The following is a 117,145-nucleotide window of genomic DNA, read 5'->3' on the forward strand; positions in this document are numbered from 1 at the left end:
TCAGGTGAATTCACCAATTTTCAGTTGTGCTCCTTCCCCCAGGTCTTGCCTCTCCCATATGTAAGGCTATGCAACATCTGAAATACATCTACATCTAGAAGGACTTCAAGTATGTCAAAAAACACCAAGTCTCCCATCTTCCTCTCACATTCCTCCGTGGGAAGTGCAGTGAAGATGCTGTGAGAGAAACTCAATATATTTTTCTTTACATCTCACACTCCATTTCCCCCACACTCAGGGTTCTCTGCTCCCTCTTGCTCATCTTCTACTGTTTCCCACTTAACAGCATCTGGAACCTCCCAGTGTCTGCCTCTTTCTTCAGGTGGATTTAAGGATTTACCTTTAACACTGCCAGAAGAGCTCCAATTTGGTCAGTTTGCATCAGTTTCATCTTCCCACCGTTGAGAAGCGACTGGACACCTTTCAGTGCACTTTGCAGTAACTGAAAACAAAGAATTACTTACTTTTCCTTCCCAAAACGCTGCAGGTTCACATCTTCCAAGCAACTTTCTAGGCAATTACAGTTTTGCTCAACTGGGACAGTAATATGATAAATTAGAGTGTTAAAGCAAAATCTCAGTTGACAACATTCCAAATTCCACATATTCCAGCAGCTCAATCTCCTAATTAGAGTATTTTAGACAATTAGACTGACACTTACCATGCAAAACGTGATGTCATCCACATCAGAGGTTTTTGAAGACTGCAGAACACTTAGGAAAGTTTGAAAACAGACACTTCTGTAGGACTCATCCAGGTATGGCTGTCCAGGGACACTAAAATTAGACCAGGAGGAGACACAAGGTTGGTTTACAGGTTCATAAAGTTACACAAAGTCCCACCCAAGCCCTCTGTCAGCCTGAAGAGCCCCAGATAGATGGATGGCTGATTGAAAGGGGCCAGCTCTACGATACAGAGAACAAAAGGAAATCTTCTGCACGAAAAATTAGACAGCACAACAGCTTTTCATTTCTTCCCTCCACTAACCCCCGTAACATTATTTCTGGAAGACTGAGAGTTTATGGTTTTATGCACAGATATCTTGGAACACTAAAGCTCTGCATTTCAAATTCATGGACCTACACCTTGCTGGCCCCGTGCTGGCAGACACACATTCTCTAAAGCACCTGCAAAGGCTGGTACACACCTGAGACACAGGTTTGCCATGCTGCGCACAGCCGCCCTCCTGAGCTCCACGTCTGGCTGGGCAGGGTCACTGAACTGCAGCAGGAGCCCAGCCTTGCCCAGCAGGTCCGGGAGATACTGAAACAAACCACTAAAAGTCATTAGGGGTCAGTGCTCCTCCCTCAGCCTCCTGGTTCTTGTGTTTGGGAAGTGGCTGGAGCCTGGCTGGACACCAGGCGCCCACCAAAACCGCTCCTCAGATGGGCAGGGCAGAGAAAATATAAGGAAAGGCTCATGAGCTGAGGTAAGGACAAGGAGAGGTCACTCACTGATAACCATCACGGGCACAGCTGACTTGAATTAGTGAAATTAGTTGAATTTATTACCAGTCAAAAATCAAAGCAGGATAATGAGAAATAAAACAAACCCTAAAAATTGTCAACTGCAATTTCAGATCCCAGAGACAGATTATGTTTATAAAAAACAACATAAAAAATCTTAATTCCTTAAGTCCTCTTATTTTGTATTAGGAAAGGACAGGGTTGAGCTCAGCTGAGTCCCAGTTTATGGTCTCTTCCCAGACATGAAGCTAAGCTGGGAACAACTGCTGCACCAAACTGCTGCCACTACATGGGCTACAAGCCCACACAAGCTGGCAGCTCCCAAACTGTGAGCATCACCACCCCATGCTCAGCCCAACAGCAGAGACTGCTTTGCAAGCTGCCACGAGCTGGTGACAGCAGGAGGATTCAGCATTTCAAACACTGTCAGCTGCAGCAACAAGGAGCTGCACACAGGATCGATACCCGAGAGCCTCTGCTTTGAAACAGCACCGAGCTAAAGCCCTGATCTGGTTACAGGATGGATTTCAGGATCCTCAATGGAGCCTGTGGAGTTATGTGCAATTTGAAGCTCCCCGTGTTCTTCCTGCCTGAGGCACAGGGTGGTTGGTCTGCAGGCTAAGCCTGTGCCCTTCTTTAATGGTGATCACTACAGCTGCAGCCTGCAGGTACAGAGTATTCCACATGGGAATAATAATTATTAATACACACAACTGAAATTCAACTTTCCCATAAATATCAGCCACTATTTAAATGGGATCTAATCTTAGCACTAAAGGTAAAACAACTTGAGAACTTTTTATTCTTTCTTTCAGGAAAAAAAATGAAGTAGAAACAGCAGCGGTACAAATATTTTTGTTGTTACTTTCCCTTAGTTTGTAAGCTCACCTTCTGACACTTAGGCCCATTACTATAAACAAGAGCTGCTAAGGCTTGCAGAATTTCAACATGTGTCCAGGAGCTGCACTGCCTCAGAGCAGAGATGCAGTAGGAGAGAAGGAAATTCAAGTTCTGCTCATCAACCATCACCTGTCATAACAGAAAAGGCCAAGGTAAACATCATCACGTACTGCTGCAGTCAATAAACCCAGAGATATTGGTAAGATTCGGGTGACCTGGCTGTTAAAATCACACACCAGCAGAGAATCAGCTGACAAAAAATGGATACATCTGCACAAGTGTCCTAAAATCAAGAGTACTTCCCATGGTGAATCACTTCTGACTGAGAGCTGGTTTTATGAGGAACCATGCTAGAACCAGATCATAGCCTCAGCTACCCAAAAATAACTAATACCGTGAAAATCCAAGAAACTTTGCCTGAAGGTCAGCTCCACAGCCCTGGAAACGACAGAGCTCCCCTGGCTTAGTGAGGAACAGGAGGGACATGGCCAAACTCTTCCTACCTGATATCTGTTGAGTAAGTGATGGATAAGCTGACAGACTTTGCTGATAAGATGTTCCTGATCAAGGGGAACCAAGTGACAGGCTTCAACAAGCACAGCACAAACATCCTGGAAGAGAAAGCCTCGGTTTATTATTTAGGGACTACAAAGACAATAATAATGGCTTAAGGAAAATATTAAGTTAGATCAAGGAACAGAAGAAGATTGCCCAGAAATCAGTTAATTCCAAAGTGCAAAGTAAGCCTGCTTTGGAAATAAAATGAAAACAAGCCAGTGTAACAATGAAGTACTGTGTGTTGCCAATGGAGCAGCATCTATACTGCACATCTAGAGTGCTCAGCTTTGAATGGCTTGCTTTAAAGTTTAAAAAATTACTATTTTTTCAACATCAGACTATGAAAACTGCCACAGTCCCACCTATTGGTGTCACCCACCACCTCCACCCGGCAGCGCTTTGGCACAGGGCAGCAGAGCTCAGTCACCAAGGAGCCGGAGAAGGGACCCGGGCGTGGGCGGAAGAGCGTGGAAGGTGTGCGGGAACATGCTGCCCGGGGGTGGGCACAGCGGGAAAAACACCGACCCCGCGTGTCCCCCACACCGGCACCCGCTCACACCCGCCACACGCGCGCTGCGAGACGGGCACGGGCACGGCCGAGGCCGCCTCCTCCTCCTCCCACGCGGGCACAGCCCCGCGCCGTGCGGGCGGCGGCAGCCCCGGAGCCGCCGGAGTCCCCATCCCCGCGGTACCTGCGGGCCCGGCGCGGCCGCGGGCTCGGGCCCGCAGCTCTCCGAGATGAGCTGGTCGAAGAGCAGGTGCAGCTCCGTGCGGCGACCGCCGTCGGGCCGGGCCCGCAGCGCGCCGAGCCGCGCCAGGCAGCGCCGCAGCGACCCGGCCGGGCCCGGCTCCGCCGGCTGCCCCAGACCCGGCCCCGGCCCCGCCGCCGCCGCCGCCATGTCCCGCCGCCCCGCCCGCGCCGCTATGGCAACCGGAGCCCTTCCGGGGCGGCCGCGGCTACGGCGGCCGGGCGGGCCCGGCAGCGCTGAGGGCCGGGGCGGGCAGGGCAGGGCCCGCGGCAGGTGGCGGTGCCCGCCCGCCTGTGGCACACGGCCCCGGGAGCGGGCCCGGGCTGTTGGAAACAACAGCAAGTGTTCAGCAGCAGAGTCACCCAGGGTGAAAACGCCCCCCGAGAGCGACCCGGCGCTGCCAAGGCCGCCACTGAGCCGTGTCCCCAAGTGCCACATCCACGTGGCTTTTAAATTCCCCCAGGGATGGGGACTCCACCACTGCCCTGGGCGGCTGTGCCAGGGCTGGACAACCTGTTCCGTGAATAAGTTTTCCCGGTATCCCGTCTGAACCTCCCCTGGCTGTAACCCGAAATCAGGGCTGCTGTGCTGCTCCTGTCCCGCAGCCCCGTCCCAGCTCTGAGCGAACCCAGCTCAGGCCAGACACAGGACTGCCATCGTGCAGCACTGGGGACACTGGGAGCACTGGGGACACTGGGGACACTGGACCAGTGGTTGTGAACAGGAACCCACTCCCCTTAAGGTCATTAATCAGATGGGATCTGCAGCTCACCGGCATGAACATCTCGCTGACAGGTAACATCAAATGAAGCTGGGCTCCTGCCTTTCCCTGTGAGCAGCATCTGGGAAGAGCAGCCAAGGACTGGAAAGGCCTGGTTGATGGGGACATTCACTCGAACGGGGCTGAGCCAAGTGTTCCTGCCTCGCTGTATGTACACGGACTGCTGCCAACACTGCATCCACATCACCTGGGAAGGAACAGGAGGGCTCCAGGGCCAGGACATGGTGCCTTTTCCTTCCATGTCACATCCAGGCAAAGCCTTACCTCTGGTTTACCTTCCTTCCATTTCCTTATCACACTGACCACCTTGAGTAAGAAAAGTACGTTCTGTGTCACCAGTGCCATGGCCTTGGCATCCTTCTGTGCCCTGGGCTGGCTGGTTATGGGTAATTGCTCTGCTCCTTCCCTTTATCGTTCCATTTATCCTGTGCTGTTTGTTCCTCAAAAGTCCCTGAAGGCCTCTGAGGCAGGCACATGGAAACACAGTGCAGAGACAGCCCCAGGCACGTTATTATTGTGCAGGGATGATTATCATAGAATGACAGAATATCCTGAGTTGGAAGGGACCCACAAGGATCATCAGAGTCCTGAGAGATTTTAGAGAGCTCCGTGCCAGCCCAGCCCGGACATTGCTCCAGGGAGAGCAGCTGCTTGAGATCCTGTGAGTGCTCTGAGAGGCAGCATAAGAAAGTGATGTGGCCACCTTCACTATTGATTTGAGATTTGAAGCCCAGGAACGTCAGTGTTGCCTCCCCAACTTCTCTACTCTGCATAAATTCATACCAAACTCACACTCAGGGACCTTTTTCAGTTTTGTTTCTTTTGTTACCGTTTTATTTTGTGATTTATTATTTTAAAAACTTCTTAATACATATTTAAAGCTCGCTCTTTCTTCTTTTCCTTTTTAAAATGGTGCTGAAATGTGCATTCTGACAGCAGTCCCCGCTTTGTGAGGCCCCAATAAATCCATGGCTGACAGTGTCCCATGGGTTGTAAAGCAACAAAACCAGCTGAGAGCAGGGTAAGGACACTGTGGGTTTGGGGAATAACTCCACTGAAGCCAGTTATGTTACACGAAGACATTTTTTGCCAGTACCTGGCAATGTTCCGGGTTTACTCACCCCTCCAAATCCCCCAACTGCAGCATTCAGCAGTGGCCAGGAGGGAAAATAGCACAAGTCCTCCACTGTTAAACGTGCAGTGCTACTATCATGCAAATCCATCTGGTTCAGCAGCTCTAAGCAGACTTCAAAGGACAGAGAAGTCATTAGAATCACAGTTCAAAGAAAAAAGTGAGCAGCTGGTCTAGGCCATCTGGTAGGGGACATAAAATGGTCTCTTTCTTCTCCAGTCAGTCTATGAAATTTTCATTAATTGTAGGAACATCTTCCAACATTAACCAACATCATATTGTTAAAAATGTAAGTCTTAATAAATCATCAAAACTGATGTCTTAGGGTAGCAAGGAAGCTGCAGTCTGCTGGGGTCTTCCCTCCGCAGCAAGACACCAGGCCGTAATTACAATTTTAAGTTGGTGTTTTCAAAGCAAATTAGTGGGAATTAGATTCCTCAGCGCCTTTGAAGGCCTCAGGGAAGAATGTGGACAGGGTGGTTCCCTAGGCTGCAGAGGAATCTCCTCTATTGATTTCAGGAGCCACTTCTGGCGTAAAAACACAGAGAAAATGTCCTCCCTGGGCTGCATCGCTTGGGCTGGATCCCAGTAGCTGGGATGGGGGCCCACCCCAGGACACCTGAGCCCCTGAGGAAGACCAGGAGAAGTTTAAACAACCCCCAGCTCCCTGCACCCCCAGCAGACACCCTGTCCAAGAGGAATTCCAGCTCTGGTGGGGTGAGCACAGCTCAGCACAATCCTTGTAGTAGCTGCTCTGATCTCAGGGTCCCCCAGAGCTCCTGGAAATTGATATTCCTGTTGAATATATGGATGACTTCCCTGAAATTCAGGCAGGTGGTTTGAAAATGCAGGGATGGTGACAGCTGCCACAGGGAAGCCAAACTGAACAGGAACCACAGGACAGCTCCAGGAAGTGGCAGGGCCCTGCTGAGCCTGAAAACATGGTGACCTGGAGCTGCTGCAGCTCTCCTGGCCTCCTCCTTACCTCTCTCACTCACCAGCTGTGTCCTTTCTCCAAAAGGCAAACTGGAGAGTTCATCTTAACCTGACCACTCTGGGAGCACAACTGGCCCAAAACTCAGTGGGCAGTTCCAGGGGTTTCAAGCCCAGACTTTCCAAGATGCCTCTTTCCATTAATTCTGCCTTTACTCCTCTTTCCTGTGACTGCCTAAATTCACTGACTTTTTACTCCCTACCAGCTGCATTTCAAAGCAGATGGGAAACACCTGAATGTAGAAAAATCCCAATCCTCTGAGGTGTCCCAGGGAGGCCCTGGAGTACCCACAAAGGTGCACATGCAGGTACCCCATCCCTGGCAGGGGGGGTTCAGCTGGTGCCTCTGCCTGCACCATGCTCCACATTTCCCATTCTCCAAAAGTATGTGCAAATTCAGCCCCTGGTACTTAGCTGGGTGTCTCCCACTGCCTTCCTGGCTGTTTTCCCAAGCTTTGGGCCAGCTGACGGGACAAACAGCACTGGCTCCAGCCTTGTTTGCCACTGAACAACAGACACAAATACTTGAAATACTTTCCTAATCTCATTTTCTCATGCAAACAACTGCTGGGATGTCAGAGATGTTAATCCAAGGCAACAGCAGAGATGGTATGTGCAGTTTGGTGAGGGAAGAACCAGGGCCAGGGAGCATTCACAGCCCCTCAAGCCTCCCTACACACATGGCCCCATCACAGGAAGGTGCCCTGTGCTCACACCCACCCCAGCCTGGACCCCACACCTGGGTGCAGGTGCCCTGCTGACTTAGCCAGTGAGGATAATTCCCTCCTGCAATGAGGGCCATTGAAATTCCTTACACATGGAAACATCCATGGCCTGGGGTCACCAGCCCTCCTGGGAAGGGGGCTGAGGATTCCCAAGCAGTTTTTCCTGGAAGGATTGCTGGCTTTACTTGACTGTGAGCTAGGATTGCAGTCACATCTGGTGAGATTTTGGAAGCCCTGCTACTGCCTTCCCCTTGCACTTCTCTCCTGGGCTTATCTCCCCAGAGCTGGCAGAGGCTGAGATGTTTCCATGTGTGCCTTCCCCAGGAGATGGTGGGGACCTGGGGGACACTGTTGAAGCCTGGCTGGTGGCAGCACAGCCTGCAAACACCTCCCCCTCTGTACAAAATAGCGCAGACCTGCTTTTTTAGCGTACACCCAAATCTGTTTTTATCCATTGTGTTTACAGAACAGAGGCATTCAATTAACAAAGAAAAGCGACCCACCCAGCCCGAGAGGGGTGCAGGAGCAGGGGCTTCCATCGTTGCCGGGGGGCTGGATCCCCAGGACGCTCCGTGAGCCCTTGGGAAGCGGCTGCCAGTGGAGCAGGGACCACGGGACCCAGAGCTGCAGTGACCTGCTGGGAGCTGGAGCGCGCTCTGCTAGCACCCTGCCAGGGATGCACACCAAACATGAGCTAATCCGGACAAAAATAGGAGTGAAATCATAATTCAGATGCATAATTCATGTGCATAATTTTTCTTGCTGTATATTCTCCTGGGATGTATTCTAGAAACTGCTTTCTTTCCCCTCCCCTCCCCTGTCCTTCCAAAAAGTGCCGTAGATGCAAATCATTGGAGGCAGCAAGAGGTAGTAGCTTTCCTGGGTTACTAAATAAATGCTAAATTTGTCTGAGTTTCTAGCCTACATCTTGGCAAGTGATGCAGATTGAAGCTGGTGTAGAGACACGCAGCCTTGTGATAATCACAGGATTTTAATTGCTTTCATTGTGAGCCCTGGCTACTGATTGTATCTGCATGGAAAACTGTAACAGTTTGCACTTGCAAATGCTAAAAATGTTAAACAATAATGGCAATTAAGAGATAATTATAGTTATTTTGAAGCAAGGATTGTAGTTAAGACTCCAAGAAGACATCCCAAACGAGCAGGAAGCGTTGCCCTGTTTACTGCACAGGCTTCAAGCTGCTTTTTGTATGATGTGAGATCCACCAGATTTAATTGCTTAATGATTTTCTATAAAGTATTTAAGTACCACGGTATCTTTAGCCAGCCCAGGCTCTGTCTGAACTGCATGTGTCAGTCTTGCTGGAGGATGGAGGCAGTGTCCGAGCCCTGGTCTGGCACCCGCTTGCTGAGTCACCCAAAGCTTTTCTTCTGCTAATGACAGCACAGAAAAGTTCCAGGGGCTCCCCCCCAGCACCCCTGGGTGGGCAGCCTGTGGAAGGGGCCTCATGGGTGCCCACCCCTCAGTCCCCCATGGTTTCAGAGGGAGCCCTTGCAACATGGGTCAGGATTTCCTCCATGCAGGCTGACCCATGGAGCAGCAGATGCTTTTGGCCAGGTCACTTTGAACCCTCTGAGAAAGCAGGGCTTTGAAACCCAGCTTTAGGAAGAGGTTGTGTCCTTGTCGGAGCGTTCTGGGCTTTCCTCAACAACAACAAAGGCATTTATTTTTTTCCAGAGCCATGTTCTGGGCCGGGTGCCAGCCGGCTGTGTGCAGGCTGCAGCGAGGCCCGGCCTGGCTCCGTGTCAGCCCCCGGCCCTCCCCGCCGGAGCGGCCCCGGTAGCCGGGCAGGCAGCAGGCGAGCAGCGGCAATCTGCGCGGGATGGGCGCGAGATCACACCCCAAACCTGTAATCAAACCCTGCGGGGAGAGGGAGCCCTGCACGAAGCGATTTCCATCCCTCTGACTCAGCTTAGGCAGCACGGGGCTGAGGCTGGGGTCACACACGCCTGGCTCAACCAGTACAGCCAGGGGAAGCCTTTCTCCAGTGTCCTGCTCACCCTGGCCAGGGTAAAACGTGGGAAAACCTCTTCCCGAGGGCCTCAGTGCAGCGTGGCAGGCAGTGGGAGCACACGTCCAGCGCTGCAGATTCCAGCCCCGGTCGGAGGGTGTGTGGGACTCGGCTGCAGGAACAAAGGGCGTCTTTCACTGGCTCACCCCGCACAGGGCCGCCGAGGCGAATTCCTGGGATGCTTTTACGGGCTGCTACCAATGCACAGGCAGAGCTGGGCTCCCAACAGTCTCCTCCCCCTGAAAGCACTTCATTCACACCCGGGCTGGAAAGACGTGAAAGAAAAGGCCGTGCACATGGTTAAATGCAAGGGGGCCCGAATGCAGGGGGGTCAGAGCGCTCCCCAAGAGCCTCCGTGCCCCAGGCTGGGAGCGAGGGCACGGAGCCCAGGGGTCTGGACAAGCAGCCGGGCTGCAGCCAGGCTGCTCCGCAACGGCCATAAATCATGGGAGAGGCGTTAGCAAGGGAGGGAACAAAGGACATGGAGAGATGCCATGGCATCTGGCAGGGAAGGACCGCGGCGGCTGCACCAGAGGATGGCGTCTGAGGAAAGCCTCCGAGCCAGCCCAAGAGTGTCCCGGCCCCAGGAACGAGAGCCGGCCCTGCTCTGCCTCTCCCCAGCCCAGCCCTGTCAGCATGGGGCATGTGGGGACATGGGGGATCATAGTCTCCCACCTCACCCATGGCCCCACAGCGCTCCTGGGATGCCTGTCCAGCACTGCCCTGGCCCACTGCTGATTTTTCTGTCGGGCCACAAGGAGCTCTGGCACACTGGCTCCAAGTCCCCACCACCAGGATGGAACGACATGGCCTGCAAAGGCCACTACAGCAGCCTGATTCCATGGGCAGTAGGGAACATGCTGCACCAGGCCTGGATAAAGCTGTTCCTTGAGCTTAACCCAGGGCCAAAGCCTGCTGAGCAGCAGCTCAGCCTGCCACAGGGGAAGGGACAGGAACTGGAGTGGGGTCTTCTTACCCCCTATTCTGGGTGCTGAGCCCACCAGTGCTCAGAGCACCTGCCACCACAATCAGAAGGGCTGGCAAAGGCACTGACCTGATAATAAGCAGTTATTTGTCTCGTTGGTAATGAGTTATTACTCAGCCTCAGCTAGACACTGCCTTAAGGAAGGAAACATCTGATCATCTTTTAATAAACACAGTTGGCTCCTGCGAGGCTCCTGCAGCTCCTGTATCTATAAAGTGCTCCAAGACACATGGCTTCTGCACAGACAGAGCTGCTGTGAGTCACCGTCTGGGAAAGGGTGTCAGGATCCTTGCTCAATAAATAGAACAAAGGAGGGAAACCTCGGGTGGGCAGAGATGGCACTGCCCTGCTTTCCTTCACTGTGTGCCACCGTCCTCCTCAGGATTTACCCAGCAGAGGCTCAAAGTGAAATAAAAATGATTTCCATGTTCTCTCTCTTCATCACTAATCACCTGCAAAAGCACTGGGAGAAGGAACAGGTCCACTGGGTACTGGGTTTTCCAGCGACAGGCTCTGCTTCCACGTGCCCGGAGCGTAACACTGCAATGCAATGCTGCAGGCTACTTGGGAGGGAAGGACAGCACTGAGCTGCAGCCTGGGTGTTCCCACAGGAGCAACTCCCAGGCCTGTGCTGCCACTTGTCCCTTCCCAGAGTCCCAGGTGGTCACAGAGACGGGGAAGAACATTGTGCCGGGCAGGCAGGGAGCAAGGCTGACACCTTCTCCCATGGCTTTGCACCATGCTCACTCTGCAGAAGAGTGAAGCCCAGGCAGTGTCTAGTAGCGATGCCCACAGAGCACAGCTCCCCAACCCCAGCCTCTGCTCTCCAGTGCCACACAGCCCTGCTTTTGTAAGGCACTTCCACATCTGGAAGAAATACTCTGCATGAGAGATTGAATAACTTGGCTGGTAAGAGAGAAAACAATGTGACGCTCTCTCTCGCCAGCCACGAACCACACCGTTCCCTGCAGCAACTGCACATCTGCAGGCACATCTGCACCCAGAGCTCACCCACAGCAGCAGCCTCAGAGTCCTCTGCACCCAGGCGCTTTCTGAGCGCATGTGAGGCAGGACAACATAAACTGAGTTTACATTTCAATAGCATTTTTGCCCAAACACATCTGGAAGCAGTTTCTTCCTCCAGATGCTCCCCCTGCAGATACATACCTTCCACTCGGTGTCCCAGATCCAGATGTTTCCAAATAGCTTGAAACTGAGCAGCCATCCTGGGAATAGGCCCTTGGCCTCTCCAGCACAGAAACAGTTAATGCTCCGAGGCATCATCCAGGACACCTGTGCCTGGTGGAAACTGGAGACAAAGTGGAACCCAGCAATGGAAAAAGTCAAAGCCAAGAGCCTCGTCAGCTGCTGGGGAGCGGGAGGGGAGGGAAGCAGGACACAGCTCCATGTTCAAACCTCCCCCTGCTCTCAGCTGTGTAGAAGGAAGCACTGCTCAAATTTAGGCAGTTTGTGTCTTCCAGGACCCCAGTGCTATAAGGAAGATGGTTTAGGGGAAAGACTGCTCTGTGTCACTGCCTAGTTCCTGAAGATGTGAGCTACAGCTCCTTTTCCTCAGCCTGAAGGAGGATTCCTACTGCAGTGACACATCCAAGGAAGGACCAAGCCCACTTTGTACTTGTGTGTGTCAGCTCCAGGGCACACCATCCCTCCAGCCCTGGCAGGGCCTCCCCATCCCACCAAGGACAGATTTTCAGCAGTACCACAGCCCCTGGATACATGGCTGGAATGGAGATTTCCCAGCTGAAACTCAGGCTGGAGAAATGTTTCACAGGAGGTTTGGATCAGCAGCCTCCTGTGCTGCAGCTGGGGTTCAGGAGCCAGTTTCTCTACCTCTTGCTTTGTCAAAGGCCCCTGTGTACCAAGGGAGCTCGACTAGCCCAGCCCCACATGGCTGCACATTTCCTTGGAGCCACAGTACTGACCCAGCCCGAACCAGGCCTGGAATGCAGAGCCCCAGCACAGCCCAGCTGGCACTCAAGCCCAGCAATTCCACTTCCAGCTAAAAGGCTGGGGCTGCTGAGAAAAGAGCATCACTGCCAGCTCCCCTAAAGTAGAAACCACCCCTGCTCTGGGGCAGTGGCAGGTGCAGGCTGGAGCAGATGGCCCGTGTGTAACAGCCGTGCTGCTGCCTGCGTGGAGCGGCTCGGCGTGAGTCACACTGCTCACGCTGCTGTTACTGTGCCACAGCAGAGCTGTTACACTGCTGTGCTTGGGAAGAGCCCACAGCTTTTCCAGAATATCACGGAGGCCACAACCCCAAATTTAGGTTGCATCAGGAGCAAGATAACAAGCTGAGGGGGTTGTTTAAGGGTAAGCCTGCAGCCCCCACACTGTGAGAGGCATTAAACACATCAGATGCAGCTCTCAGCTTTCTCTCCAGCACAGGGAGGAGGCCTGAAGGGAAAACCTACTTTCGTGGGAAGCAGGGAGACACCTTCCTGTGCAGGAGCCAGGACACCAGCTGCTGTACCAGCCCCTGGCTGCCTGAATCCATTAAGAGGTCAGCTCCAACCCATTCAGATCCAGGTTACTCAGCACAGAGCATCCCCTCAGGGTGCAGCAAGACACAATTCCCTCAATCCCTCCCTCTGGCTCAGCCTTTGAGTAGAGCTGGAGGTCAGCACCAGCACAGAGGGGCCACCTAAGCTCCTCCGGTCATTTTTCCCTCCCTGACCTGCCTTCTTTGGGTCATCAGCATCTTCCAAGGCAGAGAAATTGCTGCTCACCCTCTCTGGACAAGGACAGGCTTCGCTCAGGACAGCTGGTAAGGAAGAAGAAACCAGAGGCTGTTTAAATGTGTCAATTCACCTTTAATGTTTGAAAAAAAAAAATGGTATTTGAGCAATTGCAGTTATGAAGGGAACAGATCTTGCTCCACGAGAGACTGTGAACAGACTCACATTAGACTCATGCTTGGAAAAAAACAAACCCAAAACGTTCTCCTTTCAGACCCAGAGTGGAGTTCTGAAAAGACAAGACCACACGAGTGCCCCAGACAGTCCAAGGCACATTACCCCAGTGCAGACATTTCCATCAACATGAACTTATGACAGCTACATTCTTTCTAGTTACAACTTTGTTCTATCCATAATACAAAATTAGGCATACTTTGGATTTTGCACAGAGACAAGAAGGACTTTTACTTCAGGAAGTCATCAACCTGGGTCACCAAATCATTTCACAAAGAGCTCCCTTCACTCTGCCCTTTGCCCCCAGCAATGATTTATTCCCAACAGCAAATTAATCTCAGAGACACAAGCTGGGCTCATCAGCCCAGTGGTATTGCCAATGCATTAGTCAGCAAACCAATAATCAGAGCTTATAACAAGCACCAGGGATTTACTTGCCATCACACAGCATTTCTCCACACCCAGATCAGAACTTCCTGCAGCGTAATCCCGAGTCAGTATGTACTAAGACAACATCACTGCTGAACCTATTGGAGACCAAGACATTTGTCTGCCTTTGAAGCAGATGTCACATGAGTTTCCTTCACACAAACATCACATGTAAATTTAACTTCTTGGTACTGTGCTTTAAGAACAAAAGCAGATATCAGAACATGGAGGACAATCCTCCGGAAATAGCTTATTAGCTACAGAAAATAAAATAAAAAGAAAAAAAAAAAAGGAAAAAAAGAGACAGTGGCCACTTACAAGTCTTCCACACGACTAGCTTGCTTTAAGGAGAGCATCAAGTTAAGGCAGTGTTGAGACAACTGGCTACAAACATGCCGAATAGAGCTGTTGTCAGTAGTCACCAATTTGATATCCCACTCCATTGCGGGGCCAGGCCACGTGGCTTTAGAGCTCAGTATCAAGGTCTAAAGACTTCAGCCACAGGATGCTGCTTTCTGCAACAAGCAGGAACTCAGAGGCTGTTTTTGAAGCCTTCCAGACCAGGCTGAGTTGCTTACTCAAGTCTAGGTCAGTGTTTCAGCAGAGCCAAAAATACAGCGAAGGGCACTGAGCAAGAACACCGAGGGGTGCCAGCTGCAAGCCTGTATCACAGTCAAAGGTGGAGTTCACCTTGGGTGTGGAAGCCACGTCACCCAGAGCCACCCCACCAGCTTTCAGGAAAGGTCTAAGACCTGCCCCGAGGGTACTGGGAGAGCCAGCTCTCTACAGTCTGCAGGGTGGGACAGAGGCTCACACTGGCTTTGCTCCTCTTTGCAAGATTAACAGTCTAACAGGACTCAGTAAGGAAGTCAGGGGCTTTTGGCCTGCCCAAAGAAGTTTTCCCAGCCTCAAAGAAGGAGTTACCAGTGAGGGAGCTGTTGTGGAATAGTTTTATTTCTTCCCACGTAAAGGCCATTGTTTAAGCATTTACAGGTTTCCTAGTGCAATACAACCAAAAAAAGCAGTAACAAAAAAATGCCGCCTTCTTCCCAGGCAACTAAACAGAAGTAGATTTTTACTGCAACATATACACATTAAATATAGTATACAGTCCATGCAGCGGCATAGCCATGTTAGAGGGAGTCGTGGCTTCAGCCATCAGTGCATTACAGTCCAAATTTCAATCGCTCCTACTTCCTATCCAGACTTGAAGAGAAGAATTGCAACCTGACCCAAGTAAAAATAGATGAAGTGCTTTGTCTCGTGTGTTACATAGCTGCCAAAGTTTCTGCCAACAATGCAGTGCCAAGTTGGGTTGTATTTCTTGTCAAATTCCTGAAGAAAGAGAAGAGAGGCATTAAGGCCAAGAAAGCCCACATGAAAATAGTTAGTTCTAAGCACAAATTCTGAGCTGGTTCTGTTCACACACTATCACCTCTCCTCCCACCTGCAGCATCTTGAGATTCCCCACTGCAAGACACTATTAAATTAAGCAACCAAACCTCTGCACTGGACTGTTTGAAGGATTCAACACAAGCAAAACATCTTCTGAGCCTTGGAGCACCATCAGCCCTGGGCAAGAAGAGCAGATGCAAGAGCTCTCCTTGGTACAGCCCTGTGTGTAGGCTAATCAGGGGAATAATTCTCCTCTCCCATTCCAAACCCACTCACAAAAAATGAAAAAAGGTTTTGGCATGTCTGCTCTAGCAAGGCATCTGAGCTTAAAGGTCACCAAAAAAAAAAAGGAAGGAGGAAAAGCCTGGCTTCTGCTGTTTGGGACTTTTGTACACAAAGGGGAGAAAATCCACATTGAAAATAAGCAGGCAGATTCACAGGCCAGAGAGCACAGAAACCCAAGAGGTCAGAAGTGAGCAAGCTGACTGCTGGCTCAAGAGTCTTCTCCTACTTAGCAGGCAGGATAAAGACCATTTTCCTCCCTCTGATTAACACACCCAAGAACACCCTCCCATCCCCTGAGATGGAGCCAGAACAGACTCAACATCCAAGATTAAAGCCAGTTCTAGTTCTCAGACAGCAGAAGAGTTTGAGCTCTTTGCAGGTAACCTTTGAAGTAAGGAAAAGGCTTTCTTGCCAGGTCATGAAGGTGCATCAAATTGCTTCCCTCCTCCCAACACACTCTCATGAAATAAAGGCCAACTTCTTTTTGGATGCCTTCTGTTGCACTCCCTCCCTTTACAGGCTGCATTGCCCCAAGCACTTAGAGCTAAATCATGCCTCAAAGTGATCTGAGAAGTCAGAAGACACCTTTTAATCCTTTGCCTTCAAGCTTAGATTACAAGTAAGGCCCAAACACCAGCCGAGGTGCCAGGACTCCACTGCCTGTGAAGTCACATTTCCCTCCTCTAGAAGCACTTTGCCTGACTATTCTGAGAAGCTGCTACAAGGGGAACCAACAGCTCTCCAGGTACCATCAAGCATGAGACTTAATTAACAGGCTCCTGCAAATAGGGAGACAACCTCTTCACCAGCCAGGGCAGCTGCTTGCACTGTTTCTATCACAGCAGCTGCCACAGCCCCAGCACAAGGCCCATCCTCCTGCACAGCACCCATCCCAGAACCTGCACTGCTGCCCACCAAGTGAAACATCGGGATGATCCCACCTGCACTGGTGCTGCAGCTCTGTGGAGCAAGTCCTAAGCAGAGGCAGCAGCCAGCCGTTTCCAGGCTGGCAAATCCTGAGGGACAGCACTTGCAGTTTGCTCAGAGCCTGCCAGAGCTCTGCCATATCCCTCCCCTGACCTTGGAGAAGTCACTCCATCCTCTTGAAAACAGCAGTAAAGCAGCCAAGAAGCCAAGTATCTTCTCCCTCCCAGCACGCAAGCATGAAGCCTCAGCCACTCAGCTCCTGAGACTCGGGAGCTTTGGGAAGTCGCAGCCAGCACAGCACCCTCATCCCGGAGTTACCTTCTTGATATATGCTGCAATGTCCTTTTCTATGTTGTACTTCTCCATGGCCTGTGTAGCACAGTCTACAGCATCCTGCTGCATGTCCTCGGACATGTCCGCATTCTTGATCACGGCCTTTCTGTCAGACATCGTGAACCTAAGGCAGAACATAGATTCCTTTAATCCCTTCCCAAACAGGAGATGCTTCCTGTGCATTAGAGGTTGTCCTTTCCGTGCAGGCTGCGTCACAAGCCGATACTACAAACCCCTGTTATGGCCAGAGTGAGTTTATCGGGGTTGCCTACAGCACCCCCAGGCCAAGGTGCCCCTTACAGCCAGAGCACCAGCACTGGCTGGAGGTTAGATCAGAGACAGTCCAGCACCACCACCTGCATTAACCACACGCAGGAAAAGCTTATGTGTGGGAGGAGACGGGATCTGCAGAGAGCCACAGCCCTCCTGTACATTAACAGGCTACAGCCAAGTTTGCCTTCCAGGTGTACCAGTGTTTTGGAACATCCTCTGCTCAGAGCCTTGCAAGCAACAGATCCCAGACTGTCTGTCACTGGCACAGAGACTCAGGAAGCACATTCAGAGCAGCAGTGCTTTTATTCTACCCCATCCCAGGTGTCACAGTTCCTGCTGCTAGGTTAGCCTGGAAGAAGCATTATTCCACATTCAGCCATCATCATCCCCTCACCTCCCTGCTGCTCTGCCATGAAACCCAGCCTTCAGCTGCTCCCACAGGACAGAGCCAGTCTGACAAGCCAGAAGCAGGTTAACACCACACCGCAGCCTGGAAACAGGGCAAGTCCCACCAGAGAGCCAGAGCTTGGCAAAGCCCTCCTTTTCCTGCCCCCTCCTCACCCAGGAACCACAGATGCCAAAACCAGCATGCTACTGCAGCCCAGGACTTGTAGGAAACTGGGAAGTGCTGTTCTGGAGTGAGGTGTGCAGCCCACTTCGCTCTCCAAGTGCTTTGTACCAGCTACTGCAGCCGTTAGATCTGACATGGCCTTTCCAGTGAGGTGTTCAGCACTGGGAAGTTTCCAGCACAGTTCATATTATCCTAAAAAACTGGGATTTGACGATTCCAGCACCGCAGTTTTCCTTCAAGCCCTGGAGAAGGAGCACCATGAAGTCCTGCTCTGGTCACCACAGCCCTCATTCCCATTCCCCACTCAAGGGCTGGGGAAGCACATGTTACCTGGGGATCCAGGTGATTGCACCAAGAAGGACACAGCTGCTCACCTTGCAGCAGCTCTTACCCCAGCACATTAAAACTTTGCGGAAATAAGCTTCTTAATGGCAAGGAGTGCCTCCAATCAAGCCTTCTGAGCACCATTAAGTTTCCTAAATCCTTTTACAGCACTATAAGTCTTGAGTGATACTACCAAGCATGTTTTGAAACAGTGAAACTACACATTTTTAGCTCTGCTGTGGAGTGAAAAAAATCTGCTGCAATGATCACTTCCTGGAAGAGTCCCAGAAAACTGAAGGAGTAGCTTTGTTACAGCAATTAAAGGAGCTTGCTACCCAGAGAGAAAGAGAATCCAGTTACATAATTGCAGCCCTCTATTACAATACTTCAATTCTTCCCTCTGCCTTCGCTTGAAGACTTCTATTGCCACCTTAATTTATACAATTTAGATATAGTGTTTAATAGAGCACTGCTATTAACACACACTAACAGCATCGGGAGGAATGACAGGAACTGAGCTCCAATGCCAACAGAGAGCACATGCCCCTATCACAGCGCTGGAAAAGCCACTTCCTGGCAGTTTGTTCCTTCCCATGCTGTGGCTACAGCCAGTGGGGGTTTGCCTGCAGCCCAGAAGCCGAGGGAAGACACAGCTCAGAACAGTCCAAACTGCCTGTAGATTTGGATTCACCACCCAGGAATCTGACAATCCCTTGGAAAAGTCTTCTGGGTGTCCAGTCCACAGGAAGAGGGAAGCAGCAGAAATCCACTTGTGGGTCATTCTTCCAGAAAAGCTTCTTTAGGGAAAGAGAGCAAGCAAGCCCTCACACACACCAGGCTTTCACACACCTGCACTGCTCAGAGAGTTCAGAGGGCACCTGCAATTGTATAACCATGCACAGAGTGACCTGCAAAAGGCACCTTTCCTCCTCATTGTTTAGGCAAGGACCATCCCAGTGCAGGCCTGTGCTGCCACAGGCGACAGCGCCAGAGGAAAACATGATTATCCTTCAGAAGGGCTGCACGCGCTGGCCAGGAGGCCTTCCCCAGCACAGCACCCTCCCCTGCACTGCTCCAGGGCACAGCATCCCCCGTGGCCAACCACAACAGGGGCTGGCAGTAGCTGTGCTGCTGGAGAGAGGGTCTCCTGCACCTGCCACAGGAGTGTCACACCCTGCACCCAGCTGAACACCAGAGAGCAGGGCCCCAGCCTCTGCTCATTCCCTGGGGGGTTACAGGGCCCACCCTCCCAGGCAGCCCAGCAGCACCACATACACATCATAACTCTAAACCACAAGATCACAGGTGGCCCTCGGGGTCTTACCACCCAATCTGGCCCTCTCCGAGGAAAACCACAAAGCCCCAGCACCCATCTCAGGGCAAGGTGGGCCTAGGAAGGGGTAACAGTACAGCTTCAGCAGCCACTCCTTCCCCCCAAGGGCAGGATGTGGTCTGTGAGGACGAAGACCACAGCCCCAGCTACCACTCCAGGGCAGTATGAGGCCTCGGGAGGGAAATCAGGGCCAAGCCAGCACCCAATCCTTTTCTTATCAGGATAGGATGAGATCTTAAAACGAGCATGAGTCCCAAGCCCAGTACTCCAGCAGGACAAGCTGGGGCTTTGGGAAGAGCATGAGACACAAGCCCCCGGTAACCACTCCTTTCCTCTCCGGACAGGACAGAGCCCTAGAAATGAGATGGGGCTGAAGCCCAGCATCCACCACCTCCCCCATGAGGACAGCATGGATCGCGAGGACGGGAGCAGCCACCACTCCCCCACCAGGGCAGCACAGATCCCACGGCTCGGAACGGGGCCCAAGCCCAGCACCCACCGCTCCCCCACCAGGACAGCATAGATTTCGCGACTGGGGACGGGGCCCAACCCCTGCACAAACCGCATCCGCCACTCTGGCCGAAAAGGGCCCTGGCGGGGGGTGCGGCACAGCCCCTTCCCCCACAGGACTCCCGGGAGCCGGAGCCCTGCGTGACCTTCACGGGGGGAGCTCCAGGGCCGCCCGAGGCCGCGGTGACCTTGCCTGGAGCGGGGCCGGCTCCGCAGCGGCGAGGACCCCTAGGGAGGGGCGGGCTCCGATCGCTCCCCAGGGACCGGTCGCGCCCGGCCCCGGCAGCGACCTCCGCCCTCGGGGCGGTCCCGCCGCCACCCCGCACAAGGAGCGACCGGTGCCGGGCGAGGCTTGGAGACCCCCGGTCCAGCGGAGGCATCGCTCACCTTCACAGTGACAGGGCCACCCCGGGAGGGCGAGGCACGGCACCGAGGAGGAGGTGTGAGGAGGCCCGGCCGTGCTGCCTCAGCCCGCTCCGCTCGGCTCGGCGCCCCGCGCGCTCTGCGCCCCGGCGCCGCGCCGCGCTCAAATACCGCCCCGCCCGCTGCGGCGCGCGGGCCGCCGCCACCCCATTGGCTGCGCCGCCCCGCGCGCCGCGCACCCATTGGCTGCGGCGCTGCGCGGCCCGCCGCGCCCGGCCCGTCCGCCCGCGCTGTTCTGCCTACATCCTGTTTCATCCCACAATGCCGCGGGGCGGCGCGCGGCGGGAGGGGCGGGGCCGGGGGGGCGGGGACGCCGTGAGGGGCCGGGGCCGGTGTGAGGGGCCGCGGCCGGTGTGAGGGGCCGCGGCCGGTGTGAGGGGCCGCGGCCGGTGTGAGGGGCCGCGGCCGGTGTGAGGGGCCGCGGCCGGTGTGAGGGGCCGCGGCCGGTGTGAGGGGCCGGCGGTGCCCCGGTGGCTCCGCTCTTCGGGCCCTGATCAGCGAGGGGGGAGAGCTTGATCCCCTGGAGCGGCTGATCCCTAAAGGAACCTTTGTTGCCATAGAGGGTCATGATTCTGCTGCGGGGGTCTCCTCTGCTTTGGGGACCCCGATCCCCGGCGGGAGCCTGAACCCTCCTGAGGGGAACTCACTGGGTTGAGTCACACACCAGAGTGTTCTCGGTCAGAGGGCTCAACCTCAGTCAAACCCAGTCCTGTCTTGGTGATGAGTTGCAGCTTTGCACCTCAATGGCACCTTTCACCTGAGATTTCCAACCTGTGATGGTCGTGGATCTCCTGAGCCTTGACACGTCCTCCCACAGCAGCACATATTTCCAGCTGAAGGGCACTAGCGGGAGAGAGGGACTTGTGAAAGGTCCCTGAGGTTGTTAGCACCCCATTTGGGACAGATCCATGTTCCCTGGAGCTGGGTGACATACCCCAAATGTCCAGGTTTTCAGGTCACAGCAGGCAGGTGCTCAGTGTCCCCCACGGGACTCAGCATCTCCCCAGACACATTTCCCACTCCTGAGAACATCAAAAGTGTTCCAGTGTTTCTTGGGGTTTTCTTACAGTGAGCAAAGCCTCGGGAATGACCAGCTTTCACTAAACTGCCAGCCCCACATCCTGTGGGAGTCACCGCTTTTCCCCTGGGATGTCTCAGGGCATCCTGCCAGGTCCTTTTCCTGCCAGCCTTGTTTTGTGTGGGAAAGCTGATAAAATCCCAAACCCTGGTACTGTGCTGCCGAGAATTGTGCCTGCACACCCAGAGGCTGGGGTGACGTGTGGCTCTTTGAGCTGCTTCACCGTATGTTCACCCTGAGAACCTGTGATATTCCACAGACACGTGAAAACCAAGAGGGGAGAACAAAACCTCTCTGTTCACACACCTGCCCATGAGCTCTCGGGATCCTGTGCTGGGCTCGGCACTGAGGGATCACCAGCCCGGCAGGACCCTGGCACACAGGTGTGACCCCGATGTTTTGCACACTTGGCTTTCCTGCCCAGGGGTCCCGGCACACAGGTGTGACCCTGGCATTTCAGACACTTGGCTGTCCCACGCGGGGCTCCTGCCCTCGGTAGCCGTGCTCCAGGCACACACCTGGACCCCGCTGCCCCCGTGCGCCCATCTGCCGGGCTGGCCGCCAGCCAGCTCCCGTTTTGGTTGCTCCATTTCACTCGAGCAGCAGTGCCAAGAAGCCCTTTGTAGAAGCTACCTGAAGAAAAACCCAGCAAATCAAAAAATCCCGTGCTGCCCCTGTTCTCATTATGCAGTGAGAGGGAGACAGCGCTGCCCGGGCTCAGCTGCTTCTTAACAAGACCAGTTTTAATTGCCCGCATGGCCTTGAGAACCAAGAAAACTATTCCAGGTCCTGAAACCTCCCTGATTTGATTGCTGAATGAAGACAAGCTTACAGCTGGTAACAGCACCCAGGGGACAGGCTGGATTCCTTCCACGAGCCAGCAGCCCCAGAATGGGCCGATCCCTTTTGCTAATGAAATGGGTATTTCCTGGTGTGACCTTTGCAGCCTCTGAGATACTGGTCAAAACTCCCAACAGCAAATAAAATATTTACTGTTCCTTAATGGGTCCAGACTTGAGTTCCTGCTTTAACAGAGAAGTCAGCAGCACAAAAGCAAGCGAGGATGAATGAACACTGCAGCGCCCAGCACTGAGGCTGTACAAGCACGGGGGGGACAAGGCCATGCCCGGGCAGGTGACACAGTCTTGGCCTGCCCGGCCAGAGCGGGCCAGCTCCCCAGACCATGCTGCTGGCCGTCGCCACACGGCTCCCGGAGCGCCTGCCCACGAGGGCAGCCGGCTCTGCTCAGGTTCGCTGCACCACGCTTGCCTGGGCTATTTATAGCTCTGCCGAGTCTCTGTTGAGGCAGCAGATCTGAGCCTTGTGGATCTGTTTTATGAGCATCCCAGACCGGGCGGCGCAGAGCCTTGGAACGGAGCCGCCGTTCGCATCGGGGAGGTTTGTGCTCTACTCTCAGTGCTGAGCCAAGGCCCGGCAGCTGATGGGACTCGGCAGGTTTTAAGGCCAGAGGCAGCTGCTGGGTGATGCTTATCCTGTCTGTCCCACCCAGTGGGAGCCCCGGGCTTTCCCATGAGGACTCTCACTACAGAATACCCTAAGTTGGAAGGGATCCACAAGGATCATTGGGTCCAACTTTTAACCCTGCACAGGACATCCCCAAGAGTCACACCATGTGGACCTCCTGGTATTTTCCTGGTGCAGAACCAGCACTTCTCTTCATCCTGTCCTGGAGAAGCCCATGGGCACCTTCAACCCAGGACAGGAGGCAGCTGCCCTGAGGAGCAAAGGGACAAGGTATCAAAGGGTGGCCCTGAACCCAAATGGTGACAGTCTATAGTCCCCAGAGCTGGCTCCAGAGCTGGTGGCTGCTTCTGTAATCCTAGTGTAACCCTATCCCAGTTACATCCTGCCTCCTCCCAAAGCATCTGCAGCAAGAGGAGGTGGAGGAGCCCTGCTCCTGCCTGGCTCAGTCCTGCTCCTTGCACTGGAAGGAGTGTGGCCTTGATAAAGAAAGTGCTTGGAGGATAGATGGAGGGAGATGCGTTCCTGAAGAGTGACAAAAGGCATTTGTTTATAAATTCCTCTGAGTGGACTATATAAAACACTTCACAGAGATTCACAGGAAAAGGGCCTGGCATGACAAGCAGTTTGCCATCTAAGGCTGTGCTCCTCCTGCCCCGTGGCCACATGCTTCCCCCGGGATGTGTTTCCAATCCCAGGCAATTACAAGTAAAAAACCACAGACTTTGTGCCCATCTGCCACAAGAAATGCAGAGGTCTGACATCCGAATGCAGGGCTGACAGTGTGAGTGTGGCTGCAGCATTCCTTCCACCAGCTCCATGTCCATGCTGTACCTCTGCAGAAACATCCCCCACAGGAAATTTTTCTTATTTAACCTGAACTCACTTTGATATGACTCAGCCCGTTACTTCTGTTCTGCCCCGCTATGGATGTGGCACACCGACTTATTTTATAGCACAGATCCACAGCAGACAACAGCTGAAATGTCACCTTCATCTCCTGTCCCTGCAGGAATTCCTTCCCTCTCTCCTCCTCCCACGTGTCTCCTGCACCTCTGCTCCCCTCCTTTCTCTAGACTCCACCATCAGTCACTCTCTTTGCCAACAATCAATAAAAACAACAGCAGCAGTAAAGCACCTTCTATTAATTCCCCTCTGGGTGGAATCGAGGGTGTGGGCACCCTGGAGCAGGACTGCTGCTCCATCCCAAGGGGGATTTGGCCATTTCATCATATCCACAAAAGCCCTTGCTCATGACTGCAGCCCCCCACCAGCATTGTGACTGCTGGAGCCGGGTCCCTCCACGGCACAGCCCCCCAGGGCTGCCCCATGTGTTATTTTTTACCAGGAGTCAATTGTTTTGGCAAGTGTTTTGCAAAGCGCATTCCGGAGGGTTTGCTCTCCATCCTGGGCTGCTTTGATCAATCTTGTTTGCGAAGCAGTTTCCAGGGCCCTGGTTAATGTACGTTATTATCTCCCTGAATCCCTGCTATTGAACCTGATAAATCCCGTGGAAAAAGAAATAGCCCTATAAAAGGAAAGGCTCTAAAACCTCCCGCGGGAGCTGCCACCGCTGACGCGGAGGGTTTGGACACTATGCGTGGTCCTTTAACAGCAAGAGCAGCCCCAAGTCCCCTGATTTATTGCCTGATCTGCAAAGGCTTTCATCCCAACGTGAGACCAGAGTGCAGGAATGCCAGACCTGGGACTGTCCCCCTGGTTTCCCAGCTGGGAAGAGGCTGCATCCCTGTAACTGCTGTGGGAGCAGCTGGGTAGTGGGTGCAGAGGTTGAGGTGTCCCTGCCCAAGGAGAAATGCTTCTCTGTAGGGCTGGATCACACACTCCCCAGCAGCATCACACACCGGGGCTCTGAAACCCCAACGCTGTCCCCAAAGCCAGCATGGCCTTTCCCTGGCTCCAGCATGCAGGGAGCCATCGCTCCTTGTCTTCCCAGGTCTGTCCCAGAGCAGAGGCAGCTCTAGTGTGGCACCACGGCAGGGCAGCCTGGGCTTATCTCCAAGGCAAACGGGCTTAAAAATGCGACAGGCTATAGACGGCTTTTTGTCTAAACCCTGCGTGCCACAAGGCAGCACGTTCCTGCCATCCCACAGGCATGAGAGAAAACACTCCACGACTTGTGAGCCTTATTAATATGGATTCAGGTCAGCTGCTCTCTGCAAGTTTTTGCGAGTGACTCGCGGTGTGCAGTTCATGCAGGATCCATAAATAAGGACGTCTCTCTGGAATCTCGGCAGGGTCACATGAGCACAGGGATGTAAGAACTGCCTCAGTGTATGCAGGGGGACAAGCGGTGAGAAGCCACCCAGTCCTCTGTTCCCAGCTCTCACCACCCTAGCCCAGGCTCCTGGACCGGCTGGATGCACTGAGGGCTGGAAACTTCCTTTAATCTGATCTCTTCTGAACAGAAAAACAGGTTTGGAGACAACATAAACACCGAAGGAAAGGTCACATCAAAGCCACATGCTCTGTTACCATGCCTTGTGGCTTCACTCCCACAGTGGGCTGTGCAGGGCCCCGAGTCAACCATGGGGCAGGGGTTGGGGACACAGACTCGGTGCTTGCAGGGCCAGGGCCAGGCTGATGGGTAACTTTACTTTGAGTTTCTCCATTTTTCTTTTTCTGTGCTCCCTCTCCTTGGGCTGGTGCTCTGGCACAAGCCCTACACCCAGCGTGGTTTATCTGCAAGGCGTCCTGCCTGCACATCAAAGGCTTCCTACATTTTTAAGGCTGGAAGGGCTGTTGTGATCATTTACTCCACCCTCCTGTGAGCCACAGCACTTGCCAAAGCTGGGTTCCTGTGGTCACACAGAGCACGGTGCTGCCGTCAGAGGAGCTGGGAGGTGCCAAGACATGCCGGTGGCTTTGGGCTGGCTGCAGGGTGGGGGTTCCTGCTGCCCCACCTCAGCACATCCACGTCAGCCACGTCTCCGTGCCGCACTCCCTCCACTCTGCCATACTCCTTGCTCCTTCTTCCAGCCACGGGCTGCAGTCCCTAGGGGAGTCCCTGCTCCGGGAACACACTGGGTGCTCACCAGTGAACCTACTGGGAAACCATGTGCAAACCACTTAGTGCTCATGCATGCAATGATTGAGCAGTCATGCACAGGCTGATTGGGCATTTGTATGCCAAATAACAGGCGGGAACTGCCCGGGTGCTCATGCATGCCCTGATCGGGGCTCATGGGCACGGGAATGAGCCATCCATGGATGCGCTGACCCAGCTTCTCTGCAGGACTGACCCTGCACTTGTGCGAGCTCTAAGTGTGAACCTGTGCGTGCTCATTCAGGGTCAGTCTGGATGCTGATGCATGGCCTCCTTGGGTGCCCAAATGCAAATTATCTGGGCACTTGTGCATTCTCTGATTAGGCACACATGCATGAATTAATTAGGCACTGCACTGCGTGTTCACTGGGAACAAGTGGAGCCCAGCACAGCGACAGCCCCACACAGGGCAGGGAAACCTGCCAGCACCGAGCACGGGATGGTGTGGCACCAAAAATCTCTGCTGGCTCCCCCAGCGTGTGAGCCGGTGGCTTTGCCTCCCCAGAAGCCTTGCTGGCATACGCCAGCCGATCTCACACCTTCCCCCGAGCTCCCCAGAGCGTAGGAAGGAGCTACTGCTGTACAGACAACTTAAACCCTGTTCTGGCACAGCTTAAATACAAGAATCTCCAAAAGCAGGAGACAAGGTCTCCACTGTGTAGAATAATTTAGGTCAGTCTCACTTCTGCAATGATTTATTTAAGCTTTAGCAGTTCCTGGCCCAAGTGAGGGAAAAAATGAAGGAAAAAAAAATAGAATCCCCCGTATTTACACTATTTTTCTGTAATGTTTATCTTGTGGAAGCTACAGCCTCATCTGCCAGCGCTGCTTTAATCCAGGCCTGCAGACATTTCCACCACACACTCACATTTCTTAGGATTGTGCTTCAAATTGGAGCAACTTGCTGAGCACAAATTCTCAGCTGTAAAAGCTTTCGAGTGGTTGCTTCTCCCTGGAAAGTACGTCCCGTCCTTCGATCACTCTGAGGCTTTACCAGGAATGCTCTTGCCTTCCTGCAATCGAAAAAACAGCCATTTGAGTGGGCTCAGAAGCAAAGCAGCCAGAAACAGCCCCACTGTGGTACAACTCCACAAACCACAGCCAGGGAGTGGCCTGGGAAAGCAAGGCCTGCATGGGTGTTGGGGGCAATGTGTATTTCAATGCATACTAATGTGTTTATGACTGTATATTAGCAGGCGGGTGCTCACGGGCTCGCCCTGGGCTGGCATCACTGAAAGCTCCAGCCAAACCCTCTCCCATCCTCCTCACCAGCCTGGTCGTGTCGATGCTCTCACTGAACTCTACAGAAGGTGCTGCAACAGTTGATCTGATCAATAAATACACATTTTATACAATCCTTAAGTCTGTAATATCTCTCTGTATATAAGAGGCCATGAGGGATTTTGTTTTAATTAGAGGAATACTTAAGGCTACTCTGCCTGCTGCTTAATTGGCCTTGGAAATGCAGCAGGAAGGGCTGTCCTTGTGCAGAGCACTTCTCCGAGCCAGCACAACCCAAAGGCTCAGGAGGGCACGAGGGCAGGAGCAGTGAGAGAGGGGAGTATAGCTCATATCCACCTCCATCCGGCATCTCCAGAATGAGCCAGGAAAACTTCTGTCTGGAGCTGCAAGTGCACCCCATCCCCTGCTTGACACCCCCAGGGTGGAATTACTGGGCAGGGTGCAGTCCCATCCCTGGTCTAAGGAGATGGTTATCGTGGATACACGGGGAGAGGTGTCAGGAATGCACTTCATGGCCAGAAAAGAGCAGAGGCTTCCAGCCAAACATTGCCAAAGTTTGCAAAGGTGGTGGTTTTCTTACGGGAATGTCACAACTGCTTAGGTCCCACGGCCCGGAAATATCCGTGGGAGGAGAGCACAGCTCTGCACAGACACGAGGCCTTGGGAACAGCCCTCAGTGCCCTGGGACAGCTCTGCCTCCGTGCTGGGATCCAGGCCAGCCTGTGGTCAGCCACCAGCAGACACACCTGGCTTTGCCATGAAGCACCCAGAAGCCAGTGGATGGCAGAGACATCCAACGCCATGCCCTCAACGTAAACCACCAATGTAAGGGTCTGGAAGGCATATTTCCAGCTCATTCCAGTCCCACCAGTGTCCAGGGGCACTTCAGCTCCAGTCCATCACAGTGCTCAGCTCGCATTTAACTCCAAGCAGACATGCAATCAGTTTGGGAGCAAAGCTGTCCTCTGCCTGGGAGGATAGGGAGGAATAAAAAGGGGAATAATAAACAAAAATGAGCCCTAGAGGGAAAAAACTGCTCACTGACAGCATTGATGCTCTCGGAGCAAACAGAACGGGAGGCGCTGCTTTGTGCTCACCCTCGGCCCGGCAGCACAGGTATTGTTTGCTGCTAACAGCAAAAAAGCCTCGCAGGGATGCCACACGTGTGTGTGTGTGTGGTGAAACCCTCTGGAATGGGAAGACAAATGACAAAGCAGTGAAGTCCTTGGTACGCCAGGACATTATCCAAAGCCTTGGATTTATGGTTAACTGGTTCCCATGGAGGAACTGCAGCTTTTACTGGTGCTGCAGCTCCCTGCCCTCGCCAGCCCAGCTGTCCCAGGCTCCTCCTCCCAGGCAGCTCCTGCTCTTTCTCACGTGTGATGTTTCAGAGGATAAAAATGTTAATATGCTTCTTGGGAAATGATCAAATTAGTATCCATCGTTCATGCTCTAAATGACAAAGACCTGATATTCCTATTTACTGCCCTCAAGAAACTGCACCTAAAAGGCCTATTAGGAAAAGGAAAAAATAGGTTGTATTTCTTGTTTAGTTGGGCTACTGTGGTACCAGCAAGTCCAATATCACACATAAATCAAATTGTCTTGTTCTTTCTTTGCCCTGCAGAGCAGAGCGCAGGACAGCTGCTGCTGGGCCTCCACTCCTAATTTCTGACAGATCTTTTAACCTGCTCATTCAAAAGCACTTACTTTGCATCCTTCTCCTTAAGAATTAATGGGATATGAACCATGAGGTTTCCTAGATTAGGAATGTCTGGATAATAAAATGCTGTGGAACAGGATTTCCAGTGGGAGCAGAATTCTTTCAGCAGCACCTGAGCACTGGGATCAGCAAACTGCTCCAGACCTTGGTGGCTGCTCCCACCCTGGGCCTTTTGTAAACATTGAGTTTATTTTTCATCGTTTATTTGCCTTCCATTGAGCTTTGACAGGAAAAATATATGGCTCAATGTCCCTCCCACCCTGGTCTCTGTGAGTTTTTGTTTCACATGGTTATCACAGTCCCTTGCCTCTTCCAGTGTTTACATAAAAGTTACAGCGCCCATGAAACAGCTCCAAAATCTTTTATTTGTATTTAAAAATATTCTGCTTGAAACCAATTTTAATGCATTTCTCTCTCGTTGTAGTTCCTTGTGTTAAATAAAACCAGCAAGCCCACACTGATACCACAGGGGCTGCATGGTGCTGAAAGCCCCAAGCCGGGGAGGGAGCGGGGACGTCGGCACCGCTGCCAGCGGCTCTCCACGGAAAGCTAATGGAAAACCTCCTTTTAAAAACCACTCAGGCCTGGCAAATTTGGGTTATTTTTGGAGAACAAAGAGATCCAGCTCTATCCACGCTCCCGAGGCTTGGCTCAGTGGCACGGCCCCCACAGAGACATCCCTGGGATGTGTAAGTGCAGAGCTCCCACTGCCTGTGGCTGAGCCATGGCCCTGCGGTGTCCTGGTGGGGACGGTGACAGATGCCACATACCAGATAAGAAGCTATCAATACCTCTAATGGACAAACCCTGTTTCAGTTCCCTGTGTCAGGATGGCACCGTTCACTCCAAGTTGGAACACGGGGTGGGAAGGGAAGTGCCAGGAGGAGCTGGTGAGCTCCCGTTGCCGGTGCACTATGGCAGCGGCTCCTCGCTGGATCCCGGTGTGGATGGCTCAGCCGGCTGTGTGCCACATGCCTGGAGTGTGGAATGCATTGAGGGGAAAGGAGGCAGCTCCAGGAAATGCACAGGGAAATAAAAACAGCAAAAGGAAAAGGAGCAGCTGCGGGGAAACACTCACTGCCCAGACCCTGCCAAACCGCGAGGTTCCCTCTGGAACGAGCAACCCAAATGGATCTGCTCCTTTCCACTTATTTATTCCTTAGCAGGAATAAACGTTAGCAGGTTTATTTACACTGACAGTTTGCATTCATTTTCCTCCCTCTCCACGTCAGGCCTTGGAGCATCCCACCAGGCAGGGAGAGGGAAGAGCAATGCAAGCAGCTGCTGCGATATTCGGTGACAGCAGGAGGCAGGGAGCAATGGCAGAGCTCTGGATGAACAGAAATATCTTCCCAGGGAAATAAATCCATGTAAATGGATTGAGGGGGCTCATTGAAACTTTCTGGTCTGTGCTAACTGCTGCCCCTCTCCCTCCCAGCCCCAGCCATGGTATGCTGGCATGTGGGAATCGCTGCAAATCCAAGTAACATGAAAACAAGAGAGCAGAAATCACAGCAAACCCATGATTTTTATTATTTTTAATTTTTTAAAATGAACCTTTTATTGCTGCCAACTGGACAAATAACCACACGCAATTTAAATGATTCTGCTTCCCTGTGCCCTGTGACTCTGCTCCAGGGACCCTGGATCTGAGCACATCGTGGGGCCAGCTGTATGGCGTGGCTGTTCTCATGAAGGAAAACAGCAGGGTTTTGGAAATTAAAAAAATGAGCATTCCCAATCCACCTGGGACGATCTGAACTCCGGTGGTGTTACCGCTGCTTGTCTGGCTTTTCTCCTTTAAGTCTCCACCCGTGTGTGTCCTTTTGGGCTGGCTTCCAGGAAAAATTCCCACTGGCAGTGTGCTGTGTTTTCCGTTTGCATCCAGACATGCCCCAGCATGTGCAGAGGAAATCTCTTTGCTTACAGATAAATCTGCATAAACAGAAAGACCTCTGTCACCATCCACTGCTATGGGAATTATTTTCAAGCTTACACACACTTTCCTTGTCTTATTTTAAACTCAGAGTTTCTCTGAAAAAATCAGACTGGTATTTCTGCATCTTTTTCCTACATGCAAAACAGTAAGTTTGATAACTTTGAGGCACTATTTAAAATGGAACACACACACACACACAAAATATCAGCTTTGTATTTCACCTCCAAAGACACAACCTGTGTGGTTTCAAGTTACTGGTGAAATGCCAAGGAAACCCCTCCAGCAGCAGATTCCAAACGACTGTTACAGGAGGGAAATGGCAAGTTTGGACAATTCATTGCTCAGTTCTCAAAAAAAAAAAAAAAACAAGTACAGCTTCAGATGCCTCTTTAAAAAATGACCATTTTCTCCCAAACAATCTGAGCTTTGATGAACTGTTATTTTGCAACACAGTAAGATTAGTCAGGACTAATCCCAGCTGGATAGCTCTGTAGTAAGGATTAGGAAAAACAGGTTCTCTGTGACAGAGCTGGGCGATGACAGGCCGTGGGCCACAGCCCCAGCCCTGCAGCTCTGCTTGGGAAACCTCCTGCTTCCCAAGTTTCATCAGGAAGAACAATAAGCCATGATGTTACATGGGTAATATTTGCATTATTCACCAATATTCTCCCTTGGACAGCCCTGGTTTCTGCTGCTCCCATTTTGAGAACAAAACCTTGCCATTTTACAGTAGTTGGCTTCTTTTTTTTTTAGCAAGATTATTTGCCTTTGCCTTACCAGTAATTTATTTTCTACATAACTTATTAATTCCCCACATATGTTTTGCTAGAAAGCCAAAAATGACTCGGAGAAATAAGTATTCTGCAGCATATCCAACTAAACACTCCACTGATAACACAGAGCTGAGGAAGGTAATGAGGAAGAAAACATCCAATACTTCTATAAAGAGACACTTCATTAAGGTAATTAAGAGACTCATTTAAAGCAGTTATGAGGATTATTAAGACACAAAAGAAATTATGCAACAGGGTTTCCACCAACCAAGCAGACTTACCATTGGTTTATGATGCCTTTAAGAATAACTTTCAGTGGTTTTAATAAGTTTTTGAAAATAGACATTCATTTCTTGGCAAAGGATGGAGTTTCCCTGCACCTGGGAAAAGCACAATCAGGATCTTTGTGTGGTTTTTTTGTGGGGAGGGGACTTGTTGGGTTTTTTATCACAGAAAGGTTTGCATTGGGAGGGGCCTTACAGCTCACCCGGTCCCACACCTGCCATGGGCAGGGACACCTTCCACTATCCCAGGTTGTTCCAAGCCTTGGCCAACCTGGCCTTGGACACTTCCAGGGGTCACAGAATCCCTGAATTGTAGGTTGGAGAAGACCTCCCAGATCACTGAGTCCGGTCCTTGGCCCCTCACCACCACCCTGTCACCCAGACCACGTAACTGAGTGCCGTGTCCTGTCACTCCTTGGACACTTCCAGGGTTGGGAACTCCAAAAAGTGTTTCTGCTGAGCTGGCAAATAACTGAACAGCTTGTTAAATTGTGAATAGCTTGTTAAATAGTCCAAAAACTCCATTATTTCCCCCAAATCACCCAGTGAAGTCACGTAGAGCCGTGCTGGAACTGCAGGGGCCGCAGTCCCTGCTCACTCACCTCGTTGTGTTCCACTACAAAGAGAACTGTGAAGCCCTAAAGCTCTGTCACAGATGCAGAACATCTGCAGGCAGTTGGGAATTTACCCTTTGCCATCCACCTCTGGTGAAGATGGGCTCTCTCACCCCACCTCTCTGCTGTTATTTAATCCCTTGGCGGCTCAACAGGGATGTTCCTTGTTCAAAACCCTGGAGCGGAGGCATCGCTGCCCTTCCACCTCGAGAAAAACGAGCAGCATTTGTAACAGTCACACCTGTCATGATGTTACACTGAAAACATTTCCCTGTCAGCCAGCGATTGCTGTTTTTCCAGAGGAATATGCATTTTTCATTAACATGTGAAAAATGAGGGCAGCGTGATGGGCTCCAAGGAAGAGGCAGAAGGCATTTTTCACAATCCCTTAATTAACTCATGAGCCTAAAAGGGTTTCCTCCACACTCCAACACTGGTTTTAACCCCTCATGGTGGTTTCAGTGACTGAACCTCTCCAGCACCACGGGAGTCTCCTGTGCCGATACAAACAACATTCAGGGATCAATGAGAGACACCTAGATTGCACAAGATCATTTATTTCAATAGTTTTTAGCACAATCTCACCCACCTTTTTGTATTATCTTGATGACTGGGACACACTGAAGTGATTTCTCACTCTAAAGCTGCTTTAACACATCTGTGAGGGCTTTGTGGCAATGCAGTGTACTCCGCTGGTTTTTAAAGTGGCTTTATTTAAATTATAATTTTATAAACATGACATAGTTGGATATTATTGCCCTGCTTCTTTTGAGTCTGTTTTTGATGTGACCCTACATTAAACCTTCACGAATGCACTACATAGAACACCCTTCTGCAGCAGCACGAGGCCCTCAGCAGTGTCCTCAAATGTATCCACTTGGGATGCGACTTCGCCTCAATTTCTAACGCTGTTTGTTCCTCCGCTTTTATTAACTTACACACCAAGTCAAGGCCATCCTTAGAGTTTGTTTCGCCCAAGCTCATCGTGCTCAGCTGCGTCGGACGCGAGAGCCCCCAAGATCCGTCATACGGGTTCAGCAATGGGCAAGCACACCGTGAGCGGGGGGCAAACCCCAAACCCAACTGAGTTAAACCCAAACTCCAGTAGCTGAGGGAGATGTGCGAGCTCGGTGCCCACCTCGCTGAGCGGCTGCTGCCGCTCCCTGTGCCCCCGGGGCGGCCATTTTGGGTCAGCCGCCGTCCTGCCCCCGGGGAGAGGGCAGAGCCCTTTTCCGCACCGTCTGCGAGGCACGGCACAGCGGGACGGAGCCGTGAGCGCGTCCCTGCGGCCCCTGAGCCGCGGCGGGGACACTGGGGGGACAGCGGGGGGACACCGGGGGGACACCGGGGGGACACCGAGGGCACAGAGCGCGCTCCCGCCGCCGCCCCGCGCGCTCCCGCCCCTGCCGCGGTGCATTGTGGGACGCGCCCCGCGCTTGGCGCCAAGCGCCCCCGCCGTCCCGCGCAGGGCATTGTGGGGCGCGCCCTCCCCGGCCGGGCCTAGAGGCGCGGGACGCCGCACCGGACGTGACGTCACGCAACCGCCGCCGGTTAAGCCGCCGCCGGGAGACGCGTCTTTCACCTGCCGCGGGCACGGGAGGTTTCCCACGGCATAACTGAGCTCGTCGCGCCCCCGCGCCCAACGGCTGCGCCACCCGCACGGACTCGGCCTCTCCGAAGCGGCAAGAACCGAGGGACTATTTTGCGGTGAAACCGCGCATGCGCGGGGCGGAGGAGTGAGGGCGCGGCGGAAGACGCGTGCGCTGCTGATCCGCCGTGAGCGCGGGTGGTGCTGCGGCTGGTGCTGCGTCCCGGGGTGAGATCGGTGCGCGCAGAGGCAGCGCGAGCGGAGCCGCGGGCGCCATTTTGAAGCGGCGGTCGGGGGAGGTAACGAGCGCTCCGAGAGCCCGGCCCGGCCCCGCCACCGCCGCCCCGCGCCGCCCGCACCGCCCCGCGCCGCCGCAAACATTGCCGACCTCGCCATGTCCGGCGGCGGCGTCATCCGCGGCCCGGCCGGCAACAACGACTGCCGCATCTACGTGGGGAACCTGCCCCCCGACATCCGCACCAAGGACATCGAGGACGTGTTCTACAAGTACGGCGCCATCCGCGACATCGACTTGAAGAACCGCCGCGGGGGCCCGCCCTTCGCCTTCGTCGAGTTTGAGGACCCCAGGTGAGACCCCTGTGGCGCTTCGCTGGGCCCCCCAGCCCCGAGGGAGCCTCCGCTGCCCGCCCGGGAGCAGCGCCCCGCGCCCTGGGCCGCGCTAACGGCGCCGCTGAGGCGGCGGGCGGGGAGAGGCGGGCGGGAAGCGGGAACAAAGGCGGGGGGTGCGGCGGCCGCGCTCACCGCCCGCCCCGTGCCGCTCGTAGGGACGCGGAGGACGCCGTCTACGGGCGGGACGGCTACGACTACGATGGGTATCGCCTCCGCGTGGAGTTCCCTCGGAGCGGCCGCGGCACCGGCAGAGGCGGCGGCGGCGGCGGAGGGGGAGGAGCCCCCCGGGGCAGGTACGGCCCCCCGTCCCGGCGCTCGGAGTACAGAGTGATAGTCTCGGGTGAGTCATTGCTCTCTCTCTCAGCCTAAGTACTCCCCCAGGGTCCTCCAGGCGCGGTGCTGCTGCGAGCTTCCCCTTAAAAAGCATCGGCCCATGTGCTTCGGGAGGGGAGGAGTGGTGTCTCCCGGATGCTGAGCGCTCCTCTCCTTCACTGTGCCGCTGCTGCTGTAACTACAGGAGGTGAAGCTCTAATCCGGTTTTAAAGTCACGTTTTGGTTTTTCTGTAGGGCTGCCTCCAAGTGGAAGTTGGCAGGATTTAAAGGATCACATGCGTGAAGCAGGTGATGTATGTTATGCTGATGTTTTCCGAGATGGCACTGGTGTCGTGGAGTTTGTGCGGAAGGAAGACATGACCTACGCTGTGCGAAAGCTGGATAACACTAAATTTAGATCTCACGAGGTAGGTATCACACTTACTTTCTTTGGCCAGAATTGGATACAAGGGGCTTAACAGTAGGATTTGAAGGTAAGGAACGTGTGGTGCTCACTGTTTGGTTACAAAGCAGCTAAATAAGTGTGTGGTCAGGCTGGAGATAAGACGTGTAAGCTCTGCTGTCTGTCCCGGCCGTAATAACGCTGTCTGCAGTCTGTCAGCATGCCTGAAACATGGCCCTGAAGCCTCGACGTTTCAATCGAAAGTTCTGTCTATTCAATAGGGAGAAACTGCCTACATCCGTGTTAAAGTTGATGGCCCAAGAAGCCCAAGCTATGGAAGATCTCGGTCCCGCAGCCGTAGTCGTAGCAGGAGCCGTAGTCGAAGCAACAGCAGAAGCCGCAGTTATTCCCCAAGAAGAAGCAGAGGATCTCCACGCTACTCTCCCCGCCACAGCAGATCCCGATCTCGTACATAAACATCACTAGCTCTGATCTTTTTGTAGAACCCCATGTTGTACACAGTTTTCCTTTACTTAGTACAGTCTTTCATTATTTTTTTTAAAATTCCAACTGTTTTACTCGAATTGGCTGAAGTGTTGAATTGCATTCTTGTGTAAAATCCCTAGTGAGTATTTGCTCCTCGACACCGACATTCCCCTCCTGTCTTTGGTAAATTGTATTTTAATTGCTGTCAGTCAGGATTGTTCCGGTTTAGTTCTAGTTCAATACCAACATTCTTGGAGCTGTGGTATTGCTGTGTAAATGTCTCAGTGTTCCGCTGTGGTCGAGACGAGCTGGGGATGTTGGGATGTTTGTGGCTAACTTGTCTCTTCTGGGGGATCTTACATTTTATCTTGCCTTTTCGTGTGTCTTTCTGTAGACATATCTGAAGAGATGGATTAAGAATGCTTTGGATTAAAGGATTGTGGAGCACATGTCAATCATTTTAGGATTGTCAAAAGGAGGATTGAGGAGGATCAGATCAATAATGGAGGCAATGGTATGACTCCAAGTGCTATTGTCACAGATGAACTTGGCAGTATTGACCTTATACTGAGAGACAGGGGAATTGAGGCCGAGCACATACGTGTCCCCACGTGTCGCTTCAGGCATGTTCTCGTGACCGCAGGCTGCGATTGCTCTTCTCTTTTAAAACTTCCTTTTCTGGGGGGGCAATTGTGGCCAGATCCCTGCTTTTGTAATTCTCTATTCCATTCTAGTTTTTTAAAGGAATAACCGGGGCCGGGGGGGGAGTATTGGTTTATTTCGTCCCACAGCGTTTGGTTACAAGTGTCCATGTCCGTAGTATCCGTACACTTGTAGTAGAACTTGCAATCAGAGTATAATATCAATACTGCTAAAATCTGCATGTCCTCTGTGTGACTGATACAGCGTGGCTGTTGCATTTTTATAAGTACCAGAATGAAAGCAAAATAAAAATGGCAAACCTAGTGGGGAATAATTTAAGTCTCAGCCCTGCCCCCTCAGACTAATTCACGATTGACTCACGATCCGTGTGAAAACACCGATTGTTAACGTTCCCTCCAGCTGGGAGTGCAGCTGTAGTCCAGCCATTCCATAGTAGGTGGATAGACCGAGCAGTTAAAGCTTTTCCAGTTTAGTAAGACCATTTTTTACAACCACAAAACCTCGTACCCACCAATGCGCTGAGTATGTTGGCATTTCCAGTTGACATATTGTAAATATTTACAATGTTTCCTCCAAATAGTAATTAACATTTCTAAAGAAATTATCTGAGCATCACCATTGGAAAGTTTGTTTTGGGGAATTGATAGTTATTACTGTACATCTGAATTAATTGATGGCAAACATAACTGATCATTCCCCAGAATCCTATTTTTTCATTACAGTATCTAACTTTTTGCCTCCTCTTTTTTGGTTTTGCTGGTTATAAAGGTTTGGATTGGAGAGGGCTCACTGGATCCCAATCCTTGGAGCTGGATCATTGGATTCAAATCATAATGTGGATAGGATAGGGAGGCTGAATTACAAGGATTCATGGAGCGGGATCAAATTACCAGGAACATAGGAGTGGATTCCTGCCCCAACCAAACCGCATTCGTGTGGATTTTTTTATTCAACTCAATTGGCTATTCCAAAGATATTTTTTTTCCTATTTTTGACGATTGGAGCCCTTAAGATGCACGATGGAGTTTTGCATTTTTTTGGTAAAAGGAGCAAAGCGAGGACCTGGAGAGGTACGCTGGAGCAATCTCCTTGGAAGGATTCAGCACGAGTAGATGGTAAACCTTAAAGGGGAAAAAGGGGGGTTTGTTTAAAAAAAAAAAAAAAAAGTAAATAAGTCATTTCTCTAAATTTAAAGACCAAAATTGGAGTTAAAGATGGCGTAGGTTTCAATTGGCAATTGCTTTTTTTTCTTTGACAAATAAAATTTTTACAAAAACATGCCCTGTGTCATCGTTGGTCGCGGAGTCTCGTCCTCGCCCACTGCCCTCGCGTTGGGGATCCGGACAAAAGCCTTTTGTGTGGAACAGAGCCGGAGTGTTCCACAGGAAGCGTCCATGTTTGAGCTGCTCCTCAATAAAGGATCAGTTCCCTGGGCAATGGGTGGAATTTAGTAGATGGGGAGGGGAAAAGAATGAATTCTCCGTGCTTAGAGGGAGTGTTAATATGAGGGTTGGTGGGAGATCACATGGGGAAAATGGGAGATTTATGGGCTTGTCCTGAGGCTGAATGGGGGCAGAACTGCTCTCTCTGACCACTACTGCTGTGGGTGGAGGAAACTGAGCAGGAGCTGGGATCTTGGTGTCATCCCTGAGCTGTGGGCACTGGGAATTGCACCCCTGTGGCAGCCGTGGCCCGGCTGCACACAGTGCCTTCCCAGGTGGAAGGGGATGGATGCCCAGAGGAGGCTGTGGCCCTGGGGACCGTGGGGTGACTGCTGCCAGAGAAGTTTGTTGGGATGTGGGAAACGAGGGCAGTGGAGGCTCCAGGGCACACGGGTGTGAGCTGGGAAAGCAAAGGTGAAGTTTGACTCAAAAACCCCAAACTTCTGGGAACTGATCTGTTCCACCACCCGTGGTGAAGGAAGGTGAAAGCGATTTGAAAGGGTCCAGGCGTGCTCAGGGTGTTTCATGAAGGGAAACCTGCAGAGTTAGGTGTGCCAGGACTGAGGTGGAGTTTGGAGAGGATCACTCTCCAAAGGACCCACGGGGAGAAGGAGTGAAGGACCCCAGGAATCACCATCCTCACTTTGAAATACAAGCGTTAGTTCTGACCCAGGGAGTCCAGGCAGAGCTGGTGGCTCTAAGCAGGTTCACCAGGAGCTCAGCAACATGTGGAGCACCAGTTTCAGGGGTAGTTCAGCCAACTATGATGTGGAATTCCCTGTACAAGGCGTGTGCTGGAGGTGCAGGAAGGCTGTAACTCGGATTTCCCTGTACAAGGTGTGTGCTGGAGGTGCAGGAAGGCTGTAGTTTGTCAAGCCTGGTTCTGGCACCAGGGAGCCAGTGGGTGCAGGGTGTGCTCCAAGTCTCACCTGTGTGTGGATCAGCTACTGGAGCAGGAAATACCTGAGGATTGTTTGCGCCTGAGATTACCTCAGTGGTTTGGATCACTCTGTGGATGCCCCTGAGATTATCTCAGTGGTTTGGATCACTCTGTGGATGCCCTGGGAGGACACTGACTCCCAGGAAGAGGACCTGGGAACACAGCGTTCTCTGTGCTGGGGTTTGTGGAGTGTCACCTTCCTGGAAAGCTTCTGACATGGAGTGTCACAGAGCCAGTGGGGACCACACCTGTGCCAGAAGGCTGCCATCCTTCCCGCAGAGTGGCAAGGTTGCCTTTCCATTTCACCTGGAAAATGGAAGGGAATGGAGCACTCCTGGGTTCTCTCTCTCATTTTGGCTTCCCCCCCCCCCAAGGGGAGAGCTCGGGTCACTCCAGCAGGAGCTGCTGGTCCTGTTCCTGCCCCAGCATCATCCACTCACTTTGTGTCCCAGCTGTGGTGTTTGTGAAGCACTTTGAGATCCTGTAATAAACCTGTTCCCAGTGTGGAGCCCTTGTGCATTCCACCTTTTTTCTCCTAAAATTGTCAGCCAGCAAACAGCCAGCCAGGCAGTGCTGGGGCAGGGAAGCCACAGGGTGAAGCAAGGCTTTCCCCAGGTGCCCTGTGTTTTAATTTCAGATTCTGATCCAGCATGTTCCGCCATCCTCGGGGGGAACATCATGTTCTCTGATTGACATAAAATAGAGGAATTAAATTAATATCTCAGAAATGTGCTGTGAACCAGGTTTGACAGCGTTAGGAGAAGTTAACTGGAGGAGGCTGTGCCTCCTGACACACTCTCAGTTTTTAATTATACCACGTTATGAGTTCATTAATGTTGTGACAGAGATGGTGAGGAGTCGCTGAGTTTTGGGAGCAACACTCCGGCCTGGCACAACCCGGGGAGCTCGGTGCCATCTCTTTTGCCCTTCAGCTTCTCCAAGGGTGAAAGTGAATCTGAGTAAGTGCCTGCTTGACTTCCCCCATGGGGAATCTGCTTCCAGGCAGGGCCCTGGGAGCCATCCGCTCACCCGGCTGGGGCTGGTGGGTAGAACTGGCATTGATTTCAATATCCTCGTGCATTAGTGGGAACGGGCTGGCTGCAGACAGGCAGCTCTCGGTGGCTGTTCCACCAGCACGTCTTCCGGGAAGGTATTTGCTAGGATTTCAACAGATGCCAACCAAGGCACCACGTGTCCTCTTTATGCATGTGTTCTTCCTGAAACTTTAAGAGTTTTGAGAGTCCATTCTCTCTAAAGAAGGTGGAAAGGGGTAGGGAAATGGAATTGCCTTTGTTAAAGCAGATGGGGACATCCAAATGTAACCCCCTCTCCTAAATAATTTTTCCATCCAGAAGCAGGCGGGTTTCTGCTGCACAGCGAGCAGGCAGCGTTCCCTCCCCGGTGCTTCTACTCGGCAGCACTGGATGAGCTCCGCCATTCCTGCAGGGAATCCGCCTGTTCCGACACTCCTGCGCTTCCGATAGTGCCGCTTTGTTGGTACAACTGAGGGCGATTGTGCGCCCCGGGGCTGGGTGGCCTCTCTGTGCCGCCCTCGGCCGCGCAGCTGCCCGGCAGCCCGGCCCGATACTGCCTTCTTTGTGCGAACACTTCGGGAAGCGCCGTGGAGAGGGAGGGAATCTCTCCTCCTTAACTGCACATCGTCCCGATAGCCCGTGCTTAATAAACCCATCACTAGCTCCGAAATAGAAACGGTTAGAAAACTTGTGGTTTCTCCCAGAAACCACAGTTTGGGGTTTTTTTTCTGTTGTTTGGTTGGTTTTTTTTTTTTTTTTTTCTAACAAGAGACTTCTGCTTTAGAACAGGGGATTCTTTCATTGATTTGTGTGCGTTGGTTGTGCCGTGAGGTTTCTTGTCCTGATACCAGCAGAGTTTTTAGCTGTGCAGCAAAATCAGAGTCATTTCTAGATTGGCTAAAAACAGCCCCAGCTTTGGTGAGAGTCCCCCATGCCGAGTGCAGAATGATCCTCACTGCACCTGCACGGGAAGAGCAGTTCATCTGAAATTGCAGTTGGAGTGGTTTCAAATAGAAAGCTGAATTATTAGGAAAAATGAAGATTCCAGGCAGCTCCCTGTGTAATAAACGTTCCCTAAAATCCCTCTCCCGCACACCTGAAGGTGAGTCAGTGCTGTACCCACCCGCACTGCGTGGTCCTTGCAGTGCTTTGTCCTAGCCCGGCGGAGCTGCGGGATGGGATGGGCACAGAGCCTGCCAGAGTCATGGGACAGAACGGGCACGGAGCCTGGCAGAGCTGCGGGATGGGCACGGAGCCCGGCAGAGCTGCAGGACAGGACGGGAATGGAGCAGGGCAGAGCTGCAGGACGGGATGGGCACAGAGCCTGGCAGAGCTGCGGGATAGTCCTGGAGCCCGGCAGAGCCGCAGGATGGGCACGGAGCCCAGCAGTGCCGTGGGACAGGCGTGGAGCCTGGCAGAGCCATGGGACGGGCATGGAGCCTGGCAGAACTGCGGGACAGGACGGGCACAGAGCCGGGCAGAGCCGCAGGATGGGCTGCAGCCTCTCCTGGCGTTCCCTCACCTTGCTCCTGAGTGCTGAGGGGGACCTGGCTCACCTCTGCGTCCCCTCCCGCCGGGCGGGCTGGGTGGATGTGCCGCTTGCAGAGCCATTAACATAATTTTATGCACTAATTTGTGTAATCATTAAAGAGTCGAGCAGGGCATTGTTCACATGAGTAATTACCTCTATATTCTAATAGCTCTAATTCATCCCTTTAGTGAGTTTCGTGTTTCGGTGACTCAGCCACGATTCACGCTCGGGGTCCTGTATTTTTTTAAGAAATGCCCGTTTCTCGCATGACTTGGTTGCCCTCTGCGCAGATGATGACGTGACAGATCCTGACGAGCTCAGACCACGCGGATGCCGACCTGGGAAGATTTGCCAGCGTGGATACGGGGCTCTGGGGCCGGCTGGATCCCACGGGGTGTTTGACTGGCTGGGAAGCTGCAGAGAGCAGCTGCCAGCGGAAATTTAAACATGAAAAACTTGGCAGTTTGCTGAACTCTTGGTATTTTCCTTCTGACAAAGGGCAGGGCTGTATTTTTGTAGTGATTTTTTGATACCAGATGAAACAAGGGGAAAAGAATTCCGCTGTGCAGACTCTGGATCCATTGATTCTCCATCCTCGCACGTGCGTGTCTTTACAGTACACAGGGTGCAGGCAGGAGGGAAGGCACGGCGAGCATCATTTTCTGCCTGATTTGCAGGATGATACAGGATATTTTCCCGAGGGCACCCAAATTAATTTGAGGCAGAGCTGCCCGCTACCACCGAAGGTTTTGTTTCCCCCTTGGAAACACAGAGCAAAGTTGGTTCCTTGGCCAGTGAGAGCAGGGATGCTCTGCCTGAGGCTCCTGCCAGCGCTACATGCTCATCCCTGTGGGATCAGCTGAGCGATGCAGATGAATGCACAAACATTGATTATTTTGGAGACAATCCATAACTGCCAAATGAGATTAAACACCACCCAGGTCCCAGAAAAAAATAAAAGTAAATAGCAAAGAATAAAGAAAATGGGGCATGGTGTTGGCAAAGGGTCCTGGGGGACCATCTAGCCGAATATTAATCCCTGCCATCCCCATCCCTGAAGGATTTCGGAGCTCTCTGCTGCTATTAATCGCAGCAGCCCTGCAGGGAAGGTAATGCAGCATTATCCGTGTTTTCCAGCTGTGGCTGGGGAGGAGGGAAGCAGCCGGCTCGGCTGAGCTTTGCCGTGTGTCAGTGAAAGATCAGGGATTAGCGTTAGGATTTCCTCGCTGGCTCGGCTGCTCTAATTCAGTGGTCATGTTTTTCCCTAAATGCACTGACCTTATGTGCCTGCTGCTGTACATCCCGTGCCCGGGAGAAGCCGGGGCAGATGGTGGAAGGGGAGCAAGGCAGGAGCGGATGTTTCCCTGCAGTCCTTGGCCCCGCAGGAATTATTACTAAAAATGGTCACTGGTGATTAACCGGAGCAGTGCGCTGCTAAGTAATTGGTACAGGCTCTGGCTCGGGAAGTTTTTAAATCAAACTGGGAATGTTTTCCTGGAGAGCAGCAGAGTTCAGCAGGTTCAAAGGCAGAGTGCTGAGGGCAGCGCGGGGCAGGGGGTGAGCAGGGGTCGGTGAGCACCTGCCAGGAGGGCTCTGAAATGTTCCATATGAGACAGAAAAAGCTGCGTGTCTCCTTGTCTCTGTGTACACCATGTAAATCATAAGGACACAGAGGAGCTGTGGCTGCCCCATCCATCCCTGGAAGTGTTCAAGGACGGAGCTTGGAGCAACCTGGTCTAGTGGAAAGTGTCCCTGAGCATGGCAGGGGGGAGGAACTGGATGATCTTCAGTATCCCTTCCAGCCCGAACCGTTCTACGATTCTCGGATTTGATATTAAACGCGGGCAATCCCCACCATGTGACATCAGTGCCCAGCCCTGCGCATCCCCGTGTGCGGCAGTCCCGAGGTGTCCCCCGCGTGTGTCCCCACAGTGGCAGCGGCAGAGACGATGAGCACGGGCAGTGACCCTGCGGGCCGCACCAGCAGCATCCCCGGGGCCGGCGGGGCCATCGAGGGGCGGCTCTTCCGTCGGGGCGCAGATGACAGCGGGCGTTCTATGGGAATAAAAGTTGCGGCGAAGATCACTAAAATAACAACAAAAAGCCGCTGGGTGCCGGCGGCGTGGGGCAGCTGCGGCGCTCAAGGTGCCAAGCAGAGATTAGCCCAGGCACGGCCGAGGACAAGGAGGTGGGAAGAGATAACGGCACTTCCCGGCGTGCGGCCGCAGGGCTAAACATAGCCCAGGGCTCGCTGTCCCTCCCCGCCGGAAGCTCCGAGCGTCTCCTGCCCGGCCACGGCGTGTGCTGGGCCCCGACGGGGCGTCCGAGGCGCAGGGGAAGGCGGCCAGCCCCGTGCCCAGCCGGGGAAGGCGAAGCTCAGGCTGCCGGGAAGCGGGAATCCTGCTGCGGCACCCCGGGGACAGGAGACACTGATGGATTCGCAGGGGTGGCAACGATTAGGGAGGATGAGGAAATCCCAGGAAGGCAGGAAGGGTTTCCCATGGCAGGTGCGGCAGCGTGGCCGAGGGGGGACAGGGGGTGCAGGAGGTGCAGCAGGGAAGAAAGAGTTCGGGAGCACTGCAGGGAAGGGAGTGACCATTGCCGGGCAGTTTGCCATGGGAGTGCTTTCACCAGGGAATGCTTAAAGCATGGAGTAACCGTGAGGCTTTTCCTGCCTGGAGGGAGCAGGGGCATGGCCCGGCCCTCGGGGAGCCCTGGGATGGTGAGTGTGTGGTGGGAGCTGACACCCAGCTCCGGACAGACCCAGAAGTGTCCCTGCTGTCACAGCCGTGTGTGGCCCTGGCACCACAACCCCACTGCCCTGGGCATCCCTCTGGCTTCTCCAGCTTCCCTCCCTCCCTCCTCCTGACACATCACTGCAGCAAAGCACCTCAGAGTTGGGGGCTAAAACCAGGAAACCAGAGCAGGGAGCAGCACTCAGCCATCCCTGCTCAGTCCCACTGACAACGCTCCTTCCCCTGCAGCAGCTCCTCGCTGCTTCCCCACTGATCGCAGTCCTGCCTCTCAGCGCTTCAGCCGAGCTGGCTGGTAATTTCCTGCATTCTATTTCCCTCCTTTGAAAAGTGGAGCGATCTTTCAGATGCACTAATTACGAGAAGGCTCCGGAGCTCTCGGCAGTGGCAGCGCTCCCGCCGAGCCCCGGGGCTGGCTGGCGTGGTGGCCCTGGCATGGCACGGGCAGGGCAGGGCAGGGCATCACTGCCATCCCCGAGGGTGGGATGGAGGCCGTGACTGTGGGCAGCCATCTGGCACGAACTTTCCCTTTCCCATTCCTTTTCCTTTTCCTTTTCTGTTCCCATTTCCATTTCCCTCTGCCTAGTAAATGGGTTGCCTGTCCCTGCAGCACCTTCCACCCTGCTTTTCCTGCAAGTCAGAGATGCTCATCCAGCAGGTTCTGGGCAGTGGGAGACCGTGGGATGCTCCTCTGAGGCTGCTGGATCATCCCACGGTTCCTCCCAGCAGGAACGCTCTGCTTGCACACCTGCTTCCCGCAATGCAATTCACTGTCTCTGTTTAGTGGCCCTGATCGCTTTGAGAGGGAATTGAGGCTGCAAAGAGAGAAACCAGAGAAGACAGAACTTGGGAAGCAGCTGAAGGGAAATTGCCTATGGGGAGCACATTCTCAGTTCCACCAGCACAGCTTATTTACACTCTCGAGGGCTCTCCAGCCCCACAGAGCTGTGAGACTCAAAGCCCGCTGTGTCACTCAGAGCATGAACAGAAAGGGGTTCCTCTAAAGCTGCAATATTTGACCACAGTTTCTATTCTAAGTGATGCAAGCACACGCTGGCCCAGCAGAAGCGGAGCAGGGACTGTCAGCAGGGGCTGGGGCATTGGCAGAGCATGGCTGTGGCACCGAGGGGCAGCTCCGGTGCTGGCCTGTCCCTGGGAGGCTCCTCACAACCAGCCTCGGCACTGGCACTGGAGGCAGGAGACACCCAGCAGCATTCCCTTCTTTCCTAACAATGTGGGAAGTGCCAAGGCAGGAGGGAAGATTTGAGCTTGAAAAGGCAGAAAAGCGCAGCCTCGGGACGGTGGTAAATGGGCCACACGGTTCCCAGTGCCCTAGAAATTCCCTGTGCGCCGCACAGCAGGGTGGCTGCTGATGCTATCGCTGTCCCAGCTCCATGACTAAGGGAGCTGGAAGGTATAAATTAAATAACACAACACTTCAAGCCGCCTGTTATGTGGGTTTGTCCTAAGCAGTGCTGCTTTAATTAAGATGGAGAGCTTACAAATCTAACCTTTGTTTATTCTGCTTTGGGGCATATATAATGTAAATATGTGTTTTCAAACACTGCGGCTTTTTAGACTTCCAGTTATAATTCTGGGTAAAGGAAAGTTCGTCAGGTTTGGCACAGACTTGCCCTTTCTAAATAGAGCTCCTGCGAGTCCTTCCCCCCGGGGACTCCCAGCGCCTCGGCTCGCTCTGCTCCCAACCCAGCTCTTGGCTGCGGGATGTGTCGGGGTAAGAGAGGGGCTGGGAGGGCCCAGCCGGGCACTGCCGAGAGGGAAGTGGGTTCCAACTCCATTTCCCTCTCGTCTGGTTTAGCTGTGAGTCTCGCAGGTTTTGTTCCTGTATCCCCTCTTGGTCCTTTAGCTGTGAAAACAAGAACAGAGTTTAGCCGGCTACGTGCTCGTTGGGATTTCTCCGATGAGTCAGTGATACGCTTGGGTAGTTTTCTTAGCCTTTAATTGAAGTGAGTGTGAGCCCTTAACAAAGAGCTCTCCCAAGTCTCCCTTAATAAGCGTTAACAAAAATAACTGAGCGACCGGGAGGGAAATAACCAGGGGCGGCAGTGGTGTCCCCTCTCCTCAAACGTGGGGTTCCTCCGGGCTCTCCTGGGGGCAGTGCCGGGGTCGGAACGCAGGGCAGCACAGGGACACCCTCCGGCTCAGCACACAGGGTGCCGTGGCGGTGATCCAGCTGGTCCCACACCACGGCTGGGAAAAACATTTGGGATGAGCAGAGACCATCTCCAGGCGAGCTGGGCTGGTGGAGTGCTGCACTGGCAACCCCCTTTGGCTCATTTTTCTGGTCTGTTTTTCTCAGTTTGGAGTTTCTGCAGAGCAAGGGCAACGTTTTGCAGTTTCCAGTGCTGTGCATCAGCACAGAGCTCTACTGTGGTGCAGACAGGGGAGTCAAAACCAAGCAGGCTCCAAATTCCCTGAGGCAGATGGACCCTTGGAGCTGCAGGTGCTCCCAAGCAGGCTGGGCCACTCCAGGCAGCCAAGCCCCTGGGCACGTAGTCACAAACTTCCCTCTGGGGTCACAAGACTCAGAAACTTTTTTGTTTCAAATGCAAACACGTTTTGACATAACCACTTGACTCTGGCGCTGGAGTTTCAAGGAAAAAGCCTGAGAGGCGTGAAAGAACCGCAGGCATCTCTCAGAACAGAACAACGACTGTTTTGCAACGCTCTCGGAAGGTGAAGAAACGCCTCGGGAGGGCCGAGGACCAGCCCTGCAGGAGCCAGGTGACCTGCCCAACGCTGCTCAAAGCCACAGCTGAGCCGGCGGGCTGCGATCCCCGCTGAGTGTCCCCTGGTCCCTGCTCTGTCCCCACCGTCCCTCCTCCCTGCTGCGCTGGGTTTCCCCGAGCTGCAGCTTCAGGACCGGCCTTTGCATTATCTGTAACAGGAGACAAGAAAAACCACCCGGGTGTCCCACACGGGAGGAAGTCACAGGGGCCAAATTTAGCCCTGCACGCTGCAGCCAGGGCGCCTCGGCTGCTTCTTCCCACTCCCAGTGCCGCCGAGGCCTCGGATGCTCAGCGGGGGGAAAATAAAAAATAAAGTGCTGTAAGCCTGTTCTCATCTCCCGAGTGCCAGGGAAGGCGAGGGGAGGTCGGGATTAAAACCCCCCTCCTGTGACAGTGTTAAACCTGCCACACTCAGGTGTCGAAGAAATGCTGGGTGTCCCTCAGATGCCACCTGAGGCAGGGCACAGATGTCCCCTGCATCCTTCCCTGTCCTGGAAGCACCAGGGAGGTGCACGGAGCCGTCCCTGGGCCCCGTCCTGCTGCCTGTCAGGGACGTGCTTGATGTATGTAAACACGTAATTAACGGTACGTATGTATTTAATTGCTCGTGGCTACGATTTGCATGCGTGTGCTGCGCCGAAGATGCCTCAGGTACGGGCGAATCCACTCAGCCGGACCGGTGGAGGTGTGCGGGGCTGCGCAGGGTCACCGCATCGCCCGAGACCCCGCGGGCGGCAGGGCCGGGGGACACGGCCCGGCCCGGGGGAGGCTGCTGGGGCCCCGGGCTACGGGACGCTGACGGGCCCGGCCCTCCTGGAGCCCGGCCAGGCGGGGTGCGAAGCAGGGCCGGCCCGGGGAGGCGGCAGCAGCCCTGGAGGGATAAGGGTGAGCCCGGGTGGGCTGAGGGCGAGCCCGACTGTGCCGAGGCGGTGGCGGCGCCGGGCGACCCCCGGGGCGACCTCGAGTTCACACCCCCCCCTCTCCGCCTCCGGCGCTGCCGCCCGCCCGCACCCGCGGGCGAAGCCGCCCCCCGCCGCCCCCGCGGCTCCCTCCCTCCCTCCCGGCGCGGCAGGCGGGGGCGGCGGGCGGGCGGGGAGGGGAGAAGGGGCGGGCGGGCGGCTCGGCGGCCCCGGGGCCGGGCCGGGGCGGGCGGCGGCGGCGGCCCCGGACACCTCGGCCGCTCCTCCATCTTCTCTCGCCACAGCTCGGCTTCCCCAGCCCGGGACCGGCCCATTGCCAGCCCCGCGGGGGGGGCGGCCGGCCCGCCGCGCCGCCCCGGCCCCGCCGCCCGCGCCGCCGCCCCGCCGCGCCGCCCCGGGCCCGCCGCCCGCCCCGCGGCGAGGGGAGCGGCGGGGGCGGCGCCGCGGCCGCCCGGGCCATCGCCGCCCCGCCGGGGCGCCGCGCCGCCGCCTCCCCCCTCTGGGCCGCAGTGGTGCAGCCCGAGGTTAGCGGAAGCGGCCGCTCGGCGCTGCCATGTTGAGCCGCCGCCGCCGCCGCCGCTTTGTTGTCGGCTCCATGTAGCTGCGGCCCGGGGGAGGGAGCGACGGGGGGACCGCCCGCCGCAGCCGCCGCCGCCGCCGCCCGGGGCCGCGCCGCCCCCGCCATGGAGGCCAACTGGACCGCGTTCCTCTTTCAGGTGAGGCCCCGCGGCGGCGGCGCTGCCCGCGCCCCCCCTCTCTCCCTCCCTCCCTCACGGCCGCGGCCCCGCCGGTCCCCGCCGGGCCGGGCTGTCACTCAGCGCGGCCGCCCGGCCCCCGCCCGCCCCCGGCCCGGCCCGGCCCGGCCCGACCCGGCCCGCCGGGCAGCGCCTCACCGGCCCCGCGGCTCCGCTTCTCCCTCCTTCCCTCCTGCACTTTCTCCCTCCGCCGCCGCCCCGCAGCGCGCTCCCTTCCCGCTTTCATTGCAAACCACCGATATTCATATTTATATTTTATTTTTATTTTCCCACCGTAAAACATGAGATCGCGCTTTTTGGTTTTTTTTTGTTTGTATTTTTTTTTTAATGTTTGCTTGTTTTTCTCTGCCCCCCCCCCCCCGCCCAAAAAGAAAAACAACAACAACAGAAAAAAAAACCCCAACCAAAAAAAAAAAAAAAAAAAAAAAGCAACCCCAAGCTTCCACCGGGCTCCAACAAAACCCCGATGGAACAAACGCCGTGTCTGGGAGAATAAATTAATCCCTCTTTAAACAGCCTGACTCAGGGCCGGCTGACGAGGGAGCTTGTTTTCTTTTAAAATAGGACGCGAGCGGGCCGGATTTCTGTAAAAACTGGCGAAATCCTAACGGGAATGGGGAGGAATAGGGACGGTGGAGCGTGCAACCCCTCCCTTTGCTAACTGAGTCACAATTTTCCCCCTTTCTGTCGGTGAAAGACTGACTTAAAAACACCGCTGTTTATGTAATTCCGAAGAAAATCCAATGTACCAGAAAAAAAACTAAAAAAAAAAAAATTCCTCGCCTGGCTTTTGTGAGGCTCGCGAGCCCTTTCACGCCAGATTGTTTTCTCCTGCTTTTTTTTTTTTGAGCTGGAAAGCATAAAATGTGTGATTGCAGCAGCAGTAGCGGGGTGGGGGGGGAAAAAGCGCCCAGCACATCACCTTTCTCAAGGTAAAATAATCCTCTTTGCACATTCCCGGTCGCGGCCGCTCGCTTTCTCACTGTCCTCCTCGGAATTAAACCCAAACCCAACCCGTGACACGAGTTTGAAAACCTGAGTTGAATGAATAAATCCGCCAAGAGCGAGCACCATTCCTTTAGAGAGGAAAAATTCGTCCCTTGCAAGTACCAAGGGATGAGTCACTCGCTCGGGTTCTCTGCCTCCGAAAACACGCCGGGAATGTTCCGGGGAGCCGGTACCGGGAGCTGGGCTCTGGGTTTTCCGCCTTTTCGTGATGGATGCGGGTGATGCCATCGAGTTTGGCTGAGGTCTGGTGAATTATTTCTCACTCTAGTGGGCAGTTGTGATTCGCACGTAGGAAACTTCACGCTAAGAAGTTAATCTCCTTAGTTGAGGGCCATCTCCCTCCGAGCCGGGGCTGGTTTAGTGCCTTGCTGCCTCCCAGCTGAGCGTTTTCCAGGGGAAATTTTTCCTAGGCTGGCAGGACTGTATTGCAGCAGGCTGAGAAATGCCAAGTAATGCTTTCAAGTACGTGTCCAGCTCCTCGCTGTTCCTCCGTGTTTTTTTGAAGGTGCTGAGTTTTGAAGTAGTGATGTCACACGCTGATTTAGGAGTCGGCTTTGCTGCTTTTAATTAAGGAGTCAGCAGTTCACTTTCCGAACGTGCGACTCGGAAGCATCTTCATAAAACTGTGACGTGGAAATTTTCCTCTGATTTTTTTTTCCTCCCTAAATAATAAAGCTTTCAGAGCTCATAATAAATGCTGAATATTGTTTCTTGAGTGGTTTTGTTAAAATCAGTGATGTGGGGTGTGAGCATGCCAATGCACCCAGCAGAAAGCAGCACTGAGGTAGTCCTGATGTGACTTTCGTTTTTCTTCTTCCCATTCCCACAGCAGCATGTCAGCCCTGATCCAGCTGATTAGTTAAAACTAGTTAAAAAGCGTGGATTTAAAAGCCTCTCCCTAGTGTCAGTTAAATAACAAATGGAAGTGGCTGAATATTCACACTCATTCTTCCTGGGGGGAGTGTTAAACCAAGTGTGTGTTCCAGCTGGGACAGGATTCCTAAGGGACAGCTTAATATGTGGAATATAAAGTTGTAATTTTTAGCCAAATGTTTTTAGAGGAGAGTTCAATGTTTTAATTTTAGTCCTGTAGCAGTGGGCTGTGCGACTGTAAATCGCTCCTTCCAAATAAAGTTGTTTGATTGTTTTTAGGTGGCATCTTGATGAATTGTATCCCTTTCTAAAGAAACAGTCGTGCTACTGAATAAGCAGTTCTTGTTTGGATCTTCTTAGTCCCCAAAATGCATAGTTTGAAAACCACTTTTAGTATCTGCTTGGGAAGTGAAAGTTGTATCTGTTAATGTGAGGAGGACTCATCCATCAGATGGAGTGTTCAAGATATGACTCATGCTAATTTGTTGCTCTCACATTAAGGCTGGAGTACAAAAATATTTTAGCCTCTGGCATTGGAAGTTCACAATGCCACATCCTACACTCCGGGTCACGAATTGCAGGGTTTTTTTGTTTACTGCCCCCCCAGGAGAGAAGGAATTAGTGACAGAACAAGGGGATTTTGCACGAGAGCCTGTCCCAGGCCATCAAAATACCCCAGATTGTTGACGCGATGTTAATGCTGGGTCAAGTAAAACCATGGTTGGAGCCTGGATAACTGCGCCTGCCAGAGGCGTGCAGCAGGTGCTGGCTTCCCTTCTCCAACGGAGTTAAAAAAAAAATGCTGCCTGATCCTTTTTTTAAAAGGCTGTAATGGCCCTTGGAAACTGAGGAACACGGCTCGTGGCAGAGGGGCTGCGAGGAGCACGGCACTGCTAATAACGCCGGCTCCCTGGGAACCAAGATAAGCAGACTTACATAAGCAGCAGCTCCATAGCCTGTAGCTTTGTGGATATACATTGTTTTATGTCTGCTGTCTCCATCGGATCTGTAGGAATAAGTGCATCATTACCTTGAAGTGCTGACCATTCTTTGAGGCTTAAAAATATCCATAAACTGCCCAAGTTTGAACCTTGTCCAAAGGATTTGGGCTCTCCATTATCCGATCTGCTAGCTCTGCCTTTGAAATTGTATCTCTGGAACTATCATTAGGTGCTCTGCAGTGTCTTCTGGTGCAGTTTAACATTGTTTAACGCTGATTTGAAGTTGTAAAACATTTCAGGGGTTTTTTTAAGTTAAAATTGTGTTGAAGTGCACAACTTGCTCAGTATTGTGCTGTCAGTGTGTATATCATGCAGACTCTATTTTCATGCAATGCAGAAGTGTCAAAACCTCTTTTAAAATGTGGAAAATAAATAGTTTAAAAATCCACAATTGTCACTGAAGTCAGGGAAAAGTTTAATGGAGCTGCTGGAGCTTGTGCCATGCCCTGATTTAGTAGCGTCGCCTCCAGGAGAGTTCTGGATCCAGCTCTTCGGCAATCGCTCCCTAAAATAAACCAGCCCCTTGGGCTGTTGTTTGAGGTGGCTGCTGTGGCCAGGCAGGTGTGGTAATATCCAGCCTACCTGTTGCATCCCGAGCTTCAGCACAGATGGATCTAAAATGCAGATACTGATGGACAGCCTGGCCTGGCTCCTAATGATTCCCACAAGTTTTGTCTCCTGTTAATGTTCGGAGTCCAGGCTTTCTCCTGTAAACTGTTTTCCTGTCAGATAGACTTGGAGTGTTCGGGAGCTTGTATTCCTTCCCACGTGGGTTAGTGTTGGTATCCACCCATGGCTTTTATCCAAAGATCACCAGCATCACGCTCCCAAAAAGTGAGATTGGAGTAATGCAGGGCTTGTGTGGGGCAGGAGCTGCCCTGCAGCAAGGGAGAGATGCTCTGGGGGGGGCTGTAGTCCGTGCTGCAATCCAGACAGGCAAAGCATCCAGGGTACAACTAGGAAAAAGGCCCAAAGTGAGCTTCTAGAAATACTGGCTTGTCCAAAGGACGCGTTGAAATGGATTCCCAAGGGAAGAGCATTAGCCTGAGTGCACTTCCTAGCACTGTCATCCCCAACAGATGTAAAAGTAGATAGGTCGGGGTCGTGCACCAGCACAGTGTTTTATTCAGCTCTCGCAGCTTTGAGTCATGTTATTTTGTGAGGAAAGCCATAGGAAAGGAGTCCTGGAAGGCTGCAGTACTGATCTAATGGGAATGCAAGTTTCCCCAAACTCAGCTTCAGGCCTGGCACGCTGCGTTAATAACGAGCCTGATTTAAAACTGGTCTGATGAGACCAAGGCACATCTTGAATACAGATGCACTTAAACTGGCTTAAGGTGCTGGAGTGATTTATTTTAATGCTCCATTAGGCTGAATTGGTCTGTGTGGTTTCTAAACCACATTAAAATTGTATCTGCCAGGGTTTTGTCCCAGTCTGACTGGATGAGTTTTAATAACAGTGTTTCTGCCTTAGAATAACCACGCGTGGTGCAGCACAGCCCGTGGCAGGCAGGCTGCAGCTCAGCTGAGCAGTGCTGGCTGCAGGCCCCCCCTTCCCTTCCCTGTAGCTTCTGCCACTGATTCTGTAGTGCAAAGTTAGTTGGTATTGGCTGCTTTCAAGCAGCTTTCAGGGTTTATTCCAAACACCTCTGAACCGTGTTCTCCAGCATCTCTAGACATCTCCCAGTGTGTATCGATCAGCTTCTCTTCCCAGCACAAAGTAGCTGCTGACAAAGAGAAAAAGGCCGTGCTGCTATTCTTGTTAGTTCCAGATGCAGAGAGCACAGTGGTCAGGGGATAAATGCATCAGGAACCTGCTAAATATAGAGATGTGGCTTTAGACAGCTCCCGATTCCAGTTGCTTTGGTTTCAGTGCTGGCACAGGGGTATGAACACACTGTTTAAATAAGACGCCTTATCACATCCTGGCTCTCTGTGGCTGCAGTTCAATTCACTAAGCTCGGCTTAAAGGTGAGGCATTATTTTGCAACTCCTGTCAGCACCTTCATCCTCTCCAGAGATAGTCCTGAGATGCCATCTGATACGAACATTAGCAAAATGAGTTATCTGTTATGTAAAGATGAAATGCTGTTACTAAAAGATCTGACAAGCACCTAGTCTTCCATGAAAAGTTGCCCTCCAGAAACTTAATAATTCTTAATAATTGTTGCACTGTGTCCTACACTTACCACAGGACCTGCACAGCCAGGGCATTTACAGCGTGAGCGGTTTATCTTGTCCAAAACCAGTGTTATGTAACCTTCTCCTGTTGTTCCTTCCATGGCTTTTGGTCTAGAATGTGCTTCCCTGTCGTTTGTAAATGTTCTCACCAGGCCAGAGTGAGCATCCATCCAGAGAATTTAAGTGTGAATGTTTGGTTTTAGGCACACGAAGCCTCCCATCACCAACAGCAGGCAGCACAGAACAGTTTGTTGCCTCTCCTGAGCTCTGCTGTTGAGCCGCCCGATCAGAAGCCGATTCTGCCCTTACCAATAACGCAGAAACCTCAGCCTGCACCAGAAACATTAAAGGATGCTATTGTTGGGATTAAAAAGGAAAAACCTAAAACCTCCTTTGTGTGCACTTACTGCAGCAAAGCTTTCAGGGACAGCTACCATTTGAGGCGTCACGAGTCCTGCCACACAGGGATAAAGTTAGTGTCACGGCCAAAGAAAACTCCCACCACAATGGTGCCCCTTATCTCGACCATCGCTGGTGACAACAGCCGGAGTTCACTGGTTTCGACTATCGCAGGCATCCTGTCCACAGTCACTACGTCTTCCTCTGCCACCAACCCCAGCAGCAGCGCCGGCGCCACGGCAATGGCAGTGACGCAGACAGTGAAGAAGCCCAGCAAGCCCGTGAAGAAGAACCATGCTTGTGAGATGTGTGGAAAGGCCTTCAGGGACGTCTACCACCTCAACCGGCACAAGCTGTCCCACTCCGATGAGAAACCCTTTGAATGTCCCATTTGCAATCAGCGCTTCAAGAGAAAGGATCGCATGACCTACCACGTGAGGTCTCACGAAGGTGGCATCACGAAACCCTACACCTGTGGTGTTTGTGGAAAAGGCTTCTCAAGGTACCATGTAGCAAATCCCAGGCATGCTCCACTATTGGCTTTTCATGAGCAAGGAGAGGGTTAAGCTATCGTAGTGAGGGGCTGGGAGAACCAAACCTCTGAGGAGATTGGTGAGGAGATGAGGAGCCTTGTCTGCCTTTAGGGTGAGGGAATCTCCATCTGAGCAAGGTCAGCAGTGGCCAGAAGTGGTCCCTTTTTTACGAGAGTTGTTTGAAATGGTTTCTTGACCTCATCCAAGTCCCGTAAGACACGTGTCTGTGTCACTGGGGATGTGCACAGAGCCCCTTTACCAGCCTTTGCCATGGTCTGTGTCTGAATGCAGCAGGGCAGGTAGACTGTCACCTGATCTTACGGCAGGGTGGAGAGCACTGACAGAGCACGGGGGGGCTTGCATTGCTGCCGGCTCTGTTTGTACCTGTGCTTGCAACAGAGAAAACTTCAACCTTTAGAGCTGTTGCGCTCTCACCTTTACACAAGGTGTGACCAAACGTGCCATTTTCAGGTGTGTGAGGAGAACAGAGTTAAGTTTTAAACTGCAGGTTGTTTTTAAGCTGTGAGGTGTTGCAGGTGAAGCTCGTGGTAGGTGAGGGGAAGGGATTTATCCTGGTTGTCAGAGGGACGGGGGCTGCAGGGAGCAACCAGTGCAGTGTCAGCACTGCTAACCAAGGTGTCCTGACTTTGTGTTTGTAACTGTGTGCACTTTTCTCCTGTTCCTCTCTTTCTTGCAGGCCTGATCATTTAAGCTGTCACGTTAAACATGTTCACTCAACAGAGAGACCCTTCAAATGCCAAGTAAGGGCTAAAATGGTTTATTAAGAACAATACCTTATTGTGTCAGTACAGCTCAGGTGAATCTTTCCAGAACCATATTTGCTCCTGGACTTTTGAAAAGCAAGTTTAGGAATAAAGCCACATCCTCTACCTCACCACAGCGCTGGAGTTACGGTGGAACTTTAGAAAGATGCTGTGGCTGCTTTTTTTGGAAGATTAGAGGGTTTTTGTTTTCTTGGAGAACAGCGTAGTTGCTCTGTTTTACCATATGCTTAACTTAGTAGTAGGATTGTAGCAGCGTCCTCAGCTCAGTGCTCATTTCTGGGGTAGTGTGTGCAATGTGTTTCTCAGCATGTTCAAATCAAATCTCTTTCTCAGCACATCTATTTAAAATGGGTGGGAATGGTTGATTCTGGATCTGTTATTTTGCTGGAAGGGGAAAGCAAGTTGTCATAAGTTGATGACTGAGTCTAGGAAAAATAATTTGATTGCCCTTGAACAATTAACTGTTTTGCTTGGAATATCCATGCTTATTCCAACCTGTGTTTTAGTGACTCATCTTATTAAATAAAAGCCTTGGGTAAAAAGAATAGCGTTAGGAAAAGGTTTTGTTTCCTTGTTCTGGATGGGAACAGAAGTACTTGAGCAGTGTAAGGTACCAAGTTCATATTTGTACAGTAAAATTATATTAGAAACCAACTTTGCCTGTTGTAGGCATTTTTTATAAGCTCCCTCTTGCATTGGTGGGTAAGGCAACCCGCTGTTTTTAGAAAGTTCAAATAGTACAGAGTATGATTTTTGTCCTGATTGCCTCAGAAATGTGTTCCATTCTCAGTATCTGCTGAGCAGTTTGATTTTGGTTTCTCTATAAATACGGGTAAAACTTAATGTTGTCAATGCACTTAGGATACCGTTAGGACCTGCCAGGTAACGTGGGCTCCCAGTGGGCCTGTAGGTGATGCTGTACTGCTCTGTCTGCACCTCAAGTGTAACTGTTGTCCTTCATCTAGACGTGCACTGCTGCCTTTGCCACCAAAGACAGACTGCGGACACACATGGTGCGCCATGAAGGAAAGGTATCGTGTAATATCTGTGGTAAACTTCTGAGTGCAGCATATATCACCAGCCACTTAAAGACACACGGGCAGAGCCAAAGTATCAACTGTAATACCTGTAAACAAGGCATCAATAAAAGTAGGTGAACGTTTTACAAACATTTCTAATAACAGTGTGTTTGCGAAGGGAATTGCCTTTGATGACATTAAAATTCAGCTATGTGTCTGTCAGTTTGGGTGGTCACACCTCTTAAAAGTAGATATTTAGTAACAGAATCTGCTTCAGCTCAAGAATTGGCATGTGTGGAGTTGGTTTGCTGCTACACTGTGCTCTTATCCTTTAGGAATGCCCTGCAGTTCATGACAGTGACCAATCTCTTGAAGAAAAGAGTTCCAAAATTTTCTCACCTTTTAAGTTTAGTACTACCTCCTGAACTGTGCAGGCCTAAAAGTTCAACAGATAATTTGGTGATTTTAGACTATTTAAGAACTGCTAAGACCTGCCAGGTTTCAGGTCTGAAGCCTCATCTAAAGCTCATCAAAATCAGGAGAAAGATTTCTCTTCTTTCTCTGGGTTTTGACCCTGGGGCTCAGTGTTTCCTCCCTCAAGCTGTAGCTGACAAGAAAAGGATTTAAATCCAGCTCTGATATGTTTTGGGCATCGATGGCATCTGACTGGTGGTGTGCAGGAGGTCAGATGAGATGTTTGTAATAGCTCCTTCTAGCCTCAAACTCTGTGGAAGTGCTGCGGTCTGGGCCTGGGAGTGCCTAGCAAGCAAATGAAGACTTGACTTTCAAATTTTCCCTATTAAAATACCTGTAACTTAAGTTAAGCCACATGGTTAGTAATATAAAACGGGTTTTCAGAGGAATCAAGAGGCAGAAGTAAGGAATGTCTTTGGAAACTGTGTCCTTAAAGCCTTTTAAACTGTATTAATTTACAACATCTTTGCAGTTCCTGTTACTCCTGGATAATCTGAAGGTACTGGGAATGTCTGAAATGCCTGATTGTTGAGCTTAGTAAGAAATTTGGATGTGAAGTATTTTTCAAGGTATAAGGTTACAACTCTGGCTTCCCAAGCCAGTTTGGTGGTGCTAAGCCAGCTCACATGAGGCATTTAGAGCAGTTGTTAGACGTGGAAATGATGAGCTGTGCTGTGGCCAGAGAGTAGTGACAGGCTGTTCTGTGATGTAAAGGTAAACTGAAATTTTTAAGTCATACTTGCAATAAGAAGTAAAAAGGCTTTTCTATTTTTCATTTTTAAGCTGGAGCTAAAGTTTAGAGAAAGTAGAATCAGCTTGAGTTCTAGAGGACTCATTGGAGTTTTTAATTTCGTTCTTCCTAAATACAAATACATTTTTGGCAGTTAAAGTAGATGTTCTTGACTTACATTTGGGTTTTTAGCTCTTGGAAAAGTAGTTTTATAAAGCACAGAATTAGTGATATTGTTTTAAACACCTCTGTGGTTTTGTTCTTGGAATCCTGTGAGATTCCATATGCTCTTTGTAGAAGTTGCCTTTGTTATCTCAGCAGAAAGCAGAGTAACTTTTCAAGGTGAATTTGTGTTCTTACTTGATTGGCATAGCATGCATGAGTGAAGAGACCAGCAACCAGAAACAGCAACAGCAGCAGCAGCAACAGCAACAACAACAGCAGCAGCAGCAGCAGCAGCAGCAGCAACAACAACAGCAACAACAGCAGCAGCAGCAGCAACAGCAGCAGCAGCAGCAACACGTAACAAGTTGGCCTGGAAAGCAGGTAGAGACCCTGAGATTGTGGGAAGAGGCCGTCAAAGCGAGGAAGAAAGGTAAAACAAACCAATATTGACGCATTTGGGTTTGTGAGGTAGTGGAGTTTACAGTCATTTGGGGAGTTTAAGGTGTCAGGAGGGATGTCTTACATGACAGTTTCATTCTTAGAAGTCACAGCTAAGAAAGAACAGGAGGAAACAGGCCCCAGATCAGGCTGTTAAATGACTTGCTCATGACTTGCTCCCTTGGTCTCTGTGCTTGCCTGTGTCCTTGGAGCCATCAGTTACAGAGGGGAGCTTGTGTCTGCTCCAGGGCAGGAGTGTGGGCTTTGACTTGCATGTGGCTTTTAGCTGTCTTGGTGCATATTTGCCCTTGTTCACTTGTGTGCACACACATACACACACCCCCTGTCTTTGCATCAGCACCAGTGTGCACCTGTGTGCTTTCTGTGTCCTGTTCATCTTCTCTCTCCCAATTTATTCCATCTGCTCTATCATCATATAACTGTATAGTTTTCTAGACTTCAGATAAGTTTCTTTCTCTGTTGCTTTTTTTTTATTACAAAATGAGCTAATCGGTGATCCTTTTCTCATCAGTGCTGGCTCACTGCTCACCTCTACCTGTGCTGCTGTAATTGAAGTGGAATTGCTGTTGTTGGTCATTGTGTCAGTTTGTAGAGAACAGATTGCTTCCTTTCAGTGGTTTTAGGATATAGTAGTTTAAACTCTTCTGTTTCTGCTGCTTATTTGTTTCACAACAGTTTGATTACTAATGCCCATCATGTGACTTCATGGATTACATGTTTTAGAAGTTCTTAGTGACCACTGCTTATTGTTTTTCACTGGCTGTTTTTAGGAATGTTTTTGACTCACCTTATTTTTTTCTCTTCTCCTAACCTTCCTTTCAGTTTCTTCAGTCTGTTTTTGTTTTCTAGGTTCTTGTTTGTGTTTTAGGCTGCTTGCTTCCTTTCCCCTTGTTATGCCAGTAATTGAATTCTGTGATCAGACAGTACAGAAACAGCTTATTCATGTTAAAATGTAGTGATAACAGAAACATTACATATCATCAGGCCACTAAATAGATAAAGGAAATGGTGTCAGATTTAGGAAATCACTGAGAATTTTTTTCTGCTTGTTCTTCCCTGTGTCTTGTTTCCTTTTCCTTTCTTATTGAGAATGTTGAATATGCTTTAACTTAATAGTGGTTTGGGGCAGGATGGGGAGTGAGGGAGGTGGGTGGGTAGCAGTGGTGTCAGACTGGTGCTTTTAGCTTAACTGAATTGGGGAAGGAGCATGGGTGGGATGTGTCTTTGGGTGTGACTATGCTTGAAGGTGAAGTTAGACCAGTCAGTGCCATGCCTGAGCTGCTCTTCCCATGCTGGTTCTCCTGTGCTAGTTCCACTTGTGGTGGCTTTACAACACTAGATGGGATTTTTTTTAGTCTAGTACAATTTATTTTCACAATTTTTATTTTTTTTTTTTTTACTCTTTCCCTTCCTCTCCACCCCTCCTAGCTATGGACTTTGAAGAACCAACAGTAACCCTTGAATGGGGCTAATGTTGCTTTCAAAGTTACATTTGCATTGCCCCAGTGGCAAAGTGGACTCTTTGCTCCTGGCTTACCTCTGACACGTGGGTGTAACTGAGCTTGGGGTCCTGCCCTGCAATTGTGGAATCAGACACGGCTTAGTAACGTTGCTGTAGAGCGTATTTTCCCCGGTTTCTTTAGCAGCCAGCCCTGCCCTGTTCCCTGTTTCCGGAGCCTCCCGGTGTGGGTAGCCGGCAGGTGGTGCTGATGGATGTGGAGTGATTCCCGTCCCCCCCGCGTCCCCCCGGCCGGCCCCGCTCCCCAGCCCCGGCCTCCTGGGTCTCCCTTGCTCTGCACTTCAGTCCTGCTTGCTGCAAACCCACCCCAAAACCCCCCAAACCAACATGGTGTGGAGCTGTAGCTTATGTGAAAGCTGAGGAGCTGATGGGGGTTGAGGGATGTGCTGCTGGGGTAGCCTTGAAGTAGAGGTACTGTGAGCAGTGGAGCAGTTTAGTAGCAATAATTAAGACTGAAATAAGCAGGTAAATATTGAAACGAGCTTTGCTTATCAGTCCCTAATAATGACTTTTTAAAACCTTCACAGAATGTCAGTTCACCTTTGAGAAGGCTATAGAGTACGTACCATTCGGTATGTACACTCTCTCCTCTATTTCTACTGTTCCTCTTGGGAGGATTTTTTTGATTGTACAATACTGTTTTTATGAACATGGAAACCCTCTTGCTAAGACAACCTCACTTGACTTCTCAGGAAAAAATACTGAATTGAAATGACCTGCATGAGAGTTTGTATTTCCTGTAGGCTATAGAATGTTAACAGTTTTAACTTACTAATAATACCTAAAGAAAATTATTCCAGAATTTGTACCTGTTCTTGTTTGGTTTTTGGGTTTTTTGTTTTGTTTTGTTTTGTTTAAATCTTGTCCATGGTTTTTTTATGTGTTAAAAACTTTTTGTCTTTTTTATGTCTCATTTTTAGAAGCTGCTAACTTGTGCCAAACCTCCACTGCTGCTACTACGCCTGTGACTCTTACTACTCCATTCAATATAACGTCCTCTGTGGCTTCTGGGACTATCACAAACCCAGTCACAGTGGCAGCTGCAATGAGCATGAGAAGTCCAGTAAATGTATCAAGTGCAGTTAATATATCCAGTCCGATGAACTTAGGGCATCCTGTAACTATAACCAGTCCTCTGTCCATGACCTCTCCATTAACGCTCACCACCCCGGTGAACCTGCCCACCCCGGTAACCGCTCCAGTGAACATAGCGCACCCCGTCACCATCACGTCCCCCATGAACCTGCCCACCCCCATGACGCTGGCTGGTCCCCTCAACATAGCCATGAGACCAGTGGAGAGCATGCCTTTCCTGCCCCAGGCCTTGCCCACCTCTCCTCCCTGGTAAACAAGTTCTAAACAGTATTAAAAAGGATTAAAATGGAATCCTTACCAGCAGTTCTTTTTTGGGTTTTGTTTGGTTGGGGTTTTTTTTTTTTTGTTTTGTTTTGTTTTGTTTTGTTCTGTTGGGTTTTTTGTTTTGTTTTGTTTTAGTTAATAATAAATTCAGACTAAGACACTGGGGCAACACCATCAGAGACCACAATAGCATCTTCCCCTTGATTTGGCTCACATGGTTCAGGCTTGAGTTTCACTGGAGCACTTCATTTAAATTAAGTTTTACCTTGTAGCTGACTGACGCTGAATTAGAACAGATACTTATTTGCCAGAGTTTAAAAAAAAAAAAAAAAAGAAAAAAAAAAGAAAAAAAAGGTAATTAAAAAAACCAGTTTTATGTTTTATCCCCTCAAATTATAACTTAGAAAATTATTTTAATCTGAACACTAGCAAAGACCCCTCTGTATCTGTGACAGGGTGGATGGCTCATTTTAACCTGCCAGGCAAGTCCACTGTTTCTGAGCTAGTGTAGAACCTTTGTCTGTGTTGATGTTTTTTTTTTTATTTTTTTTAATGAGTAAATGCATTACAATGTTGTCATTTTAAAAAAAATGCATTTTTGGAAAAAATATGCATTTTACCTTTGGGAATATGGTAATTTCAGGCAGCATTCCCTATGGGAAAGGTGATACCAGCTCTGATATGCAAAGCATATGATAACTTATCATTCTAACTTCAACATATAATAGGGATTGTGACCTGATATTTGGAGATGTAAATATTACCCAACATATTACCCTAAGGGAATAGAGCATTGTAGTCAACATTTTTTTAAAAAAACCTGTTATTGTTTGGTGAGAAACAGCCATGGCTGACAGAAGAGGAGTCGAAATGTATGTAAACATGGTCTCTGAACAGTCAGACCCCCATGGGACTCTTATCTAGGAGCAAAAGGAGTGCTTGGAAACTTAAGGAAAATTGCTTTAAGCTGGAAGATTCTGGAGGCCCTGGGTGTGATTTTTATGCCCTCTGCCTCCCAATCAGAGCCTGCTGGTGTTTCAGCAGGGGACAGACGTGTTAGTTGTTCACTAGAAGTTTTGTCTTATATTAAATTGTATACAGTTTTTATTCTAACCACTAACTAGGTAGGATGCCCCTCCAGGACAAGCAGAGAACGTCTTTTAATTTCTCCCCTATTTCTTAATCAAGTGTTGTGCAAATCTGTTCAACTTTGTAAATATTTGCAAACATCATCATTTTTACGTTATTCTTCTATTGTGTTAACACATTTCTATCAATTTGTGGGAGTTCTGGGGTGCTGAGCTGTCCAGCCCAGAACTGCTCATAAATGGTCACACATGTTTAAGCTACATGTGCTTTTTTTTCTTAACCTGTTTATCTGTACATAAAGTAGAAAGCAAAGTCTAGGGAAACAGATATACTTTTTAGACTATCATGTCACATATTCACATTTTTAAAACTTTGTTTAAAAAAAAACAAACCACCCTAAACCCAAGACTCTACATTAAATAAAAAAAAAAAAAAAAGAGGAAAAAAAAAAAAGAAATTACAGTTGAGATGTTTTTATCTTTATGAAGTTGAGAGCTCTGGAGATTAGCGTGTGCATTTTCACAGAGTGCTAGCAGGACTGACCAGTCACACTGGACTGCTTCCGTTCCTCCCCGGCCGTGTCCGTGCGAGCAGTGATTGCCAGGCTGCTGGCTCAGGTGACAGGTATCTGTATCCTTACGTGAAACTGTTCTAGGGGCTTGGACTACATAGTAAAACAAAAACAAACAAAAAAAAAATAATAGAGCTTAGTGTAAAATAATTTTATAAATGATCTTTTGTACTTTAGGACATCAAATTGTACAACTTTTGTATATATAAAAGCTTAGGAACTTTCTGTTTAGCAGAAAGGAAACACATTCCTACACTTTTAATGTATATGTTTGTTATAATGTCCATGTAAACATATGCCCTATGTTTGTGCCTTTTAATTAGTTTGTCTCAATAAACAAAAATGTAGAGAAGAATATGTAGCTATGACTTTGTTACCACTGTTCTCACTCCAGGTGTGTAGAGGTCTTTGTTTTGGCCCTGTGTAGAGCCCGGCGTGCATGGCCGGCCCGCCAGCGCATGTCCCCAGCCCCGCTCCCCCGGCCCCGCTGCCACCACCACCACACCGTCCTGCATGTTGGGACCTGTAGTTCCCCAGCCATCTCTGTCACCCCTGGCCACCACACCACCTCGCACCAGTTTCCCAAAGTAGGTATAGCCTTCTGGGTCTGGGTAACCACAGTGATGACCCTTAGATGAAATTTGGGTATCCCTGAGCTTACAAAAAAAAAAAAAGAGAACAAAAGCATTAAAAGCCAGTATGAAAATGTGTACTAGAAGTGGTTATCTATGAATTACTTACAATAAACAGGTGTGAGACTTAATTGTATGTTGTCAATTACTGCAGTATTGACAGTGGGTCCCTTGTACAGCCAGCTGTTATTTTTATCCCAGCAGTGTAGCAGTAGAATAAACACCGGCAAGGAAATTTTTCACCGTGACAGAGGCTTCCCAAACCACTAACCACGGTGCTCTTAGCGTGGCGTAGGAAAAGGGCTGTTTCCTTTTTATTTTATGTTGGTTCTGCTCGACTGTACCTGGTTTATGTCCACAAAGCTGCATTAGCTAATTGTCGACCTGTTTCATTTGTACTTGGGTAAACATTTGCTTTGTACCGTGTATTAATGGGTCCGAGGTGTGCTCCTCCGCTGTCTCAGTGCGGACATTGACTTCGCTCTGTAACGCCATCCTTCCAAATACATTAAGCTGTTTTTCTGACAAACAAAAGCTACCTGGTCAAGTGGTTTATACGACGTGCATGCTCCCTGCTAATCGATGTCCGTGCCGGTGCCGGCGCGGCCGGGGATCCGCTGGCACCTCGCAGCGCCGCCGAGTTAAGGCTCTAAGAAAATGGTGGATGTGAAGAACAGATGCTCCTGTTACACCGAGTTAGTTTCTATGCAGCTGATGCGCTTAGCCTAGTTTATTTCATGGAAACTTTTAAGCTGGATCAAATCCAACATCCAGGGAAGCCTATTGCTGCCGCTGGTTCGAGTGGGGTTTATATCGAGCCCATTCAGGTCTCCGATTGCAAGGAGTTCAATAGGGGGTTTATTTTTTTTCCTTCTGAAGTTTCCGTAAGCATTCAGCGTGAGGTGAATGGCTTAGCACCGGCTGAGAGTTTGAAAGTTGAATTTTGCCTTGGAAGGATATGTGCCGTGGAAAGTCAGAGCAGTCAGATGGAGGGCACGGGAAGGCGTCCTCCGGGCAAGGAGAGCCGCGGGGAAGCGGCCACGAGGACGTAAGTATTCCAGCACAGCCACCCATGCTGCCAGAAATGGTGCACATGGTATAAAGGGGCAGTTCTTCTCTTTATTTGGAACACCCCAGCACTTCCAGAGAGTGTTTGAGGTGAAGGGAAATTTGGGATTCAAAGAGTTACACCTGAGTATTGTAAATTGGGAAGGTTCTGTTCAGTCAAGATGGATCACAGAGAAACACGTTTTAGTCTCAGTATACGAGTTTAATTCTATTAGCCCTTGTTCACAAATAAAACTTTTTTTTCCCCTCTTACAACAATTTTTTTCCTTAGAGAGGCGGAAGAAAGAAGTATTTAATGTGTTTGCATTTGTCCACAAGAGGTTTAAAGAAAACCACCCAGACCCCAGTAAGCTGTTGAGCTGCAGCAATCCCAGGTTACATAAAGGGGCCGGGGCTGCTGAGGATTAGCCAGGGCATTCCGGGTGCTGATAAGCCTCCAAGTTCTGCTCTCTCTTCCCTCACTTTTATTTTACAAACAGCCACTCTGAGCCGTATCCTGAAAACTGCCTGGGGTTCATTTTCAAGGCTGTCGGGGTTACATTCCCACCAAAGAGAGAAAATTGGCATTTAAAGGACCCTCAGGTTTTTAAAGCATCGAGCACTGTGGTAGTTTTTATCTCAGGGTCCCTGTACAGGAGGTGAGTTTTTGAGAAATGAACGACAGTTTCTCACTGCTGGGCTCTTCCAAAAACTCCTGCCCTGCTTCACTGGTAGCTTAGTTTATCCATCTCAAAAATAGATTTAACAGTATTTTCAAAAGGCAGCTATTAAAAGCACTTCAAGTTTTTAAATGCCATTGAGGTTTCAGTGCTTAAGTGGACCTTTTAACCAGTGCTTTTTAGGAGAAAAAGTGTAAAAATAAATCTCTTTGTCTGTCAGAGAATAAAATAAATTAAACCTGATCCCCTTCTACGTATTTGTATAATTCAGCATGTTTATATTTCTTGCTTATCTTTGGATTGTTCGCTCACAGCTCCCAGCGCAGCAGCCAAGGGATGTCAGAGGAACTACGTGCTAATTTTTATGTCAAGAATAGCTTTCACCTTTAAAGGCACACAGCTCAGTGGCTGTTTTCTAATTACAAAAGGAATGCCAAAGCTTCTCCCGCGAATCCATTTTACAGCTGTGTTCAGATTGGACTGTCAGCCCCTGGTTAAAATTGAGTGCTGAGGTCCTGACCTAGAAACAAACCTTTTTTGGTATTGGTTTGGAAAGAGTATTTCAGTGCTGGAGGAGCTGAGCTAGGCTGTCCAGCCAGCTCCCTCCACGCGCCTGGCCACAGCCTCGCACCGTTTCATCCGACTCTGCATCACCCTGAAGCCAAAATCAGGACCACTGGGCAAGCCAGGCTTATGATTCTTAAAAATAATAGATATTTTTGTTGTCGTTCTTCAGGTTTCTGGGCTAGTCTAGTGGAATGTGTCCCTGCTCTTGGTGGGGGCTTAGAATGAGATGAGCTTTGAGGTTCCCTTCCAGCCCAAACCATTCCATGTTTCTATGATTTTTAGAAGTCCCAGCTTTTCCTTTAGGGAAGCATCAGGGCTTTTTAGAAACCAGACCTTTGGCATCTGCAGTCACTGGTTGTGTCAGAGCACAGACGTGTGCTTTCCTTGCAGAGCATTTACAATCACTGCCTCTCAAACCGACCCATTTAGTAAAAAATAGGGCATTTTCAGGATGCGTGAAACATTTTGTTTTCCAGAGAAGTCAGAAATATTCCATTCACCTTTTCACCCAGTTGTTCTCACCAGCTGTCACGACAAAACCATTTCTGTTCTGTGTTTTCTGTGCAAGGTTTGTTTTCCAGGGAATTACCAGTTTTGTTGGAATTGGCTGAATTAAATTCACTATTTTAATTCTTCATAGTTGTGTATTTCTATGCCCATTTCTTTTTACCTCCTAGCATCATTAGCAGCTAAGACCCATATCAAAGGGATGTAAAATTGCCTGTTTTCCCTGAAACAAGCCTGGATTAGGAGGAGATTGCAGCCACCAAAGCTCACTGCAAGGCGCTGTGCCTCGGAAGAGTCTGATCTGCGCTAACTTGGGGAAGAGAATGATGTGGCACATGTTCGGTATGCGCTGAAAACCGAAGGTTTGCCTCCAGTATTTCCACTCTTGCTCTGTTCCCTTTCAGAGCCTTCCAGATCTTTACCCAGGATCACTCAGCTCCCAGACACAGATGAAACGATGGAATGGGACAAATCTCAGCATGAAGAGCTGTCGTGTGAGAGCTCTGGACCATCCCACACATGTGCTCAGGCTCCAGCACCCACAGCTGTGCACCCGAGCAGTCTCTGGCTGTGGCAGGGTGCTGGGGGAGGCCGTGGTGCCCAGAGGTGTGGAGTTCTCCCTGCAGCACGTCTGGAAGGTTTGGAGAGCCACGAGGGAAGTGGAGGCTCTGACCTGCTGCCGTTCGCGGTCTCTGGTCTCTGTGGAACGGGAAGTGTTTGCCCAGTGTAAACGGGCTCCTGTAATTTGTAAGACGAGATCGCTTCCCGTCCTGAGCTGTCAGCCAGAGCGTGCTGTACGGGGACGGCTGTTTTCTGTCTGCTCCAAGTGATGCTTGGTTATAACCCGTCTGGGATGTTCAGCTGTGGGGCAGCGGTGCTGTCTCCTCTTCCTTACCACGGGACTGGAGGTCCGGGCTCCAGGAGCCTGGGACACTCCAAAGGTGTGGAAGAGGCTGAGAGCCAGCCTGGAGAGCTGGGATCCGTCCGTCCGTCCATCCATCCATCCATCCATCCATCCATCCATCCATCCATCCAGGGGATGCTGCTCCCTCCACACTGGCCCCCAGGCCACTCAGGGCCGGAGGTGCCGACCCCAGGGCTGGAGGCGTTGGGGAAGCCTGGGGACAACGGGGGGACCCCGACCAGGGCTGTCTCACCTCGGCTGGCGGCGGGGCGCGGGCGGTGCCGCCCCTCGATGCCGCCGGCCGGGCCGAATCGAGCTCCGCGCGACGCAAGGGGGGACTCCGGCCCGGGGGAGACACAGCAGTCCCGGTGGGGACACAGCAGTCCCGGTGGGGACACAGCAGTCCCGGGGGGGACACAGCAGTCCCGGGGGGGACACAGCAGTCCCGCGGGGCCCCGCGCACCCCCGCCCCCTCAGCCTCTCGGCGCGGCCCCGCTCGGCCCCGCTCCCCGCGCCCCCCCGGCCCGGCCCGGCCCCGGCCCCGGCCCCGCCGCGCCGCCCCCCGCTGCCGGGCACGGCCGCCCCCGCCCGCCCGCCACGTACGTCTCCCGTCCCGGCTCCTTTCCATGGTTCCCGGCGTGACTGGAGCCGCCCGCCGCCGCCCCCGCAGCGCGGCGCCGACCGCCGGTAAGGGGGGGCGGGCCGGGGCTCTTTGTGCGCCGGGCCGGGCCGGGCCGGGCCGAGCCGAGCCGGGCTGGGCTGAGCTGGGCTGGGGCGGGCGGTGCCGCTCGGCCTGCGCGGGTCGGGCCCGGAGCCGCGCGGGCCCCACCGGGGCTGGGGGGGAGCGGGGGCGCCGCCGGCTCGGCCTCCACCGGGGCCCGGGCGGAGCGGCGGCGGGGCCGGGGCCGGGGCCGGGGCCGGGGCCGGGGCCGGGGCCGCGCCTGTTGCGGCCGCTCGGCCGCCCCTCCGGAGCCGGGCCGGAGCGGAGCGCTGGGGGCCGCAGCCCCGGCACGGCCCCACCGCTGCTCCGGCTGCTCGGCTCCGCCGTGGGCCTGCGCCGGGCTCGGGAGGGTCCCGCGTGCGGAGCCCGTGGGCCGGCGTGGGGCCAAGGGTGCCTTCCCCGCGTGGGGCCGGGCGCGGGCCGGCAGACTCGGCCGTGGGGCAGCACCCGCGTCCCGCTCAGCCCCGGAGCATCGCCGGTCCCCGAGCGTGACCCCTCGGTGCGCTGCGGGTTTGGTGGCTTCCTGCTGCTGGACATCGTCCCTGTCCCTTCCGCCGCCTTCATGGAGCAGCACACCTCACACCCCACCATCCCCGCCATTCCTGCCATCCCTGCCGGATGGGTCATGGCTTGCTGCAGGAATTGGCGGGGCCCTGGGTTGCCACAGCAGTGGTGGTCACCTCCTGGGTGACCAGGGTCATTTGTGAGCCCCCGATCGGGTGCCCAGCTCAGCCACATATCACATCCTCCATAAGGATGGAGGGCACCATCCTGCCAGGCTGATCCTCACCTGGGGTTCCCATCCAGCGCCAAAATTGCTGCCAGTGGGTTGTGGACAGACAGCGATGGAGAAGGAGTCAAGTGCAAGTCACCACTCAGAGCAGTGCTCTCCTGCACTGTCTCTCAGGCGGGTTGGAAAGGCTCTTTTTTTATTATTTTCTTAAAAAGCAGTGGAGTCGCACCTCCTCCTCACACCTCCTCCTGCTGCTGCCACTGACAACAAACACGGGGGCTGGAGCCGTAAGGATTTCCACGAGAGAACCACCATCCTGGGCTGACCCCGGAGGCTGCCGCTGGGGCTTTGCTGGCGGGGCTGCCCCACGGCTGGGGAAGCTGTGGCTTTCCACACATCCTCCTCCTCCATCTCTAAGAACACAGGCTGAAGCGGCATCTGCTCCGCTGAGAAGCTTTTTGTGGTTTTCACAGAGGTTTTCCTGTGGAAGTGCTCAGCAGGAGTGCAGCACTGGGGCAATGAGACCCCAGGGGAGCCCTCTGGGAGTGGAGGTTGGCTGGTGCTGGTGGTGGTGGTGGTAGTGGGAAGCTTTTGGTGGTTGTCATAGCAGAGGAGACCCTGCCATCACCTCCTGGTAGTTGTGCACTTGTGGCCTTTCCCACAGGTGGGTGGTTGGTTATCCAACCACCCTGTGGTGAGGATGTGCCTCATGCTGGCAGAGCCTTGTGCACCAGTCCCTGGCTGTCAACAGCCCATCCCTGGTGTCAGAGCATCTGATAGCCAAAATTGTTTCCGTCAAAGGTGCCCATCCTCTTCCCAGCCACAGAGTTCCTGGGAAGGCTTTGTCTTTTCCAGCATTTTATTGAAAATGAGCTTTCAAATGAGAAAAAAACGAACAAAGCACACCGACACCTGACTGTGTTGGTGGCGTGGCTGAGCAGCTTTGCCGTGGTGTCTGTGCTGTGGTTCCCTGAGCCCTGGGAACAGCAGCATGATAGTGAGTGCTGGTGCTTATCTGCCTGCAGCAACACCCTCTGCGAGGGCACAGATAACCAGACATGCTGTGGCTGCTGGCATTCAGAGTGGGATAGCCAAGAGGGGATCCGGAGGGCCATTCATGGTCAGGGTCTGTGCTGTGAGGGTAAAATTCTGGAGTGGGACCTGTGGGGAGGGGGCTGCTGCCCTAACCCTGTGGGTGCACTCGCCTGTGGGGTGCTTGTGGTCAGAGCCGGGAGGCTTTGGGGCAGCACAAGGTGATGGTGGGGATGGTAATTGATAACTGTAAAATACGGGAAAAAAATTGAAATAATAGCACAGAGCCCCTCACAGGTGTGCGAGGTAGAGATGGGTCCCTCTGTGCCGTGGCTGTGGTGGCAACATCTCTGTCACCATGGCCAGGGTGATGGAGGGACACTGCCTGGATCCTCACTGCTGCTCGGTGGCACTGGGCTTGCAGCAATGGTGTGGGGACCAGGGTTTGGCTGTTCTGCCAGTTCCCTGGGGTCAGCACGGGCGCTGGGTGGGCACAGCAGCGAGCGAGACGGTCCCTGAATGGAGAGAGAAGTTGGAAGGACAAAGCCACCCACCCAGTTGGGTGGAAAGCTGGCTGAAAATAACAGGAAATGAGAACAGGGGGAACATCTGGGTCCAGCTCTTGCACCACTTCCGACGGGCGCGGAGCAGCTGCTGCCTCTGGGCGACAAGCGGCTGCGGCTCCACTCCTCCGTCAAGCAGCCTCACCAGCGGCATGTCCCCACCGCTGGAACCGCGGGTGTCCCCGCGCGTTGGCCACCAGCCACCCGCTCGCCCTGCCCCGGGGGTGCCCCGGTGCTGGCGGTGCCGGGGGGACAGGCTGCGGTGCCCCGTCCGCGGTGCCCCCGGCCCGCCCCGCCGGCCGCCTTTGATGCGGGTGAGTGGCAGGTCCATTGTGGCCCCTTTGTGCCTCCCTCGGTTCTCCAGGTCTGCACAAAACCTGCCATGGAAACCAGAGCCAGCCGCTGCCCCAGGAAACCCGCAGGCGCAATTAGGTAATGCAAATAGGAATGCAAATTCCTGCCTCGACTTCCAGGGCTCGCAGAGTTGTCCCTGGGCCACCGATGTGCCCAGGCCACTGATGTGCCCAGGCCACTGATGTGCCCAGGCCACTCGAGTCCCCCCCATCTGTGGGGATGGGGAAGGTGTCGGGGCAGGGCCTGACAGGCAGAGAGAGGGGGAGTGAGCTGCTTTTGGGGTGCCTCATGCCCTTTTCCGTCTCCCCGTGCTCAGTGGCAGCAGAACCAGGGCATCTCGACCCGTGCTGAGCTGTGACTCATAGGTGACAATATGACATTGATATTTTTTCCATCCTCTCTGTTGCTCAGCGACAAACAAACAAACAAGTGTGTCTTAAAACCCAGAGTAACTGCCTTGCAGGAGCTGTCCCCCGGCTGGTCCCTGGGGTCTGCCGGGGTCTCCGGGGGTTGTTTTGGGGAGGTAGAGCTGTCTCACACCCCTGCTCAGAGAGTGTGAGCCTGGCAGAGGGAAGGCAGGCTGCCTGTGCAGTGATGAGGACCCTCCTCACCAAAGCACACCGAGAATAGATGGGAAAGGAGATAACATCCACCCACAATTAACTCCAGGAAGCACAAACTCTTCAGGTCTTCCTTTCTAGGTGGCATTTACAAGCACTGGAGACTCTGGCTCTTCCTCAGGTCCCCAGAGCAGTGTGTGTGTGGAGTGGGGATAATGGGGCTGAGGAAGATGGAGAGTGGAGCAGTTAAGGGCGGATGCTGATCTGAGCTATTCCCCTCCCTGGAAGGAAGCAGTAAGGTTTTCTTTTCCATCTGCTGGAGGAGCCATAACTCGGAGCCAGGAGCCGAGGTTGGCACGTGGAAGGCATCATCCACAGCAGTAATCCTGTGTGGGGAATGGCAGATCCTTTATGCCCTGGTCTGGGCCTAGTCTACAGCTGTGCTGCTTAAAACCGAGCCTTGTTGATGGCTTTTATTTTTCCAAGCTACAGCCCCCGGGTGCTTTGCTATCGGTGGCTGGAGTGGTGTGGGATGTGCATTCCCATTAGTGGTACTTTTTTGCAGCCTGCTTTTATTGCTGGGAAATGAGCTCTGACTCCTGGAAGTGGTATTTCTTCCTTCTGCCTGACAGCTGGTCGATCCCTGCCCTCGCTCTCTCTTCCCCAGGGAAGGCACACGCAGATGGGCACACAAACACTCCGGGATGGAGCCTGGCCACTGTCCTTGGCGTAGGAAAGCAGGGCTGAGCGGGGGAAAATAGGGAGATAGTCTCCAGAAAATGGAGAGAACGGTGGCTGGAGCTCTGCTGATGGAGATGGGTCACTGGGATCATGTGCTGGGGCTGTAAGGCAGCAGTGGGGATGGGGGACAATCTTTGGGGAGGATTCCCAGCTCCTGGAGCCTAAACTGTTACTTCTGAAATCCTGGTGGCTTTTAACCTCCCTGGCTCGTGATTACCACGATCAGTGCAAATCAGCTGGGATGGGATGCACCTGAATTAGTAATGCAAACTTAAAAATAATGAAAGAGAAGCAAGATGGGATTTTGAAGAAGAACGTGACCCGTTGTGGTGGCTGGGTCCAGCACGTGGCAAAGGGGCAAGGAGCAGAGCCACTGCTCAGGGCCTGGTCCCTTTGCCACCCAGAACACAGCTGTGCTGGCGCAGGGGTGACTCTGCTGCTGAGGAGACTGAGAGCTTCTCTGAGCCTTGGCCTGGCTTCAAATCCAGGTTAGTGTCCCGTGTAATTTCTGTGATGTGCTGTGACGGAGCAAACTCAACATTCCTCCTTTCAGGGCTTTTCTCCGCCCCACAGTCCGGGTTGTGCCGGGATGGAGCAGCCTGTGCTGGTTGGCAGGAGGGGTCTGATGTAGGGCCTTAATTAAATACCTGTCCCTGGTGAGGTGTAGCCTTTCAAGCAGGTTCTCCTCTGCTGAGCAATGTCACCCGGCACAAGGGAGGACAAAAGCCTGGCGCAATTACAGTGTGACACCGTGTCCCAGGACAACGAGGGTACAGCAGTGCTGGATTGTTGGCTCGGCACTTTCCCGGGATAGCTTGCATCAGCCATATGGCTTAGTGACTCATAAAAAAACCCTCCTCTGTTTGTGACTTAATTAGTCCCTTTCTTCCCTGGCTCTTGGCTCGCAGTGGTGAGCACGGTGCTGAGAGGCTCTGTGGGATGAGCGGGGCTGCGGCCGGTCCTGCCCTCACAGGCTCATCCTGGGTGCCAGGGATGGCTGACCACAGGGTGGCCGGTGCATGCCAGGTGGACATCAGGCAGTGACACTTTGTGCCATGTATTACTGCCATGCTGTGGTGCAAGGGGCCGGGAGTGGGGGAAGCGAGGCGGGAAGCCCTTGTTCTGTCCCTGGGGACCCCAGAGGCTGTGGACACAGTGAGGGAGGTGCAGGACCTTCCCACCACGCACATGGTGTGGAAACCCAGGGCCTTTCGTTCTCCCTGGTTGTGGTTGGGTCCCCCAGGGAAGGGGGATCACAGCAGCCACTCTGTGATCACCTTTAAATCTTCTCAGCAGCCCCTCTGCCCAGGGGCCTGTCCTGGTGAATAATTCACCGTGTGCCGGCAGGGAGAGTTTTACTCCACTAATTTTGTTTCCATAGAAACTCGTGCGGTCTGTGCTCCAGAGCTTCGGGTGAATCAATACAGGATTTTTCCTTTGCACAGTGAGTGCCGGCCCTTAAACCCTGATGGCAGGAGAGCAGCCACCGGAGATGCTGGAGGCTGGGCCTGGTCTGCACCGCCTGTCCCTGCCTGTCCCTGCCTGTCCCTGCCTGTCCCTGCCTTTGTGGGATGCCTAGGGCCAAATCCTGCAGAGATGCTCTACACCAGTCTGGGGCAGGGTCAGCCCAGCCTGATCCAGTATGTTCCTGCTATTCAGAGAGATGGAGGGGAAGGAACTGCCTTTACTCAGGCTCTTTCTTCCTTTTTCCCTCCCATCCTTTAATTTCTGTGACTCTTGACCTATAATGGCAAATTAGCAATTGGAATCAGCCACACTAATTATCCAGGGAGTGGGGTTGGCCCTGCCCCCAGCCTGGGTTCATGTTCCCCCACTCCCCTTTATCACTCACTGCCCAAACCTAACCCAAAAATTGCCCAGCAGCGAGTCCTCCACATGCCCTGCCCTGAGCCCAGTCCCCAGGGAATGCCACACACCTTTGTCTCCACAGGAATTTTTATTTTCTTTCACTCCCAGCTGCTTCCCGGCGCTTTGTGCCGAGCTGGGAGCACAAAGGGAGAAGAGGGATAAGCAGTTAAGGATGGGTTTGTGTGACATATGGCGCTAGGGCTTTGCGTGGCGACTGTGGCCAGCGCCGGGGGGACGCCAGCGGCCACAGGGGTGCCTGGGCTTCCCTCCTGCCAGCCTTGGGATGGGTAAACTGAGGCAGGAAGTTTGGGATGGGCGCGGGGCCGTCCCGTGGGACGGAGGCAGTGCTGGCATCCGGCCGTGGCGCGGTCGCGTGCGCCGTTCCAAAGCTCTGAGCCGATCGCTCAGCTGGGCCGTGTGTGTTTGATGTTGGCGGTGAAAGCCAGGGGAGGAAAGGTCACCGACTCCAGCCACCTCCTGGAATAATCTTATATCAGCCTCTCTGCTTTGGGCAGCCTCTTGGATCTAATTTATTACATGTTGGTGCAAGATAGAGTTGAACAGAGTCGCAGTTAAACCGTACAAAGGGATGCTGGGTCACTTTAATCGCTCACACTTGCTTGACCTATTTTTTTTTTTAATCCCTTCCTGGAAACCTTATTTCATGTTTGAATTCCCTCAACTATTTTAGGAATGTCGTCCTACCAAGATCAAATTACCTTCAATGAAACCAGTGCAAGGCGGCCTCGCAAGGCAGGCGACTTTTGGATGAGGATCTAGTGCTACCTCATTAATGTGGGCTTAGTTTGGGGCGGGGGCTGTGGTCCTGCCGTGGAAAACGTGTGAAAGCCAGGGATTAGCGCTGCACAATGCCGAGGGGCAGGGGGGTGGCTCTGCCTCGCTTGGCACAGGGGGCTGGGGGCACCAGGACCCCCTGGCAGCCCTGCAGATCCCGGCACTGGCAGGGGGAAGGTGGGTGCTCTGGGTGCTGTGTGAGGGGTCCCTGGTGCAGCCCTGCCTGGCTCTGTGGTCCCAGCTGAGTGTGTCCCCCCCAGTTTTATCAGAGTGCTGTTGTTTTAGGATCCAGCTGGGTGCTGTGGAGGGCCAAAATCTGGTCGGCTCACGAAGGGCTCCTATAAATCTGTCCAGGAGGAGGGCATGGCCGGCCGTGGTGGGAGAGCAGTGGGTGCCCCGAGGCAGCAGCAGCCACTGCAGCTCTGAAACGTGGATATTGAGTGTTCAGAGTGCTGCAGTGTCCATGGGCTCCCCAGTAAAGCAGCCGGTTGAGAGCGCCTGGGCAGGAATGCTGATGGTGCCGCGCTGGGCTTGGGATCACTCCATGGCTCTCCCGGTTCCTCCGCACTTGCTGTGGAGCCAAGAGGGGAATTTCCTGTTGCAGAGAGGTACGTGCTGCACAGGTTCCCAAGCAGGGCTTACTTGTGCTCGCCTCCCTGATTGCTTTTGCTTTTGAAAAGGGCTTAAACCCAGCCATTTTAATATGCGGTAGAACAAGTATTAAAGGAGATCCTCAGGTGCTTATTTGTTTCCATGAAAAAGGATTTGCTCGGAGCAATTTTCCCAGGCTGCAGGCCCAGGAGGGGTGCACAGCATCTCCTGAGGCAGAGAGGAAGGTGACAAGAGGATTTAGGAGAGACTGGTAGGGGCCCATCCTGCACATCCTTGGCATGTTTGGTGGTAGAGAATAACAATTTCTGTTCCTGATCATTTACTTTTCATCCCAATTTCAGTCCTGTTATAATCACACCTGTAGCTGCCAAGCAGTCACGTTCCCAGACTTCTCGTTCCCACATTGAGCAATCTCTTTGCAGGGGCCTGGCTGCAGCAGAACTCAGCACATCTGCTCTGGACAGAGCCATTATTTCTGGTTTAACATCCCTAAGTTTTGAGACTTCTTCCAAGAGTCTTCCCTCCAGAAACTGGGGGGGCTGTCAGCCGTTGTCTCCAAATAATCCTGTGCATGGAAAGGCTTCTGCACATCTGCTGTGCATCCCCAGCTGAGGCACCAGAGGCCTGGGCTTGCAGCCACCACGGGATGAGTGGCCTGAGGGTTGGGGAGTGCAGGGCTGGAGGGACCCAGCAGTCGGTGGTGTCACCCCCATGCTGGCTGCAGGGCGGGGTCCCGGCTCCAGCGTGTTTTCAGGGGTGATCTATGAACACAGCGTGGCAATAGCAGGGGAGAAGGGGCTGGGCAGTGTTTGAGCAATCCCATCTGCTGTCTGAGCTGCAGCAGACACTGGGGAAGGGAATATTCTCGTTTGCACTTGGTGCCAAGGCTCTTCCCTGAGCAGAGAGGGCTGCAAGCGATCAGTCCCAGTGCTTTTCCAGCTGCTGGCTCCTCCGGTTGGGCTGTGCTCCTCGCAGAGCTGAGCAACTGCTGCTTCCAGCACGACATTACCGGTCTGACCGACCCCCGGGATTATCCAGCTGCTCTTCCCAGGCAGCTGAGGGCTGGCAGCCTCCTCTTTACACCGTGCCTGCTCCCAGAGCTTCCCCTCAGGCCATCCCTCCATGGGAAGAGCCCATTTCTGGGAGGTACCGAGTGCCTGCTCAGGGGCTGGGTGAGAGCAGCCGTGCCCAGGAGGGATGCCAGGAGCACAGGAGGATGTGCCTCCCAGGCTGTGAGCATTATCCCTCCCCAGGAGCCTGACTGAGGTGTTCTTCTGGCTCTGGTCTCATTCTTGGCTCTGGTGAGGGTGGATCTGAATTGTGCAAGTCATTGGCAGCTTGGGTGGAAGAAGAGCAGGGTGAACCCTTGGGCGGGCAGAGGGGACCCGCCCCCCAAAGCCAGCTTGTGTTTGGTTGTATTTTGTGGTTTTGAGGGGTGAGCTAAGGGCAGGAGCTGCAGCCAAAGGTGTGCCAATGCCTGAGAATAGTGTGCAGTGAGACAGCAGTCATGCAGGTGTGTGGAAAAGTGTCCTGTGCTGTCCTGGCTATGCAGTGACACCCAAACACAGCATTTTCAGTGCCAGCCCTGTCCCAGGGCATGAAAGCACTTGGATAAAAGCTGGTGTGGATGTGGCATCCTGGCAGCCTTTCCTAACCCAGTGCTGGCTCTGTGCCTGGCCCCAGCCTGGCACTGGGATGTCACATGGCACTTTCTCCGTGGTACAGGTCAGTGCCAGCACAGCCACCACTGCTGGATGTGGAGGCGGCTCAGCTGGGGTGAGCCAGGACAGGAGGATTTATCCTGTGCTGCCAGGGCTGGTGGGGCACGGGGATGGTGCCAGGCACACCAGTGTCCCCGCTGCTGACTGGCTGCTCTCTGTGACCTGTGGGACAGGGACACGTGGACCAGGAGCTTGCAAAGCCTTTAAGCTCCTCCTGTGATGGGAACAGCAGAAGGGCGAAGGATTATGCCTGTGCCTGGGTTTGGTGAATGAATAACAGCATTCAGGGTCCTTTTTGCAGGAGGCTTTTAACAGGGCAGGAGCTATTGTCAGACAGGGAGAAAGTTGATCAGGCAGCCATAAGAGTCATCACAGCCTCACTCTGCAAATGGGGCACGAGGGGAAGAGGAGCCCAGCCCGTGCCCCAAGTGCGCCTGTGCCCGCATGTGGGCTGCAGACACCAACTTCTTCTTTCCTTTTTGGGAAATCCAAAGGATTTTGCTTTTCCTGGCATCTTCCCAGGCCCTCACTGACATCACAGAAATAAGGGCCAGGAACATGTTGAGCCCCTTCCCCAGCTGTCACAGAGGTCTGGCTGCTGTCCCCACTGCTCACCTGAAGACACTGCTGCAGACATGCAGGAACTGGGGAGGATCCTCGGAATACAGCTACCTGTTGATCTTTCAAATCAACTCCTGCCAACAGGACCACTTGCTTTTCCCTGGATTTTAACTCATGCTGATGTAGTGATTTGCCCTTCTCTGGATGAGCAGCAGGACTTTGAAAAAAATAGGTTTAAAAGCCTTCAGGGCACATGAACTGCCCTGGTCTGTGCCACAGCACCTGCAGCACCTTCAGCTGCACCTTCGCAGCAGCCCCTGCCAGCCCCAAATTCCGGGTGTATCTCAGGGCAGGGAATGTCCCAACACATTCCCTTGGGACTGTTTGAAGCCAGATGTGCAGCAGAGCCTTTCTGGTGTATAAATGTCTTGTCCCCATCCCTAATTTTGTTGGTCTTCTGACCAGAAGGTTTCCGTGGCTCTGCACGTTGCTGTGCTCAATCACACTACCCAGCACTTCCAGGGAGTTGTCCCTCTCGTGCAGTGTTGACTAACACCTCCCCAGAGCTAGTGTTGGCAACAGGAGCCCAAAGGGCTGGCAGGGGGATTGCCAGTGCCTGGCACAGCCATGGCCCTCGTGGTTACAGGGGAGATGTTAAATACACACTCAAAGGTCAAATGCTGGGACACGGAGATTCCCCAGCCACAGGTACTTTGGTTACTTTGTAGAGATCTGGGGATTTCCAGCCTGATTTTGAGGGCTGATTTTGCTGTTTGAGGTTTATGGGCTGGCACAGCATTGATGAGCCAACAGTTCTCCACAGAAACTCTCATGCCCATATGTGCATTGTGTGTGTGTTTGCAGTGTATCCAGTATAAGCTGTGTCCCCGTGGGTGTCCAGGCTCGTTCTCCATCCTCTTGGAGTAGCCAAATCTCGTAAGGAGGTGTGTACCCTGTGAATATGTTACAACTCAATTTAATACGTGACTAAACCAGCCATGCAATATTGCAATTAAAGTATAATTCCAGAGGTGTGAACAATGCCGGCTCTTTGCTGGGAATGAGTCAGGGGAGTGGAGGAGGAACCAAGCAGCAGTGTTTTATTAATTGACTCCAGCGGATTTATTTGTCCTCAGTGAATAGAGCCGGGCAGAGCTGTCGGAATTGTTCCTGCTTCACTCGCACAGTGCTGCTCCATGCCTGGCTCCTGGCAAGCTGGAGCAGATCCTGGGGACTGAGAATTACTGGGATGGAGACAGTTCCTGGCTGAGTGACCAGTTAAATGGATATTATTAGTGAGCAGGAGCAAGCTGGGGGCTCCCAGTGCTGTTTGGAAATGGCCCCTTGTGCCCGACAGCGATTCTCCTGCTTCTTTTGTATGGGTCCTGTCCTGCGTGGGAGCAAATGCCACGGGAAGGTGGCATTGGATGGCCCCTGGCACCATCCTCAGCCCGGGGACCGAGGTGCAGCAACTGATTGGGTGCTGGTGTTTGCACGGGGCTGCTGTTGTAGTGCATCCAAATGCAAATGCTTCCAGGATTACAAAAAAGCCAGGGAAGGAGAGCAGAGCGTGCCTGGAGCAGGAATCATCCCCGTGATTCCTCTGGTACCGAGCCAGAGCAGTGCTGTCCCTGGGGATGAAGTTGGGGGTTAAGGAGCGTGGCAAAAAGTGAACTTCTCCCCAAGTTCCTGCTGAGCTCCCCATGTTTTACAAGTGTCTTTCACTCTCAGCAGCCTCTGGGAGCCCCTGGAAACCCCTTGGAGCAGCTCAGGGCTGTGGGCTGGCACAGGGGCCGAGCGCTGGGGACATGGCTGTCACACACGGTCTTGCTGGGCAGGGGAGAGCCTGGGTGACCTTCAGAGGTGACTGCTCCTCTTAATGGCTTGGAATCTGATTATACCATTTTGCTAAGAAATGTGCTTGGCACGTTCTTCTGCATTAAATACCATTTAGGGACAGTTATCCTGACCTCTCTGCCTGCTGCTTAGGAAAAAGCCTTTGAAAATGATATTATGGATCAAAAGTGTTCCTGGGGTAATTCTGTTTCAAACAGTGGAGTTAATCCAGAACTGAATTTGGCCCTGCATTTTCAAACGAGAAGCAGTAGCTGTATAATCTGTTTATGGTTTTAAAGTGAATGTTAATCTTGGATTTGTTGGCTTTTCCAAAGGGTCGATTTGCCGTGCTGCAGAGCATTTTAGCCCCCTGCTCTGACACTCTCTGAGCCGACTCCATGTTTTATTTTAAAGAGTGATTTTGCTGTGTTTATAAATACATGTCAAACCTGGAAACGTTAAATCTGGGCAGCCTTCAGCAGTGGAAGTAATGCCATTTTTCTTGCCTTGCATTTTGTTGGTACAGCTCCCGGCACGGCACATCCACGTTCCGGCGTGCCGCGCCCGCTGCGGGGATGGCACAGTCCCGCAGGGATGGGTGGGATGGAACCGAATGTCCCCTGTTGAAACGGGGGAGCCTCTGCGTGCTGTCCCGTGGGTGACTTTGTCCCGTGTCCCCTCCGCAGGTGGGAGGATGCTGCCGTGCGCCGGGGGCTGACGCGCGGAGCCGCCGGCCGCGGGGAGCGGGAGCCCCGCCGCCCACCCATGGTCCCGGCTGGCAGGCGGGGCAGCCCCCCGTGAGGAGGGGCACGGGCACAGCCGGGACCGTGGGCGCCGAGCCCCCGCAGCCGCCCCGCCATGACGAGCCTCTTCCGCCGGAGCAGCAGCAACGGCGGCTCCCGCGGCGGCTCCTCCGCCCAGGAGCTCAACAACAGCCGCCCCGCCAGGCAGGTGCGGCGCCTGGAGTTCAACCAGGCCATGGAGGACTTCAAGACCATGTTCCCCAACATGGACTACGACATAATCGAGTGTGTCTTGAGAGCCAACAACGGCGCCGTGGACGCCACCATCGACCAGCTCCTGCAGATGAACCTGGACGGCAGCGGCTGTGACGATAGCTCGGACTCGGAGGACAGCATCCCCCCCGAGGTAACCTGCGTGGAGGTCCTCTGCTGGGCTCTGGCTTCCACAGCCGGGTCACCATGAGTGGGCACCTCAGTCTCATCCTGCCTCCTCCTGCCTCCTCCTGCCTGGGCACAGTGCTGCTCGACTGCTACAGGCAGGCAGAGGTTTGAGTGCCTGGTTCAGCCAGGCTGCTGCACCCAAGATTGTCTTGGGCAGAGCTTCAGGCTGAAGCCAAAGTGCTCTCCCACCTCTCTCTCATCCCAAAACCCAACAGAGACCCTTCTGCTGCTGTCAGAAGGACTCCCCAGGGCTGTGTGCATCCAAGGATAGCACCTTCTTCCCTTGAAAGCAGCACCTTCAAACTCCACCAAACCCTGCTGGGTGCAGGAGGTCCAGTGCCAGGAGGTTGCCCATCCTCTCTGCAGCAGCATTCAGCCCGTGCCATCCCTGCTTTGCTGCTTCACGTGGGGCCCTGGCCCGCTGCGGAGCATTTCCCTGTCCTGCCCTCACCCCATCCTCTCACCCTGCAGATCTTGGAGCGGACCCTGGAGCCGGACAGCTCGGACGAGGAGCCCCCTCCTGTGTACTCCCCTCCCGCCTACGAGAGCCAGGCCTTGGGCAGCCGCTACCCCCGTGCACCACCCACCCCCCCGCCCAGGTGAGCCCCAGCCCTGCACAGCTCCCGCTCCTGGGGCACCCTGTGCCAGCACACGGGGGCAGGCTGCCCTCAGCTGGCCCTGGCACACCGTCTGGCCCCAGTTCGTTATAGGGTCGAGTGAGACAAAGCCAAGGGAGATGAATGAAGCTCACAGCTGGCTCAAAAATCCCTGTGAGGGCTTAAAACACGAACAGCTGAAGGGCCGGAAAGCCGCTCCGGCAGCATGTGGAATGGCAAAAATCAGCTCCCGGGGGCGGGGAGCGCTCGCCTCCACTGGAAAACACCAGGTGCTGGGTGGCCGGGCCCCACGCCGGCTCCTCACCGCACACCTCGGCTGGCTTCACTTGTCCCCTGGCAGCACCGCTCTGGTTGTAGGTGTGGGGCTGGGGGACAGCAAGTGTGAGCCCCGGGCACCTGTGTGCCAGCCCCTGCCCTCTGTGCAGGCTGGGTGTGGCATCTGGTGAGAGGCGTTTGTCAGTTCCGTAAGCAAATCCCTGCAGTGCTGGGGCTCCACCGGGCTGGGTTTTGGGAGTCTGAGTGAAACAAAGAGGAGAAGGAAAGCCCAGCGTGCAGAGTTGCAGGGCAAGGCTTGAAATGCAGCTCCCAAAGATTCCAAACGCTTTAGGAAAGCCTTTTGCTCTCCAGAGCTGATGCTAACGCTGCACATTCGGGGATGTGCTGGGGTTTCCTGGTTCCTGGGACCACTGGTGGAGCTGGGCAGGCTTTGCTGTGCCAGGCACTGCTGTGCCAGGCCCTGTGCCCCGCTGCCATGGCAGGTGTTGGTGGGTTTCTCCCTCGCCAGAGGTGCTGCCTGTGCTTGCCCCGCAGGACGGATGTGCCAGGCCCTGGCAGCACCGCAGTGCCCGCGCACTACAGGAACTGGAACCCGCCGCTCCTGGGCAACCTCCCCGAGGACTTCCTGCGCATCCTGCCCCAGCAGACAGCCGGCACACAGGTGAGGCTCGGCCACCCCTTCCAGCCTGGCTCCATGAGGTGGCGTGGAGCACCATCCCAGTCCTCAGCCACCCTGAGCTTGCAGCATCAGCACTCTGGAAGCATCTGGGTACCAGGTGTGCACTAAACCGAAAGTTTTGGAGCGTGTCCTGTTCAAGAGACTGAAGTGGGCAAGGTGTCAAAGATCTCTCAGCGAGGCTTTGGTTTTTTTCCTGCCATTATCCCAATGATTAGTGCCAGAAATGCCACTTGCCATAAGCACCTAATATTTTCAATCATTTGAAAATCTTGCCCACTGCCCTGGTGAGGAGCAGCAGGACCAGTAATGCTCCTAAGGAGTGCAGCACTGCCAGGGCACTTGAGGGCTGCTGCAGTAGAATTTGGGTGGGAAACCTAGTGCAAGCCAGTGGATTTGCCCCTGGGAAATCAGAGTCCACGTGTACTCCATGGTGGTTTTAAGCCACAAGGTTTGCATGCCAGCAGCATCCCATGGGGAACAAACAGCCCCAACACATGCTGGGCATCCAGCTCAACTCCAGGCAAGCCACAGTTTGGGGCATCCCTTGGCCTTTTGCTAACACAGGAACCCCTAAATGGGTCCAGCACCCTCCTGCCATGGTGAGGGGCTGGGGGGCCTGCAGGCACCCTGCTCCTCCCTCCCTTTTCGTCTCCAAAGGCAGCCTGCCACGTTTTCATGAATGATTGCCCTGCAAGTTGAGCTTCACGGGCTCTATTACCTTTCTGGGAATAGGAGCATGCCAATTCATTTGGGCTCAGGGGGAGGAGAAGAGCAGCTGCCCTTTTCTTTCCCCAGTAATTGTGTGCTTTTGCTTTTTATGGCTCTCTGGGAGCAGCTACAAATCAGATAAATCTTGTAGGCAGGGATGAGGCTGTGCTGCAGCATGCGGCTGTGCTGCTCCCCAGGTGCGAGGCGTCACGTGCCTCGTGCAGGGATGTTTGTCAGCGGGACATTGCAGACTCTGCTCTTTGGAGAAGGGAGATAAAGCAGCGATGCTGCTGAGACCCTTCTCTTACCTCCACACCAGGTTCTGCCGTGGCACAACCACATCGTTTAGAGTTAATCTGTGCCAGCCTGTGCTCTGCAAAAGGAGCTCCAAAAGTTTGACCCATGGGATGTCCTTCCCCTCCGCCCTGTCCCCCTTCCCAAGGGGCAGAGGCGGTGGTGCCCTGTCCCCCTTTGTCCTTTTTGAGGGCAGTGCCCTGGGCTGTGGGGCAGAGGAGAGAGGGACCCCTCTGGGGAGCAGCAGTCGGTGGCCATCGGGGCTGGGGGAGCTGCGCTGTAACAGAGGGGCAGAAGGCTGAGCTCAGCCCGAGGTGCTGCTGCAGGGACCCCTGAGATCACCACCCAACCTGGGCCATGTTTGCCTCCGCAGGGCTCCCACGGCTGCCGGCAGCCTGTGCCACGGGGGCTCGTCCCTCGGGGCCAGGGCTCCCTGGAGCAGGAGCGGCGGTGGAAGCAGTACCTGGAGGACGAGCGCATCGCGCTCTTCCTGCAGAACGAAGAGTTCATGAAGGAGCTCCAGAGGAACCGGGATTTCCTCCTTGCCCTGGAGAGAGGTGAAAAGTGCCTTCAGAAACTTCTGCTTTTTGGGTGTGTACCCTGCTGTGACACTGGCTGCTGGCAGCACTGCCCTGCCTGTGGGATCAGGGCTTGTGCCAAAGCAGAGCCAGTGCAGGATGGGGCCAGGCTGGTGGTCCGAGCTGTCCGCATGCCCAGACTCCTGCTCTCCTCCCCCTGCCCACCCCTCTGCAGCACGTGTGGCAGAGCCCAGCAGAATCCATAGCAAGGGGCTTTGAAAATGCCTCCTGAGCCCTCCACAGCTGTGCACCCTCTCCAGGTGCTGGCAGGCCTGAATTGGAGAGCAGTTTTGCCATGACTGCTCCTTCCCTGTCACCACACTCCTTCCCAGTGAGCTGGTTGTTCATCCCGTGCCACGGGAAGGGCCTGGGTGTGGATGGTTTTACTGCCACTGAGCACAGAGCTGCCCTTCCCTCCTTCTGAGCCCCCTGGCCAAGGGCCCAGCTCCCTCAGAGGTGTCGCTGGTGCTTTGCAGGGTCCTGGCAGCACCATCACTGCAGGTGGCAGGAAAACCACGGGTGTGCTCGTCGTGTGCTTGTGGTGGGTGGGCAGTTCCTCTGCTGCTGCGGGCTCCCACTGAAGTGCTTGTGGTCGCTGTGCTGAAGCAAAGCCCCAGCTCCCTCCCTTGCCACCAGCCTGTCCCTCGGCAGCCACGGGGCCATGAGGGGAGAGAGGAGTGGAGCCATGTGCTCTGCCTCGAGGGTCTGATCGAGCGGGCGCTGCGTTTTTTCTTTTTCAGATCGATTGAAATACGAGTCCAAAAAATCCAAGTCGACCAGTGTTGCTGTCAGCAACGACTTTGGTTTCTCCTCCGTTTTATCAGGTAACTTCCAAGACACACAGGAGCATTGTCTCTCCGCAGCAGGATCCCCCACAGCCCCTGCATTCCCATCCCTCTGCCCAGCTGCCTCCAGAGTGCCTGTGGAGGGAGGAAACTGGCTGATCCCTCCCTGCTGCCCTCCCAGCACGGGAGAGGAGCTGGTGGGTGATGGGGATGGGTGCTCCTGCCCTCCCCACGTGGAGGTGCTCCTTCATCCTGCCTCCATCCATCCCTGCCCTCCCATGGCCGAGCTGGAGCAGAGGATTGTGCCTGGAGGCATAATGACTGTTCCCGGGTAATCCTGATTAACCTCGGGAGCAGAGCAGCTGCCCAGAGTCAGAATTAGAGCTGGTGTCTGTCGATGGCCCTGTGCAGGGTCGGGCGAGTTGCAGGGGCTGGGCAGCCTGGCAGGGCTCCAGCTGGGCTCACGGACCCAGGGAACAGGGACGTGGCTCTGGGGGCCTCTGGTCCTTGTCTCTGCACCCCCAGTCCCAGGGGTTGTGTCCCCATCCCGAGCCAGCCCCATGTGCCAGTGCTCTCGTCCCACCTGCTCTCTCCCAGCTCTGCCCTTTGCTGGTGCTGGAACTGGGTCATGGGAGTGACTTGTCCTGAGCCCCCCCTCACCATACACGCACTCCTGGTGACCAGGTGTTTGCCTTCCAGGTGACGTAGCTCCCTCTGTAACCAGCGAGGCCGGCGGTGCCGTGTCCGACGATGCCTTATTCCGAGACAAATTGAAACACATGGGAAAATGTGAGTCGGTGTGCAGGCCCCGTGCTGGCAGCGGGATGCCTGGCAGGGCTGGAGGGCAGCTGGGAGTGGGGTGGGCAGGGGGAGATGGCAGCAGTACCTGGCACTCTCCCAAACTCATCCTTTTCTCTGGGAAGTCACAGCCTGCTTTTGCCACCACAAACTAGACCGAGGTCCTTGGGCAGCCTGAGCTGGGCTGCAGGCAGGGGTGACAGTGGGAGGGGTGGGTGAGGAAGATCATGAAAACCCCAGCAAAAGGGTAAAAGACCAGCACCTCCTGCCAGGGACCAAGGTGTCCCTGTCTCCCTCTCCAAATCTGGCAAACCCAGGGCATCACCACAGGGTGCCAGGGTGTGGGTGGCTCTCACACCCCTGGCCCTGCCCATCTCCTTCCCATTGCCCGTGGCAGCTTTGGGAAGAGTTTTTGGGTGAGACCCTCACCTGGCTGCTTCCTTCCAGCCACACGCAAGAAGCTGTTTGAACTCGCCAGAGCCTTCTCTGAGAAGACAAAGATGAGGAAATCAAAAAGAAAACACTTGCTGAAGCACCAGGTGTATCCTGAAAGGGGCTGGGGAGCTGTGGGGCAGGGGGGCCTCACTTGGGTGCTCCTGGGGGTTCCCCAAGGGCAGCTCTGTGGCTGGAGCATGGGCTGGGAAGGGCGATGGTGGTGCCACGGCCACATCCTGGCCCCACAGCCGGTTTTCCTTAGCGGAGGGCGCAGGATGGGGACGGCGGCTTCCACGGCAAATCTTCTCGACGATGTGGAAGGACATGCCTATGGTAAGGAATGCTGTGCTGGGTGTGCTGTGCTGGCTGCTGTGGTGCCTGGCCCCAGATCACCCCAGGGCTGGCTCAGGTGTGAGCACCTGGCAGAAATGCCCCTGTGGGCCAAAACCTCCGTCCAGTGTTCTCAGGCGAGTTCTGGTAGAAACTCCCCAAGTCCCACTGGGAATTCTCTCTCTGAGCAAGGAAATCCCTGCCCTGGGGAAAGCTGGGCTGCCTCCCCTGGGGCTCTTCCTGGAGCTGGGACTGAGGTGCAGTGGTGTCCTGGTGTGGAGGTGGCTACAGCCCCCGCCTGCCTCTGCCTTTCAGATGAAGATTTCCAAGCACGGCGGCAGCAGCTCCAGGAGGAGGAGGAGACGCCGAAGGAAGGGCAGTAAACGGTGAGAGGCACCTGGGGATGGATGATAACTTCTGTGTGAATGGTCCAGCCTGGCTGGAGGAGGGGCCACGTGCTTTGGGCTGTGTCCAGAGTGTGTCCTGGTGGGGACAGGCCCCATCAGTGGCCATGGGTGCCATGGCTGGCACAGCCCCTGGTGCTATCACTGTGTGGCTGAGGCTGAGCACATGCTGTTCTCCTTCCCTCCCCTTCCCCTCCCTGCAGGTCCCAGCACTGGGGTTTCTTGCTGGCACAGGATGTGCACGAGGCTTCATCAGGAGATGGCTGGAAAAGGAAAAACCCACCCAACAAATCACCCAGATTTTGGCTGTTCCCCCTCTGCTGCTGTACTCCTCTGAAGTACAAGTATTGAAGTGAGGCACAATGTTTTCTTACCAGTGGTTTGAAAACAACTTTTCCTATCGAGCAAATCAGCCAAAAAGGAAAAAAAAAAAAAAAAGGAAAAAAAGCGGGCAGCTGCTGCGAGCGGCTGCGGAGGAGCCAGTGGAGCTCGGGCTGGGGAAGAGCAGCCCCGCCTGCTCTCTCGGCCCGGGCGGCGGCGCAGGAGGAATGAAATCAGTCGTACTAACGAGGATCCATTCACACGTGGGGTCTGCTTGGCCGGGGCACTCCTGAACATATCTGTAGTGGTCTGATGTAACTTTACTCTGCGCACACCGGAACAAAAACCACGTGAGAAAGGGAAGCTAACAGCCGTTGTCTATTATTGCTAGGAGTAATGAGCAGAGATTCAGATCAGGTAATAGTCAAATAATATAAATTGTTTATAAAGGAAAGGCCTTCTTTTCCTAGGCGTTTCACTTTGAATTAAACCTTTGCCTTCGGCATTGCTACAACTGCCTTGAAGTTGGGACGCTTTGTGCCACCACAGGGCAGCACCAAGGGCTGGATTTCACACCGGTTTAACCCTCACTGATGGAGCAGGACATGTCCCGCCGGGTGTGGGGTGCTGGGGGTGGTCCTGGAGCCTGGGAGCTCCAGGGATGCCCCCGCTGTAGGTAAGAGGCAAAGCCCAAGCCGGGTGTTGGCCGGGCTGGTGGAGGTGTTTTCAGCACGGAGAGGCTGTACAGGGGCTTGGGGGCACTGCTGGGTTTGGTGTGGGGCAGGAGCAGAGCCCCTTCCTCGTTCTCGCAGCACCGGAATCCTGCAGCTCGGGGAGATGCTGTCAGGCTAAAAATAATTACATAAACAAATTCCTCCGCTGTGTAAGTAATGAGTGACGAGCGTAAAGTCAGAATTCGCTCCCGCCAGCACATTTTCTTCTCCTTTATCGGCACAACGTTCCCTGCCAAATGCAGGAGGTGGCTCTAGACGTGCCTGTTTCACTCTCTGGCTCCCGCCAACCAGCACAAATGTTGCAGGATTGGAGCTGCGAAGGCGGCAGACGCAGAAGCCCCAGCCATCAAACACTCACGCAAGTGTTTTCCCTGCCTCTCCGCAGGGTTTGGTAACAAAAGTCCCCATTGCAGGCGCTGGCTCCCGACAGGCTCCTCTTCAATCCCAACGGAGCTCGCGTGCCTTTGAAGTGGACGCCAAGATTTCCTCCCCCGCGAGCGCTGCAGCTGCTGCACCTGTTGAGCGCTGCTGTCGTCCCCTCGCAGCCGTGGTGGGGATCGGGGGCATCCCGTGAGCTTCACTTTCTCCTGGCTCCTGGCCAGGGACAGAGCTGCTTCCAGGTGTCTGGGGCTGCAGGGTCTGGTCTGGGTGATGTCTCCATAGCACAAACAGAGCTCTCCCGCAGCACCAGTACTCAGACAAGTTATGGGGTGCCAAGGACCAGGGCAGGATGCACTGGGCTTGGAGCACCCTGGGATGCCAGCAAGCTTTGGGTTCCTAAAATCAAAGCATCAAAATTCCCACCCCACCCAGCCCAGACCAGTTTTGGTGTCCACTCCTTTGGATTGAGGAGCGTGTCCTGAGTCCTGGCAGCCCAGTGAGTGACAGGTTAGGGCCATCCCAACCACGCTGGCTGTCCCACACCATGGGCAGCACCCCTGCTCCTGATAGTGTGCCTGGCTGCCAGGAGGTGCTGGAAGGGCACAGGATGTCCTGGGCTGCTCTGCCCTGCCCAAGGTAGGATGTGGGTCTGGAGGAGCACCTGCCTCCGGGTGCAAGGGGCTAAGGGTGAATTGGGGAACGGAAAATCCTTTAGTCCCTGGGTGGGACTTTCATTCTGAGGGTGGTGGAGAGAAGGAGGGGCTCCTTCCCTACCCTCTGCTGGCCCTGGGGGCCGTAGGAGGCTGCCGTTACTCCTTCCCAGCTCTGCATATTTGGAAGAAAATCAAACTTGGAAGCGGATCAGCTTGTCAGCGTTCCAGCGCCTCTTAGCTACCGAGGGCTTCAGTCCCAGCGAAGTTTCCATGAGCGCAGGAAGCACCAACGGGCGGGAAGGGAATTCTGCTCTCCCAGACGAGGAGGTGCTGGCAGGAGGGCTGGCCCGGCTCCGGCTCTCGCAGCACCTGCCGTGCAGGGTTTGAGGACGGGCTGGGTCGTGCCGCGGCTGCGGGGATGGGCTGAGCTCTCCTGGGAGGCTGGCACAGGGCCACAGCTCAGTCCTGCTGCACCGCTGGCTTCAGCAGCAGCCGGGGAAAAGAGGGGACACTGTCCCTCCTCTCAGCCTGCTCGTTAAATGACACGTCCCGAGTCACCTCTGTAACCCAGCCAAGGTTTGCTGGTGGAGCAGTCCCGGACCAGCAGCTGCCTCTGCCTTCTGCCTGAGCACATCCCCGAGGTGCCCGGCACCCTCTGCTCCCACTGAACCTTGAGAAAGGGACAGCAAGGAAGGGTGGCCGGGGGCTGTGAGCTGGCACAGGGCCCTGGGCACGTCTTGGCCACCACCACCCAACAAGTTGCCCTTAAACATCCCAGGCCAGGCACAGCCTCTGGATGATGTCACTCTGTAGCCGTGTCAAAATATCTTGGAGGCACAAAGTATCATTTTAATGGAGATGGAGAGGGGTTGTTTATGTGTCCTGTAAAAAACAAAAAGTCAGGTCTAAGGAGTGGAAAGGCCACAAACCCGGCTTGGGAGCCAAAATGCATTTCTTACATAAAAATGTACAACTCTCAGTGATGTTTGTATAATTTCTCTACAAAAAGGTTTAAAAAGAACAAAACAAACTGATCTGTGATGTTTGTGAGTGTGGCTATTTTAGAATTTATTTCCATAAGTGATTTTTTTCTTAAAGATGTTTAATAGTAATTCCTATAATAAAGTCCTGTTGTACTCTTAACACTGTATATTTTTTAACACGGTGTATTTTTCTACTCTTTACAGGGGGAAGAAGAAAGAAAGGGGGCTGGGGAGGGAAGGGGCAGCTCTAGCCCAGCTCCAGCTGTGCCCCTCAGATGCAAATGCCCCAAATCTGCCCTGGTTTGCTGCCTCCCTGTTCCTGATGGGGCTGGATTTGTGTCCAGTGATTTCCTCAAGAATCCAGTGACCCATCACTAGGGAAGCAGTTCCTGCTGTGGGCAGCCCTGAGGGGCAGTGGCAGGGCCGGGGGGCACACGGAGCATCCCCCTCACTTTGCAGGGATGGGACAGAATCCACCTGTCCTGTGCCAGCTCTCCGGGAGCATCTTTCATTTCCTGTCAGGATTGGAGCTTCCCAGTCTCACGTGTGGCTTGGAAACCTTCCGTGTGAAAGAAGAGCCTGGAAAAAGTCACGGCATTCTCGCCTTAAATATCAAAAGCATGGAAATGCTGGAGAAACCCTGGCTGCTGCCTTGGTGCCGCAGGGAGCGCGGCGGGGAGCCAGGGCTTCCCGAAGGGCTGCAGAGCCCAGTCCTTGGAGCAGCTCAGATGCAGCCCTGGAGCAGTCCCAGCCACTCCCTTTGGAATTCCTCTCCTCCACAGGGACGGGGGTTTTGCTCTCAGACCAGCGTTTTAAGGAAGGCAGCGGCTGAGAACAGCGCAGGGCTGGAAAGTGGTCAGCTGAGGATGCGGCTGGAGATGTGCGAGCCCGGGGATACCTGCTGGCTGCCAGTCTGCCGTGGAAATTTACTGCCCCCTTCCTTCGCCAGGCTGGAAGATGGAAGCGGAGATGTGTTTTCCTTCCCTTCAGCTCATTCCCAAGCTAAGGGCTGCACCTAGTGCCCAGGGCCGCTCCCAGCCGGGAAAGGCTGCCTGCAGCAAGGCTGTTCACACCGGGCCTGGGGGGAGCCGCTGGATTTTATAAACCGAGGTTAAAAGCACACGGCGGGACCCTGCGGTGGCCACGCCGTGTCTGCTGCGGCCTCCTGAGCCCGGCGGGCAGGGCTGGGGCTGTCCGGGGCGGGCTCCGGCCACGGGGCAGCCCCGGCCACGGCCTGTGCACACCCCACTGTCCACTCGCCAAAAGTGCTGGACTTGGTGAACCTCGAGGTCTTTTCCAACCTTGATGATTCTATGACAAGGATCACCGAGGCTGCCAGAGCTCCAGCAGCGCTCGGACAGCGCTCTGAGGGGTGCCCAGGGCGGGGCTGTTGGGGTGTCTGTGCAGGGACACGAGCGGGGCTCGACCATCACTGTGGGTCCAGCTCGGGATGTGCCACGATCCCGTGAATCCGTGACGTGGCGGCAGCAGCCAACAGGAGACGAGGCTCCCGCGAGCCCCGGGACTGCTGGCGCTGCCGGGGCTGAGGGTGCCGGGGCACGGCCGGGACGGCGCCGGGGCGGCCTTAAACCGACGGGGCGATCCGCCCGCGCCGCCGCTCGGCCAGCGGCTGCCGCCGCCTGCGCACCTTCTCCCGCTGCCGCTCGGCACTCGGCCGCGCGCCCTGGCGGCCGCTCCGGTTCCGGTTCCGGTTCCGGCTGTGGGGCAGCACCGGGCCGGGCTCGGGGCGCTCCGGGGGCCCGTTCGGCGGGGCCGCCATGGCCGGGAGCCGCACGCAGAAGATCGGGAGCGTGTTCAGCCGGTGCGGGGAGGAGGGTTCATCCGGGGCGGGGGCCGGGGGATGCCGGCGGTCCCGGTTCTCCCGTGAGCGCGGCTTCCTGAGCACCCCCCGCCGCCGCTTGTCCCCCACAGGGCGCGGAACCTGGTGCGCATCGGGATCATGGAGAAGCCGCTGTGGCTGGACGTGTACGCCGCGTTCCCGCCGCTGCGGGAGCCCCTGTACCGAGTGCCGCGGCCGCGCTACGGGCGGGTCACGGACCCGATCCCGCCCATCCTCTACCGGGAGGACCGAGAGCGAGCGTGAGTCCGGCCCGGGCGCCGCCGATGGGCCTGTGCCCCTCCGGCCCTGCGGGCAGCGCGGAGGGCTGTCCCCGGTGTCACCGGGAGGGGACGATCCGCGTTGTCCCTCGGGGAGCGCTCCCGAATCAGCGGCAGCCTTCGCTTCGTGGTTCGCGGGGCTGTTTGAAGTCAGTGGGGTGGGGTTTGTGCCGTTCCCGGTGTGTGCAGTGGCTGCTGGAGGCTCCTCTGCGGTGGGAAGGGCAGATCCCTGTCGGGCACGGAGCTCCAGGCTGGGTTATCCCGCTGAGAGGGAGCTGCTCCGACCCGCTGCTGCTGCTGCTGCTGATTAACTGGGCTTTATTAATACAGTAAAAAAGCTGGAACAAACTTCTGCAGAATCCCAGACTGGTTTGGGTTGAAAGGGACCCTCAAACTCATTCAGTCCCACCTTCCACTATGCCAGGCTGCTCCAAACCCTGTCCAGCCTGGCCTTGGACACTTCCAGGTGTTCATAAAGGTTCTTGTGAAAAGGAGAAATAGTGTGAATGCTCTTACTGCCCACTAAATTAACTAACTGTGCTGTTGTCTATTTACTCTTGATTTAGCTGCAAAAACCAAACTCTTTCCATTTCTGACCAGGAGATTTTACAAAGTTTATGGCAATGGCCCAAGACCTTTTGACCTGACACGGTTAAACTTCAAATCTACTTGCCAGAGGTAAGATGATAATTAAACCAGGAATATTTCTGAGACTGTCCCTTTCTCCCTGTCCATCAGTGAACCAGAACATTACTTGTGAGTGTAAAAAAGCAATTTTGCAATCCAGGTTTATTGAGAAATACAATGAACTGAAGGAAGAAGGGAAGATTGAAGAGGAGAAATTGTTTGAAGAAACAGGAAAAGCCCTTTTGGCCAGTGGGATCATTTTACAGAGAAGAGGAACAGATAAAGTGAGTATTAAATATCCACAGAGTTGCTTGGCTGGTGGATGGAGAAAACTCCACTCCCAGGCCCTTAACAGTGCGTTGGTCTGAATTAAATCTGCAGCAAGGCAGTCACACACTTTGCTCTTGGCCATGAATGTGTCTGGCCAAGGTTAAGGGACTTGTGGGTCAGGAAAGATCTTGTTCTGGTGATGAAATGGATAATCATTCAAACAATCCATGGTGTATCTGTAGAAACCTTTTGGAACTTTGTATGTTTGTTGTGGCATTGTGAATTTTCCCATCTTTTAGCTCAAGGTCAGCAGCCTCTCTGGGAGTGTCCTGCCCTGGTGACACTGTGTTGTACCTTCATAATAATCTCAGCATGAATTAAACTTTTTCTGGGCACACAGAGGGCCGTTGCTCTCCTCAGGCACCCTTCAGAAGCTTTTCCCACCCTGTTTTATGTGTTTTTCTGTCCTTCCCTGCAGGTAGCACAGCAGGAGCAGCAGGATGCTGTATCCAGGGATCCTGCCCTGCACCTGCAGCTCCAAACTGTGCTGGAGGAGCTGCAGGAGAAGAGGAAGGACGGGGAGGAGCAGCCACCAGAGCTGGCAGGGACACAGAAGGAGAATCCCTCTCCCTCCTGACAGCCCTGCTGTCCTGTGTCACCTGCCAGGAACCAACCCCCACCCCTTGTTTTGGGACATTTCCCTCAGGGAACACACCTGAGCATCCTGGTGCCCTCCAGGCTTGTGCATGTGACACATCCTCCCCTCTGTCCAGCTCCACATTGACAGAGTCACTGATAACTCTGTTTTTTTGTAGGGTTCATGACAGTTTTCTGAAGTCAGGTTGGAAAATAGGAGTGAAAAAATGGAAAATTAAAACATTTTCTTTAAAAATTGGAGGTTCTGCCTGTTCAGGTGTCTCATTTGCAGTAGCAAAGATGTTTCCTGCTGTGGGAATGGCAGATCCTGTTTGATGTGTTCCAGCAGCTGTCTGAAGTGTCATCTTTTTATAGCTGATTGGGGAAAGATGCTATTTATAGAAATGGCATCATATGCTCTTCCCATTCCATCATTTGCTTAAATCCAGAGCGGGGTGAAGTGTGGCAGTACCAGATAATTGGGAGCTTTGCAGGTTTTTAGTGACTCCTAATGAAATTGGTCACCTTTGAAGTGTGAAAATGGGATGTTCCAGCTGTTTGCTGAGGGAAAGGTGATGCTGCTTAGGAAACAGTCACTGGAAATTTGGCATGAGAAAAACGTAAGGAAATAACAACCAATCTTCCTGGGATTAGGAGGGAGTTCTTCCCATGCCTGAAAATCCAGTGGCTGGCTGATCTTTCATTAAACATTTTGGCTTGGGCTGTGTGAAAGACAAACACTGTTTGTTTTGTCTCTTTTCATTTGTGATTTTTTTGTGTTTTTCTTCTGTCTGTTATTCTTTAAAATACCAAACTGCCACCCCCTTCCCAGCAGGTGTAAATGATGTCCAATCTCTCCCTCCCTGCCCAGTTCAGTGCTGCTGCTGCTGTGTGTGATGCAGGAAAGCTCAGTGGCAGGGAAAAGCAGGATGTAAAAATGCTCGTGGTTTGGCTTCTGTGGTCAAACTTTATTCCTAGTTCTGCACTGTAGCTCAAGAGGAGTGCAGGTTTTCTTACAAAGAGCAAAAATCCCTCTGTTTTAGCAGTGATCCATTTCCTGACTGAGCAATAACATGGAATTTAGAGCCCTCACAGAGCCTTGGGCTGTACCCTGAGCGAGTTGCTGTGCAGAGCAGGTGAGGAGAAAGCTGGAATTGGTTTTATTTTGTGTTGAAAAAAGTCAGGGGGGTGGCTCTGGGGGCAGATCCCTCCCAGCGGGACCGGCCTCCCTAAGTGGGCTCAGCTGGGAGCCCTTGGATTTGCCCTCAGGCACAGCTGAGGCCTGGGAGGGGTGGAGTGAGAGACCCCTCTGGCGTTTTTCCTCCCCTTTAACACCTGGGAAGTTGATGGTGACCAGCTGCAAGCCATTAATTACCATGCCCACAGGCGATGACCACAGGTGAGAGGGTTATAGGGTGATTGCCTCGTGCCCACGGAGCCCAACCACGATTCGGGAAGTGCAGAAAGCCTTGGATTTGTGGAGCAGCCCCGTGCTGCGAGGGTGCAGCGGTGCTTCAGCTCCTGCTTGAGCAGTTGTGCCCTTCACTGGCGGGTGCACCCCGTTGTTCCCAGGCAGGTACGTGGCCAAATGTGCGGGAGAACCTGGAACTCTGTAAGGGATCCTCTGTTTTCAGTGGAGGGGAGAGAGGGGGGGAGGAAGGAGTCTTCCCATGGTGTGAATGGGGGAATTCCCTGTTGGAAGCTCCAGGGCAGGGGCAAGCCGTGGTTGGAATGTTCAGCGCCGCGGATTTGTTGTGTCTGGTGGGTGCCGGGGAGCCCACGGGATAAGGGATGCGAGCCGGAGTGTTTGGCGCAATTAACATAAAACCAATTAAACCCAGTGAGTTCGAACAGCGTTTGACGGGCTGGGAGGGAGATGCCGGTGGTCGGGACCTGCTGGACCTCAGGCACTTTAATTAAGAGGTTCTGGGCAGCAGCCGGGGGCCGATTCGGCGCTCCCGGGGCGTTTCCCCGGCAGCAGCAGGCGGTGTGAGGGGTCGGTGCGCAGCCCCGGCCCCCGGCGCTCCCCGCTAGGTGGGAGCCGCGCTCCGCGCTCCCGGTGCCGAGCGGCGGCCGCGGCCCCTCCCCGAGCCCCGCCCGGCAAGGGGGGCACGGCAGCCCCGCCGGGCTCCCGCAGGAGAGGGAGAGTCCGAGCTTGCACCAGAGAGTATTGGAGAAAGCATCGCGGCTTCCCCTGGGAGCCGGGGGAAGCACCGAGGGAATTGCGGTGATGGAGAGCCCCGGGGTGCGGGGATTCCTGCCCTGGGGAAGGCAGAGTTTGCTCCTGGGCTTTGTAGGGCTGTGACCCTCTCACTTGCCCTCCGCAAGGACGGCTCCTGCGGTCCGGTAGCGGCCCCACAGCCGGCAAAGCCCCGGCTGCCATCGGAACGCTCGGTGGCTGCTCGGAGAGAGGCGGTCGCTGCCATCCCACATCCCGTCCCAGAGTGTGACCTTTCCTGGGCGAAATTCCTGACCTTCCTCCCGCGGGGCAAGCGCTGCGTGCGGCAGCTCCTCTCGCTGATCGCCAGGCTATTTTAAGTGACAGTAAATGCCGAAGTATTAGTTACACGGTGCCTTAATTCCTGAGCCATCAAAGACGAGACAAGCGCCGGCAGTGACACCTTTCTCAGCTCTGACTGCCAGGCTGAAGGTTTTCCAAGGCCAGTTCCTAAAAACGTGGGCTTCACCTGAAAGTTTTAGGGTGAAGACCTGCCGGCCCTCCAGCAGAATGCAGGTACATTGGTGCAATGGATGAGTGGAGGAGTCTCCTGGCAGTGATGCAACATTCCTTAGACCGATGTTTTTTCCCAAACAGTGCCAGTGCAGGATGTGTCCTGCTGGAACGAGCACCTCCAGGCCCACAGATCAGGGCTGCAGAGCCGGGCTCTGAGCTTGGGCACTGTTTAAGCCCACAGGCAGCTGCCCCCAGAGCCGTGCTCAGCCCCTTCACGTGCTCCTGGGCAATGGATTATCCGCTGGTATGTGTTGATGGCAGGGGAACTAAGGATTTAATAGGATCAGGTCTAATGTCTGGAGCAGCCAAAATAATTCATCAGCTTTGCTGGAAAAACAGGTGATCTGACCTTGCCAATGCCAAGCTTCCTCGAGGCAGATAATAAAGGGTTTAATGTTTAAAGAAGACTCCACGTAAGATACAAAATTATTGGTATTGCTACTCTGTAGAATCCTCTGGGATTTGCCTCTGCCCAGCCCTGCCTGCACCCACACATTTGGTCTTCAAACCTGCCCTGTTTTGAGCTTTGGAATATTCCAGAGATCTGTATCTGTTAGAAAAATGGATGTGGAATCAGAGCAGGGTGCTGGCTCTGATGTGCTGTGTTTCCACACTGAAGAGGGGATGGCGCAGAGGTGGCTCGTGCTTTGCAAGACCTGGGCAGTGTTGATTCTGCCACCTGCCTGGTTCTAAATTAGAGCTTTTTAATGGTTTGGGATTGGTGCTCTTTGCAGTGTTTTTCTGTGCAGCCCCATCAATGTCCATGGCACAGTAATTCTGGGATGTGTAAGATGCAGGACAAAACCCCTGGGGAGGGTGAGAACAAACCAGTGAGAACAGCGGGTTGAGCTCAGCAGTGGCTGAAGAAGCTGCTGCTGTTCTACCAGTAAATGTTAAGTACTGGCAGGACCTGACCCCCTTGTTGGTCAGTTCTGACCCAGTGACGGCAGCCACGGCCAGTTTGGCCAGGTCAGCTGGTGGGGCTGAGTCCCTGAGGGATCCCAGCTGCGGGGCGAGGTCACTCTCGGGCACTGTAGTGCATTTAATGAACATTTTGACAATCCTTCCAGGAAGGCCAGGCTGTGCTGTGTCCCACAGCTCAGTCTGGCTGCGAGGGGCCCGCTCTGGAGCGTGAGGGCTTTGCTGGCAGAAAGGGATGTGCCGCCCAAGAAACCCCTGTGGCCTCATCCCGATGAGCTCTTGCCTCAGTGTCTGCAGTGGGGCTGCTCCCCTGGGGCCAGTGTCACTCCATCAGAGCCAGTTGCTCCCCCAGCTGCTCCCCTGAGCCAGGGATCTGAAATCTCCCGCGGACACAGCAGTGATTTGGGATGTCCCCCACTGCTTCGAGGCCCGGAGCATCAGCGATGCTGGAGGGGTCCCCGCAGGAGCCCGGTGGCTCAGCTGCCCTTGTCTCTGTCTGTCCCTGTGCTGCTGCTGCCTCTCTGCATATTGCAGGCTCATTCTGATGTGCGCTAATGTTATTATCCTCCAGAAATTGAAATCAAGTCTGAACCTATAATGTTTCACTGGGAGGGAATTGGGGTTATATATTCCTGTGTACAGCAGCATTCTATTTCAGTCATAGCATTTAATTATGATTGGTGTGTTAGTGCCCACCAGAGCATAACAAATTGTCATTATGTTATTCTGCTGAGTCTAATTTAATTGGCAAGTTGTCACAAAAGCAATTATCCATCATTTATTTTGTTGCCATAACCACATCTTGGAGAGCACCTGCTGTCTGAAGTGGAAAGGCTCTGCAGTCTCTTGGTCCTGGATTTCTTCCACTTGCCTGACACAAAGACACCATTTCCTCTTATTTAAAAATATGTTTCTCATTTCCCAGTGTGGGCTCGTGTGCAGGGCTGGAAAAGCCAGAGGAAATGCTGTGTGCAGGTAGTGCCCTGTTGGGACATCCTGGGGCTGGTGTGACCGGTTGGTCCCCTCTGGACACCTTGGAGCCCACCCAGGGCAGTGTCTGGGGGTGGTGGTCAGGTGTGGGAATCTCTCCTCTTCTGGAGAGCTGGGATGAACTGAGGAGAAAAAGGAAAGCTTGAAATGAGGCACTCCCTGCCTGGAGTAAATAAAGCTCGTGGCTTCTTGCAGCTCATTTTGGGGAAAAAGGGAGAGGGGGGGAAAAAGGCCCCTGAACTGCTGGTGGTTTATTTTGGTGTATAAGTGCACAGAGGTGGGTTGAGTGTGCACGGAGGTGTTTGGAGGAGCAGGAGGGCTGCAGGGCTCAGCCCTGGCACTCGGAGCCTGGCTCGTTCTGGAGCTGCTCCCTATGTTTGACATCGGTGGTGTCCATCACCAGACTGCTCCCACCCCGGCCGTGTGCTGCTGCGGGCAGCCCCGCTGGCTGGCACGGCACAGGGCACCCTGTGGCACCTCAGCTCCCCTGCCTGCCGTTCCCTGGCTCCCAGAGCTGCTGGAATCCGTCCCAGTGCCAGGCAACCTGGGCTGCTCTCCACTGAGCAAGTTTCAGATAAGGCATCTGGGCTCCCAGAGAGATTAGAAGGCTGGCGAGGGAAGATTAGTGGTTTCTCATAATCCAACGGGCAAAGCAATATCAGACTTCCCGAGACCAACCCCAAACTGCTGATTTTCTCCTTCCTGAGATGGCACGTGGCTGTGACCTGTTCACTTTTCAGATTTTGGAGATTGCATCCCAAAATCCTGCAAGGCTAATGCAGACTCATGAACTCAAAGCCTGTGACTCACTGTGATAAATGAGTAAATAAATGAAAATCTGTTCTGATGTCTGTATTTCTGTGAGTTACTCCCCTCTCCACCCTGTCTGTAATCTCTTCCCCTCTGGTAGTTCTGATTAGCTGCTAATGGGGAAAGATGATTTTGTAGTTAAAGCACAGAGAGAGGGTTTTGTTCCTAGTTCTGCTTTTTTTTTTTTTTTTTTAAATTTTCCCCTCCATGCCTTGATTTCCCAATCTGTGGGCCCAGATACTGTTGATTTAAGATGGATGGTGTAAAGTTAAATTAATCCATATTTGCAAGCCAATTTGTTTCAAAAGGAAGGTACAGTGACTTGGAAGGGAGGAATCATAAATTTTCCCTCCTGGTGTTCTTGAAGTTGAGCGCTGTCCTTGTCTCGTTTCCCAGCAGTGACAACCTGGTGTTGACCGAGCACTTTGCTCACAGTCACCAGGAGAAAGTCTGGGGGTCTGCAGGTGTCCCTCCTGTGCCTCTCTGGTCACTTCCCAGTGCTGGAGCTTCCCCCTCTTCCCTGGGCTGGCTGTCATTTAATCCAGCAGCGGCTCTCAGCAGAGCCTGGGAGCTGCTGGGGCAGGTGAAGGGTGCAGGGTTAAACTTGCAGCGATGCCAGCAGATATTTGTGTGTCTGATTTATGGGTGAAATTCCCCGGGATGCAGGAGGCATCGTGAAACGGCTGAGTGTGATAAATAACTCATTGTAATGTATTATTTAGCAAATTATAATGAAAAGCAGAAAATACACAGAGGGGGGCAGACAAATGTGTTCCCCAGTTGGCAACTTACTGATGGTTTAGAGCCAGGAAACGGATATTTAAGAGGGTTTGGGAATTTCCATGGCTTCCCCTACAGATAAATCACCCTTCTGCAGATGTATTTATTGGGTGCCCTGCTGCTGGGTTTGATGCTGGGGGAGGAAATCACTCCAAGAGCTGGGGAGAGGAGGGGACCCGAGCTCCTTGTCCTGCCATAACCAGCAAGAGCTGTTACCCACTTGTTCCCCAGGAGGCAAATCACCTCGATTCCCTTGATCCTGAATCCTAGAGCTCCAGGATGCTGACAGGAGGGACGGGGACGGTCCCAGAGCAGCGCGTTTGTGCTCGGAGTGAGGCAGGAGAGCTGTGCTGCCTCTCCGGAGCATCCAGCCGGGCGTGTGTCCCTGTGGGTCGAACCCCAGGTTTCCTGGGCAGTGTTTTCCCAGCCCCCTGGCTCTCCAGGTTTCCCGGGCAGTGTTTTCCCGGCTCGCCGGTGCCGGCCCCGCTCCGGCGCGGTGGCACCAGGGGGTGCTGCCTGATCGCGCTCGGCGCTGCCACCGGCACAGCAGCGAGAAGGTGACTCGGGTTTACCTGTTTGTTGGTTTTTTTCATTATTATTTCAGTGTGGTTGCTCCCATCTCCTCCCCGGCCGTGATAGTGCTGTGGCGGGGGGTTTCCCGTGGCTGCGTGCGATGCTCTCTCTGCTCCGTGCTGTTGAGATATTTAAAAATCTGTGGTTTAGTGAGGGGAAAACATCCCTGTGTGGATGACGTGTGCCTGCCGGCCTGGGACCACGGCAGGGCTTCTGGCTGGCTCAGACCCCTCCACTGGGGACATCCCGGGAGGTCCCCGCTGGGCTTTTCCTTGCAGGGAGCAGCTGCCCTTGGCCCCGTTATCCCTTGGGTCTGCAGGAAGCCCCAGACGCTTTTCCAGCCGATCTGGAGATGCCTTGGCAGGAGCCAGCGCGGGGTTTGAGCGCTGAACTTCCAGCCGGTGCCCAGCCTGGGGCTGCCAAGGTCTCCTTTGGGCCGGGGCCGCCGGATCAGCGCGATCTGTGGATTGCCAGGGCCGGCGTTATCGGCAGCACAGATAGTGTAGGGGCCTTCAGTTGTACAGAGAGGAGGAGATAAGAGACTTGGAAAGAACTTGACTGGGTGACTAAGATAAATTTACTGTACTACAGGAAATCGAAATGTGAAATAAAGATCTCAAACAACTGAAATATTTAAAAAGATACAGAAGTTGGGTGCGCGTGAGAGCCATTCCGAGCGAGCCGGCTCCCGCTGGGACTGTCCCTTATCAATCCATCACCGGCCTGGCTGAATTTTATAAAAGATAATAGGGTGGAGGGAGAATTGAAATAGAAACTATCCATTACCGGTGGCTGAATGACAGGTTCTCTGTGCAAAATAAGATCATAATTAACAGGAGGGAGGCTGAAAGTTTTCTGCTTTCTGCTGCTGTTTGTTGTCCTTGCTGGCTCTGCGGGGCAGGGTGGGCACATCGGGGGCCCTGGGGGAGTGTCCACAGTGCCACAGCCTCTCCTCCAGGTACTTTCCGTGTGCCTTTATTGAGAGCCTCTCCAAAACAGCAGCTTTTAAGAAATGTGCTCGATTTTGCAGTTCCTTGGGTTAAAAAGGTTGCTTGGGCTCCACCTTCTGCTGGTGATGGCTCTTTATTTTCTCAACACAGGACCCCAAAAATACAGCCGAGATGACCAGCCCCACTCTGTGCAACACAGGGAGGATTGGAAAAGTCACATCTTCTTAACCCTTTTCTTTGCTCTGCTCCAACTCCCCGTTTGCAATTTCTCATGATTAAATCCTCATGAACATCAGCAGGAGTCAGGTTATGTTCCCTGCCTTTAAAATGTCCTTCAAACCATAAAGGCTCGGCTGAAAACGTTTCCCAGTGTTTTTCCTCCTGGCTCATTTAATTGGGAAGTAGCGGCAGGAGCGCTGCTGCCGTTACACCCAGTATTGAGCAATGTGAAATTGCAACGCAAGGAGAGGAATTAGTGGAGCACTTGGAGTTGCAATGAGCATAGATTGGGTGGATTAGAATGCTGGGAAGCTGTGAGCAGGCATGGAAGGAAGCCTGACAGGGAAATCATCTATAAAGGCTAATGGAAGACCTGAGAGAAAGGGAATAGCAAACGTCAGGCTTGTGATGCTGGGAAGGAAATCATCCTCATTTGCCTGTGTTTAGTAACCCGAGACGTAATTAATGACATGAGAAGGGACATTTGAAGGAATGTATCTTGTGCCTGTTTCGAAAGGGTTCCTCCCTGTGTGTGCTGCACTGTTATCCTACAGCTGGAGGCTGGGCTCCAGAACCTGCTGCAGGTTTGGGCAGCACACAGAGCAAACAAAATCTCCATCTTCCCGGGGTTTTGCCTCCCCTGTGGTGTCACAGGAGTTCAGAGGGTGTCAGGCTGATCAGTGAGAGAAAGCTGGGTCAGTCCATGACCTTTGCTCCTCCCTTCCAGGGAGGAATCCAGATGGTTCCAGAGGGTTGGAACTAGATGATCTTTAATGTCTCTTTCAACCCAAACCATTCAGTGATTCTGTGACCTTGAAGCAGAGCAGTGATGGGGTCCCAGCCTGTCTGGTGCTCCACGAGGTGATGTGTGAATACAGCCCGCCATCTGCCCGTCGCTGAGAGGGCCCAACAGGTTGTCATGCAAAACGCTGGAAATGGCTCATTTCTGAGATGAGATGACTTAAAAATGCCCAAGGTAGAGGAAATGGATACATCATTATTGCTATCTCCATCTCTGCCATCATCCTGTGCTGGAATGTGCTCCAGGACTCGGGGATCAGTGCAGATGTGTGGGGGGAGCTGCCGAGCTGCCCGGTGGCCTTCAGGTTTGGAAATGAGGCAGACAGAGCTGGTGCTGCTCCGGCACGTTAATTGGGTGGTAACCTTTGCATAACCTTCAGAAAACCTTTGGCTGTGTGAATCCACAGCCCAGGGCACACGTCCTCCCGGGATGCGCGGAGCATCACTTGGGGTTTAGGTCCTTGGACTGGGGGAGATGCAGGGACTTGTCCCACCCAAAAACTTGTGTGACCCCTAAACTGTGCTTCCACATAATGGTCTGGTTCAGTTCTGCTGGGCTGGGCAGAGCCGGGGCTGGGCAGGGAGACCCCCGTTCTCCCCCAGCGCTGCACTGGGGCTGAGCGCTCTGCTTTGCGGAGGGCGCAGCTGGGGCTGCCCAGCCCGGAGCGCTGCTGTGGCAGGAGCCTCGGGCCCCCCCGGCTGAGGATGCCCCGCTCCGGCAGCCCCGGGGGTGCGGCCCCCGCCCCTCCTCGCCCTGGAATCAATCCCAGCGCCGCCGCCGCCAGATTGCCTTGTCCGTTCCAATGATCTTTAACTCCGCTTTTCCCCGAGCAATCAGAAGCATTTTCTCTTCGTCCAGGTGGTCTTTTCCCATTTTGCTCTCTGCAGTCCCAGCACCCAGGGCAGTCACATCTCATCACGCCTTTTCTCGAGCCATTTGTACCTCCAGGTTTTTCTGTTGCCATCAATTTAGTGGCAGCCTCCTGCTCTGCTCCCCCCGTGCCAACCGCAGCTTCTGTGGGGATGAAACTCAACCTTCAGAGCCTCAGCGGAAGCAAATGCAAATCCCCTGCAGCCCGTGCCCACCTGCTTTTCATGCAGATGGGAGGGCGGCTCCCCAGCTTCTTTTGGGAGAGAGTCAGTCCCTTAAAAAAACTTTTTGCTAGAGAGACTGTTAGAAAGCAGAGGAAAATGTGGATTTTTAGGAGTGGCTTAGTGGCTGCTGAGGAAGTAAAGACTGTAAACCTGAAGTAATACTGCTTTCCCAAAGGTTGGATAATAATAGTAATAAATGGATATTAGGAAGGAATTCTCCCTGTGAGGGTGGGCAGGCCCTGGCACAGGGTGCCCAGAGCAGCTGTGGCTGCCCTTGGATTCCTGGCAGTGTCCAAGGCCAGGCTGGATGGGGCTTGGAGCAGCCTGGGACAGTGGGAGGGGTGGCACTGGAGGAGCTTTAAGGTCCTTTTCAACCTGAACCATTCTATGATTATATGATAATGATAATATGTTACATTAAATATCAGGCAGCATCCTTTGGCTGCCTTTCCAACTCCTCATGTTCTGCCCTGCACACTCCCTCCTGCTCACCTCTATGCACGGTGTCCCTGCTCATCCCTGTGTGCTGGAGGTGATCTCTGTCCCCTCCCCATCCCAGGGGAAGACATCCCAGAGCCCCATCTGCTCCCAGCCCCTTCTGAGGTCCATGTGAATTAAAACAACAGCTTTTTTTTGGTCCTCAGCTTGTCCAGGCTTCACCCTGGACTAGAAATCGTTCAGCAGGAGATTGCAAAACACAGGATTGTCTGTGCAGTGTATCAATAAAAAAAGAAAAATATAAGGATATGGGAATAAAAGGTCACTTAATTGGGAGTGCATCCTGTCTCCCTGCACTGAGCATCGACTCAGCAAAACACTTTAAGTGTGTGATTAAATATAAACTCTCTCTTCAGCCCCTCGCTGTTCAGTGGAGCAGTTTAGCGAGTGCTGAGGCATTTGCTGAGCAGGGCTTTGCTGTCTCCCTGTTTTTTCTTGGGCAGAAGAATTAAACACACGTCAGTATCACCTATTAATAAGGCAGCAAGTAGCCACAGCAGCCCTTGTGCAGCGCAATCGAGCTCATCATTTTTCTATATAGGAGCAATTAAGCTGCACCAGGAGGCCGATGTCTTTATATCATCACCTAATGGCACTGCAAAAGTATTCCAGGGAAGGAGAGGGGGGAAAATCACATCCATATTTAATTGGCAAAGTTATCACCTTTGCTTCAGAGCCCGAACTTGCAGTCCTTCTGGCCAAGTTCCAAGTCAGATCTATTTCCCCTGGCTGGAAAGCAAAGAAAGTGTCCTTATATTATGCTTCTGCAACAAAATACCGCTTGAAAGCTCGTGAACATGCTCCCAACTGCAGTAAATAACTGATGGTCTCTGCTCTTTGCAGCAAATGAAGATATCTTTGAGCTGTTAGACTCCTTTCGGGTTTTTTTAAGGAAATTATTTGTCTTATTATTATTCTCCAGCCCCATGCTTGCCTGTCAGATTACATTTTTTATTGCACTAAACCGCAGAGCCATCTGGAGCCCCTCACATCCTGCTCTCGGTGCCGGAGCGCGGCAGCGTGGGCCTTCCCTTTCCAGCGTTTTGATTCCTCCCAAGCTCTTTCTTTTTATGGCAAATTGTCCAGCCTGTTGTTTCCATCCAGGTGTCCCCTTGGTGGTGATCCCTTGGTGTTTTGTCACACCCTGGCCCTCGGCCGTGCGTCCCCGGGGACGAGGAGCAGCCGTGGCTGTCTGCCCTCGGGTGGGGACATCCATCGCCCTCCCAGGGAACTGGCTCTCCTCGGCCAAATCCCTCATTTTCCAGCTTCTTCTTTTCATTCTGTGAGCCCTGAGGTCTCCTGTCGGGTTGCACTGAAACCTTTTATTTCCTTCTGGCCTTCTCTCCTCCCTCCTCAGTCGAGCTGAGCCCCGGCTGGGTCCTCAGGTGCCACAGTGTGCCTCGGGACTCCTGAGCCACCTGTAAGTGCCAGCAGTGTCTGATGGCTTCTTCCAGGGGCTGTCCCTGTGGCTGTGGTGGAGGTGAGCTCCAGCAGTGACAGTGACAGACTCACAGCCGTGGTGGCAGAGCAGGTCTGGCCCTTGTTGGCTGACATTGGGAATAGTTGGTGGAAAAATATCACCAGGAAAGAGTGGCCACCTGCCCCTTCTTGGCTTGACCACCAGCCCTCCTCAGCTTTGCCGTGCCCTGTGGCAGGGGGATGTTGCCTCACTGTGTTCTGAAGAGGCAGAGAAAGAGGAAAAGAGAGAAAAAGGAGAGGAGAAATATTGATAACTTCTGTCTCCTCAAGCCCAGTAACTAGTTTTTGACACTTCTCTGCCTCTCCAGCTTCACAAAGCCCCGTCTCTCTGAAGATTAATTGATGTAGGCCACTCAACCTATTTTCAAATCCCTTTCAGTTACCATTTAAAACCTTCTGATTTATTTTTTTTGATAAAGTCACCGAGGCTTTTTATGGATTCTCAAATGATTGTCCAGCTTGACAAATTGGATTCTTAAAGCTGGTTCTTTCAAGAAAAGGATGTGGTTTGACAAGACAAGAAACAGCTCATCTTTGAGACAGGGGGATAAATAAAAAAAAAAAAAAATCCCATTCTTCGAGTCAGGTGCTGCTCAATGGGTGTCTTGCTCGTCACTGATAATCTTATCTGGCTGTGATGGGAAGGGACCCACACAAAGGGGCCCGGCCGGGCTGGAGGGCTGATATGCCGCTGATTAATAGGTCTGTCCAGGCGTGCAGAGCCTCAGGAAAGGTGATTAATGCCACGTGGGACGAACTCCGACCCCCTCCCCTCCCCGGCACCGCTCCGGGGGCAGCTCCTGCCGCCGGTGATGGATCGGCTCCTGCTCCTGCTCTGAGCCCCGTGCGGGGCAGGGGGGCAGGGGCGCTGCCCCGGCTCGGGCTGCGGTTTTGTGATGTCGCGTCGCTCCCCGTGCGGGTGTTCCTGATGGAGTTTTTGCTGTCCGGGGACTCGTGTCACCCCAGGCTCTGTGAAGTTCACATCTCTCGTGGGGACGGGGCAGAGCAGCTGTGGAGGTGAGCAAGGTGCTCCTGGGTTTTATGACCCCAAACAGGGATGTGCCTGCAAGGCTCTGCGTGGGGCTTGGTCCAGCGGGAGCCGTCCCTGTCCTTGGCAGGGCACACGGAGTGAGATGAGCTTTATTGTCTCTCCCAACCCACCTCGTTCTCTGGTTCTGTGCCTTCCAGACCTGCTGGCAGTCGCTGTCAGTGTCGCTGGGAGTGCAGGGCCACCGTGGGCCGTGGTGGCAGCACGACACGGTGCCACCTTGCTGGCCTTCGGGAGGAGCAGGGACCTCCTCGGGGCTGCCAGGAGCCAGAGCACACGGTCGTGGCAGGCAAGATAAGATGCAGTCCCTCCCTGTTTAAGTAAGGCTTTTCATTTTTTAATTGACTGCCTTCACTTTGAACATTTCCCACCTGGCAGTTACTCTGAATAATGGAAATGCATCACAACTCCGACCCGCTCTCTGCATTGAGCCACTCCAGGTGATACTTTATATCTTATTATGGTTATTTATTATGATGTCCAGTTTGGTTCTGTAGCAGAGGGAGATCATTAACCTCTCCTGCAGTAAAGAGAACTCGCTGTGTTGTTTTCAAAGCCATTAAAGCTTTGAAAATGCCTCTTAAAAAAAAACAAAACTGAAGAACCCACAGGGCTGCATAACAAACTGCTGACACAGGCTGGTGAGTGCAGGGGGAGCACAGACCCTCCCGCTGGGTCCCACGGAATTGCAGACAGAGCTCGGAGTAAGGAAAAAGTCATTTGCTTGTTAGAAAACACACGTGAGGTGCTGGGAACCTGGAGGCAGATTCTGATGGTGCTGAGAGAGGAGGAGGTGGTCTCAGGAGGGGTGGGAGATGCCACCTGGGGTCTCCAAGGACACGTGTCCTGGGCTGTGTGTCCCCCTTTCCACAGGGGCCAGCAGCTCTTTGGGCTGATGCAAATTCCCTGCTCCTCCACAAAGGCCCATAAAGTCCCCCAAGGGCTGCTCACACCTCGGGGTGCTGCTGTTTCCTGCACTGCTTTTTGGGGACTTCCCTGCCATGCCTCGATGAGAGCCAGGAGCCTCCTGTACAGATTGCTGCTCTCAGAGGCTGCATATGGTCCCTTAATATCTATTTTTGGTCACTTAACCTCTATTTATGTCCACCTAATGCCGTGCCCAGATGTTGCTGCTGGTGGGGCTGGGGGAAGCTCTCTGTTTTCCATGCCTGGCTGAGGTCTCAGCTCGGACAGGGCTGATGGCTGGACACACAGCTCAGCTCGCTGGGAGCTTTCATCAGTCACGTGGGGAATTTATCTGGAGAGAGATAAAAGCAGATGCTGTGTCTCCCACCTGGGCAGGCAGCATGTCCCTGCTGGAGATGTGTGTCCGCTCTGGAGATGTGTTTTGCTCAGGACCTGGAGTGATCCTGATCAAAATCCTGTCTGCAGAGGGAGGGATGCTCACGTCCCACAAAGTCACCTTGTCTCCCGTCCACGCCGTGTTCCTTCACACCCAGGAGATCCTGAAATAAGATGTTCCCCATCTCCATGTAACCGCAGGCTGCTCCAGTGTGATGGCTGCTGGTGATAAAGCCCTCGTAGATGTCCCAGTTTTTGGAAGCACATCGTGCTGGCCATATGGCTGGGGAATACGGAGGCTGAAGACATGATGGGATGCTAATGAATCAGTGGTGTTATCTGGCCTGTCTGTGCCTCTCAGAACCAAGAAAAAGTTGTTCATTAAGCTCTTGTTGAAGTGCCATCACGGAGAGAAAAGCATCTCTGGATTAAAAAAAAAGCAGCAATTCCTTGTTGTTCACTTCCTGGGTCTTCCAGGTGCAATTTGCTCCATTGGAGAGCCAGGAGATGGTTTTCTCGATGACTCTAAGTACATTGCTCATGCTCTGGCTGCACAAAGTTGCTCCTGTAGCTGTGATGCACCTCGGGGAAGGTGAGTGTTTGCTTTTCTACTACACACGCTGTGACCCGAGGTGATATTGAGAATTAGGTGTTGTTTTCACCTCCCCCAGGCAGCTGTAGCTCCACGTACCAGCTTGTAGCACCTCCATCCCTGCACCCCAGGAGTTCTTTCCCATGTCAAATGCTGCCTGAGAATGAGTCTCATCACAGGCTGAAACGTTTTCACCCCACCACGGGCATCCTTGGCTGCAGGAGTGTTTTTGGCTGATGCACCAAGGCACTCTGGGTTTGCAGAGATCCCACTGGACGGTGTGGAAGCTGAGTGACCCCTTTTTTCCCCAGGAGCCTTCAGCCTTGGGTGCTGGGGCAGGCTGGGGTGGTGGTGCTGCTACAGGGGCTCACAGAGGGGAAGAACAGGAGCTGGAGATGAGAAAGGAAACTAGGCCAGAAAATGCAGCAGATAGTTTGCAAAAGGATGATCCAAGCAGCTTTGATATGGATATGTTCCCTCGCAAAGACACAGCGCTGGAGGAGCTCTTTATCAGTGTCAGGAGATGACAAACGACAGCGGGGGAAAGTCACGGGGCTCGCTGCAGCTGCAGCACCTTGGAAATGATGCAGGTACCGGCGCTGCTCGGGCCCGCTCCGGCCTTAATTAATCACGGAGAGAAAGGATTGTCTTCTCCTCCGGTCTTTTTATAGCACGATAAGCGAGGGAGGGAAGATGAGGAAGAGGAAAATTGCATGTGGGCACATTTGGGGAGGATCATCCCCCATCCCTGGCGGTGCACCCGGGACAGCCCTGCTTGGCTGGCAGATTTGTTGGGAAAAGCAGGGCCTGCCCTTGGGTCAGGTGGGGAGTGGGGCGAGGAAGAGGAGGGGAGGCAGCAGCAGTCAAACAGGCACTGGGAGCTGGAATTGTCCCTGCAGGTGCTGCTGGAGCCCAGGGTGGCACAAACCAACAGGGCAGGTTAAAAAAGAAATTGAAAAAAGAGGAAAAATCAAACCAGAGTTTCTTACCATTACCTCGTCCTCTGGTTTGCTTTTTTTTTGAAGAGTTCCCTTGAAGCCTTGTCTATATAAATGTTGAATTATATGGTTCTTTGACTCTTTACTAGAAATTGCTCTGAATTACTTTTTTTTTATATAATCTGTTCCATTTCCAGCACTCTGCCATATCTTGCAGAGGAATATCTGGAGCTGTTGACTGGCTCATTCTCCTGCTGCCAGGCGGCCTCTAATAAAGTTGCCCTCTGTTCCACTGCAGGGCAGCAATCTGTAATGAAAATTTTATACGAGTGGATGGGAAATGGAGTTGGAATCTGGGTTTCAAGTATGATTTCATAATACTCCAGGCATATACATACATATATATATATATATATATATATATATATATATATACATATATATGCACGATGGGGGATCTGGAAATAGAAGGGAATACTTCCCAACAATTGTGTTTTCCTTAAACCCCTTCCCGATGGGATCACTGGGAATGTTGGTGGTTCAGACCTCCCCCTTGGAGCCCTCCTGTGATGGTGTGAGTTTGGGAAGCAGAACAGCCGTGATGCTGTACCTTGAGTTTCTTGGGCACGCACTCATTGCTCCCATGGAGTATGGTGGGAGCTGGTGTCCTTAGAAGGGGAGCACCAGTGCTTGTCTCCTTCCCCTGCCGTGTCCGTGTTTAAATATTCCTTATGGTGCTTCAGGCACTGTCCATCTGTGCCAGGCCCTTGCTGGGGATGCTGCCTTGCCCTTCCCTGTGTGTTTCCATGTGCTGGTCATCCAGGCAGGTTCCCCAGGAATGGGGTCCCTGCTGGGATGGGGCAGCACCAAGATGTGCCCTCATGGTGATGCCTCCCCTGGAGATGTCCCTCCCTCCTGGCCCGGAGCGATCGCCGTGGCCGCGTCCGAGGCCTGGGGTGGGATCTGGGCAGACTCTGCTTGCCAGCCGTGGCTGTTTGAATATGGCACATCTATGCTAAACACGCAGCATCAGCCCTCTCTGGGGCTGATCAATATTTAATGTGGAATTTACAAAGATTGACTTGAGGATGCGTTTAAAATTGGAGCTTTAGCCGTGGGTGGCAATTTCCGAGTCGCAGCAGTGGAGTTTGATTATTTAGAGAGATGGCATTTTGCACATTTAAAATAATCCTCAGGACCGCGGGGCTGTCGCAGCCCCCTCTTCCCCTAAACTGTTGACTTTCCAATTGTTTTGTTTGTTGATGTTCAATATTAATCACCCCGGCTGCTCGCTCGGCGCCGGGCTGGGCTGATGGGCTCAGGCAGCCGGTGCTGGGGCGCAGCTCTTTTGGGGTTTGGTGTTTTGCTGCGGTCCAGGAGGAAAAGGGTTTTGGGAAGGGAGACCTGTGGTGTGTCCGGTGCGCCCTGGCTGTCCGTGCTCCGTGTTGGCCGTGTCTGTGTGCTCCAGGCTGGGAGCCAACACCCTGCACGTGCCCCTGCAGCACAGCTGGAGTGTGGGGACTTGTCAGACCATGGGCTGGAGCTGTGAATGATGGATCCATGGAAGCTGAGTGTCCAAGGGTGCAGGTGCAGCCAGAGTTCCCCTGCCCTTGGCTGTGTAAAAAGTAGTTCAGGCTTTCTCTTGAGGCAGTCACAGAATTGACCCTGAATTCAGCCAATCTCTGCAGTCCTTGTGAGGAGAAGGAAACTCTTGTCATCGTTCATATGGAGGGTAGAAAATATTTCCTTTCCTCCCCATTATCTAATTGTTCTACTGAGACTTTGCCCTATTTGATTAAAAAGCTTGAAAGCAGCTTGTTTCATGTATGGAAAAGAAGCACAACATACGGGAGTGACAGAGGTGTTCATAGATCTGAATGTTTTTACGTTAAAGAAAATTGAAGTGGAAATACTTTGCTAAATCCACAGGTGAGGTGTTGGTGAGGAGCTGAGGGCACCCATGGGTGAGACCTCAGTGTCCAGCCCTGCAACCGTGCGAGGGCACCAGATGTTTTATTGAGAACTTTAATGTTGGTGATTTTCTTCTCAGCCCCAGACCCCCCTCACTGCCTGCACACCCCAGACCCCAAATGCCACCACCAGCAGTGGGACTGGTGGGATCCAGCCACGGGTGGGATCCCTGTGGGTGGGATGCTGGCTCTGATTTCCTGCAGCAGGCCCCTGCTTTCACACCAAAAATAACACGTGCAAAAACCCAAGGACTTATTTCCCTTCTCCTCCCCCTTCAGATGGAAGCACAACTATGACAAGTGTTCTGATGAAGGCTGAGGGCGCCCCGAACATCTCTCCCCGTGCAGATTACTATGTAAATCAGCCACTTAATATCTCTGCTTCCCTCTGCCGCGCTGTGTGCCGGGCTGGGGACGTGCTGGGTGACAGCCCTGGCCCGTGGTGGGTCACACCCTGCTACGTGGGCCACCACAGAGACGTTCCCATGGCGTGTGCAAGGCCTGGCTGATACAAACCTGGACAAACAAGGCACTTATCGGCCTTTTTAATAGTGAATTCTGGTTTTTTTCCAGCACCTCTTGCCCGAAAAACCAAGTTGCCAGAGCTGGGTGATGAAGGCAGCATCCATGGGGACGCTGGGGACAGGAGCTGTGACATCTCCGTGGGCTGACACCAAAGTGCTGCAAAGTTTGTGATCAGCACTCGCTGCACATCTCTGCTGCCCTGGAGGAGGAGATGCTTTTCCCACTGCCATGGAAGAGGAGGCGCTTTCCCCCCTGCCCTTGCACCGTAAAACTCGTGTTTCCCAGGTAAGAGGGATGCTGCTGGCTCTGGGTGGCTGCAGGGGTGGGAGCAGGCTGGGTTTGTCCCTGCCCAGCTGGCACCTGAGCTGTCCGTGCACACTTCCCTTCCCTGGGTCTGGAGATGGAGAAGGAGGGAGGGTTTGATGGATGAGCAGAGGGAAATGCAGATTTATGACATGTGTGATCTCGTCTCCTCTGGAGCTGGGACTGGGGCAGGAGCTGTTTGGGCTGGGGTTGCAGCACCAGAGGTTCAGCTTTGGGATGCTCCCAGCAGCTCCCATCAGAGCCAAGGGTGTGCAGCCCCTCCAGCAGGACCCCACCTCAGGCTGCCCAGGTTATCGAATGTCACACCTCTAATGAGAGCCGTGCATGAGGCCACTGGACCCAGCTGGTCTGGGCGGTCCTGGGGTGGCTGTGGGGCCAGCGGTGCCTCCGGTGCCATCCTGGCACAGCCAGCTCAGATCTGGCCTGTCCCCCCTGCCTGGGGTCCGGGCATTAACACCCCCTTTAATACCCCTCATCACTCTCCCAAGCAAAGGCCGTTTGTTTCTGTTGGGTTTTAATCTCCCTTATTTTGCTGCTTGTTCTGTGAGAAGATTGAGGCAGCAGCGCTGAGCTGCGCTGGGGTCGTTACTGCAGAGCCGTGATGATGGAAATGGCTTTGGAGTAAAGACATTATTAATGAAGATGATAAGCAGGGAAGGAACACCACGCTCGTGTACCTGAGCTCGCCCGGGTTGTACTTGGCCAGCACATCCATCTCCTGCTTGTATTCATCCATTTCTTTAAATGCCTTCACGGGTGATGTCAGCCTGCCTGGCAGTTCTGTGCCATTTAAAAGAACCAAAACAAATTAACTCTAAAAAGTTCACGTCTGAAATGGTGCTGCTTCCCAGCTCCTGGCTCTGAGCGAGGGGGAAAGCACTCCTGGGGATCCTGAGAGAACTGCTCCTGGCGGTTCAGCCGTGATGGGATGGAGCTGAGCTCCCGCTGCCATCCCAGGGCACATGGCACGGCCTTGTGCCCACCGTGGGGGTCAGGATTGCTGCTTGTCCAAGAGAAATGCAAATACAGGACAATCAGCCTCTGCAGCAGCAAAGTGGGATGTGATGAAATCCAATCAGTTAATAACCCTTCACAGCACTGGGAGAATTGCAGATGAACGTGCTTTTAAATAACTTTTTTTTTTTCCCCTCACCAGAATTACTCCCCCGTGTTTTTTTCTGAAAAAACCCCTCATTTTGGTTTGTGCCGGGGCAGAAAGGGTCACCGGCTTCAGAGCCCAGAGCCAGGGAATCTCGGCAGAGCTCTGCCATTGCATCCTCCCGCCCCGTTTTGCCTCCTGAAAAGGCACCTCCCTCCTTCGGGGTGGCCCCCTGAGCCTGCAGCTGCTGCAGGGGGGTCCCGTGAGGTTCCCACCTGCAGCCCCGGAGGTGCTGCCCCATGGAAAGCCGCAGGGAGCTCCAGCGGCTGACGCGGGGATGAGCGCTGCAGGAGCAGAGCGGCTCAGCAGACTGAGCTGATGAGCACGAGGAAGAGGAGGCTGGGAGACCCGGATAGTAATCAAGGCTAATTTGTTGATTTGCCATCCGGAGTAATTTCTTGCATTATTTTTTTCCCCCCTATACAATTTGCTGGGGGAGGGGGAGCGCGAGCTCTCCATCCTCCGCCGAGCCCCGTCTCCCTGATTAGGGGCTGTCGGGATGATTGATGGGTTCTTGCCGGGGAAGGTGAGTCCCTGCCCCGTGACAGCTGGGTTGACAGCCCGGCACAGACACGTCCCCACCAGCACCCTCCTCTTCCAATAGCTGCACGTCCCCAGCCTGGACGGTGCTGGGCTCTGGCTCCAGTAGCTCCTGCCAAGGTCACATCCTCCGAAACGCCGGTGTCCTCCCCAGAATGGCCCCTTCAATCCCCTGGGCAAGGATGGAGGAGGAGGAAGGGGCATCTCCTGGGCAGGTGTGGGTTTGTGTGGAGGTGCTGGATGCTCCCCTGCTGTGCAAGGGTTGTGGAGCCACGGTGCTGCCGGGAGAAAATACCATAGACTGGGAAAAAAATCTCACTTAAGTCTTTGCAAAGCCACAGATAATGCACTGTGAGAGTGAACAACCAGGATGAAAAATAATTGCACTCCTATTTTTCTCCAGCTTCTCTTATCAACGACTTTATCACCTTTGGTTTTATTTTACACCTTATTTAGACTTTACTGTAATCCCAGCTATTTCACCATTGACACCTCCTTAATACCTTGTCTAACACCTCTGACACCTCTGGCTAATGCCCAGGCCCTGCTCCAGCGCAGAGCAGGAACAGAAAAGAGCCGAAATGGAGAGAGGGAAAAATTATTTACTACCCAGGCTCTGTGAATAATAACCTCTGAGGAGGAGGTGGGGGCCAGCCCTCCCCGTGCAGCTGAGCTTTGCTATCTGCCACATCCATCTCCACCTGCCCATTCCCAACCAGCGGTGCCGTGAGTGTTCCGCAGGAAGGAGAAGTGAGAGGACTTACTGTTCCTGGGAAACAGCAGCCTAGAAAGGCTCAACTTTGTGAACTGATGCAAATTAATTCCTCTCACTTGGACACCCTGTGCCAAGCCCAGCCCTATTTGAAATATTCCATCTCTGTGGGTCCTGCTGGCGTTGGCAGCTCTGGTGCCAATCTGAGTGTGCACTGCTGGTCCACTGGGTCTGTGCACAGCGGTGGGGCTGGGGCTTCAGCCCTCATGGACAGCCCCGAGGGCGCTTTTTGGGGCTGATTCTCCTTTGGTGGCTGGGGAAGGTACCCACTGGTTTGTGGGGACCCCTCCTTTGCTGTGGGAGCTGCTAAACAGGTCTCATCTGTTCCTGGTTTTCTGGTGGAAATGGTGAAGGGGCTGCTGGGGCTGCTGCTGGGGTTGCCAGTCAGAGAATCTTTGAATGGTTTGGGTTGGAAGGGACCTTAAAGCTTATCCACTTTCACCCCCCTGCCATGGGCAGGGACACCTTCCGCTATCCCAGGCTGCTCCAAGCCCTGTCCAACCTGGCCTTGGGCACTTCCAGGGATCCAGGGGCAGCCACAGCTCCTCTCGGATACCTGTGCCAGGGCCTCCCTACCCTCACAGGGAGGAATTTCTGCTTAATATCTGACCCAGTGGTTTCCAAAAAGTTTGAATTTCCTGACCTGGAAGAAATCTCACTGAACTCCAGTGCTGGGGATAACACAGAGCTCTGCTGAGGTTTTTCCTTTCCCCTTCTCTCCAAGCCTAAAGACCACAGCTACATTACCTAGATTTAACTACCCATTACACAAACTATATCTCTAAAGCGAGGGATATGGCAGCTTTATTATAAGTTTATTACATGCTAATTCAAGCAAATAAATTTGCTCCAGCTGTGGAGCAAAGGAGATTAATAACCTCGAAGATCACTTCGCTGCTTTGATGAGTTTCTTGAACAGAGTGGAGTATATTTAGGAAGAGCAACTAGATTAGTCAAAAAACCCCTTTAATTATTAGTGACACTGTGCAAACTGCTTCCTACGAGTGGAATACCAACTACTTAATTCCCTGACCTTATTATTCAAATAAACACTCCTTATTATAGCGACATGACTTGCTCATCAACACATCAGATCAGCTGCCTGGGTGGGGATCTCGGGGTCCCCGCTGTGTCGGCAGCCACCAGCTGGGCTGAGTGAGGGGTATAACGACCCAAAAGGGTTTAAAGAACTTCATGTGCCACACAATGAGCAGAGAAATGGCTTTGCTGGAATGTTTTTGGCTCTTGCTCCTTCCCCTGCTCCGGATACTGGGTTTTGTTCTGCAGTTCGTTTAGATTTTTCTGGAAGTGTTTAAGTCTGGATGTTCTGAGCTGCCTCAGTGTTGCTGATGTTTGAATGTGTGGTTTGTAGAACAGCCTTGGAGGGGACAGTGGGGTTGTTCTTGTAACTGTTGGTCCTCTCCCAGTGGTCGTTGCCCTCACGTTTGATGGAATCTGGGGCAATTCTGCATTTACTAGTTTGTCTTCATTGGTGGCATGCTGGAGCTGGGTGAGGATTTTTCTGCCCCTTTCATAGACAAAAAGGCCAAGAAGGGCTCCCGGAAATTACTACAGATATTGTGAAAATATACATGGGCGTTTGCCAAAAAGCAGGTAATTGTCAGAGAGACCTCCGAGTGCAAGGGGTTTAACCCTGGAAGTTTTTCTGGGAGCTGGGAGCTCCCTGGGATGCTGCAGGATCCTGGAAATGGTGGTTTGGAGAGGAGCAGAAAGCGAGGTCCGGCACAGCTCTGCAGCACCCGCAGAGTTGTGGGGTTTGTGCTCCCACTGGGAATTTGTGAATCCCACTCTTTTGGGTGGCAATCGTGAGGTTTCGCTCATGGCCACTTGGTAGCTGGAGAGGAGGATTTGTGACCCTGTGCCAAGGCCGGGAGGGATCAAAAGGCACCTTCTGCCTTCTCCCAAGCGGAAGCATCCCCGGCGCCGCCTCCCGCGCCCTTAAACCGCAGCAGCTGCCCTTGAGCCTGATGGATGCGGGCGGCGGCTCCGGCGGAGCAGAGAGGACGCGGAGCAGCGATCCGCAGCACGAGTTGCTTCCCTTCTTTCGCTCTGGTCCTGCTTTAGCCACGGGCCCAGCCGGATTCGGTGGATGATCAGGGGACTCGGAGCCCAGGGGTGTCTCTTTGTGGGTCCCCAGGGTCTGTCAGCCGTCTGGGGGGGACAGTGTGGGTCCAACCGCTCTTACAAAGGCAGCAAATCCAGAATATTCTCCTGCTCCTGTGCTTCCCGCTCCCCTGTCTCTCTCCCCCAGCCCCTCTGCCTTCAAACAGTTTCTATTCTATGTAGAGCAAGCAAAAAATGATGTGTTAAATACAGCCCGGGCTGAAGCTCTGAATCAAATCAATTCCTTTTTGATTCTCCGAGCTTTTGAATCCTCAGCCCTGCTGGAGGATTCTTAGCACAAGAATGGGGCTGAAGGAGCAATCCTTTCGCAGCGCTATTGACTCAATTATTTAGCCTCTTGATTTTCTATGAGCGGCCGCGCCGATATTCTGATTGCTAATGGCAGAGCATTGTTCGTGCGGCTCCGGGGCTCGGCTGAGCAGCGGCGGCTCGGGCTGGGGCACCGCCGCCTCCCCCTCGCTCCGGGTGGCATCGGCGCCTCGTTTTATTGTGCCGGATGCGAACCGCAGCGCGCAGGGATGTGCGGGGCTCGGCGTCCCCCCGTGGGGACCCTCCGCTGGGTTACGGCTGTGGCCGGGCCGGGATGCGCCGGTGACCTTCCCGTGTCCGCCCCGCTGTCATCCCCGCTCTGGGATGCTCCCGGCGCTGCCGGATCGATGGGGCCGGCGCGGCGCGGAGCGGGGAGGCTGCGTTTGCACCCCGGGTCAGCGCTGAGAGCCCGGCCGCGCGTCCTTCGGGCCGGCGGGTGCGGGTTCGTGATGCCCCAGCGGCTCCGGGCCGGGGGGTGATGCTGAGCCCGGCCCTGGGTGCTGCGCCCCTCCAGGTGTTCGCCTCCCTTCAGCACCTCAGCGCAGCATCCTTTGCTGTGTAACTCAGCCACTATTGGGGCAAAGCAGGACAGGGGCAGGGACGGGACCTGGGTTCGGCTCCACCTCTTGTCAGGAGGGTTTGGAGCCCGCCGCCCAGCCAGGCTCACTTTTTCAAGATTAAAGAAGAGGAATTCCCCACCCATCAAAAGGTTGTGAAAGGACGGATAGGAAGCACTTTGGATCTCTGGATGAAAGGGGCTGAGAGGAACAAACTGCTGCCTGGCTTTGAAGAGGCAAAG

General features: G+C 53.4%; 6 protein-coding genes across 10 annotated transcripts in view; 4 read left to right on the forward strand and 2 right to left on the reverse strand.

Moving 5' to 3' along the window:
• HEATR6 (HEAT repeat containing 6) overlaps positions 1-3,755 on the reverse strand; it is a 15,458-nt gene extending 11,703 nt beyond the window's left edge. Inside the window, exons 1-6 of one of the 2 annotated variants that reach the window (XM_082294662.1) lie at positions 3,617-3,755; positions 2,870-2,977; positions 2,355-2,495; positions 1,148-1,263; positions 662-776; positions 341-442 (exon numbers count right to left, since the gene is read on the reverse strand). In XM_082294662.1, the coding sequence (XP_082150788.1) occupies positions 341-442; positions 662-776; positions 1,148-1,263; positions 2,355-2,492 (471 nt within the window). In that variant the 5' untranslated portion in view covers positions 2,493-2,495; positions 2,870-2,977; positions 3,617-3,755. Of the gene's footprint in view, positions 1-340; positions 443-661; positions 777-1,147; positions 1,277-2,354; positions 2,496-2,869; positions 2,978-3,616 lie in introns of those variants that run through there. The other variant, XM_082294661.1, reaches the window with a different exon arrangement.
• A 10,860-nt stretch (positions 3,756-14,615) lies between these two features.
• DYNLL2 (dynein light chain LC8-type 2) lies at positions 14,616-20,151 on the reverse strand (the record flags this gene model as incomplete). Of its 2 annotated transcripts, XM_082294670.1 has the most annotated exons (3): positions 14,616-15,016; positions 16,607-16,745; positions 20,020-20,151. In XM_082294670.1, 2 exons carry the CDS (start codon positions 16,736-16,738, stop codon positions 14,879-14,881), a joined length of 270 nt encoding a protein of 89 aa, XP_082150796.1. In that variant the 3' UTR covers positions 14,616-14,878. The 2 variants fall into 2 exon arrangements, with proteins under 2 accessions (XP_082150796.1, XP_082150795.1); XM_082294669.1 differs by lacking the exon at positions 20,020-20,151 and having other exon boundaries at positions 16,607-16,759.
• Positions 20,152-33,896: 13,745 nt separating this feature from the next.
• SRSF1 (serine and arginine rich splicing factor 1) lies at positions 33,897-37,614 on the forward strand. 2 transcript variants are annotated; one of them, XR_014226995.1, is made up of 5 exons: positions 33,897-34,430; positions 34,628-34,812; positions 35,040-35,212; positions 35,469-36,187; positions 37,105-37,614. XR_014226995.1 is itself a non-coding variant. In XM_082294668.1 (4 exons), the coding sequence occupies exons 1-4, from the start codon at positions 34,237-34,239 to the stop codon at positions 35,661-35,663; spliced, it is 747 nt and encodes a 248-aa protein (XP_082150794.1). In that variant the 5' UTR covers positions 33,897-34,236; the 3' UTR covers positions 35,664-37,614. The 2 variants fall into 2 exon arrangements, 1 of the variants encoding a protein (XP_082150794.1); XM_082294668.1 differs by having other exon boundaries at positions 35,469-37,614.
• Positions 37,615-48,154: 10,540 nt separating this feature from the next.
• On the forward strand, positions 48,155-62,975 carry VEZF1 (vascular endothelial zinc finger 1). Of its 2 annotated transcripts, XM_082294664.1 has the most exons (7): positions 48,157-48,422; positions 53,728-54,425; positions 55,154-55,217; positions 56,207-56,390; positions 57,838-58,059; positions 60,135-60,179; positions 60,528-62,971. In XM_082294664.1, the coding sequence occupies exons 1-7, from the start codon at positions 48,390-48,392 to the stop codon at positions 60,953-60,955; spliced, it is 1,674 nt and encodes a 557-aa protein (XP_082150790.1). In that variant the 5' UTR covers positions 48,157-48,389; the 3' UTR covers positions 60,956-62,971. The 2 variants fall into 2 exon arrangements, with proteins under 2 accessions (XP_082150791.1, XP_082150790.1); XM_082294665.1 differs by lacking the exon at positions 60,135-60,179 and having other exon boundaries at positions 48,155-48,422; positions 60,528-62,975.
• A 4,559-nt stretch (positions 62,976-67,534) lies between these two features.
• Positions 67,535-89,361, forward strand: CUEDC1 (CUE domain containing 1). The gene is made up of 11 exons (XM_082294909.1): positions 67,535-67,650; positions 79,748-80,210; positions 80,717-80,844; positions 81,673-81,799; positions 83,193-83,376; positions 84,138-84,221; positions 84,882-84,971; positions 85,428-85,521; positions 85,690-85,748; positions 86,061-86,131; positions 86,353-89,361. Exons 2-10 carry the CDS (start codon positions 79,920-79,922, stop codon positions 86,126-86,128), a joined length of 1,125 nt encoding a protein of 374 aa, XP_082151035.1. The 5' UTR covers positions 67,535-67,650; positions 79,748-79,919; the 3' UTR covers positions 86,129-86,131; positions 86,353-89,361.
• Positions 89,362-90,914: 1,553 nt separating this feature from the next.
• On the forward strand, positions 90,915-93,131 carry MRPS23 (mitochondrial ribosomal protein S23). The gene is made up of 5 exons (XM_082294864.1): positions 90,915-91,043; positions 91,154-91,321; positions 91,940-92,017; positions 92,127-92,250; positions 92,715-93,131. Exons 1-5 carry the CDS (start codon positions 91,000-91,002, stop codon positions 92,871-92,873), a joined length of 573 nt encoding a protein of 190 aa, XP_082150990.1. The 5' UTR covers positions 90,915-90,999; the 3' UTR covers positions 92,874-93,131.
• The last annotated feature ends 24,014 nt before the right edge of the window (positions 93,132-117,145 follow it).

This window comes from Coloeus monedula (assembly GCF_965178545.1).
Source record: "Coloeus monedula genome assembly, chromosome: 20".
NCBI classification, from domain to species: domain Eukaryota; kingdom Metazoa; phylum Chordata; class Aves; order Passeriformes; family Corvidae; genus Coloeus; species Coloeus monedula.

What these genes read in the sequence shown, in the direction of transcription:
- SRSF1 (XM_082294668.1), top strand. Translation starts at nt 34,237, where the DNA reads ATGTCCGGCGGCGGCGTCATCCGCGGCCCGGCCGGCAACAACGACTGC. An exon ending in GTCGAGTTTGAGGACCCCAG is followed by an intron (nt 34,431 to 34,627) that starts GTGAGACCCCTG and finishes TGCCGCTCGTAG; the next exon opens with GGACGCGGAGGACGCCGTCT. An exon ending in CTAAATTTAGATCTCACGAG is followed by an intron (nt 35,213 to 35,468) that starts GTAGGTATCACA and finishes TCTATTCAATAG; the next exon opens with GGAGAAACTGCCTACATCCG.
- CUEDC1 (XM_082294909.1), top strand. Translation starts at nt 79,920, where the DNA reads ATGACGAGCCTCTTCCGCCGGAGCAGCAGCAACGGCGGCTCCCGCGGC. An exon ending in TTTCTCCTCCGTTTTATCAG is followed by an intron (nt 84,222 to 84,881) that starts GTAACTTCCAAG and finishes TTTGCCTTCCAG; the next exon opens with GTGACGTAGCTCCCTCTGTA. An exon ending in ATTGAAACACATGGGAAAAT is followed by an intron (nt 84,972 to 85,427) that starts GTGAGTCGGTGT and finishes GCTTCCTTCCAG; the next exon opens with CCACACGCAAGAAGCTGTTT.
- MRPS23 (XM_082294864.1), top strand. Translation starts at nt 91,000, where the DNA reads ATGGCCGGGAGCCGCACGCAGAAGATCGGGAGCGTGTTCAGCCG. An exon ending in ATCGGGAGCGTGTTCAGCCG is followed by an intron (nt 91,044 to 91,153) that starts GTGCGGGGAGGA and finishes TGTCCCCCACAG; the next exon opens with GGCGCGGAACCTGGTGCGCA. An exon ending in CGGGAGGACCGAGAGCGAGC is followed by an intron (nt 91,322 to 91,939) that starts GTGAGTCCGGCC and finishes ATTTCTGACCAG; the next exon opens with GAGATTTTACAAAGTTTATG.
- VEZF1 (XM_082294664.1), top strand. Translation starts at nt 48,390, where the DNA reads ATGGAGGCCAACTGGACCGCGTTCCTCTTTCAG. An exon ending in GGACCGCGTTCCTCTTTCAG is followed by an intron (nt 48,423 to 53,727) that starts GTGAGGCCCCGC and finishes GTTTGGTTTTAG; the next exon opens with GCACACGAAGCCTCCCATCA. An exon ending in CGTCAAAGCGAGGAAGAAAG is followed by an intron (nt 58,060 to 60,134) that starts GTAAAACAAACC and finishes AAACCTTCACAG; the next exon opens with AATGTCAGTTCACCTTTGAG.